At 40.0% G+C, this 144,179-nt stretch overlaps 2 protein-coding genes and 1 long non-coding RNA gene across 9 annotated transcripts in view; 1 reads left to right on the plus strand and 2 right to left on the minus strand.

The window, feature by feature from the left end:
• Window positions 1-7,588: 7,588 nt before the first annotated feature.
• On the minus strand, window positions 7,589-75,586 carry LOC147375754 (guanylate-binding protein 7-like). 6 transcript variants are annotated; one of them, XM_086391013.1, is made up of 12 exons: window positions 75,358-75,586; window positions 45,078-45,273; window positions 32,922-33,049; window positions 22,667-22,776; window positions 22,268-22,464; window positions 20,469-20,714; window positions 19,096-19,376; window positions 16,834-17,046; window positions 15,225-15,327; window positions 14,699-14,892; window positions 11,289-11,358; window positions 7,589-10,170 (listed from the first exon to the last, which is right to left on the minus strand). In XM_086391013.1, the coding sequence occupies exons 2-11, from the start codon at window positions 45,265-45,267 to the stop codon at window positions 11,299-11,301; spliced, it is 1,722 nt and encodes a 573-aa protein (XP_086247139.1). In that variant the 5' UTR covers window positions 45,268-45,273; window positions 75,358-75,586; the 3' UTR covers window positions 7,589-10,170; window positions 11,289-11,298. The 6 variants fall into 6 exon arrangements, with proteins under 6 accessions (XP_086247139.1, XP_086247142.1, XP_086247141.1 ...); XM_086391016.1 differs by having other exon boundaries at window positions 22,667-22,773; window positions 75,358-75,580; XM_086391015.1 differs by lacking the exon at window positions 75,358-75,586 and adding an exon at window positions 61,380-61,535.
• Window positions 75,587-98,117: 22,531 nt separating this feature from the next.
• Window positions 98,118-101,633, plus strand: LOC147375755 (uncharacterized). Its single transcript, XR_015160464.1, has 2 exons — window positions 98,118-98,873; window positions 101,083-101,633. It is a non-coding gene; the product is annotated as an uncharacterized LOC147375755 (long non-coding RNA).
• A 21,771-nt stretch (window positions 101,634-123,404) lies between these two features.
• Window positions 123,405-144,179, minus strand: part of LOC147375756 (guanylate-binding protein 3-like) — a 21,172-nt gene continuing 397 nt past the window's right edge. For both annotated transcript variants that reach the window (XM_086390993.1, XM_086390994.1), the window contains exons 2-11: window positions 140,439-140,634; window positions 136,175-136,302; window positions 133,911-134,020; window positions 133,512-133,708; window positions 131,243-131,488; window positions 130,062-130,342; window positions 128,386-128,598; window positions 127,074-127,176; window positions 126,555-126,748; window positions 123,405-125,698 (exon numbers count right to left, since the gene is read on the minus strand). In XM_086390993.1, coding sequence (XP_086247119.1) covers window positions 125,465-125,698; window positions 126,555-126,748; window positions 127,074-127,176; window positions 128,386-128,598; window positions 130,062-130,342; window positions 131,243-131,488; window positions 133,512-133,708; window positions 133,911-134,020; window positions 136,175-136,302; window positions 140,439-140,628 — 1,896 coding nt within the window. In that variant the 5' untranslated portion in view covers window positions 140,629-140,634 and the 3' untranslated portion in view covers window positions 123,405-125,464. The remainder of the gene's footprint in view (window positions 125,699-126,554; window positions 126,749-127,073; window positions 127,177-128,385; window positions 128,599-130,061; window positions 130,343-131,242; window positions 131,489-133,511; window positions 133,709-133,910; window positions 134,021-136,174; window positions 136,303-140,438; window positions 140,635-144,179) is intronic.

Consider the following 144,179-nt stretch of genomic DNA (forward strand, 5'->3'; position numbering starts at 1 on the left):
TACCTTAGACTGCAAGGAGATCTAACCAGTCCATTCTAAAGGAGATCAGCCCTGGGTGTTCTTTGGAAGGAATGATGCTAAAGCTGAAACTCCAGTACTTTGGCCACCTCATGTGAAAAGTTGACTCATTGGAAAAGACTCTGATGCTGGGAGGGATTTGGGGCAGGAGGAAAAGGGGACGACAGAGGATGAGAAGGCTGGATGGCATCACCGACTCAATGGACGTGAGTTTGAGTGAACTTTGGGAGTTGGTGATGGACAGGGAGGCCTGGCGTGCTGCAATTCATGGGGTCGCAAATAGTCCGACATGACTGAACTGAACTGACTCAATGGAAGTGTGCTCGGAAGGTCAAATTAAGAGCAAACTTACCTGGAGCTGCAGCTAGGGGTCAAGTCAGCTGCCCTGGCTTGACCCTAGGGCTCCTCCTGTGTCTCGCTCCTCTTGAAACCTGACTCTTATATTCAGAAGCTGAAAAGAAAGCAAGTCATTAAAGGCCATTCAGGTATTGATGGGGATTACGAGAAAAGAAATCAAAATTGAAAGAACATGGATTTAAAAAAAAAAAAAAACCAGAGGTAGGAATCTGGATGAATTGTGAGAAAGACAGGGGATGATTGTTCCTCCACGCCTGGCTGGGTAAGCATTTGTCCCTCCTACACAAGTGGCTTGAACGTGGCCCAAGTAATGTGCAGATGAGTGTTCAACAGTCTGTCTCTCAGGGGTGTTTTTGTGAGAGCGGGATTTGTTTATAAATTTTTCTCCACTTGAAAAATGTTTCATTTTTTCCTTTCTAAAGTGTTTCTTCTTTTTAACTCAGTCATTTTTTAATATAAATTTATTTATTTTAATTGGAGGCTAATTACTTTACAATATTGTATTGGTTTTGCCATACATCAACATGAATCTGCCAAGGGTATATACATGTTCCCCATTCTGAACCCTCCTCTCACCTCCCTCCCCATACCATCCCTTTGGGTCACCCCAGTGATTTTTTTTTCCATTAGTAAAAGAAATATGTGTGTGTACAAAATCCTTAATTTTATAGCCCATAGTCACTATTTTTCCTAATTTTTTAATTGGAGAATAATTGCTTCACAATGTTGTCTTGATTTCTGCCGTACACCACCACAAATCAGCCATAATTATGTGTATATCCCCTCCCTCTTGAGCTTCACTATTATTTTGTTAGAGTTTTCCTCTTTTCTTTTACTAGCGTGGATCCAGATTTGGAGGTTAAGGCTTGATTCATCCTTTCCATTCTTTTCTGTATCATTTAAGGCATTGTACTAACCTGCAAGTTAAAAGTTTGACTGCTGCTGTTAGGGAACCAGGTTCTTTTGCCCAAGGAGCTGCAAGCCAAAACATTGAGACCCCAGGTTTGCAGCAGAGAGTTTATTTGTGAGGTATCAACTAAAAAAGATGCACAATTTGAGAGTTGTGAGTTAGGTCTTATTTGGGACAAAATGAGGACTGTAGCCCAGAAGGCAGCACCTCAGGTAGCTCTGAGAGACTGCTCCAAAGAAGTAGTGGGGGATGTTCAATATATAAGGTTTTGGTGAACAGGGAGTTCAGTGCAATCAAGTGTTTACTTTACAAGAGTTTTTCTCCTAGTCACGAGGATATGATGTCACCATGAATGGATTTAGTGCTTTTCTAGATATGAAGGGGCTCTTCCCTGATAGCTCAGTGGGTAAAGAATCCACCTGCAATGCAGGAGACCCTGATTCGATTCCTGGGTCGGGAAGATCTGCTGGTGAAGGGGTAGTCTACCCACTCCAGTATGCTTGGGCTTCCCTGGTGGCTCAACTGGTAAAGAATCCACTTGCAAGGCGTGAGACCTGGGTTCAATCCTTGGGTTGGGAAGATACCCTGGAGAAGAGAAAGGCTACCCACTCCAGTATTGTGGCCTGAAGAATTTCATGGGCTGTATAGTCCATGGGGTCGCAAAGAGTCAGACACGACTGAGCGACTTTCACTTTCACTTTAGATATGAGGAGATGCAGGGATTGGTATCATAAAATCTGTTTCCCCCAAATATCCAACTATATAAAGACCTGTCCCATCAGATTCCCTGGAGCACAGAGTACCTCATTCCACCCTGAACTTCCTCAGGGATTGTTGAAGGTCAACAGCTGCAGCAGCACAGGGTTCAATATCCTCAGAGGCAGATGGCAAATGCCCTTATTATAGTTCATTTGTTGGCAGTGCTCTTGGCAAGTGCGCATTAATAGTTGACAGAGGCAACCCAGTAAGGCTGCAGGGGCTGTGATGACAGTAGGTCATGGGACAAGCAGATCTCTTCTGAGCAGACTCTGATGAGCTATATTGGTTTCCCTGGTTTCAGCCAAGTTTGTTGTGTTACAAGAGGAAGGAGTTTTCAAACAAGCTCTTCCCTTATCTGCTGTTCTGTAAAAGGAACTCAAGAATTTCCCTTAGTTACCAGTTTCTGTTACAGGTTTTTAACCCTGTGAATCAGGGTTTGGCTATCCCATCTGTATTTCAGATGGCAGTGAGGGAAAGGAAGGACATGCAGAGTATAGTCTCAAAATTCTACACCCAAGCCTCCCCAAGAGCAAGGGCAGTTGCACAAATTCCCTATGCAGACTTCTCTAGCTGCAAAGGCAACTAGAAAAGTATAATATCCTTAGATTACCATATGCTTATTTTGTAAAATAGAATGATACAATATTTGGAGCTGCAGAGTGTGTTATAACTGTAAAGGTGTATGTGACGATATCAGGGACAGATTTTTCTTGAATTCTGAGATCACACTTAGTATATTCAAGACTTGAACCCAAGCTGGGAAGATTACTATGGCCCCATAAGCCCAAGTCACTGAGATTGATTCAGAGGGAGATTGGGCATGTGACCTAAAACCAGATAAAGCTAATCTTTTCTCAGTTAACTGTATCCAAGAAAATTTTCTCTTTTTCTCTCTCACTCTTTGTCTTTTTTGGGCTCTCTTGATCTCCTGAGAGATTTCTTCATTAACTTTTTGTTTTCATTAACTTTTTATTGTTGTTAGCAAAGGAATAAAGATGTATGATTCAGAATGAAAATTGTAATGCCATTTAGATATGTTTGGCTCTGCAACATGATGTATGTTATAAACATGATATATATTACTACTCACAAATAAATTTGGAGTCTTTCAGTTTCCATGGTTTGTAATTGCTTCAGGAAAAATACTTTAAAAGTTATGTCCCTTAACTTTAATTCACAAAAGTATAAAGTATTAGGAAAGGAAGAATGAGTAAAATGTGTTCGTAAATGGAAGGCAGTCAATGAGACGATTTAACTGAAGATTTTTATAGTTGCTATTTATTTAACTCCAGAAAAAGTGGTCTTGCATCTTGTTTTAGAAGTTGTGCTTCTTTGTCACCTAGTAAGGAAATCAGTCCTGAATATTCATTGGAAGGACTGATGCTGAAGCTGAAACTCCAGTACTTTGGCCACCTGATGCGAAGAACTGACTCATTTGAAAAGACCCTGATGCTGGAAATGATTGATGGCGGGAGGAGAAGTGGGAAACCAAGGATGAGATGGTTGAATGGCATTGCCAACTCAATGGACATGAATTTGAGTAAGCTCCGGGAGTTGGTGATGGACAGGGAGGCCTGGCATGTTGCAGTCCATGGGGTTGCAAAGAGTCAGACATGACTGAGTGACTGAACTGAACTGAACTGAACATTAAACCTTGTGTCCAGTGAAACATCTGAGAGGAAGAATCTCATTTCCACATCCTCAGAGTTTAGTGCCAGACCACAGGGTGTGGATGGACCAGCATTATAAACAGCTCGAACATGAAGTACTTGCAGTTCAGAAATATGAGTGCAGTTCTTCACATGGAAAATGTGGGCACAAAGAAGTACTAGTTCTTTGGGAGATAAAGTTCCTAGGCTTGGGGAGCTTTAGAATTGGAAAGAGTAACCATTGAGGCAAAATGTTTATAAAAACGAGGCAAAACTAAAAGCACCTTGGATGTTGCTGAGCACAGAAATAAACAAGATAAAAGAATAGGCATTCAGGACTATAAAATTGTAAGGTGATAGAGCTTGATTGCTTATTTGGCTAATAAGTATGTCACTCTGCTTGCAAGCTGGAGTGGAGGTGTATCACCTGAGGAAGTTCAGCCTCAGTGTATCTGCAACACGTGGTAAAGGGATAACTGATAGCGTTCAAGCTAATCTCTCTTTAGATCTCATTTTTAAAGGAAAAAGTTATTTCTGGCTTAAGGTTCTTTTTACCATTTTTGAAGTGTCAGAGAGTTTACATGATCAAAGTCTGCAGACTTTGAAATAGTTGGGTAGGAGTTTCGGGGGAAGGTGTCTATTAGAGCTATACAGAAACAGAAAGCAGGATCTAATACAAACCGAAAGCCCCAAGTGTCTGTGCATTCATCCACAGTTAGTCTCATTCTGTGTTGTCCGTTGTTCTGAATTTTTGGGATCCACATGTAATTCACTGGGAATGGTTACCTTCTCACTCATCTCCACTACCTTTTAAGAATATTGGAGCCAATAGTCATATCGTAATTGTATTATAACCTAATTTTATTTGTATTATACAATGTAATTGTATTACATATTACAGTTGTATTTATATGTAATACATATAATACATATAATTACAGTTGTATTTCTATGTAATACATGTAATACATAATACATATTATGTATTACATAGAAATACAACTGTAATATGTTACATATAATACATATATGTAATACATATATTCAGAAAACTAAGATCATGGCATCCGGTCCCATCACTTCATGGGAAATAGATGGGGAAACAGTGGAAACAATGTCAGACTTTATTTTGGGGGGCTCCAAAATCACTGCAGATGGTGACTGCAGCCATGAAATTAAAAGACGCTTACTCCTTGGAAGAAAATTTATGATCAACCTAGATAGCATATTGAAAAGCAGAGACATTACATTGCCAACAAAAGCAGAGACATTACATTGCCAACAAAGGTCCATCTAGTCAAGGCTATGGTTTTTCCAGTGGTCATGTATGGATGTGAGAGTTGGACTGTGAAGAAGGCTGAGCGCTGAAGAATTGATGCTTTTGAACTGTGGTGTTGGAGAAGACTCTTGAGAGTCCCTTGGACTTCCAAGGAGATACAACCAGTCCATTCTAAAGGAGATCAGCCCTGGGTGTTCTTTGGAAGGAATGATGCTAAAGCTGAAACTCCAGTACTTTGGCCACCTCATGCGAAGAGTTGACTCATTGGAAAAGACTCTGATGCTGGGAGGGATTTGGGGCAGGAGGAAAAGGGAACGACAGAGGATGAGATGGCTGGATGGCATCACCGACTCGAAGGACGTGAGTCTGAGTGAACTCCGGGAGTTGGTGATGGATGGACAGGGAGGCCTGGCGTGCTGCGATTCATGGGGTCGCAAAGAGTGGGACACGACTGAGTGACTGAACTGAACTGAACAAGTTCAGGGCATATATGTGTCTTTGCAGACCTTGTTTTCTTGGAAGCGGAATAAAAGCACTGTTGTTGTTATTCAGTCATAAGTTTTTGTCCAGTACTCTTGCCTGGAGAACTCCATGGACAGAGGAGTGTGGCAGACTACAGTCCATAGGGTCTCAAAAAGTTGGATTTTCTATTTGCATTTCTAATGAGTTCTGACAATTCATCTGTAACACTAAAGAATTTCCTTAATAAATACATTCTGTGAGGCCTGTGTAATACCGTCAACAGGCAAGAGACCCTCGTGAGCACACCATACACAAGTCTAAGGAGAAAGGGAAAGGGATGTAGTAATGTCCAGAGAAGCTCAGTCTTCCTGTACTAAATACTGTGTGAAAAAACGGTTGCCTTGCTGTCTTCCTCCAGAATTGTTCATCAAGTACTTGTGTAGAACTTTGATTCCATCAGTAATTTAACAAATATTTATTAATTATAACGTCTGGAAGAGGCCTGGAGCCTTAAGATGTGTGTAACTTTATTCCAACAGACGACCACTTGGGACTGAACATTAGAGCAGTGCAGGTTCCTTTCTCTCTCCTTTAATAGTCCTTTCCCTCACTCCTGACCCCTTTCTTTCTCTAAGCCACAATCGCTTCATGGCACAAATGCGTGTGCCTCTTTCTTGTTTGCATTACTTGTCACGTGTGTCAGGAAGATTTGATGGGGAAACAGAACTCCTCACTGCCCCCTCACCCCCTTTACCACACCATCCAGACTTCCGGTGTTCAAGATATTCCTCTGATGACACCAGAGGGTCTTTGGGGACTGGACCAGCTGAAGGACTTATTCCAGAGACTTTGGTCAGAGAAGTGGCAATTGAGCATTAACCCTGAACCCTTCAGAAAGCAGTCATCCTATAGACTCTGTAGTTTGTCAGCATGTGGGTGGCATGTTCAGTGAGAAATGGATCCTCCTCACATCAAAAGCACAGTTTTATTTCAATAGACATTCCTTGAACTGGTAACAGTTATGGTGACAATATGAATTTTGCCAATTACTGGCTCTTTTGTTTGCTATTTTAAACAATATCATTGTTCTGTGAGCCAAATGTGGTGGCTTCATTGCTGGGCAAGTCTCCTGGGAGAGAAACTGGAGGAACTCAGAGCACATGTGTTATGCAGTCTGTCCCAGAGAAAAGTGGCAGGTTCAGATGGGTGTGTGTGTACTTTCTGCCTGAATTCTTTCAGTACCATTTCCTAAAATTGTGCCCTTTATTTTGAGAACACTAAGCAGCAATTAATGTAGTAAGGAAGTGACAATTTGGGCCCGTGATGGGTGGAAGCTTATGTATTTATTCATGTTTACTGTTTCAACACCTGAAGCCTCAGTGGTGGTCTTTGTGGTGGGAGCTAAGTATACAATGAAGATTATCTAGTAGACAGGATCATGAGGTGATAGCTGCTAAGTCGCTTCAGTCGTGTCCGACTCTGTGTGACCCCATAGACGGCAGCCCAGGAGGCTCCGCCGTCCCTGGGATTCTCCAGGCAAGAACACTGGAGTGGGTTGTCATTTCCTTCTCCAGTGCATGAAAGTGAAAAGTGAAAGTGAAGTCGCTCAGTTGTGTCCGACTCTTAGCGACCCCATGGACTGTGGCCCACCATGCTCCTCCGTCCATGGGATTTTTCCAGGCAAGAGTGCTGGAATGGGGTGCCATTGCCTTCTCCACATGAGGTGGTAGAGGAGATAAAATGTAAACAGGTCATTTCAATGTCAAAATTATATAAAAATCCTGTGCTACCGGGGTACAGCCCCGGTGGATCCAGGGGTTTCGAAGGGGAGATGGCTTTGGCGATCAGGATACGATAGAATTAAAGATATAAAGAGTGGTTAAATAAGGATAGCTCAGTGAGAAAATTCAGTGGAGAAAAGAAGCTGAATAACTTGGTTTACGTGGAAAGCTAATAAAATTCCAAGATAAGGAATTTGTGTCACCTACATAGGCCGCAGGCATCCTCCCGTTCTCCAGAAGGAGAGGAGACACTAAGGCCTCCCCAGTCAGATCTTAGAAGTCCAGGCAAAATTAGTAGGCTTGATGAGCCTCCATTCTCCAGATGGGAATTCAGCCGGAAGGTGAGAGAAAGAACGACACGGGGAGACCAAGCTTCGGTGAACAAGGCCCGCACTTTATTTTCCAAAGTAGTTTTTATACCTTAAGTTGTGCATAGAAGATAATGGGGGAAGGGGTAGAGTCAGCAGTAAGCCAGGCTTTCTTCCTGCAAACTTATCATATGCAAAAGTTTAGGTGAATTACATCATCTGGCCAAGAGGCCTGTTAACATTTTATAATCCTTTCTTCAGAAAACTTATTTTTCTCTAAAGGTGATTATTCTAAAGTCAGGTGCCACCCTCCGAAAGCATTAGATAAAGTTGCATTCCTATAGGGCAAAGGTGTGGTGGGCTGTAACAAGAAAAGAATTAACTCAAGGGTCCAAGGTTACAAACATTAAAGCTACTACTTACATTCCTATACACCAATTACATTAATCAATACACTGCCAGGGACACAATAGGTAGGGATATGGAAACTTAGCAGCAAACATTGGCCCAACAAGTGAAAAACCCTTCACCAATACAATTTCTAATCAATCTTTTAACTGCTCAAAGAATCTGTATTTAGACAGTTTAGAACATCTCATGTCTCTCATGGTTGGGAGGCTGTGAACAATCACATGTGGCCGGAAGAACCTGTTCAGGCAGGTTAGAGGACTTCCAAAGGAGTTTGTAGGTTGAAACATTCTTGTCATGCCCAGGAGTTTTATTAACTGGAGCTGTAAGTTAACTCTTTTTCAGAGAGAGGTGGTGGGGGACGGGCCCCGTAAAGTCAGAGGTGTAGGTGAGAGCACAAAGCAGTAAAGTAGGCAGACTCTGGTTTTGGGGGTAGATGTTCGAGAATTTCCAGGGGGACTCCTGAGGCTCGATCGCACCTTTGGGTATGCCGAGCCTCCTTCCTCATGACCTTTGCCATGGGCGGAGTTCCTCACGCTGGCTCCCAGCACTGTGCTCTGAGTGAAACATGGTACAATGGGGGCGCAGAGAAGGGACACCATGCCCAGTTCATTTTAAGCACAAGGCCTAGCATTAGACAGCTGAGAAGAATTCTTAAATGTTGTGCTGAAATTGAAGAAAACCTCTTTTTTGAACACACTGTCTTCATAAGGTGTAGCAGGAATTTGGAGGTCATAACATTCCAGCAGACTTTACACCTAAAAATCACTTAGGGACTAGAAGTTCAAAGCCTTAATGACAACAACAGTATGATACGCATCTGGTGCTTTCTGCTTCCTGCTCTAATAAGTAGATTCCTCTTGTGGAGTTGACTTTTGATTTCTCACAGTATTCAACACTTGCCTTTTGTCATAAGAACTATTCCATCCCATGTATTATTATTATTTCTTATTTAATGTTAATAATTCTATTTATGTTTGAATAGGTGATAAATCATACAAAATAAAAAACCCACAGAAGAATATGTCAGGTATTTTTTGTCTCAAATATGCAGGTCCATTCCTATTTTGCTTATGGATACCAGTTTATTTTGTATTTCCAGAGATAGAAGATAATATATTCATATATTGATTATGTTTTAAATCAGTAATGCAACTCACAGACTTTCTGCATCTTAATTTTTTTTTTTTTTTACTTATGATACATCTTAGAGATTTTCTCACATTGCCACAAATAGAGTTTCCTTTTCACTTTAGTGATATAGAGCATTCTTGTGTAATTGTGTCTCAGGATTTACCTCGCTAGCACGTGACAGGGGAACTTTAAAGATGTTTCCAGTCTTTTGGAATTACAACAATCCTTCAATAAATGTACCACCATACATTCCATATTCAGCTTGTGTACATAAATGTTTAACATAAATCCCTAAGTGAGAACTTGCTGGATCAACAGTATTTGCATTTAAATTTTGGTATACATCTGTATCAATCTGCACTCTTCCTAGCAAATATCAGGCTGCCAATTTCCTGTAACCCTTGCCAGGCCAGTGTCCTGTCAAAACTATACTTCTTGGCCCACTGAGAGGTGACACAGTTATCTCCTAATTATACTTTGCATACCTTTTATAATCAGCAAAGTTAAACATTTTAATTCTCTTCTTATATGTTTACCCATTTAAAAAATGTGGTTGTTGTCATTTCCTTGCTGATTTATGAGGGCTTGTTAGATCGAGCCTAAAGAAACTCTCTCTGTGTCTATATCATAGGTGACTGTCCCCTCTCTTTATGCTTTGCTTAAAACTTTGCTATGAATCAATCATTATCTTTTAACTCATTTTGCATTTCTTTAAATTGGCCAAGTCAATCAAAATTATTTATATATTTGGATATCAGGCCCTGATTCTTTGGTAATAACTTCTTATTTTTAAACTTTTCTTGATTGAAACTACTGTGACATATACTTCAAGGTTTAGCCACCCTTACATGAAGTTTTTTTTCATGTACTTAACAGGAATTGTCAGCTCATTTAACAACTCACCTGAGATCCATCATATCTATACACGGTTAAGAAATCTAGATCGTGAGGCCATTAATATAAGGCCAATTTGTGTCAGAAGCCTTACATTTTCTAGGAGCCTATCATCTTTAGTTCTTTCGATTTCCTTTTGTAGTCGAAGTATCTCTTCATGTAATTCACTGGCTTTCCTTTCAAATCCTTCAGCAAGCATTTCTTCTTGTACCTGTAAAAAGAAGACAGTGCCCTGTTGAAAATATCCAACTATCAGAATTTTATATCTAACAACTACAGGAAATCAGCACCAGTGTCTATTTCTATATGGCCTTAGATGCTTTTTGATGCGTTTGTCCAATATTTCTAAATGTTTGGATGTGGGTGGGTAGAAAGAGTATTCAGAGTTTATAGCTTCCCAGGATTGACCTATACCAGTGACCCCAACCTTTTAGGTACCAGGAACCAATTTCATGGAAGACAATTTTTCCACAGACCAGAGGAGGGGAGAACGGTTTCAGGATGATTCAAGCATATCGTATTTATGTGCACACTATTCCTATTATATTATAAAGGAGAATCAGAGGGAGCCCCAAGCTTGTTTTCCTGCAACCAGATGGTTGCTGCTGAGGGGATGGGAGACAGTGATGTCTGAAACGTGTTGCTTATCTTCAGTCTACTAGGTAATCTCATTTCAGTTGCTGTTACTGCAAAAATGCCTGTTTCATGAAGACAGGATGTTGAAATGGAAGTGGGCTTTTCAGTGCTTTTGTGGCAACCTCAGGATATTTCACTTTGACGTTAATCTGGAAAGTATTTGACATTTGAAGCTGTCTCAAACATACTTTTAAGGCCACTGTCATTTGGGATTTCATGCAAATTCATCCTGTTCTAGCATGGATAAAGTTGATTCATTTGGTTTATTCACAAATGGGTCTTGGATCCTTTCCTTTCCAGTTTAGGGGTCTTTGTGTTTGGGAAATGAGGTTCAAACTGTTTTGAAAGCTGAGATAGGTGTTCATACACCGGTTGGGAGAAAGAGGCCCTGGCTCAGTCTTTTTCAAAATCTCTGCTAATGTTTGAAACATGTCAAAAATCCCAGTGTTCACTCATCATCCGCATACTTACAGTTTGCCTTTGAATGCAGCCATTTTATCTGCTGACTTGAACACAGTTGTCATTCTTCCATGAAGTTGACAGATTGAGTTTGTTGAATATGTCACACAAGTAAGCAAGTTTGGGTCACAACCCATTGTGTGTCACTGAAATGTGCCGCCAGTGCTGACTGTTTTTCTAAAAGGAATCTCTGGAGCGGCTCTCTTAACTCAAAAACTCTGGTCAGGGACCTACCTTTAGAAAGCTATCCCACTTTTGTGTATAAGAAGAGATGTGTGCGCTCTGCATCTGTTTCCTCACAGAGCTGGGAAAACAGACATGAGTTAAAGGTAGATACTTTAAATGGTTGACAATTTTAATCACATCGTGCAAAATGTTGTTACATTCAGGTGACATTTTTAATCTAGCCAGCATCTTTCTAAGGACAACACAGTGCGTAGACTCACATTTAGAAGCGAGCTCTTTGACCTGAACAGTGAATCGAGAAAGCCATTCAGTCATGGCAGCCACTCCGTCCATGCACATAGCAACACAAATGCCCGATTCAGGTGTCCTGATATGTAATCATTCAAAGACTTGAATAGTTCTGTGGTTGTGGTGTTGGTTGGCAACAAAACTGCACATAACATATCCGCATGCACATCCTCTCATCCTCTGAAAAATAGGTTCCTCAAAAACAAGACTGTTGCTTTGTTGTCAACATTCATAGACTTGTCAGCCTCGATTGCATACCACCGTGACTCATTAAGCTCTGACAATTGTGCCTCAATGCCCTCTGCTATTTCATCAATTCGTCTAGTTATAGTGCTAGCCGAAAGAGGAACACGTGCCACCTTCTGAACTGCAGCCTCTCCTAAAAGTTCCTGACAAATGTCCTTGGCAGTTGACAGGATCAACTCTTCACCAACTTTTCTTAGCTCTAGCATGTGGTTAGACACTAAGAATGATACTTTCAGTGCAGACACGTTTGATGAAGTGGTGGCCTTCAATAATAGCTTCTGTTCTTCTTGTTCACATTTTTTTCTTTTGAAAAACTGCAAAAGCTTGTCCTTTAATACAGAAGGCTTGGTTTATATGTGGCGAATCAGTTTTGAAGGTTTCATGGCTTCGATGTGTAGCTGGTCACTATATATTATTCACAGGGGGTTGGAGAATGTGAACCACCTATTGCAATGGGCCTGTATTTTAAGTAGGGCTTTTGGTATTTTCTTTTAAATGCAACTTTCATTTTGTTGGCAGTCTTAGAGTCTTCTGTGGTCTCATCATTGGGTCTTTCCCCTTTTCAAAGAAGCTCTCCAGTGACTTTTTTTTTCTTTTAAACTTATTTTGGCTAGGCTTAGCTTGTGAGCTCACCAAAACTGTGATTGAGACAAGTGAGCAGTGTGGAAAAGAAGTGGGGACAGAAGTGGTAAATAAAATAATCAGTGGGCCATGTATGGACTAAAATAAGTGTTGGATCCTTACTTGAAACCTGCCACCAGATGTGCAATTGAAGTACATCAACTCACTTGCCAGTATAGAACCTGCCACTAGATGCAGCTTAATTGTCACTTGCCACTCACTGATAGGGTTTTGATATGAGTCTGCCAGCAATTGATTTATGATGGCCCTGTGCAGTCAAACCTCTCTGCTAATGATAATCTGAATTTGCAGTCACTCCCCAGCATCACTGCCTCAGCTCCAGCTCAGCTCCAGCTCAGATCATCAGGCATTAGATTCTCATAAGGAACACGCAACCTAGACCCCTTGCATGCACGGTTCACGGTAGTGTTCAGGTTCCTCTGAGAATAGGCAGAGTTCAGGCAGTAATGTGAGTGATGGAGAGTGGCTGTAAATACAGATGAGGCTTTGCTCACTTGCTCACCACTCACCTCCTGCTGTGTGGTCCAGTTGCTAATAGGCCACAGACTGCTACAAGTCCGTGCCTGTGGGCTGGGGACCCAAGCTCTACACCATCTCCCTGGGCAGGGAGGATCTATGCCTCAGTCAGGCCTTAAAGCTATACCAGTAATGTGTTCCAGCCCTAAGAATGCACTCTGGGAGGGAATGTAGGTGAATTCTAAATATTTCTCAGTTCCCCTGAGATAAAATGGCCACACTCATGTCACAAATAATGAGATCTGCTGACCCTCTTTAGGACACTGACTATCAAACTCTAGGTTTGAACAAAGAATATATTTACTCTAGGTGTGTAAAATGAATCAGGCAGATCTGGAAACAAATGTAGCAAATTTTAGAGCTTTCAGCATCCCATATATCATACCAGGCACAATCTGATACCTTCAAGAGCAGATGGAACTATTCCCCGTCTCTGATGGTTGTACCAAAAATTCTAACGACTCTAACACTGAAGTCTTATTCATGTTGGGGCAAATATGACACTGTAATCACCACAAACAGCAGTTCAGGAGCCTGGGCCATGTTATTTTCCCTTCCAAACCCTAACACTACACAAGGTCGTGAGTCTTACAGAGGTGAGTCTTCAGCACAATCCATACCTCTTTGATGTTTACATGAAACATATGTCTTTGGAGTTCTCTCTGGGATCTGACTTAAGGTTGAAGTTCTATCCCTTTATTATTGAGAAACTAGCATTTTGTCCATCAGACTCTCAGTTCAGTTCAGTTCAGCTGCTCAATCATGTCCGACTCTTTGCGACCCCATGAACCGTAGTATGCCAGGCCTCCCTGTCCATCACCAACTCCCGGAGTCCACCCAAACCCATGTCTACTGAGTCAGTGATGCCATATGACTATCTCGTCCTCTGTCGTCCCCTTCTTGTCCTGCCTGCAATCTTTCCAGCAACATGGTCTTTTACAATGAGTCAGTTCTTCCCATCAGGTGGCCAAAGTATTGGAGTTTCAGCTTCAACATCAGTCCTTCCAACGAATGCCCAGGACTGGTTTCCTTTAGGATGGACTGGTTGCTTCCCCTTGCAGTCCAAGGGACTCTCAAGAGTCTTCTCCAACACCACAGTTCAAAAGCATCAATTCTTTGGCGCTCAGCTTTCTTTTTAGTCCAACTCTCTCATCCATACATAACCACTGGAAAAAACATAGCCTTGACTAGACGGACCTTTTCTGGCAACGTAATGTCTCTTCTTTTGAATATGCTATCTAGGTTGGTCATAACTTTCCTTCCAAGGAGTAAGCATCTTTTAATTTCATGGCTGCAATCACCATTTGCAGTGATTTTGGAGCCCAGAAAAATAAAGTCATCCACTGTTTCCCCATCTATTTTCCATGATGTGATGGGACTGGATGCCATGATCTTAGTTTTCTGAATGTTGAGCTTTAAGCCAACTTCTTCATTCTCCTCTTTCACTTTCATTAAGAGGCTTTTTAGTTCCTCTTCACTTTCTGCCATAAGGGTGGTGTCAGCTGCATATCTGAGGTTATTGATATTTCTCCCAGCAATCTTGATTCCAGCTTGTGCTTCTTCCAGCCCAGCATTTCTCATGATGTACTCTGCATATAAGTTAAATAAGCAGGGTGACAATATACAGCCTTGACGTACTCCTTTTCCTATTTGGATCCACTCTGTTGTTCCGTGTCCAGTTCTAACTGTTGCTTCCTGACCTGCATACAGGTTTCTCAAGAGGCAGGTTAGGTGGTCAGACTCTGCCCACACCCAATTAGACTTACCTTCAGCTTGTGCGCCAGCACTGCTTCCTGCTCTCTTAGAAGGTTTTCTCTTTCCACCTCGAACTTCTCTTTCAGTTGGGCTATATTTTCCTTGTGGCTTCTCTCTTGGGCCTCCATTTTTTGCTTCTCATCATTCAGTTCCTGTGTTAGCAGATCCTGTTTCATCTCTGCTGCTTGTCTCTTGGTACGTTCCTCTGTTTCACAAAAGTTTTAAAGAAATAACAGTTATGCTGAGCTATACCTTCCTGAGCTCAAAGACTAAAATGACATTAAATTGGTGGGAAGGAGTCTGACTGTTTCTGCTACCACATCCTGCTACCACATCAGACAGCCTGCTTCAGCTTATGAGGTAGAAGCCCTGATTGGATGTACATAAAACCCAAACTCCCCTGGTTATTTCCATGTGTAGCAGAGAGGTCCCACAGAAGAAGAGGAAGCTCTGGTTCCAGGAAGTGTTTGTTCCAACACCTGCCACAGGGCAGCACAGGACCCACCTTCCCCTCTGAGAGCTCAGTCCTCCCTGTACCTGCCATGGCTTTGTCTGCATCCGTGAGGGCCTGGTCTGCCTTCAGGATGGCTGCCTCTACTTCTGCCTGTGACTGCAGGAAGCTCTGCAGGACCTGGTTTGCCTGAGAAAACAACAAGAAGCAAAGACTCATCAGGCAGCAAAGATGTAGTGTCTTGCTATGGAAATTATTGTTCAGTAAAGCTACAGATTGGACCCTATAGGTTCTTCATCCTTCTTGGGGCCCCACAGTGGTTAAAGACCCTGTAATTCTGTGCAGTTGTACAAACACCAGTCCTCTACTGCTTGCAACTGTAGTCTCTGCACCTTGTTTTTCTTCTAATGCTCATCTACTCTTTATTAGGATACCATTTACTGACACTCCAACTTGTGGCCTTTACCTCCTCTTCCAGGAAGCATTCTTAAGTTTTATTCTGAGTTCTGAATGGCTTCCAAGAACAAAACAGCTGCCCTGTAAGCACTACTACTTGACAGTTGTGTGATCTTGGGCAACTTAGTACATTCTCCCCATGTCATATTTCTCAACTTTATAATACAGTGATAATATCTAATTTATATTATTTTGAGGACTAAATTGATAATCCAACCAAATCACCTAAGGTACAGTTGATGTAGTGAGTGCTTAACATACATCAGCCATCGTCATCATCACCACCACCATCACTAACACTCATCCCTATCAATGTATATAATAACCATTGTCCCACCATATCCATTGACTATTTACATGTCCTTCTCAGGTAAGACCATAAACTTCTTGGAAATAGCAGCTTTTCTTTAATTTTCCCTATTCTTTGCAGAAAGCCCATTTGAGGGAAATTTCTTTTTAAAATTTTGTTATTTTATTTTTATACAACTTTTAAAGGTTACACTGCATTTAAAGTTACTACAAAATATTGGCTATATTCCCTATACTTTGCAATACATCTTTGTAGCCTATCTTACACCCAATCATTTGTACCTCACACCCTCCCTCCTATATTGCCCCCACTCCACATTAGTAACAAATAATTTGTCCTCTATGTCTGTGAATCTTCTTCTTTGTTATGTTTACTAGTTTGCTGTAGCTTTGGACGTCAAATATAAGTGATATCATTGGTGTTTGTCTTTCCCTGTTTAAGTTATTTCTCTTAGTATAAGTCAATCCATGTTGCCACACATGGCAAAATTTCGTCCTTTTATTTTTTTAATAACTGAGTATGTAGCATTCATATATATGCACACCCCACATCTTCTTTATCCATTCATCTGTTGATGGATATTTAGGTTGCTTCCATATCTTGGCTATTGTAAATAATGCTGCTATGAACTTTGGGATGAGAGTATCTTTTTGAATTGGTGTTTTGCAAAACCTAGTACATTGTTTGAATAAAAGGAATAGTCTCTTTCATCTAGATCCTTGATAATAAGTCCTGTCTTTGGGTAGAAATATTTCTGGTTTGTTGAAGAGTAGCTAACATGCTGTAGATATAAAAGCTGAAAATGTGAAGATATTGCCATGCTCTCCTTTCTCTACAAAAGTTGTGCTATGGTCTTAGAATTTCAAAAGAACCAACAAAAACCCTTGGTCTCCAATCAGTTGTTCTTTCCCAGTCCCCTTACTCCTCACCTTAACTCCTTTCCTGGGAATGAGTTTATAGTTCTCTTCAAACTTGTTCCTTGCTTCTAAGTAGCAATGGTGTCCTCCAGGGACAAAGAAAGTTCCCTCTGAAATACTCATCATTAAGGGCTCTGAAAGCTTTTTAAGCTCAGCCTGACAATATCTGACAGATGCTTCTTCATTTTGCAACAAGAAATCATCTTTCTTTTTATTGATCATTATCTGTTGAAAAAATAAGGAGAAATGCAATAGAAAGGAGCTGTTAGAATAAAACATCCAACTGTGATCCTCTTGAAGGAAGCAATGGGACAACATCAGCACACATGAGCCACAGAATAATAGATACAGAGTCAGGAGACTAGCTTTAGTCCCAGGTGTGACCAACTCTGTGTGACTTATAGGAAGTCCCTTAACTTTCTTGTCTCCGTGTCAGCATCTGTGAAATGGTGGGTTGGCAGATGTGAATTTCATTGTTCCTTTAACAGTAGTAGGATTAATAGTGATAAATCCATCAACAATGAAAAATAGCAAGTTCAATATGATTTTAAGTAGGCTTTCTTATGCATACTAGGTGCTTTAGATAAAATATATACATAGCAAATCAACTGCCTAACATAATGAGTGAAGTATACACTGAACAAAGTTTTGAACTTTTTCTGAATTCTTGTTTCATTGAGGGTTTGATTGTGTGAAAATATAGGAACAAAAATTTCATACCTGTCCTAATAAATTACAGTTGGGCTGGTTTTACTCTGAGAGATTTTTGTAACTTGTAGGACATACAAAGGTAGACTGAAAGACAAGGTTTCAGTGATGGTGCTAATGGTAAGTAGAATTATGAACTCTAAGAATTCTCTCCTTGGCATTCACACTGCATAGTCCCTGGACCTATGAACATGATGAACGTTGATCCTGTGTTTAGATTATGTCTTATGGCACAGGCTACTTTAAGAAAGTGAGATTACCCAAGTGGGCATTACATAATCACACAAGCCCTTTCCATGCAGTCTTCTCTAGTTGGTGGCAGAAGAGGTAACTGGAGTGATTAGAAACAAAAGCAGAATACAATGCATCATTGCTGGCTTGAAGATGAAGGGGGGTTCCTAAGAGCCCATATGAGTTCTGATGAAAGATATATTCACATATTTACATACGGGGAGGACACTCTGGCTTATACATGATTTAAATTAAACTTTATGCTAAATACAATAATCTGTTTTGTGGCCTATCAAACATGTACATCTGTTCTAACCATTAAAAAAGAATGCATTTAAAAATCACAATGGAGTAACTGTTGGGCAGGAATTAAAAATTGAGCTTGGTGGCCATTGTGGATGTGGTTTCAGACATGTTTCTGCATCCCTGAGAACTTGAATCTTCTGAACTGTATCAAATTCAAGGATGCCACCATCCATTCTCAAAAGAGTGTCTGCTAGAAACTGGGAGCTGCACACTTAGGAACTCAAAGTGTACCATTGTAAAAATGCAATAGTTTCAGACCCCAAACAATCCTTCTTTATCAAGCACTCTTATTTCTTTCCAGCTACAATCTTAATTCTTGACAAATAATACAGGTAATTTTGTGAGTTTTGCCTATAGTAAGGGTTCCCCCCACCCTGCATTTTGTCATGCAACAGAACAGAATTCAAGTTCTTCTTTAATCTGTATCTTCTGGGCTCTAGTCCTCATTTGGCTGAAATAAAACTCTTTTCTTATCCTGACAAAAGTTGTTTACTGATTATTCTTGGTGGTATTGCTAAACCCATTTGAACCTTGATTTGTTTTCAGCTTGCTGTACTCTGAGCACATCACCCATACACACCCTGCACTGGTGTGTGACCTAAAAAAGTGTGAGCTAATAACTGTGTGTTGTTCTAAGCACCAAAGCACAGGGTAAGTTGTTTACAGTAGAAAATAAAGAGGCCAGTTTTTAGGGAAAAAAAAAAGGAAAGTGGCCTGTAGAGTCCTGTCATTCACAAGAATCCAAACTCCTTTTACAATGAGAAGCATGTGAATCATAGGTGAATAGAAGGCGCCTAAGAACATTTCTCATCCTCTGCAGAGGATGAGATGGTTGGATGGCATCCCCCACTCAGTGGACATGAATTTGAGCAAACTCCAGGACATAGTAGAAGACAGAGGAGCCTGATGTGTTGCAGTCCATGGGATCGGAGAGTTGGGCATGACTGACATACTACTGAACAATGGCAACGACAAAGAACATTTCTAGAACCACAGGAATCAGGAAGGATATATTCTAGGCCACATTACCGCAAGCTTCAGCTGGAAATCCTGATTTTCATCCTTGAAAGAGCACTCCATGAAGACTGCAATGGCTTCCTTCTCACAGGCTGCGTGCACCTCCAGCAGCTCCTGGAGCGTGTCTGTGGGGAGGCTCAGTCGCTGGGCCATCTGCTCACTGTAGTGGTCAGCTGCCTTCTGCACAGCTGCTGAGTTCTCCAGCTGGGCCAGAGTTGTTACTGCGTTCTCCAGACAAGGAACTGATCCACTGTTGATGGCATTTACATAGGCCTCCACCAGAGGCCCCAGCCCTGAATAATATATTACATTGTGTTATCCAAAAAGTTCATTTAGATTTTCCCATAAGATGCTACAGAAAAATCCGAACAAACTTTTTGGCCAATTCAATATTTTGAAAATAGAATGTTGTCATTCATTTTATGAACCTTAGATCAGTATCCTAAAAATCACTAAGATTTTATTGAGCTTGAAATTTTCTTTTCTTCTCTTTCTTCTCCTCATCTTCATATCCTTCTCCTTTTTCTTCTATAATTTTCTTATAATAACACCAGTGTCCCCTATTCACTCTCTTTTATGGTTCTCAGTTCATCACAATACAATATTAACTGAATGACCTCAACAATATGTTCAAAGTTCTCCTGGAACACTTTCCCCATTGTAGCAAAATACAGAGAACTTACATATGTAAATAAATTGTGTATTTTGTGGGTACTATTTCCAAATGAAAATGCAGTGCCCCATGTAAAAATGTCATCAAGAATTTCCAGACAGTGACAAAAACATTAAAACAGACAGGGCACATCTCAGCACAGGGCACTGTGAGACTGCTCAGGTAGCCTGTGCATGAAGCCAGCTCTGTTTATAAGACTGTATTTACATTTGTTTCTCAGTCTTTCAATGAGTTTACATGGATTCATGGTGTACTACTTATTTTCTGATTCATGTGAATTCACAAAATAACTTGTATGTCCTCACTAGAAACACTTATCCACCAGATGGCTCATCATAATGAATATTTGTATCCTTAACATACCTTCAATGTAATATTGGGTTGGCCAAAAAGTTCATTTGGGTTTTTCCATAACATCTTACTGAAAACCTGAAAGAACATTTTGGCCAGCCCTACAGTTTCATGAGATATGACAGTCTTCATAAAACCCTCATGTAGGGAAATTTTAACGAAGTAACATGCACTTCTATGTGGGGCATACATATGTTTTTCCAAATTATATAGAGAAGACACAACTGAAAAAAAGAAAACACAATTATTGGCAATCCCAGAGGATATTCACACATTCCTCACTCACACATTCCTCACCCACACATTCCTCACCCACACTGAATCACAGAGAGCCATGCTCTATCTAGCAAAAGAGGCTCACTTTTCCCAGTGACAGTGATTCCTTCTTTTAAGGCCTTGGTCTTTGCATGGGTATAGATATATGAACAAAAATCTTTTGATTGCTTCTGGAAATTCTCATCCAGTTGATTATCTGGCATTTCCTCAAGATGGAGTAATTGTTTTTTGTTGCTTGCAGGACGGTCAAAGACAAAACACTTCCGTTTGGGAAAAAACTTCCTGATACACTCTCTGGGCAAGTTGAAATTTTGAATTTGGGGACCTTCATCTGCAAAAGTGGAAAAAGAGCAATCACAGAAGCGAAATACTTCAGATAAGGGGGCTGAGGACTTTCATTTCCAGGTATTCTTGTATTGCTCTAATTCCTGTGCCTGTAAATCTTTTTCAGTCTTATGGTACTCTACCATGGAAACTCTGTTTTTGTACCGAGCCAAGAGTGAAGAACATACTCCTGAGGAGGAAGAAGAAGCATCCATCCCAGCTGAAGAAACCTGTGATTGTTTTCCTCAGCCATTGTATAGTATGCCATGGATTAATTATTTATTAAGTGAAGACCTCATACAGCTTATGGCAGAAACCCTGTTGGGGATTTATACAGACCTGCCAATGAACTCCCCTTGTGGCTCAGATGGTAAAGCGTCTGCTTACAATGCAGGAGACCAGGGTTCAATCCCTGGGTCAGGAAGATCTCCTGGAGAAGGAAATGGCAACCCACTCCAATATTCTTGCCTGGAAAATCCCATGGGCGGAGAAGCCTTGTAGGCTACAGTCCATCTGAGCGACTTCACTTTCTTGAAAGATAAGCTAATACAAATAATTGTCAGAAATACTTTTCTGATCTTACAGTCTCCATTTCAGATATGAAATATGGGCTCAAAAGCAAAGAAATCATAGAAATAAGGATATTCACAGTATTTCTGGGAAAGAAACCACGCGGGAGACAAATGATACACAAGGCAGTGAAGTTTTACAAAATCAGAGTTAAAAAAAATGCGCATTCTATAAATATGTTTTGTGATTACTTTAGCATACACAATCTCATGGTAAGATTGGCCTAAATGAAACTAGGACACCTCATCAGTCTTTTGCATCATTTTCTGTTGGAAGTGACAGTAGCATCCAGAGAGATTCTGGGCATATACCTGCAGTTCCATAAATATTTATTGAAAGGGCAAATAAATGATTAAACAAACAAAATACATATTTCTTCTAAGTACCACTCATTATTCTATCTGCTACTTATAATCTGTTATAACTAATTTGTTATATAATATGACATACTATGTAAGGCTCTAGAATAGAGTGTGAGATTAGGCGAAAGCATTTGAAGACCTTTCACAGTCTCAGTGAAAGGACATAGCAATGCTTTTCTTTGGAACTAGTTTGAGGTATAAATAATCTGTCTGTGAAGAATGTATCTATATAAGATAGTAAAATACACTGTGTGAAATGTATTTAAAAATTAATTATTTTGCTTACCTTATGATTCTGTATTTACTAATTTCAATTTGATGGGTTATATTTCTCAAATAGAAGAGGAGAAACATTTAATATGAAACACAGTATATGAGCCTTTCTTTTTTGTGGTATTACTTTTTCTAAAGTCATTCGGTAGAATATGGGATTCTAAATTTCCTCTGTGAGCTTAAGTTCTGGTCGCTGGGGTTTTCCCAGTAATAATGACTGAAGCCACCTCCCAGTCATTCACCAAGTACCATTAGCATGGCCTCAAATCCAACTTCAAATCAAGTTCTGACATCAAGGGCTCCGTTGACCCCACCTCCTACTGAGCTTCCTACCACCCTGGCCTTGCTCTGATACCTGGAATCAACTTCAAGGCATTCTCCAGGTACTCATCTTCTGTGATGGAGTTCCCGTCTAACTCCAGCTCCAGCATGAAATCCCGCACAGTCCAAATAAAGTCTGGAAAGAAACTCACAAATCGGGCTGAATCCTCTACTTCATCAGAGCTGGGAGATGATTTGGTTCTGATCAGCTCTGTTAATTCAGTCACATAGCTGGGATCTTAGCTAAGGAAAAAGAAGTACTCTCCAACACAGTTTCCAGATCTCACCTCAAAACAAGTTTTATTATCATTCCCTTTTGCCCCATTTTCCATCTTCATCAACCATAAGAATGAAGTCATGGGCAAGAAAAAAGTGTCAGTTGCTATTCCCATAAACTCAATGAAACATGGTAATTCAATTCCTGAAAGGATACTGCAGCTGCTGCAAGGCCTGATCGTTGATGCTGTTCATGCTGTTGTAGATAAAGGTGCTGCTCAGGAGCACAGCCAGGGCAAAGATCCACAAGTCATTCTTGGAGTCCTCCTAGAAAGTATGTTATGGAGTGAGGACACTACTCCTCATGCTCTCATTCAGATGTTCATTTACTATAACAGCTGTACTGTAACTCAGTTGTAAGGTAAATAAATTTTCAAGACAATGATAAATTCAAACTTTCTGGTATTGACATTTTCCCCTTCAAGTACTTCAGTGTGATTAGCTATTAACAGAAGTGAATGACATCTTATATGTGATTAAAATGTTTAATACAGTGCCTGGAACATAGAAGTTGTACAATAGTAAGTGGGCAGTGGTTGCTTTGTAAGTTTTTCTAGATCACAATGTATATTAGAGACATAAATACTATTTAATCAAATTCATCGAATGCTAACTATGCATCTAGATAACAAAAGATACTTATTTGCTTACTAGGATATAAAGTTCCACATGATAATGCCCACCCTAGAGAGATGGCTTTCTTGAGGGGCAGATATACATGGGAACATACAAATCTATCCACAATGACAAACAGCCTGGCATGGAACCAAATGTTGTACTGTAAAAGACAAAGTGGGAACTCCCAAAAGACAGAAAAAAAATGCTCTATGCATTCAGAGCCAGAATTAATTATGTCTGATAGTGACATGATGGCATCAGGTTGAAAGGAACTGGGCTTTCAAAACTTGCCAGAATGTGGGTTTGTGGAGTTATAGGGACTCTGCAGGTAGAAGGGCTCACAGAAGCTGATCACAATTGCCAGAAAGTGTGGTCATACAGAGAAATTACAAGGTTATTTTATTTGACTGAAGCGGTTTTTAGATGTTGAGGCTAAAAATGAGATTTGGAAGGTCATGAGTGACTTTGGAATCGATTATATATATATACTACAGAAATGGGCTCCCTGCATGCCAATGCAGGGGACATGAGTCAAGAACACCCCCTGGAGAAGAAAATGGCAACCCACTCAAGTATTCTTACCTGGAAAATCCCATGAACAGAGGAGCCTGACAGGCTACAGTCCATGGGGTTGCAAAGAGTTGGACACGACTTAGTGACTGAGTTCACATGCATACTACAGAGATACATGACACACAGTGGGGCAGCAAGGAGTTCTGCTGCACAGACACAATATATTCCAAGTGATGAAAGGTGAGAACCAACAAACAAGAATATGCTACCCAGCAGGACTCTCATTAAGATATGATGGAGAAATCAAATGCTTTCCTGACAAGCCAAAAATTAAGAGAATTCAGCACCACCAATCCAGCTTTGTTTGTTCAGCAACAGCAACAGTTGCTCAGTAGTGTCCAACTCTGCAAATCCCATGGACTGCAGCATGCCAGACTTCCCTATCCTTCACTGTGTCCCAGAGTTTACTCAAATTCGTGTCCACTGAATCAGTGATGCCATCCAACCATCTCATCCTCTGTCACCCCCTTCTCCTCCTTCCTTCAATCCTTCCCCTCATCAGGGTCTTTTCCAATGAGTCAGCTCTTTGCATCAGGTGGCCAAAGGATTCAAGCTTCAGCTTGAGCATTATTCCTTCCAAAGACTATTCAGGGTTGATTTCCTTTAGGATTGACTGGTTGGATCTCCTTGCTATCCAAGGGACTCTCAAGAGTCTTCTCCAGCACCACAGGTCAATAGAATCAGTTTTTCGGTGCTCAGCCTTCTTTATGGTCCAACTCTCACATCCATACATGACTGCTGGAAAAACTATAGCTTTTACTAGATGCACCTTTGTCGGCAGAGTGATGTCTGTGTTCTTTAATACACTGTCTAGGTTTGTCACAGATTTTCTTCCAAGAAACAAACATCTTTTAACTTCGTGGCTGAAGTCACCATCTGCAGTGATTTTGGAGCCCAAGAAAATAAAATATGTCACTGTTTCCATCGGTTTTCCATCTATTTGCCATGAAGTGATGGGTTTGGATGCCATGATCTTCATTTTTTGAATGTTGAGTTTTAAGCCAGCTTTTTCACTCTCCTCTTTCACTTTCATTAAGAGGTTGTTTAGTTCCTCTTTGCTTTCTGCCATGGCATAAGGGTGGCATCGTCAGCATATCTGAGGTTACTGATATTTCTCCCGGCAATCTTGGTTCCAGCTTATGCTTCATCCAGCCTGGCATTTCTCATGAAGTACTCTGCATATAAGTTAAATAAGCAGGGTAACAATATGCAGCCTTGACATACTTCTTCCAAGTTGAACCAGTCTATTATTCCATATCCAGTACTAATTATTGCTTCTTGTCCTGCATACAGGTTTCTCAGGAGGCAAGTAAGGTGATCTGGTATTCCCATTTCTTGAAGATACTTCCACAGTTTGTTGTGATCTACACAGTCAAAGGCTTTAGCATAGCCAATGAAACAAAAGTAGAAGCTTTTCTGGAATTCCCTTGATTTTTCTATGATACAACAGATGTTGACATTTGATCCCTGGTTCCTCTGCTTTTTCTAAATTCAGCTTGAACATCTGGAAATTCATGGTTCATGCACTGTTGAAGCCTATCTTGAAGGATTTTGAGAATTACCTTGCTAGCATGTGAAATGAGTGCAATTGTGTGGTAGTTTGAACATTCTTTGGCATTGCCCTTCTTTGGGACTGGAATGAAAACTGACCTTTTCCAGCCCTGTGGCCACTGCTGAGTCTGCCAAATTTGCTGATATATTGAGTGCAGCACTTTAATAACATCATCTTTTAGGATTTGAAATAGCTCAGCTGGAATTCCATCACCTCCATTAGCTTTGTTTGTAGTAATGCTTCCTAAAATCCACTTGACTTCACACTCCAGGATGTCTGGCTCTAGGTGAGTGACCACACCATCGTGGTTGTCTGGGTCATTAAAACCTTTTTTGTGTATTTCTTCTGTGTATTTTTGCCACCTGTTCTTAATCTCTTCTGCTTCTGTTATGTCCATACTGTTTCTGTCCTTTATTGTGCCGGTCATTCCATGAAAAGTTCCCTGGTATGTCTAATTTTCTAGAAGAGATCTCTAGTCTTTCCCATTCCATTGCTTTCCTTTGTATTGTTTACTTATGTGGAAGGCAAAGGAGAAAAGGAAATATATACTGATCTGAATGCAGAGTTCCAAAGAATAGCAAGGAAGCATAAGAAAGGTTTCTTTTATTTATTTTTTTAATTGAAAGATAATTACTTTACAGAATTTTGTTTTCTGTCAAACCTCAACATGAAGCAAAGGCTTCTTAAGTGAACAATGCAAAGAAATAGAGGAAAACAATAGAATAGGAAAGAGTAGAGATTTCTTCAAGAAAAGTAGAGAAACCAAGGGAAAATTTCATGCAAAGATGGGCACAATCCAGCTTTAAAAATATTAAAGGCACTTCTCTAGGCAGGAAACACAAGAGAAGAAAAGGATCTACAAAAATAAACCCAATACAATTAAGAAAATGGCAACAGAATTATACATATCAATAATTACTTTAAATGTAAATGGATTAAATGCACCAATGAAAAGGCATAAACTGGCTGGGCTGATGAAAACATGTGCATGTACGCACTTCCACTTACCACACCACTCTACTTAACCCCCCAAATTGTATGTAATTATTTTATATTGTTAGGGTAATCATGTTTTATTATGGCTTGCAATTATCTTTTATTTTTTTGTCTGACTATTGATTGTGAAAACTGATACACATCTTTTATTTTTTGTGATTATGTAACTATTATTCCCTTAATACTATTGTATCATGCTGCTGCTGCTAAGTCACTTCAGTTGTGTCCGACTTGTGCAACCCCATAGATGGCAGCCCACCAGGCTCCCCCGTCCCTGGGATTCTCCAGGCAAGAACACTGGAGTGGGTTGTCATTTCCTTCTCCAATGCATGAAAGCAAAAAGTGACAGAGAAGTCACTCAGTCGTGTCCAACTCTTAGTGATCCCATGGACTATAGCCTACCAGGTTCTCCCATCCCTGGGATTTTCCAGGCAAGGGTACTGGAGTGGGGTGCCATTGCCTTCTCCATAGTGTATCATGGTTGGTCAACAAAAAAAATAACAAAATTCTATATCAGTGCAATGACCATTTAATAGAAAACCTGTAATCACTTTTTAAAATCCAGATGCAGATCAGAATTATCTTGGAAGTTTTTGAAAAATACAAATGCCCAGGTATTGCTTTTATTCCCAAAAGCTCTAGATGTGTTTCTAATGAACAGTCATATTTAATAGCAACTGGACAACATGATGATATTTTACTTTTCTCTACTTTGTTTCACCTTTTCTATTTCATATTCAGTGCTCCAATTTAGTTTAGTTTATGCTTTCCAATTTTTTCTGTCTCTTTTTTTTAATGTTCTTTCTAAAGTCCTTATCAAGAGTAGTAGAAAAGCTTTTGTATATATATGCACATATATATTACACATAATGTGTATTATATATATATATACATATATATATTTTAGAAAACATAAATTTTTGCCTGACTAAAAATTATGACATTTTGATTCTATTTGTTTGACTTAGTATGAATAGAGTCCTAGATTTCTAATTTATATTCAATCAAAACTTTGATATAGTTCCATGTATTTTGGCAGAAGCATGCTGGCTGCGATGGCTCGTGCAGAAACGTGGCCGAAAGGAGCTTCCCATGCCCGAGGTCAGGGGCGGTGGCTGAGAGGAGCTACCACATGCCCAAGGCCATGGGAAGCGGCCGACAGGAGCAACTCCATGTCCAAGGAGCAGCGGCTGCACGGGTGCAGGAGGGCTTAGAGGAGCTACTCCACGTTCAAGGCCAGGAGGGGTGGCTGTGAGGAGATACCCCTCATCCAAGGTAAGGAGCAGCGGCTGCCCTTGCTGGAGCAGCCGTAAAGAGATACCCCATATCCAAGATAAGAGAAACCCAAATAAGATGGGGGGTGCTGCGAGAGGTCATCAGAGGACAGACACACTGAAACCATAATCACAGAAAACTAGCCAATCTGATCACATGGGCCACAGCCTGTCTAACTCAGTGAAACTAAACCATGCCGTGGGGGGCCATCCAAGATGGATGGGTCATGGTGGAGACGTCTGACAGAATGCAGTCCACTGGAGAAGGGAATGGCAAACCACTTCAGTATTCTTGCCTTGAGAACCCCATGAACAGTACGAAAAAGCAAAATGATAGGATACTGAAAGAGGAACTCCCCAGGTCGGTAGGTGCCCAATATGCTATTGGAGATGACTGGAGAAATAACTCCAGAAAGAATGAAGGGATGGAGCCAAAGTAAAAACAATACTCAGTTGTGGAGGTAACTGGTGATAGAAGCAAGGTCTGATGCTTTAAAAAGCAATATTGCATAGGAACCTGGAATGTCAGGTCCATGAATCAAGGCAAATTGGAAGTAGTCAAATAGGAGATGGCAAGAGTGAATGCTGACCTTCTAGGAATCAGTGAACTAAAATGGACCGAAATGGGTGAATTTAACTCAGATGACCATTATATCTACTACTGTGGGCAGGAATCCCTTAGAAGAAATGGAGTAGCCATCATGGTCAACAGAAGAGTCCAAAATGCAGTACTTGGATGCAATCTCAAAAATGACAGAATGATCTCTGTTCATTTCCAAGGCAAACCATTCAATATCACAGTAATCCAAGCCTATGCCCCAACCAGTAATGCTGAAGAAGCTGAAGTTGAACAGTTCTATGAAGACCTAAAGACCTTTTAGAACTAACACCCAAAAAAGATGTCCTTTTCATTATAGGAGACTGGAATGCAAAAGTAGGAAGTCAAGAAACACCTGCAGTAACAGGCAAATTTGGCCTTGGAGTACGGAATGAAGTGGGCAAAGGCTAACAGAGTTTTGCCAAGAGAACGCACTAGTCATAGCGAACACCCTCTTCCAACAACACAAGAGAAGACTCTATTCATGGACATCACCAGATGGTCAACACCGAAATCAGATTGATTATATTCTTTGCAGCCAAAGATGGAGAAGCTCTATACAGTCAGTAAAAACAAGACTGGGAACTGACTGTGGCTCAGATCATGAACTCCTTATTGCCAAATTCAGACTTAAATTGAAGAAAGTAGGGAAAATCTAGACCATTCAGGTATGACCTAAATCAAATTCCTTATGATTATACAGTGGAAGTGAGAAAGAGATTTAAGGGACTAGATCTGATAGACAGGGTGCCTGATGAACTATGGACGGAGATTTGTGACAGTGTACAGGAGATAGGGATCAAGGCCATCCCCATGGAAAAGAAATGCAAAAAAGACAAATGGCTGTCTGAGGAGGCCCTACAAATAGCTGTGGAAAGAAGAGAAGCGAAAAGCAAAGGAGAAAAGGAAAGATATAAGCATCTGAATGCAGAGTTCCAAAGAATAGCAAGGAGAGATAAGAAAGCCTTCCTCAGCGATCAATGCAAAGAAATCGAGGAAAACAACAGAATGAGAAAGACTAGAGATCTCTTCAAGAAAATTAGAGATACCAAGGGAACATTTCATGCAAAGATGGGCTCGATAAAGGACAGAAATAGTAGGGACCTAACAGAAGCAGAAGATATTAAGAAGAGGTGGCAAGAATACACAGGAGAACTGTACAAAAAAGAGCTTCATGACCAAGATAATCACGATGGTGTGATCACTCACCTAGAGCCAGACATCCTGGGATGTGAAGTCAAGTGGGCCTTAGAAAGCATCACTATGAACAAAGCTAGTGGAAGTGATAGAATTCCAGCCGAGCTCTTTCAAATCCTGGAAGATGATGCTGTGAAAGTGCTGCACTCAATATGTCAGCAAATTTGGAAGACTCAACAGTGGCCACAGGACTGGAAAAAGTCAGTTTTCATTCCAATCCCAAAGAAAGGCAATGCAAAAGAATGCTCAAACTACCACACAATTGCACTCATCTCACACGCTAGTAAGGTAATGCTCAAAAGTCTCCAAGCCAGGCTTCAGCAATACGTGAACTGTGAAGTTCCAGATGTTCAAGCTGGTTTTAGAAAAGGCAGAGGAACCAGAGATCAAATAGCCAACATCTGCTGGATCATCGAAAAAGCAAGAGAGTTCCAGAAAAACATCTATTTCTGCTTTATTGACTATGCCAAAGCCTTTGACTGTGTGGATCACAATAAACTGTGGAAAATTCTGAAAGTGATGGGAATACCAGACCACTTGACCTGTCTCTTGAGAAACCTATATGCAGGTCAGGGACCAACAGTTAGAACTGAACATCGAACAACAGACTGGTTCCAAATATGAAAAGGAGTACGTCAAGGCTGTATATTGTCACCCTGCTTACTTAACTTATATGCGGAGTACATTATAAGAAACGCTGGGCTGGAAGAAGCACAAGCTGGAATCAAGATTGCTGGGAGAAATATCAATAACCTCAAGTATGCAGATGACACCATCCTTATGGCAGAAAGTGAAGAGGAACTAAAGAGCCTCTTGATGAAACTGAAAGAAGAGAGTGAAAAAGTTGGCTTAAAGCTCAACATTCAGAAAATGAAGATCATGGCATCTGATCCCATCACTTCATGGGAAATAGATGGGGAAACAGTGGAAACAGTGTCATACTTTACGTTTTGGTGTTCCAAAATCACTGCAGATGGTGATTGCAGCCATGAAATTAAAAGATGCTTACTCCTTGGAAGGAAAGATATGACCAACCTAGATAGCATATTGAAAAGCAGAGATATTACTTCGCCAACAGAGGTCTGTCTAGTCAAGGATATGGTTTTTCCAGTAGTCATGTATGGATGTGAGAGTTGAACTGTGAAGAAAGCTGAGCACCAAAGAATTGATGCTTTTGAACTGTGGTGTTGGAAAAGACTCTTGAGAGTCCCTTGGACTGCAAGAAGATCCAATCAGTCCATTCTGAAGGACATCAGTCCTGGGTGTTCATTGGAAGGACTGATGCTAAAGCTGAAACTCCAATATTTTGGCCACTTCATGCAAGGAGTTGACTCATTGGAAAAGACCCTGATGCTGGGAGGGATTGGGGACAGGAGGAGAAGGGGACGACAGAGGATGAGATGGCTGGATGGCATCACCGACTTGATGGACATGAGTTTGGGAGGACTCCGGGAGTTGCTGATGGACAGGGAGGCCTGGCGTGCTGCGATTCATGGGGTCACAAAGAGTCAGACAAGACTGAGTGACTGAACTGAACTGAACTGAACTGATTTTGGCATCTGGTATTACTTCTAGAAGTCTGTGTGTGCTTAGTTGCTCAGTCATTGCCCTACTCTTTGCTACCCCATGCATGCCAGGTTCCTCTGTCCATGGAATTCTCCAGGCCAGAATACTGGGTTTGGTAGCCATTCTCTTCTCCAGGGTATTTTTCGGATCCAGGGATTTAACCCAGGTCTCCTGCATTACAGGCAGATTCTTTACTGTTTGAGTCACCAGAAAAGTTTATTATCTTAGTTGTTTTTTAAAAAGAAGTTTTTTGAATGAGGCTTGAAACTTCTAATACAATTCCAAGATATAAAGAAATACTATGTTATAAAAAATTAGGAATTTAACATGTGATATAGTATCATTAACTAAAGTTAAGATATTGTTCAAATTTCACAAAACTTTATGCTTGTGTCCCTTGTTTTCATACCTTATTCAAGACTCCACATTATATTTAACTGCACTGAGCAGCTTCAGCTGCATGTAACAAATTCTGGTAAATTCTCTTTTCATTTTTATTCTATTACAAATATTTTCTAGTTTTCCTTGTTATGGCCTTTTGGATATATGCTGGAGAGGGTGTGGAGAAAAGGGAACCCTCTTACACTGTTGGTGGGAATGCAAACTAGTGCAGCCACTATGGAGAACAGTGTGGAGAGTCCTTAAAAAACTGGAAATAGAACTGCCTTATGATCCAGCAATCCCACTGCTGGGCATACACACTGAGGAAACCAGAAGGGAAAGAGACACGTGTACCCCAATGTTCATCGCAGCACTGTTTATAATAGCCAGGACATGGAAGCAACTTAGATGCCCATCAGCAGATGAATGGATAAGAAAGCCATGGTACATATACACAATGGAGTATTACTCAGCCATTAAAAAGAATACATTTGAATCAGTTCTAATGAGATGGATGAAACTGGAGCCTATTATACAGAGTGAAGTAAGCCAGAAAGAAAAACACCAATACAGTATACTAATGCATATATATGGAATTTAGAAAGATGATAACAATAACCCTGCGTACGAGACAGCAAAAGAGACACCGATGTATAGATCAGTCTTATGGACTCTGTGGGAGAGGGAGAGGGTGGGGAGATTTGGGAGAATAGCATTGAAACATGTATAATATCATGTATGAAACAAGTCGCCAGTCTAGGTTCGATGCACGGTACTGGATGCTTGGGGCTGGTGCACTGGGAAGACCCAGAGGGAGGGTAGGGGAGGGAGGAGGGAGGAGGGTTCAGGATGGGGAACGCGGGTATACCTGTGGCGGATTCATTTCGATATTTGGCAAAACTAATACAATATTGTAAAGTTTAAAAATAAAATAAAATTAAAAAAAATAAAAGTAGACATTTAATTTCTAAAGCCATGGAATTTTTAAAATATCTTTGATATTAATTTCTCTTTTTGATATCAATTTCTCATTTTGATATCCATTTCTCATTTAAATGTTTTCTGCTCTTCAGTCACCCTCTGTGTTTTTTTCAGTCTCCTAACTTTACTGAGGATTTCAGTGGCCAAGTCAAATATCTCTCTTGGTAAATGTCACAGTGCACTTATAAGTGTGTGGGTTATTTTAACATATCTTTTGATATTGATCTCTAACATAATTCCACAATGATAAGAGAACAGACTCTATGATTTCAATACTTTCATACCATGACTCTTTCGCACCTGATCTTACATCCCTGGATAAGTTCCAGTGTCTCCTAGTTTATAACCAATGGGAACTTGGGTAGAATTTGTATTCTACTGTTTTGTGAAAATTGTATAAATCTTAGTTATGTTGAACTGGTTCATAGTGCCTTTCAGGTCTACTGTATCCTTCTCCTTCTCTGTATATTCATTCCATTAATTTTTGAGAGTTTGATATTGAAACTCCAACTAAAATCTTAACTTATCTACATAAAATTTAATTATAATATATAGTGGTACTATATATAGCTTTCTTCTATATTTTCCAGGTCTCCTGTAAATATGTTATCATATTTTCCAATTTAAAAAATAAGAAAGAAAGAGGAAAAAGAGTAGAGAAGATTCTCTGCCTTACCTTCTCCACATTGCCCAGGCCCTCAGTGTCCAGAAGGACCAAGATGTGGTTCTCCTTGGAGGGGTGGGGCACACACCACATCCAGATGCCTTTGGTTTCAGACCTCACTGTGGAGCCCAGACGGAAACCTGCACAGAAAGAAGAATGCAATGCACAATAAGAGCAGATAGTCCAGGCTGCCCATGGGTTACTTTGGGTAAAATTGTTGAAATGTGAGTGCATGGCTGGGGGAAATGTGTTTTTGTTTCAGCAAGGACTGTCAGCTCCAATGTTTACACATGCTCAGGACCTTCCCAAGAAATATTTCTTGTCCCCTATTCACTTCATAACATTAATGGCTCATACTGTGTCACATTCCAGAATTAATGTGAACTCTATTAACCTTTCTATTTTTACCAGTTCCATATCCTCCACTTTCTGATAGAGTCCCAACAGTGAGAGGTACCAGAAAGAGAGCGGAAGTCAGATGCCTGTTCCCTTGGCTCCCACCCTGGTGAGCCATGGTGTCCTAGTACCTCTGTTTCTCTGCCTTCGTCACATCTCCTTTCATTTAGCTCCATCCAGTTGTTCTGGTCTCTGTCACATTCTGGAATCCGCTAACTGCCTCTTCACCCTAGAGGAATTATAAAGGCTCCCTGGCCATTGTTTCTGCCACCCTCTGAGTGCTTCTGCTTCCTTCAGAAAAATGGAGTGGTTCCTTTTTCTCTGCTTGGGCCCTTGTAATTGTCACTCCATTTACGGTTACCTGTTAAGTGGATCATCTGTGTCCTTCCAGGTTCTGAACTAATACATTAGCTTTTGTTAAATTGTTTTTTCCCTCCTTGTTTCCCCTGTATTTTCCTCATTTTTCTTCTCTTCAAAAAATGATGAAATCTTTGTTCATTGACTTGGGTGGGGATAAAATAGCAGGGGATTAGGAAAGACCTGTGAGAATTGTTTGCCCTTCTTTCTAAGGCTTAAACCAACAGAACGTGATTATGTGAGGTAATGGGCTTCCCTGTTAGCTCAGACAGTAAAGAATCTGCCTGCAATGCAGGAGACCTGGGTTAGATCCCTGGGTTGGGAAGATCCCCTGGAGAAGGGAATGACAACCCACTCCAGTATCCCTGCTTGGAGAATTCCATGGACAGAGGAATCTGATGGGCTATACAGTCCGTGGATCACAAAGTCAGACAGGACTGAGCAACTAACACATATATGTGTAATAAAGCAAAATATGTCTTTTCTATAGTCCAAGATTTTGACTCTCTGCCAGATGCCAATACTCCTGAAAGGTTGTTGTTGAATCACGCGAATACACAGGGATTCTTGGCCCCCGGAGGAGAAGAATTCAATCCGGGGCCAGAGACGAGGCTTGATCGCTCAGAGCTTTTGTGTAGTAAAGTTTTATTAAAGTATAAAGGAGATAGAGAAAGCTTCTGACATAGGCATCAGAAGGGGGCAGAAAGAGTACCCGCTTGCTAGTGTTAATAATGAGGTTATATAATCCAAAGAATGTCTGGAGGTTGTAAAGACCTCCTCTGACCTACTCCCATAATTTGCATTTTAAGATAACACTGTCCTCAGGCAAGATACATCCTTGTAAAGACCAGGTATACTCCCATAATTAACATTTTAAAATAACAGAAGGTTGAATCCAAAGACTGTCCTTAGGCAGGATACATTATTGGTATATAATCCTAAGGAATGTGAAGAAAGAAAAAAAGTTTGTCCTTTTTTCCTCCTTGAGAATTCCAGACCCCTCTCTCTTTGGGGACCCCTAGACTCCCTATCAACCTGCCTAGGAAATGACTCTCTCACTCCCTTCAACTGAGGATAGAAATGCATATGATGAAATGCCTAGGGGAGCATGGCTTAGGCCATTCAATTACCATGTTCTGTGTATTCTGCTCTAGCGCGTATAAGACCTGAGATGATCTGCACTCTTCTACATCGTGATGGCATTTGACTGCTATCTGATTAATACAGACAAGTCTCAGCACCCAGTTCCCCCAGGGAGAAAGGCAGAATATAACAGTAAGTTATGTGAGGTAAAGGAGAGACAACGAATCATAAGAAGGTCAGGGGAGGAGCCAAGATGGCAGAGGAGTAGGACGGGGAGAACACTTTCTCCCCTACAAATTCATCAAAAGAGCATTTAAACGTCGAGTAAATTCCACAAAACAACTTCTGAATGCCGGCAGAGGACATCAGGCACCCAGAAAAGCAACCCAAGTCTTTGAAAGGAGGTAGGAAAAAATATAAAAGACAAAAAAAGAGACAAAAGAGGGAGGGACAGAGTTCCGTCCCGGGAAGGGAGTCTTAAAAAGAGAGAAGTTTCCAAACACCAGGAAACCTTCTCACTGCCGAATCTGTGCCGAGCTTTGGAAGCACAGAGGGCAACATAACAGGGAGAAAAAATAAATAAACAATTAAAACTTGCAGATTGCGAGCCCTACGGTAACTCCCCCAGCGGAGAAGTAGCGCAGACGCCTGCACACGGCATTAGCAAGCAGGGGCTGGGAAGGGAGGCGCGGCGCGGGCTGCATCGCTTAGAGTAAGAACCTGGCCTGAATACCCTGAGCGCTATCTGAGCGAAATAATTTGGGCTAGCAAACCAGACTGTGGGATATCTACCACGCGAAAAGCCAGCCCTAACCTAAGACACCGCCAGGCCCGAGCACGGAACAAAGGACTGAACAGAGAAAGCCGGCTGCAGACCTTCCCCCTCCGGTGACAGGCAGCCAGAGCCAGAAGGGGGCAATTGCAGCCCCAGAGAGACATTATCTATAAAACTGTAAGCAGGCTTCTTTGCTAACTAAAACTTCTTGGGGGTCTGCACGGTCAACATCTGCCTGAGAAGGTGCGCTGGTTGTACACCCAGGTAACCGAGTGGCGGGGAGGTGATAAGTCACAGTAACTGTGCTCGCCAAACACCTCATTACCTGAGCTGCTCGGACCTGGGAAGAGCACAAAACGCAGGCCCAACCGAGTCTGCGCCTCTGAGGACTACCCGAGTGCCTGAACCTGAGCGGCTTGGACCTGGGAGGTACATGCAGCCCAGGGCTGGTCTCGGATTGATCCCGGCAGAATAACCTAGAGCCCGAGCAGTGTGGGCAGGGAGGCTACACGCGCCATGAGCGGGGGCAGACCCAGTGTGGCTGAGGCACTGCGAGCACACGCCAGTGTTATTTGTTTGCAGCATCCCTCCCTCCCTCCCCACAGCGCAACTGAACAAATGAGCCTAAAAAAAAAAAAAGTGTCCTCCACCGTCCCCTTTGTGTCAGGGCAGAAACCAGACACTGAGGAGACCAGCAAACAGAAGAAGCTATAGCAGAGGGAAACGCCTTGGAAGCTACAGGCAATAGATTAAAACCCAGTGGTTACTACGGACTACATAGGAAGGGGCCTATAGATCTTGAGAAATGTAAGTCGGACCAAGGAACTAGCCAAAAATGAACTGAACCCACAATACTCACGACAAAACCAGAGAAAAGTCCTAGATATATTTTTTACTATTTTTATGATCATTCTTTCTTTCTTTTTTTTTTTAATTTTTTAAAAAATTTTAAGTCCTCTATTGTTCCTCAAATTTTCACTTTTATAACCTATTACTTTGCAAAAAAAAAAAAAAAGACCCTATTTTTTTCTTCTTCAGCAAACTTCATATATATATTTTTTATAATTTTTGACCTTGTTTTTATTTTTTTTTTCTTCTTTTCTTTAACACTGTATTTTTGAAATTCCAAACTCTACTCTAGATTTTTAATTTTAGCCTTTTGGTATATGTTATCAATTTTGTACCTATAGTTTTTTTTTTTAATAATTTCTGTGACTTTTTTTTTCCCTCTGTTTCTTTCTCTTTTTCTTTTATATAACATTGTATATCTGAAATTCCAAACTCTACTCTAGATTTTTAATTTATGCTTTTTGGTATTTGATATCAATTTTGTACCTGTATTTTCTTTATAATTTTTGCGACATTGTTTGTTTCTGTTTGTTTGTTTGTCTTCTCTCTCTATTTTTCTTCTTCTTTTTTTTAACATTGTATTATTGAAATTCCAAACTCTATTCTAGATTGTTGATTTTTGCTTTTTGGTATCAGTTATCAATTTTGTACCTATATTTTCTTTATAATTTTCGCAACCTTGTCTGTTTTTGTTTGTTCGTTTTCTCTCTCTTTCTTTTCCTTCTTCTTTTCTTTAACATCGTATTTTTGAAATTCCAAACTCTACTCTAGATTTTTAATTTTTGCTTTTAGGTATTTGTTACCAATTTTGTACCTTTAAGAACCCAATCTTCAGTACCCATTTTTCACTAGGGAGCGAGATTACTGGCTTGACTGCTCTCTCTCCCTTTGGACTCTCCTTTTTCTCCACCAGGTCACCTGTGTCTCCTCCCTAACCTCTCTCTACTCTACCCAACTCTGTGAATTTCTGTGTGTTCCAGACGGTGGAGAACACTTAGGGAACTGATTACTGGCTGGATCTGTCTCCCTCCTTTTCATTCCCCCCTTTTATCCTTCGGGCCACCTCTGTCTCCTTCCTCCTTCTTCTCTTCTCTGTATAACTCCGTGAACATCTATGAGCGGTCCAGTTCTGGAGTGCACATAAGGAAGTGACTACTGGCTAGCCCACTCTCTCCACTATTCATTCCACCTCATCTCATTTGGGTCACCTCTAACTCCCTCCTCCCTCTTCTCTTCTCCATGTAACACTGTGAACCTCTCTGAGTGACCCTCATGGTAGAGAAACTTTTCATCTTTAATGTAGATGTTTTATCAATGGTGCTGTATAGAAGGAGAAGTTTTGAAACTACTGTAAAAAGAAGACCAATAACTGGAAGCAGGAGGCATAAGTCCAAACCCCGACTCCAGGGAACTCCTGACTCCAAGCAACATTAATTGACAGGAGCTCATCAAACGCCTCCATACTGACACTGAAACCAAGCACCACACAAGGGCCAACAAGTTCCAGGGAGAGACATACCAAGCAAATTCTCCAGCAACAAAGGAACACAGCCCTGAGCTTCAAGATACAGGCTGCCCAAAGTCACCCCAAAACCATAGACATCTCATAACTCATTACTGGACACTTCATTGCACTCCAGAGAGAAGAAATACAGCTCCACCCACCAGAACACCGACACAAGCTTCCCTAACCAGGAAACCTTGACAAGCCGCCTGTACAAACCCACACACAGCGAGGAAACGCCACAATAAAGAGAACTCCACAAACTGCCAGAATACAGAAAGGACACCCCAAACTCAGCAATTTAAACAAGATGAAGAGACAGAGGAATACCCAGCAGATAAAGGAACAGGATAAATGCCCACCAAACCAAACAAAAGAGGAAGAGATAGGGAATCTACCTGATAAAGAATTCCGAATAATGATAGTGAAATTGATCCAAAATCTTGAAATTAAAATGGAATCACAGATAAATAGCCTGGAGACAAGGATTGAGAAGATGCAAGAAAGGTTTAACAAGGACCTAGAAGAAATAAAAAAGAGTCAATATATAATGAATAATGCAATAAATGAAATTAAAACCACTCTGGAGGCAACAAATAGTAGAATAACAGAGGCAGAAGATAGGATTAGTGAATTAGAAGATAGAATGGTAGAAATAAATGAATCAGAGAGAATAAAAGAAAAACAAATTAAAAGAAATGAGGACAATCTCAGAGATCTCCAGGACAATATTAAACGCTACAACATTTGAATCATATGGGTTCCAGAAGAAGAAGACAAAAAGAAAGACCATGAGAAAATACTTGAGGAGATAATAGTTGAAAACTTCGCTAAAATGGGGAAGGAAATAATCACCCAAGTCCAAGAAACCCAGAGAGTCCCAAACAGGATAAACCCAAGGCGAAACACCCCAAGACACATATTAATCAAATTAACAAAGATCAAACACAAAGAACAAATATTAAAAGCAGCAAGGGAAAAACAACAAATAACACATAAGGGAATTCCCATAAGGATAACAGCTGATCTTTCAATAGAAACTCTTCAAGCCAGGAGGGAATGGCAAGACATACTTAAAGTGATGAAAGAAAATAACCTACAGCCCAGATTATTGTACCCAGCAAGGATCTCATTCAAATATGAAGGAGAAATCAAAAGCTTTTCAGACAAGCAAAAGCTGAGAGAATTCAGCACCACCAAACCAGCTCTCCAACAAATACTAAAGGATATTCTCTAGACAGGAAACACAAAAACGGTGTATAAATTCGAACCCCAAACAATAAAGTAAATGGCAACAGGATCATACTTATCAGTAATTACATTAAACATAAATGGGTTGAATACCCCAACCAAAAGACAAAGACTGGCTGAATGGATACAAAAACAAGACCCCTACATATGTTGTCTACAAGAGACCCACCTCAAAACAGGGGACACATACAGACTGAAAGTGAAGGGCTGGAAAAAGATTTTCCATGCAAATAGGGACCAAAAGAAAGCAGGAGTAGCAATACTCATATCAGATAAAATAGACTTTAAAACAAACGCTGTGAAAAGAGACAAAGAAGGTCACTACATAATGATCAAAGGATCAATCTAAGAAAAAGATATAACAATTATAAATATATATGCACCCAACATAGGAGCACTGAAATATGTAAGACAAATGCTAACAAGTATGAAAGGAGAAATTAACAATAACACAGTAATAGTGGGAGACTTTAATACCCCACTCACACCTATGGATAGATCAACTAAACAGAAAATTAACAAGGAAACACAAACTTTAAATGATACAATAGACCAGTTAGACCTAATTGATATCTATAGGACATTTCATCCCAAAACAATGAATTTCACCTTTTTCTCAAGCGCGCATGGAACCTTCTCCAGGATAGATCACATCCTGGGCCATAAAGCTAGCCTTGGTAAATTCAAAAAAATAGAAATCATTCCAAGCATCTTTTCTGACCACAATGCAATAAGATTAGATCTCAATTACAGGAGAAAAACTATTAAAAATTCCAACATATGGAGGCTGAACAACACGCTGCTGAATAACCAACAAACCACAGAAGAAATCAAAAAGAAATAAAAATTTGCATAGAAACGAATGAAAATGAAAACACAACGACCCAAAACCTGTGGGACATGGTAAAAGCAGTCCTAAGGGGAAAGTTCATAGCAATACAGGCATACCTCAAGAAACAAGAAAAAAGTCAAATAAATAACCTAACTCTACACCTAAAGCAACTAGAAAAGGAAGAAATGAAGACCCCCAAAGTTAGTAGAAGGAAAGAAATCTTAAAAATTAGAGCAGAAATAAATGCAAAAGAAACAAAAGAGACCATAGCAAAAATCAACAAAACCAAAAGCTGGTTCTTTGAAAGGATAAATAAAATTGAGAAACCATTAGCCAGACTCATCAAGAAACAAAGGGAGAAAAATCAAATCAATAAAATTAGAAATGAAAGTGGAGAGATCACAACAGACAACACAGAAATACAAAGGATCGTAAGAGACTACTATCAGCAATTACATGCCAATAAAATGGACTACGTGGAAGAAATGGACAAATTCTTAGAAAAGTACAACTTTCCAAAACTGGACCAGGAAGAAATAGAAAATCTTAACAGACCCATCACAAGCATGGAAATTGAAACTGTAATCAAAAATCTTTCAGCAAACAAAAGCCCAGGTCCAGATGGCTTCACAGCTGAATTCTACCAAAAATTTAGAGAAGAGCTAACACCTATCCTGCTCAAACTCTTCCAGAAAATTGCAGAGGAAGGTAAACTTCCAAACTCATTCTATGAGGCCACCATCACCCTACTACCAAAACCTGAGAAAAATCCCACAAAAAAAGAAAACTACAGGCCAATATCACTGATGAACATAGATGCAAAAATCCTTAACAAAATTCTAGCAATCAGAATCCAACAACACATTAAAAAGATCATACACCATGACCAAGTGGCTTTATCCCAGGGGTGCAAGGATTCTTCAATATCCGCAAATCAATCAATGTAATACACCACATTAACAAATTGAAAAATAAAAGCCATATGATTATCTCAATAGATGCAGAGAAAGCCTTTGACAAAATTCAACACCCATTTATGGTAAAAACTCTCCGGAAAGCAGGAATAGAAGGAACATACCTCAACATAATAAAAGCTATATATGACAAACCCATGGCAAACATTATCCTCAATGGTGAAAAATTGAAAGCATTTCCTCTAAAGTCAGGAACAAGACAAGGGTGCCCACTTTCACCATTACTATTCAACATAGTTTTGGAAGTTTTAGCCACAGCAATCAGAGCAGAAAAAGGAATAAAAGGAATCCAAATTGGAAAAGAAGAAGTAAAACTCTCACTGGGTGCAGATGACATGATCCTCTACATAGAAAACCCTAAAGACTCCACCAGAAAATTACTAGAACTAATCAATGACTATAGTAAACTTGCAGTATATAAAATCAACACACAGAAATCCCTTGCATTCCTATACACTAATAATGAGAAAACAGAAAGAGAAATTAAGGAAACAATTCCATTCACCAATGCAATGGAAAGAATAAAATACTTAGGAATAAATCTACCTAAAGAAACTAAAGACCTATATATAGAAAACTATAAAACACTGGTGAAAGAAATCAAAGAGGACACTAATAGATGGAGAAATATACCATGTTCATGGATTGGAAGAATCAATATAGTGAAAATGAGTATACTACCCAAAGCAATTTATAGATTCAATGCAATTCCTATCAAGCTACCAACAGTATTCTTCACAGAGCTAGAACAAATAATTTCACAATTTGTATGGAAATACAAAAAACCTCGAATAGCCAAAGCGATCTTGAGAAAAAGAATGGAACTGGAGGAATCAACCTACCTGACTTCATGCTCTACTACAAAGCCACAGTTATCAAGACAGTATGGTACTGGCACAAAGACAGAAATATAGATCAATGGAACAAAATAGAAAGCCCAGAGATAAATCCACACACATATGGACACCTTATCTTTGACAAAGGAGGCAAGAATATACAATGGATTAAAGACAATCTCTTTAACAAGTGGTGCTGGGAAATCTGGTTAACCACTTGTAAAAGACTGAAACTAGAACTCTTTCTAACACCATATACAAAAATAAACTCAAAATGGATTAAAAATCTAAATGTAAGACCAGAAACTATAAAACTCCTAGAGGAGAACATAGGCAAAACACTCTCTGACATACATCTCAGCAGGATCCTCTATGACCCACCTCCCAGAATATTAGAAATAATAACAAAAATAAACAAATGGGAGCTAATTAACCTTAAAAGCTTCTGTATATCAAAGGAAACTATTAGCAAGGTGAAAAGACAGCTTTCAGAATGGGAGAAAATAATAGCAAATGAAGCAACTGACAAACAACTAATCTCAAAAATATATAAGCAACTCCTCCAGCTCAACTCCAGAAAAATAAATGAGCCAATCAAAAAATGGGCAAAAGAACTAAATAGACATTTCTCCAAAGAAGACATACAGATGGCTAACAAACACATGAAAAGATGCTCAACATCACTCATTATCAGAGAAATGCAAATCAAAACCCCTATGAGGTACCATTTCACACCAGTCAGAATGGCTGCGATCCAAAAGTCTACAAGTAATAAATGCTGGAGAGGGTGTGGCGAAAAGGGAACCCTCTTACACTGTTGGTGGGAATGCAAACTAATACAGCCACTATGGAGAACAATGTGGAGATTCCTTAAAAAACTGGAAATAGAATTGCCTTATGATCCAGCAATCCCACTGCTGGGCATACACACTGAAGAAACCAGAAGGGAAAGAGACACGTGTACCCCAATGTTCATCGCAGCACTGTTTATAATAGCCAGGACATGGAAGCAACCTAGATGCCCATCAGCAGATGAATGGATAAGAAAGCTGTGGTACATATATACAATGGAGTATTACTCAGCCATTAAAAAGAATACATTTGAATCAGTTCTAATGAGGTGGATGAAACTGGAGCCTATTATACAGAGTGAAGTAAGCCAGAAAGAAAAACATCAATACAGTATACTAACGCATATATATGGAATATAGAAAGATAGTAACAATAACCTTGTGTATGATACAGCAAAAGAGACACTGATGTATAGAACAGTCTTATGGACTCTGTGGGAGAGGGAGAGGGTGGGAAGATTTGGGAGAATGGCATTGAAACATGTAAAATATCATGTATGAAACGAGTTGCCAGTCCAGGTTCGATGCACGATACTGGATGCTTGGGGCTAGTGCAGTGTGACGACCCTGAGGGATGCTATGGTGAGGGAGGAGGGAGGAGGGTTCAGGATGGGGAACACATGTATACCTGTGGTGGAGTCATTTTGATATTTGGCAAAACTCATACAATTTTGTAAAGTTTAAAAATAAAATAAAATTGTAGTTGAAAAAAAAAAAAGAATCATAAGAAGGTGACAGTATTGAGCTGCTTCTGCTAGTGAACTTTGACTGGGCACCAATTTTGCTTGTTTGTTTTTGTTCTTCCTGTCATTTAATTGGGATAGTAGTGCCATAATTCAAGTTCTTTAAAACATAACCAGGTGAAGGATTTCCTTAGTAATGGAAATCACCTCCTTATTACCTGATGTTATCTTGAATAAAATAAAAAGAAATATTGTTGAAACACCTTGACTGTTGAAACATCTTGACTGATATCATTTCTTAGAGTTCTCAAATTTTAATCACCAAAAAAATGACCTATTAAGTATTTTAGCCTGGCAAAGTAAAAGTGCTCTCCCCTGCCTAGTTGTCAATAATTCCTTAAAAGAAAGACAAATATAAAATGTTTAATTTGAGGCCAATGGGAGACTGTAAGCAAAAAGAAAGAGGAAGGCAGGAAGAAGTCTATCTACTGGTACTACTTACCTGTAGTGAGGCAAATAATGTGCAACTGTACAGACACCAGGTCAGCCAAAGCTAAAAAAAATTCTTACCCAATTTTTATGATGATGTGGAGAATTCCACTTACTGCTAATATGCACATAAATTGCACATAAAACTTGAAACACTGTTTGATATTATCTTGAAAACCTGAAAACATATGGACTCCATGACCCAGCAATGGCACTTCTGAGTATATCAAACAAGGGTAGCTAGTGTACACGTGCACCAGGATATAGATACAAGAATATTCACAACAGTGAACCCATAAAAGTTGGAGCTACAAATAATACCAGTGTTCATCATCAATGAGTGAATAACTAAAAGTTGCTATCCTCCGTCAATAGCATACTCTACAGTGGTGAATATACATGAATTATAGATGTGTATAACAAACTAGATGACCCTCATAAACTTCTTGTTGAGCTAAAGAAGCAAGACCCCCATGATTGTCACAATGTAACTCCCTTTGTATTAAGTTTGAGCAATCCTTAACAAATGCAGAAACATAATTTAAAGCCATTTTTAAAAAGGAAGAATGAAACAATGCACCACAGAAATCAAAACATGGGTGAGACGTTTTGATTTTGTTGTGAAGGTATGAGAAGGCATGATTTGGGCTTTTGGGTGTTGAAGTATTTCTTGATGTGTGTACTGATTACACAGATGATCATTTTAGGTTTATCACCTTTGTTGTGTGTGTATATATATATTTATGCACTGTTCTATATGTATTATAGTTCAGATAATAGAAAAGACTAAGTAGAGAAATGGGTATAATTTACCGAAGCTTGGAAATAAAGAAATTAAATGAAGCAAAAAATGATGGATGGTAGCCTCATTGAGATATGAGAGTTTTAGGAATTCATCTGTGTGTATTTCTTTACATCTCTTCTAAAAAACAGAGCATGTTGAATAACATTTGTGTGCTATTTGAAATAACCCTGTGGTTTAGGGCAAAAGTGATGAAGGAGAAAGGAAGGGAGTCATTTTTGAAGATGAACCCTTGAGAAGATGGCAGTGAATGGGATTGGGACAAATAAGATGGACATTTTGATGGGCCTGTGAACTCTCCATTACTGGATACAAGAGGGAACATTGTGGAGAGACAGGTTTGGAGTTACAAATTCAGTGGTGGGAATTAAGAAGTTGTTTTCAGTGGGGAGGAGTTAGGCTCTTCCTTAACAGGGCACTAGAGGAGGATGATCAGCAGCCTGTGTTATCACTGTTTCCTAGCAAATGGTCCTGAATAATACTCACCGTGGTTCTGTTCTGCCAGGCGGTTCATCAGGTAGGACTTTCCTGTCCGATACAGCCCTACAATGGCCACCACCACCAGAGGCTGAGATATCTCGTCAAGAATCTTCAGTGCTTTAGGGTTTACTGATAGTTGGTTTTTCCGGTTTTCCACCAAACAGATGGGGTCCATTTTGGTAGCTCGAGATGTCATGGGAATCTGTAACCCAAAGGAACAACTCAGTAGACTATAAGATCTGGAAGTCACCTCTCACAGCGAGCATCAGCCTTCTGCTTGTGGAACTTATATATCAATTCTCCACGCTTTGCATGTTTCTCAAAGGTAAGTATTTAGCCAACCTGTGTCAAGGCCTGTACAGGTAAATTATGGAAATTATCTTATTGATCTTTAAATGAACTCTAAAACAACCTTGCCCGCATGAGCCCTACAGTGAACAGAATGAGAAAACAAAGTATCGATGATGGAACCTTGAAAACACTAACATTTTGGGGGTGAGTAGAGGCAGATGGGACATGAACGAGATGAGGAGTGATCAGAGATGATTTTTGGAGTGTCAGAATGATTCGGTCACTCATTAATTGTACAAATATTCACTGAGAACCTAAAATGTGCTGAACACTGCTCTAGGGGCTCAGTATCAAACTGAAGAAAATGGATAGAAATCTCTGCCTCATGGTACTCTATTCTAGTGGAGGAAACAGATAATATAGAAAGTAAAACCAAAATACATATATGTAAGGCTTGTACATGCTCAGCCATATCCAACTCTTTACCATTCCATGGACTGTAGCTTGCTAGGGTTCTCTGTCCTTGGGATTTTCCAGGCAAGAATACTGGAGTGGACTGCCACTTACTACTCCAGGAGAGCTTCCCAACCCAGGGAGCAAACCCATGTCTCCTGCATTGGTAGGCAGATTCTTTAACACTGAGCCACCTGGGAAGCCCTATATGTACATGAGAGGGTAGTAAAGTATCAGAAGGAAATGAGCAAGCAATGGCCTATGGAACACTGAGGGCTGAATTTATGGAGAGGCTATCCAGGGAAGACCTTGACAATTAAGGCAAGATGAAGGTGATCAGTGTCCTCATCCTTTGATGAGAACAGACAGATGCAGGGAAGCAGTGGGAGCAGAAACAGGCTGGAAGAGGAGGGACTGTGAGAGAAAGAAGTTGAGATAATGAATGCAGCTTTCTCTCAAAAAAAAAAAAAAAAAAACGCAACAGAATTTAAGGTACCTATACAATGTTGTGCATGTAAGAATTAATTTATTAACAGAAATTATAGGACATTTCTTAAGCAGATAGAGAAGAAAAGTAAGCAACCAGGGTGTTGTCAGATCTGCCTAGATATATCAGAGTCTCACATCTGGGCTAGCTTCTACTTTAAATAATTTCATTACAATGGTAGGGTGTTTCATGATCTCAAGAGACAGACTGCAGTAGCAGTCAGAGAGCTTGGATTGTCCCTTTATTTTCTCAAAGACTATGCTAAGCAACGTCCACATGTTGCCATACTTTATGAACTGTGTGATGACTGGGAAGATTAATTTCTCTGTGCCTCAAGTTTCTCTTCTGGAAAGTGGTGACATGAAAAGTAAAGATCAATCTGTCATTAAGGTCATTGTTGTTCAGTTGCTAAGTTGTGTCCAATTACAGCATGCTAGGCTTCTTTGTCCTTCACTATCACCCGGAGTTTGGTCAAAATCATGTCCACTGAGTCAGTGGTACTATCTAACCATTTCATCCTCTATCATTCCTTCGCCTCCTGCCCTAAATCTTTCCCAGCATCAGGGTCTTTTCTAGGTGGCATTTTGCATGAGGGGGCCAAAGTATTGGAGCTTCAGCTTCAGCATCAGTCCTTCCAATGAATATTCAGGGTTGATTTCCTTTAGGATTGACTGATTTGATCTCCTTGCAGTACAAGGGACTCTCAAGAGTCTTCTCCAGCACCACAATTTGAAAGCATAAATTTTTTGGCACTCAGTCTTTATGGTCCAACTCTCACATCCATACATGACTACTGGAAAAACCATGGCTTTGACTATACACACCTTTGTTGGCAAAGCGACGTCTCTGCTTTTTAATATGTTGTCTAGGTTGTCATAGCTTTCCTTCCAAGGAGCAAGTGTTTGTTTTTTTTTTAATTTCACTACTGCAGTCACTATCTGCAATCATTTTAGAGCCCATGAAAATAAAATCTGTCACTGCTTCGACTGGATGCCATGGTCTTAGTTTTCTGAATGTTGAGTTTTAAGTCAGCTTTTTCACTCTCCTCTTTCACCCTCATGAAGAGACTCTTTAGTTCCTCTTCAATTTCTGCGATTAGAGTGGTATCATCTGCATATCTGAGGCTGTTGATATTTCTCCTGGAAATCTTGATTCCAGCTGTGATTCATCCAAACCAGCATTTTGCATGATGTACTCTGCATATACATTATTAATAAATAAGCGGGGTGTCAATATAAAGCCTTGTCATCATCCTTTCCCAATTTTGAACCAGTCCATTGTTCCATGTCTGGTTCTAATTGTTGTTTCTTGACTTGCATACAAGTTTCTCAGGAGGCATTTAAGGTGGTCTGATATTCATGTCTCTTGAAGAATTTTCCATGGTTTTTTATGATGCACAGTCAAAGGCTTATCATAGTCAATGAAGCAGAAGTAGATTTTTTGGAATTCCCATGCTTTTTCTATGATCCAACAGATGTTAGCAATTTGATCCCTGGTTCCTCTCCCTTTTCTAAATCCAGTTTGTACATCTGGAAGTTCTCATTTCGTGTATGGCTGAAGCCAAGCTTGAAGGATTTTGAGCATTACCTTGCTAGCATGTGCAATGAGAGTGACTGGACAGTAGTTTGAACATTCTTTGGCATTGCCCTTCTTTTGGGTTGGAATGAAAACTGACCTTTTCCAGTCCGGGGGCCACTGCTGGATTTCCAAATTTGCTGATATATTGAGTGCAGTACTTTAATTGCACCATCCTTTAGGATTTTAAATAGCTCAGCTGGAATTCCATCTCCTCCATTAGCTTTGTTCATAGTAATGAACATAGTAATGTTCATAGTTTCTAAGGCCCACTTGACTTCACACTCCAGGATATCTGACTCTAGGTGAGTGATCACTCCATCGTGGTTATCTAGGACATTACTTTTTTGTGTGTGTAGGTCTTCTGTGTATTCTTTCCACCTCTTCTTAACCTCTTCTGCTTCTGTTATGTTCTTACTGCTTCTGTCCTTAATTGTGCCCATCTTTGCATGAAATGGTTCTCTTGATATCTCCAATTTTCTTGAAGAAGTCTCTAGTCTTTACCATACTATTGTTTTCCTCTATTTCTTTGCATTGTTCACTTAAGAAGACCTTTTTATTTCTCCTTGTTATTCTCTGAAACTCTGCATTCAGTTGGGTTTATCTTTCCCTTTCTCCCTTGCCTTTCACGTCTTTTCTTTTCTCAGCTAATTGTAAGGCCTCCTCAGACAACGACTTTGCTTTCTTGCATTTCTTTTTTTATTTTTTTTGGGAGGGGATTGTTTTCATCATTGCCTCCTGTACAATGTTATGAATCTATGTCCATAGTTCTTCAGGTATTCTATCAGATCTAATCCTTTGAATCTATTTATCACCTCCAGTGTATAATCAAGGGCTTCCCTCATAGCGCAGTCAGTAAAGAATCTGCCTGCAATGCAGGAGATCTGATTCAATTTCTGGGTTGGAAAGATCCCCTGGAGAAGGAATCGGCAACCCACTCTAGTATTCTTGCCTGGAAAATAATCCCATGCACAGAGGAACCTGGCAGGCTACAGTCCATAGGTTCACAAACCAAACCAGTGTATAATCATAAGGGATTTTATCTAGGTCATAGCTAATGGATTAGCAGTTTTTGCTACTTTCTTCAATTTAAGCCTTATTTTTTTCAATAAAGAGCTCATGATCTGAGCCACAGTCAGCTCTAGGTCTTATTTTTGCTGACTGTATAGAGCTCCTCCAATATGGGCTGCAAAGAATATAATCAGTCTGATTTTGGTATTGACTATCTCATTAAAGGACAGAAATGGTATGGAACTAACAGAAGCAGAAGATATTAAGAAGTGGCAAGAATACACAGAAGAACTGTACAAAAAAGATCTTCATGACACAGATAATCACGATGGTCTGATCACTCACCTAGAGCCAGACATCCTGGAATGTGAAGTCAAGTGGGCCTTAGAAAGCATCACTATGAACAAAGCTAGCGGAGGTGATGGAATTCCACTGGAGCTATTTCAAATCCTGAAAGATGATGCTATGTAAGTGTTGCACTCAATATGTCAGCAAATTTGGAAGACTCAACAGTGGTCACAGGACTGGAAAAGGTCAGTTTTCACTCCAATCCCAAAGAAAGGCAATGCCAAAGAATGCTCAAACTACTGCACAACTGCACTCATCTCACATGCTAGTAAAGTAATGCTCAAAATTCTCCAAGCCAGGCTTCAGCAATACGTGAACTGTGAACTTCCAGATGTTCAAGCTGATTTTAGAAAAGGCAGAGGAACCAGAGATAAAATTGCCAACATCTGCTGGATCATCGAAAAAGGAAGAGAATTCCAGAAAAACATCTATTTCTGCTTTATTGACTCTGCCAAAGCCTTTGACTGTGTGGATCACAATAAACTGTGGAAAATTCTGAAAGAGATGGGAATATCAGACCACCTGACATTCCTTTTGAGAAACCTATTTGCAGGTCAGGAAGCAACAGTTAGAATTGGACATGGAACAACAGACTAGTTCCAGATAGGAAAAGGAGTATATCAAGGCTGTATACTGTCACCCTGATTGCTGCTGCTGCTGCTGCTGCTGCTAATTTGCTTCAGTCGTGTCCGACTGTGCGACCCCATCGACGGCAGCCCACCAGGCTCCTCCGTCCCTGGGATTCTCCAGGCAAGAACACTGGAGTAGGTTGCCATTTCCTTCTCAATGCATGAAAGTGAAAAGTGAAAGTGAAGTCACTCAGTCGTGTCTGACTCTTTGTGACCCCATGGATTGCAGCCTACCAGGCTCCTCTGTCCATGGGATTTTCCAGGCAAGAGTACTGGAGTGGGTTGCCGCTGCCTTCTCCCATCACCCTGCTTATTTAACTTATATGCAGAGTTCATCATGAGAAAGGCTGGGCTGGAAGAAGCATAAGCTGGAATCAAGATTTCTGGGAGAAATATCAATAACCTTAGACATGCAGCTGACACCACCCTTATGGCAGAAAGTGAAGAGGAACTAAAAAGCCTCTTGATGAAAGTGAAAGAGGAGAGTGAAAAAGTTGGCTTAAAATTCAACATTCAGAAAACGAAGATCATGGCATCTGGTCCCACCACTTCATGGGAAATAGATGGGGAAACAGTGTCAGATTTTATTTTTTGGGGCTCCAAAATCACTGCAAATGGTGATGGCAGCCATGAAATTAAAAGACGTGGAGAGGAGCTAAGATGGCGGAGGAATAGGATGGGGAGAACACTTTCTCCCCCACAAATTCATCAAAACAACATTTAAATGCCGAGTAAATTCCAGAAAACAACTTCTGAATGCTGGCAGAGGACATCAGGCACCCAGAAAAGCTACCCATTGTCTTCAAAAGGAGGTAGGAAAAAATATAAAAGACAAAAAAAGAGACAAAAGAGGGAGGGACAGAGCTCCGTCCTGAGAAGGGAGTCTTAAATAGAGAGAAGTTTCCAAACACCAGGAAACATTCTCACTGCTGTCTGTGCCGAGTCTTGGAAGCACAGAGGGCAACATAACAGGGAGAAAAAATAAATAAACAATTAAAACCCACAGGTTAAAAAAAAAAAAAAAAAAAAACCACAGGTTACGAGCCCTACGGTAACTCCCACAGCGGAGAAGCAGCGCAGATGCCTGCACCCGCCACTAGCAAGCGGGGACTGGGCAGGGAGGCGCGGTGCGGACTGCATGGCTTAGAGTAAGGATCTGGCCTAAATACCCCGAGCGCTATCTGAGCGAAATAATTTGGGCTAGCAAACCAGACTGTGGGATATCTACCACGTGAAAAGCCAGCCCTAACCTAAGACACCACCAGGCCCGCGCACGGAACAAAGGACTGAACAGAGATAGCCGGCTGTAGATGGTCCCCCTCCGGTGACAGGCAGCCAGAGCCAGAAGGGGGCAATCGCAGCCCCAGAGAGACATTATCTACAAAACTGTAAGCAGGCTTCTTTGCTACCTAAGACCTCTTGGGGTTCTGGACAGTCAACATCCGCCTGAGAAGGTGTGCTGGTTGTACACTCAGAAAACCGAGCAGTGGGGAGGCGATAAGTCGCAGCAACTGTGCTCGTCAAACACCTCATCACCTGAGCTGCTCGGACTTGGGAAGGGCACAAAACACAGGTCCAACCGAGTCTGCGCCTCTGAGGACTACCCAAGTGCCTGAACCTGAGCGGCTTAGACCTGGGAGGTGCAGGCAGCCCAAGGCCGGCCGCGGATGGTTCCCGGTGGAGCAACCTAGAGCCTGAGCAGTGTGGGCAGGGAGGCTACACGCGCCGTGAATGGGGGCAGGCCCAGTGTGGCTGAGGCACTGTGAGCACATGCCAGTGTTATTTGTTTGCAGCATCCCTCCCTCCCCACAGCGCGACTGAACAAGTGAGCCTAAAAAAAGAAAAAAAAGTGTCCACCACCGCCCCCTTTGTATCAGAGTGGAAATTAGACACTGACTGCTACTGCTACTGCTAAGTCACTTCAGTCGTGTCCGAGTCTGTGCGACCCCATAGACGGCAGCTGAAGAGCCCAGCAAACAGAAGAAGCTATAACAGAGGGAACCGCCTTGGAAGCGACAGGCAATAGATTAAAACCCTGTGGTTAGTACCGACTACATAGGAAGGTACCTATAGATCTTCAGAAATATAAGCCGGACCAAGGAACTAGCCAAAAATGAACTGACCCCACAATATCCACAACAACACCAGAGAAAGTCGTAGATATATTTTTACTATTTTTACGATCATTCTTTCTTTCTTTTTTTTTTTTAAATTAAAAAAAAAATTTAAGTCCTTTATTACTCCTTTAATTTTAACTTTTATAACCTACTATTACTTTGCAAAAAAAAAAGACTATTTTTTTTAAAAAAGCAAACTTCATAATATATATTTTTTATAATTTTTGTGACCTTTTTTTTCTTTTCTCTTTCTTTTTTTTTTTCTTCTTCTTTTCTTTAACATTTTATTTTTGAAATTCCAAACTCTACTCTAGATTTTTAATTTTTGCTTTTAGGTATTTGTTACCAATTTTTTACCTTTAAGAACCCAATCTTCAGTACCCATTTTTTTACTAGGGAGTGAGATTACTGGCTTGACTGCTATCTCCCTCTTTGGACTCTCCTTTATCTCCACCAGGTCGCCTGTGTCTCCCCCCTAATCCCTCTCTACTCTACCCAACTCTGTGAATTTCTGTGTGTTCTAGATGGTGGAGAACACTTAGGGAACTGATTACTGGCTGGATCTGTCTCTCTCCTTTTCACTCCCCCCTTTTATCCTCCTGGCCACCTCTGCCTCCTTCCTCCCTCTTCTCTTCTCTGTATAACTCCGTGAACATCTCTGAGCAGTCCAGTTGTGGAGTGCACATAAGGAAGTGATTACTGGCTAGCCCGCTCTCTCCTCTATTGATTCCACCTCATCTCATTCAGGTCACCTCTAACTCCCTCCTACCTCTTCTCTTCTCCATGTAACGCTGTGAACTTCTCTGGATGACACTCATGGTGGAGAAACTTTTCATCTTTAACCTAGATGTTTTATCAATGGTGCTATATAGAAGGAGAAGTATTGAGATTACTGTAAAAATAAGACTGATAACTGGAAGCAGGAGGCTTAAGTCCAAACCCTGACTCCAGGGAACTCCTGACTCCAGGGAATATTAATTGACAGGAGCTCATCAAACACCTCCATACCTACACTGAAACCAAGCACCACACAAGGGCCAACAAGTTCCAGGGAGAGACATACCAAGCAAATTCTCCAGCAACACAGGAACACAGCCCTGAGCTCCAATATACAGGCTGCCCAAAGTCACCCCAAAACCATAGACATCTCATAACTCATTACTGGACACTTCATTGCACTCCAGAGAGAAAAAATCCAGCTCCACCCACCAGAACACCGACACAAGCTTCCCTAACCAAGAAACCTTGACAAGCCACCTGTACAAACCCACACATAGTGAGGAAATGCCACAATAAAGAGAACGCCACAAACTGCCAGAATACAGAAGGGACACCCCAAACTCAGCAATTTAAACAAGATGAAGAGACAGAGGAATACCCAGCAGGTAAAGGAACAGGATAAATGCCCACCAAACCAAAACAAAAGAGGAAGAGATAGGGAATCTACCTGATAAAGAATTCCGAATAATGATAGTGAAATTGAACCAAAATCTTGAAATCAAAATGGAATCACAGAAAAATAGCCTGGAGACAAGGATTGAGAAGATGCAAGAAAGGTTTAACAAGGACCTAGAAGAAATAAAAGAGAGTCAATATATAATGAATAATGAAATAAATGAGATCAAAAACACTCTGGAGGCAACAAATAGTGGAATAAGAGAGGCAGAAGATAGGATTAGTGAATTAGAAGATAGAATGGTAGAAATAAATGAATCAGAGAGGGAAAAAGGAAAATGAATTAAAAGAAATGAGGACAATCTCAGAGATCTCCAGGACAATATTAAACGCTACAACATTTGAATCATAGGGGTCCCAGAAGAAGAAGACAAAAAGAAAGACCATGAGAAAATACTTGAGGAGATAATAGTTGAAAACTTCCCTAAAATGGGGAAGGAAATAATCACTCAAGTCCAAGCAACCCAGAGAGTCCCAAACAGGATAAACCCAAGGCGAAACACCCCAAGACACATATTAATCAAATTAACAAAGATCAAACACAAAGAACAAATATTAAAAGCAGCAAGGGAAAAACAACAAATAACACACAAGGGAATTCCCATAAGGATAACAGCTGATCTTTCAATAGAAACTCTTCAAGCCAGGAGGGAATGGCAAGACATACTTAAAGTGATGAAGGAAAATAACCTACAGCCCAGATTATTGTACCCAGCAAGGATCTCATTCAAATATGAAGGAGAAATCAAAAGCTTCACAGACAAGCAAAAGCTGAGAGAATTCAGCACCACCAAACCAGCTCTCCAACAAATACTAAAGGGTATTCTCTAGACAGGAAACACAAAAACGGTGTATAAATTCGAACCCAAAACAATAAAGTAAATGGCAATGAGATCATACTTATCAATAATTACCTTAAACATAAATGGGTTTAATACCCCAACCAAAAGACAAAGACTGGCTGAATGGATACAAAAACAAGACCCCTACATATGTTGTCTATAGGAGACCCACCTCAAAACAGGGGACACATACAGACTGAAAGTGAAGGGCTGGAAAAAGATTTTCCATGCAAATAGGGACCAAAAGAAAGCAGGAGTAGCAATACTCATATCAGATAAAATAGACTTTAAAACAAACGCTGTGAAAAGAGACAAAGAAGGTCACTACATAATGATGAAAGGATCAATCCAAGAAGAAGATATAACAATTATAAATATATATGCACCCAACATAGGAGCACCGAAATATGTAAGACAAATGCTAACAAGTATGAAAGGAGAAATTAACAATAACACAGTAATAGTGGGAGACTTTAATACCCCACTCACACCTATGGATAGATCAACTAAACAGAAAATTAACAAGGAAACACAAACTTTAAACGATACAATAGACCAGTTAGACCGAATTGATATCTATAGGACATTTCATCCCAAAACAATGAACTTCACCTTTTTCTCAAGTGCACATGGAACAGGAGAAAAACTATTAAAAATTCCAACATATGGAGGCTGAACAACACGCTGCTGAATAACCAACAAACCACAGAAGAAATCAAAAAAGAAATCAAAATTTGCATAGAAATGAATGAAAATGAAAACAAAACAAACGCAAACCTGTGGGACACTGTAAAAGTAGTCCTAAGGGGAAAGTTCATAGCAATACAGGCATACCTCAAGAAACAAGAAAAAAGTCAAATAAATAACCTAACTCTACACCTAAAGCAACTAGAAAAGGAAGAAATGAAGAAACCCAGGGTTAGTAGAAGGAAAGAAGTCTTAAAAATTAAGGCAAAAGTAAATGCAAAACAAACAAAAGAGACCATAGCAAAAATCAACAAAACCAAAAGCTGGTTCTTTGAAAGGATAAATAAAATTGAGAAACCATTAGCCAGACTCATCAAGAAACAAAGGGAGAAAAATCAAATCAATAAAATTAGAAATGAAAATGGAGCGATCACAACAGACAACACAGAAATACAAAGGATCATAAGAGACTACTATCAGCAATTACATGCCAGTAAAATGGACAACGTGGAAGAAATCGACAAATTCTTAGAAAAGTACAACTTTCCAAAACTGGACCAGGAAGAAATAGAAAATCTTAACAGACCCATCACAAGCATGGAAATTGAAACTGTAATTAGAAATCTTCCAGCAAAAAAAAAGCCCAGGTCTGGACGGCTTCACAGCTGAATTCTACCAAAAATTTAGAGAAGAGCTAACACCTATCCTACTCAAACTCTTCCAGAAAATTGCAGAGGAAGGTAAATTTCCAAACTCATTCTATGAGGCCACCATCACCCTACTACCAAAACCTGACAAAGATGCCACAAAAAAAGAAAACTACAGGCCAATATCACTGATGAACATAGATGCAAAAATCCTTAACAAAATTCTAGCAATCAGAATCCAACAACACATTAAAAAGATCATACACCATGACCAAATGGGCTTTATCCCAGGGATGCAAGGATTCTTCAGTATCCACAAATCAATCAATGTAATACACCACATTAACAAATTGAAAAATAAAAACCATATGATTATCTCAATAGATGCAGAGAAAGCCTTTGACAAAATCCAACATCCATTTATGATAAAAACTCTCCAGAAAGCAGGAATAGAAGGAACATAACTCAACATAATAAAAGCTATATATGACAAACCCACGGCAAACATTATCCTCAATGGTGAAAAATTGAAAGCATTTCCTCTAAAGTCAGGAACAAGACAAGGGTGCCCACTTTCACCATTACTATTCAACATAGTTTTGGAAGTTTTAGCCACAGCAATCAGAGCAGAAAAAGAAATAAAAGGAATCCAAATTGGAAAAGAAGAAGTAAAACTCTCACTGGTTGCAGATGACATGATCCTCTACATAGAAAACTCTAGAGACTCCACCAGAAAATTACTAGAACTAATCAATGAATATAGTTAAGTTGCAGGATATAAAATCAACACACAGAAGCCCCTTGTATTCCTATACACTAATAGTGAGAAAATAGAAAGAGAAATTAAGGAAACAATTCCATTCACCATTGCAACGAAAAGAATAAAATACTTAGGAATATATCTACCTAAAGAAACTAAAGACCTATATATAGAAAACTATGAAACACTGGTGAAAGAAATCAAAGAGGACACTAATCGATGGAGAAATATACCATGTTCGTGGATTGGAAGAATTAATATAATGAAAATGAACATACTACCCAAAGCAATTTATAGATTCAATGCAATCCCTATCATGCTACCAACGATATTTTTCACAGAGCTAGAACAAATAATTTCACAATTTGTATGGAAATACAAAAAAACCTCAAATAGCAAAAGCTATCTTGAGAAAGAAGAATGGAACTGGAGGAATCAACCTGTCTGACTTCAGGCTCTACTACAAAGCCACAGTCATCAAGACAGTATGGTATTGGCACAAAGACAGAAATATAGATCAATGAAACAAAATAGAAATCCCAGAGATAAATCCACGCACATATGGACACCTTATCTTTGACAAAGGAGGCAAGGATATACAAAAATATTGATTAAAGACAATCTCTTTAACAAGTGGTGCTGGGAAAACTGGTCAACCACTTGTAAAAGAATGAAACTAGAGCACTTTCTAACACCATGCACAAAAATAAATTCAAAATGGATTAAAGATCTAAACGTAAGACCAGAAACTATAAAACTCCTAGAGGAGAACATAGGCAAAACACTCTCCGACATAAATCACAGCAGAATCCTCTATGAACCACCTCCCAGAATACTGGAAATAAAAGCAAAAATAAACAAATGGGACCTAATTAACCTTAAAAGCTTCTGCACAACAAAGGAAACTATAAACAAGGTGAAAAGACAGCCTTCAGAATGGGAGAAAATAATAGCAAATGAAGCACCTGACAAGCAACTAATCTCAAAAATATTCAAGCAACTCCTGCAGCTCAATTCCAGAAAAATAAATGACACAATAAAAAAAATGGGCTAAAGAACTAAATAGACATTTCTCCAAAGAAGACATACAGATGGCTAACAAACACATGAAAAGAAGCTCAACATCACTCATTATCAGAGAAATGCATATCAAAACCACTATGAGGTACCATTTCACACCAGTCAGAATGGCTGCGATCCAAAAGTCTACAAGCAATAAATGCTGGAGAGGGTGTGGAGAAAAGGGAATCCTCTTATACTGTTGATGGGAATGCAAAGTAGTACAGCCACTATGGAGAACAGTGTGGAGATTCCTTAAAAAACTGGAAATAGAACTACCTTATGATCCAGCAGTCCCACTGCTGGGCATACACACTGAGGAAACCAGAATTGAAAGAGACACGTGTACCCCAGTGTTCATTGCAACACTGTTTATAATAGCCAGGACATGGAAGCAACCTAGATGTCCATCAGCAGATGAATGGATAAGAAAGCTGTGGTACATATACACGATGGAGTATTACTCAGCCATTAAAAAGAACACATTTGAATCAGTTCTAATGAGGTGGGTGAAACTGGAGCCTATTATACAGAGTGAAGTAAGCCAGAAAGTAAAACACCAATTCAGTATACTAACACATATATATGGAATTTAGAAAGATGGTAACAATAACCCTGTATACGAGACAACAAAAGAGACAGTGATGTATAGAATAGTCTTTTGGACTCTGTGAGAGGGGGAGAGGGTGGGATGACTTGGGAGAATGGCATTGAAATATGTATAATATCATATGTGAAACGAGTCGCCAGTCTAGGTTCGATGCACGATACTGGATGCTTGGGGCTGGTGCACTGGGACGCTGTGGGGATCCTGAGGGATGCTATGGGGAGGGAGGAGGGAGGAGGGTTCAGGATGGGGAACACATGTATACCTGTGGTGGGTTCATTTTGATATATGGCAAAACCAATACAATATTGTAAAGTTAAAAAATAAAATAAATAAAAAAATAAAAGATGCTTACTCCTTGGAAGGAAAGTTATGACCAACCTAGATAACATATTGAAAAGCAGAGACATTACTTTACCAACAAAGGTCCATTTAGTCAAGGCTATGGTTTTTCCTGTGGTCATGTATGGATGTGAGAGTTGGACTGTGAAGAAAGCTGAGCGCCAAAGAATTGATGCTTTTGAACTGTGGTGTTGGAGAAGACTCTTGAGAGTTCCTTGGACTGCAAGGAGATCCAACCAGTCCATTCTGAAGATCAGTCCTAGGTGTTCTTTGGAAGGAATGATGCTAAAGCTGAAACTCCAGTACTTTGGCCATGTCATGCGAAGAGTTGACTCATTGGAAAAACTCTGATGCTGGGAGGGATTGGGGGCAGGAGGAAAAGGTGCGACAGAGGATGAAATGGCTGGATGGCATGACTGACTTGATGGACGTGAGTTTGAGTGAACTCCGGGAGTTGGTGATGGACAGAGAAGCCTGGTGTGCTGCAATTTATGAGGTCGCAAAGAGTCGGACACGACTGAGTGACTGAACTAAACTGAACTGAATTTCCCTTCACCATGACAAGGCTGTGATACATGTAGGGTATTGGGGTCATTAGGAGGATTATGTATCTCATAATGTTTACCATACTCTTCAAGTTATACAAGCACATAGTCAATCCTATATAATTTTACAATTGTGTGTCTCTGAAGACTGGGAGGGTAATTTCTGAATGAAAGGGGAAAGTTGGCTTTGGCCTGAGGAAGTGACAATTCCTTCCCTGGTTGCAGCAATGGGAGGGCACAGACCAAGAGGAAGATGAGCAGGCTGGGAGGCCCAAGCAGTAACAACTGAGAGGGAGGACAGCAGCGGGGGAAGAGTCAGGCTGAAGGAGCTGAAAGCTGCCCCAAGATGTCCAAGTACAGGTTCTGGAGTTGGGCTGCCAGGGTTCAAACCTGAGGGTTCAAGTCACTTATTGTCTGTTGAAACCTTGAAAAAGGAACTTACGTACAAAGCCTCCATTTTCTTACCAGTGTTATAGGAAAAACATTAATTCCTGCCTGATTCATTACTGTACAGTTGGTAAGATATAAGTTCTCAGAAAGTTTTTAAAATTTTTCCTGCATTAATGTATGACTTCAACAGTAAATAGGTTGGACAATATGTTATAATGTGTTGGTACATTCTGTAAGTTGCAATTTTCCAAGGAATATATCTTATCTAAAATCTCTCAGTCAGGAAAAAACATGAATTTGCTCAAAAGAATTCCTCTCTAAAATTTCTCCTTCTCTCACACTCTCTTGCTCTTTTTTTTTTTTTTTCTACAGTGGATGGGGAGCAGAGATAGAGCAGTAAAATGACCTTTTACTTCTGTGTTTGGTGAAAATTAATAAAAGGAAACTTCACTCAAATGGAATCAGCAAGCCAGAAAGAAGAGCTCTCACACAGTACCACTGGAGATCAGTTATGAGAATTGACAATCACAAACCCCAAGGAAAAAATCTTCAACAGGAGATTCTCCAGTGAGAGTCCCCAACAGGAAAAAGTATGCCTCACATCTCCTAGAAGAACCCAGGAGTACCCCAGCAACCCAGCCAAGGAAAAAGGGTCATTACCTTGAACTCTCGCTTTCCTCCAATGGACTTTCGTTTAAAACAATCCTTCCCAACTTACTACTCTTCTCTATAAAATAAGACAGAGGAACTTCCTCTTTTTCTTGGTTGAATTTGCCCCATGTCTTTTGCTACAGCTTGCTTGTCCCAAATGACAATTCCCCTGCTATTCCTGAGTAAACCCATTTTTACTTGAAAAATCACTATTTTTAAGGTGAACAGTTTTAAGCAACAGGAATAGTAGCATTCACTTCTGAGTCAGAATATTCATAAAGCTTTGGTAGGACACCATAAGTTTACCATGTATTTTTTTAATTAAAAATATTCTGAGGTTTTCAAATGAAGAAACTTCAAAACTAAATAACTAGAATGAAATAGTGTTACTAGATGGCGGAAGATGATGAACAGTTTCCAATGGTTACTATTCAGTAGAGTTATCTGAAGTGATAGTTAAAAGTACCCCACACTCTGTATTTTCAGCAAGCATCAGAAGTTATAAGAGGCAGTATTTGCATGGGCCAGGTATTAAAAAAAAAAAGCATAGTAAATAAACACGAATTGGCTTACAGTAAGTATTTTTTTATTAAGAATGAGATTAAATTATTTCAAATAATACAGTTTTGTATTATTCCGAATATTGAATGTTAAGAGAAAAAAAAATCCACTGTTAATCTTTAGGATTTAAATTGTCTGTGGACTACCACCAGTGCCCAGCGGGGTGCAGTCATGATGGAGGGGGCTGGAGGAGGAGACTTCACCCAGGGCTTCTGCGAAGGGGCTGAGAGTTTAGGCCCTCAGTCCTAAAAAGGACTTCAGCCCCTTTTTCTCAGAAGATGAAGCATACTCTCCTCCTTGTCCCATGCCGGACTTTTTGCTGCAGCCCTGCTTAGGGGGTTCCCTTGGACAACAAGGAGGTCAAACCAGTCAATCCTAAAGGAATTCAATTCTGAATATTCATGGCTGAAGTTAAAGCTCCAATATTTTGGGTACCTGATGTGAAGAGCCAACATATTGGAAAAGACCCTGATGCTGGGAAAGATTGAGGGCAGAAGCAGAAGGAGTGAAAGAGGATGAAATGGTTGGATGGCATCATGGACTCAATGGACATGAGTTTGAGCAAACCCCAGGAGGTAGTGGAGGCTGGGATGCTGCAGCCCATGGGGTCGCAAAGAGTCGGACACCATCTTAGCAGCTGAACAACAGCAACTCCTACATGCTCCAGGAGGAGCAGAGCATCAGAGTGACATGCCTCAAAGCCAACCAACTCTGAGCTGCTTGAGCTACGCTCTGACCCCACGGGGCCATCCTCGCCTCCCCTCCCCCAGGATAGGGTCTGCACTGGGGGATTTTATTGTCCTTATTTAATAGAAGAGTGCTTGGAAGGTCAAGCTTAGGAACAAACTTACATGGAGCAGACGCTGCAGCTGGGAGTCAAGTCAGCTGCTCTGGATCGCCCCTAGGGCTCCTCTTGCCTCTGGCTCCTCTGGAAACTACTCTTATATTCAGCAGCTGAAAAGCCGGTTGGTTATTAAAAGTCACCCCGTGTGGGTGGGGTTTATGAGAATCGAAATCGAAAGGACAGAAGGACTTGTATTTTTTTTTTTCCTTTCCTGGAGGCAGTAATCTAGATGCCTTCCAGGAAAGCCAGGGAGACAAGGGTTCCTCCCTGCCTCGCTGGGTAAACCCAACTTCGTCCCTCCTCCACAGGTGACTTTGGCATTCCTGACCCCACAGTGAATGGGACCCAAATAATGGTAGGATGAAAGTTCAATAGCCTTTCTCTCAGGGGTGTTTTTGTGAAAGAAGGGGTTTGTTTATTAATTTTTATTCAGTTGAAAAGTCTTTAATTCATTTCTTTTTCCCTTCCTTTTTAAAAAACTATTTTCTTTTTAACTCAGTGGTTTCTTTCTTCATTGGAGAAGTAAATGGCAACCCACTCCAGGGTTTTTGCCTAGAGAATTCCATGGACAGAGGAACCTGTGTATTTAATCCTTGCTTTTATAGCCCAGAAATACTCTCTCTCTCTCTCTCTCTTTTTTTTTTTTTTCTGTTCTTTTACTAAGGTGGATCCACCTTTGGGGTTTGGGCGTTCATTAACATTTCTTCCATTCTTTTCTGTATCCTAAGGTGTTGTACTACCCTACAAGTTAAAAGCTTGACTGCTGTTGTTAGGGAACCAGGTTCTTTTGCCCAAGGAGCTACAAGCCAAAACACTGAGACACCAAGGTTTGTAGCAGAGGCAACCCAGTAAGGAGGCAAGAGAACAAGTCTCAGGTCTGCCTCCCAAGAGGACAGGGGCTTAGAATATTAACAGGAGCAAGAAGCAGAATGGTCTTATGCCTTAGAGAAAAGTGATTGGTGCTAAGGAAAAGTGAGATAATTGGTGTTCTGTGCAAGTTTATCTTGGTTACATGCTTCTTCATGGGACACGTGCAAATACGGAGGATTTGGTGTGAAACAGGTTGGTGAATTTTGGGCTGTGATGACAGTGGGTCGCCTATGGGACAAAAGATCTCTTCTGCACAGATTCTGATGAGCTGTATTGGTTTGACCTGGTATCAGCCAGTTTTGTTGTGTTACAAAAGGAGTTTTCAAACAACCTGTTCCCTTATCTGCTGTTCTGTAAAAGGAGCTCAAGAATTTCACTTAGTCACCAGTTTCTGTTACAGGTTTTTAACCCTGTGAATCAGGGTCTGGCTATCCCATCTGTATTTCAGATGGCAATGAGGAGAAAGGAAGGACAGGCAGAATGTAGCCTCAAAGCTCTATGGCCAAGACTCCCCAGGAGCAAGTGCTTTGGCACATATTCCCTATGCAGACTTCTCTAGTTGAAAAATCAGCTAGAACAGTATAAAAATCCTTAGTCCGATTGCCATATGCTTATTTTGTAAAATAAAATGATATCGTATTTGGAGCTGCAGAGCGTGTTGAAACTGTAAAGGTGTATGTGACAATATCAGGGATAGATTTTTCTAGAATTCTGAGACTACACTGAGTAGATTCAAGACTTGAATCCAAGCAGGGAAAATTACTGTGGCCCTGTAATTCCTGAGCCACGAAGATTGATTTAGGCGGAAATTAGGCATATGACCTAAAACTGATAAAGTTAATCATTTCTCAATTACCTGGATCCAAGAAATTTCTTTCTTTCTTTTTTTTTTCTCTCTCTCGCTCTTGGTCTTGTTCTGTCTCTCTGTGTCTCCTCTCTTGTTTTCATCAACTTTTTGTTGTTGTCAGTTAGGGTATAAAGATTTGTGTAAGGCCACTTAGATATGTTTGGCTCTGGAACATGATATATACTATTACCAAAGTATCTACAAGTGTTATACGAAAACAGATTATTATAGTGTGTGCGAGTAATACATATAGCAGCATATAAAAATAGATATTAAGAGCAAAAATGCCTGTCTATAGTCATGCAGAAAATCGAAGAAAATTTCAGCTTTATAGAAGACATAATATTGTTGTATATGTTTGTACCTTGTGGTACATACAAATGTACTTTACTCAGCTGGTAAAGAATCCACCTGCAATATGGGAGACCTGGGTTCGATCTCTGGGTTGGGAAGATCCCCTGGAGAAGGGAAAGGCTACCCACTCCAGTATTCTGGCCTGGAGAATTCCACGGACTATACAGTCCATGGGGTCATAAAGAGTCGGACACGACTGAATGGCTTTCACTTTATAATATGGCTTCCAGTAAATTGAGAAAATGGCAGAATTGAAAGAATAGGGAAAGTCACAATTTTAAGGACACACTTATCCCACTTCAGAGATTAATAGAACCAACACACAAAATCAGTAATGGTGTTGAAGACATGAGGTGAAGTGGTGTTATTTGCTCAGTCATGTCTGACTCTTTGCAACTCCATGGACTGTAACTCATCAGGCTCCTCTGTCCATGGAATTCTCCAGGCAAGAATACTGGTGTGGGTTGCCATTTTCTTCTCCAGGGGAATCTTCCTGACCCAGAGGTCAAACCCATATCTTCTGCACTGTAGGCAAATTCTTTAACATCTGAGCCACCAGAGAAGCCCAAAGATTTGAAGAGGATAATTAGCAAATTGAACAAATAGATATTTAATATGTTGATAATTGTGATCAAACACTGTAGAAAACATATTTTTTCAGGTTAACAAATTAAAGTCAAGCAGAGTATACCAATTTACCATAATACTATGTTAAAAAAATATTCCCTGGTGGCTCAGATGGTAAAGAATCTGCCTGAAATCCAGGAGACCCAGGTTCAATCCCTGGGCTGGAAAGATCCCCTGGAGAAGGGAATGGCTGCCCATTCCACTATTCTTGCCTGGAGAATCCCATGGACAAAGGAGCCTGGCAGGCTATAGTCCATGAGTTTGCAAAGAGCTGGACACGACTGAGCAACTAACAATTTCACTTTTCAATGCTATAGAACAGTGACAAAAAGATAACTGAAGATTCTTATACTTTTATATTATAATTCTAAATAATATATAGGTCACAAATAATTTTATTTTGAAAAATAGAAAATATTTTTAAATGAGAAATACTGATATTACTATATTTCAGACTTTAAGATGCAGTTAAATCACTAATTTCAGTGAAATTCATATCCTCAAGCCATAAACTAGTAAAGAATTAAAGTAGAAAACAAGCTAAATATCAATCTTTTCAAGTGATCCAAATGAGGAAAAAGTAGAAGAAACAAAAATAAAAGCAAAACAGACTTAGTGAAGTAGAAAACCAGTATATAATCGGAGAGTCAAAGCAACCAAACTGTTTGTAAAATTGGTTGTGTATGAAATTGGTAAAGCTAGAGTGACTAGTCAACAGAAATGAGATCCATGTTTCAAACTACTAAGAATCCAAAATGACTCAAGAGAACATTGCTTCCATCTGAAAAGAAAAAAAGGTCCAAATAATATATAAAATCATGTTTTTAAAAACCCATCCCAAGTGAGGTCACAAAGCAAGAAGATGAAATTTCAAAGAGTTGCAATCCCTTTTGAGAAGATGAGCCACATAAACAAGTTATCTTTTATCTGCTTACAGATATTAGAATAACAAAAATTTTAATAAACTTCCTGCATATTGCACAATGGCCAGAATCCCCAATAAACCTTGACATAAGAGAAATTCACACATACTCATATAAAATCTTCCATTGGCCTCCATCAAGTATCACAAGAAATAGTAGATGCAGGGCAGGAGATATGCAATAAGCTTTGTTGGGCACACTGACTGAGCTTTTCAAGGTTTGAGGTGCAACAGATTTACCTGGAAAACCTGAGTATGCAGGCACTCAACAAAGCCTTGCAATGAGTAAATAAACAAAAACAAAAAACAAAAACAGCAGTCTATCATTGGAATAGGTCAAGAGCACAGAGACTGCCCACAAGACAAGTATGCAGGGTCTGCTAAAGGTTGAGGATGGAACAGGAAAACTAAGAGTCTTCTGGTGCTTCAGGTCTTCCAGTACTAATAGAATTCCACTGGAGGAATGTGAAGCTTGTGGTGGACTTGATGGAGTGTAGCAACAACAAAACTCAGCACAGATGAATTACTACACTGACTAAATGCCCCCCACAATCATCCTAACCAAAATAGAGGTTGTGCTATTTTTCAAATATAAATCTTATTATCTCAATACCCACATTTTTTTACAGTGCTAAGCATACAATAAAAATGGAGTCAAGCAAAAACAAGAAACAAACAAAAACAAACAAAGAAAAAACCCCAAGTTAAAACTATGCATCATAATGAGATAAGACAAAGAACAGAAACAATATCAGAAATAAACCTAATGTGGAACAATCGGGGCCTTTGAAATCACTATTACTATGTTGAAAAATCTCCTGGAAAGGTGAATAACACACATGAACACATTAAAATTTTTTAAAGACTGCATGCTATTAATAGAGTTAAGTGGAAATCCTATAAAAGTAAAGCACAATATCAGTGACTAAGAATTCTTGTAAAGGAATTAACAGAAAATATGTGAACAAATTGGTGGAAAGAACCATACAATCTGAGATAGATCGATAGTCATTAACCACATGGAAATACAGAAATAGAGAGAAAAAAATATTCTGAGCCTTCAATAGTTTAGGATATCCCCCAGTACAATGACAAAAGGTTTCTCATGCACATAACTGGAAAAATAAAAATAGAAGAAGTAAAGAAAGAGGCAGGAAAAATACTTGAAGAGAAAATTTCCCAAAATTAATAAAAGAGACGAATTGCCAATCAAAGTTTCACAGAACCCCAAACAAAACAAATATAAGATAAATACGGCCTTGCGCCCCACAGACTAGTAATAAAAGCCAATTATGAACAGAAAATCTTAGAGACAAGCAGTGAAAAAAGAAACATTACACAGAGAAGAACAAAAACTAGGCTTGGAAAGAAACATTGCTAAGAATTATATAAGTTAAGAAAAAGTGGAATAACATCTCTATTAAAGTGTTGAATGAAAAATGTCAACCAGAATTATCTACAGAGTAACAATGCCTTTAAAGTGAATGCAAAAGATTTAAAAAATGTAGTGTTTGTATGTGCCTTATTGGTGGGAATGTAAACTGATGAAGCCACTATGGAAAACAGTATGAAAGTTCCTCAAAAGACTAAAAATATAACTACCATAGCAAGGGTATGGTATGGGCATGGTACATGTTATGAGTTTATGTAAGTATTACACTCAGTATTCATGATTGTTCTGCACTCATGAACTAATCGCTTCCTAAAGGCCCCACCACCAAAACCAGCACATTGGGCATAAGTTTTTCAACATATGATATTTGGGGAGACATACTGATTTAGATGGTAGTAGAGAAGTTCTCGGAGAGGGCAATGGCGACCCACTCCAGTACTCTTGCTTAGGAAATCCCGTGGACGGAGGAGCTTGGTAGGCTGCAGTCCATGGGGTCGCTAAGAGTTGGACACGACTGAACGACTTCACTTTTCCTTTTCACTTTCATGCATTGGAGAAGGAAATGGCAACCCACTCCAGAATTCTTGCCTGGAGAATCCCAGGGACGGGGGAGCCTGGTGGGCTGCCGTCTATAGGGTTGCACAGAGTCGGCCACGACTGAAGTGACTTAGCAACAGCAGCAGCAGCAGCAGCAGCAGCAGCAGAAAAGTTCTCTAGGGCAGGCAGGGGTCCCCAACATCCCCCACCCCCTGCTGCAGACTGGTACTAGTCCATGGCCTGTTAGGAACTTGGCTGCACAGCAGGAGGTGAGCTGCAGGGCAAGAAAGGGAAGCTTCATGTGCCACTCCCTATCACTAGTATCACCGCTTGAACTATCCTCTACCTTCACTCCCATTGTCTTCCATAAGACCAGTCCCTGGTTCCAAAATGTTTGGGGACCAGTCTTCTAGGGAAACCAAAAGATAGCAGAGAGACAAAAACATTAGCAGTAAGGAAATGTTATTTCCTGACACAGCAGCCAAAACAAGTGGTAAACACAATCTAACCTGTTGACAGTTAACATAAAACCTCACACTATAGACATATTTACATCAGGTCCTTCAAAATATTAAACTATGCCAGCTTTCAACAAAAAATTACTAGACATGCTAAAAGGCATAAAAGCAGTCTGAAGCGTCAAATCAAGTATCAGAACCAGACTCAGACATGACAGAAATATGCAAATTATCAGACAGCTAAATTTAAAATTACTGTGATTAATATGCTAAGAAATCTAATGGAGAAAGAGGAAAACATGAATGAACAAGTGAGTAATGTAGGGAGAGAAATGGAAATTCCCACAATTGTAAGGAGATACAAGAAACTAAAAACAGGCTGACAGAATGAAGAATGTCTTTGGTGGGTTCATCAGTAGACTGAACATGATTGGGATGGACTCAGTGAATTTGGAGGTGTGTCAATAGAAACTTCTCAAATTGAAAAGCACATCATATTCAACTACAAAAATCAAAGAGAAAATCTTGAAATAAGGCAAAGAGATTTTATTTTACTCATAGAGGCACTAGGGTAAGAATTATATCAGACATCTCCTTTGAAAGCATACAAGCAAGAAGAGAATGGAATGAAATAATTAAAACCTTGAAAGAAATAGCAACACCAAATTAGAATTCTGTATCTACTGAAATTATTCTTCTGAGTGAAGGAGAAATAAGTACTTCCTTAACAAGCAAAAATTGAGGAAATCTATCACCAGGAATCCTGATTTGTAAGAAATGTTTAAAGTTCTTCAGAGGAGGAAAATGATATATCAGAAATTTGGATCTACATAAAGACTGGAAGAGCACTGAAGGAGGAATAAATGGCAAGAAAATAAAAATATATTTCTCTTATTCTAAGTTGATCTAACATACAACAATTTATTAAAACAATAATAGCACCAATGTATTTGAAGATTGAAGAGTATGTATGAGTGAAATGAATTATAGCAATGATACAAAAGACCAGAGAGAAGAATTAAGAATATTTTGTTATTTTAAGGTGCTTGTGCTACTGGTGATGTGGTATAGTGTTATTTGACACTGAACATGGATTGGTTAGAAATGTATATTGCCATCTCTAGGGCAAACAGTTTAAAAAAATTTTTAAAGAGGTATAATTGCTATGCTAAGAAAGGATAGAAAATGGAATCATATAAAATGCATAATTAAAACCAAAAGTTAGAAAAGGAGTGAAAGATAAAATAGTGACAAAGATATGGGCAATGAATAGTGAAAAGTATAAAGTCAGGTGGAAATTAATCCTACTATATCAGTAATCAATTATCAGTAATCAATTTCAATATCAATGGTCTAAATACACCAATTAAAAGACAGAGACTGTCAGAGTGGATTAAAAACACAAAACTCAATTATCTGTTGTGTACAAGAAAACCACTTAAAATATAAAGACAAAAGTAGACTAAAGGAATGGAGATTATGGCATATCATATAGGGTATATATAGATTATAGTATATGTCATATACGGTATATATAGATGATGGTAGATAACATCAGTTTAGTTCAGTTCAGTCCCTCAGTCATGTCTGACTCTTTGCAATACCATGGACTGTAGCACACCAGGCTTCCCTGTCCATCACCAACTCCTGGAGCTTGCTCAAACTCATGCACATTGAGAGGGTGATGCCATCCAACCATCTTATCCTTCTCCTCCTTCCCTCAATCTTTTCCAGCATCAGGGTCTTTTCCAATGAGTCAGTTCTTCACATCAGGTGGCCAAAGCATTGGAGTTTCAGCTTCAGCATCAGTCCTTCCAATGAATATTCAGGACTGATTTCCTTTCAGATTGACTGGTTTCATTTCCCTGCACTCCAAGGGATTCTCGAGTCTTTCTAACACCACAGTTCAAAAACATCAATTCTTTGGCACTAAGCTTTCTTTAGAGTCCAGCTCTCACATTCATACATGACTAATGGAAAAGCCATAGCTTTGACTAGATGGAGTTTTACTGGCAAAGTAATATCTCTGCTTTTTAATGTGCTGTCTAGGTTGATCACAGCTTTTCTACCAAAGAGCAAGTGGCTTTTAATTTCATGGCTGGAATCACCATCTGCAGTGATTTGGAGCCCCTCCAAAAATAAAGTCTGCCACCGTTTGCATGTTTCCCTATCTATTTGCCAGAGTGATTGGACATCATGCTATGATCTTAGTTTTCTGAATGTTGAGGTTTAAGCCAACTTTTTCACTCTCCTCTTTCACTTTCATCAAGAGGCTCTTTAATTCCTCTTCACTTTCTGTCATAAGGGTGGTGTCATCTGCATATCTGAGGTTATTGATATGTCTCCCAGCAATCTTCATTCCAGCTTGTGTTTCATCCAGCACAGCATTTTGCACGATGTACTCTGCCTACAAGTTAAAGAAGCAGGGTTACAATATACAGCCTTAATGTACACCTTTCCAGATTTGGAACCAGTCTGTTGTTCCATGTCCAGTTCTACCTGCTGCTTCCTAACCTGGAAACAGATTTCTCAAGAGGCGGGTCAGGTGGCCTGGTATTCCCATCTCTTGAAAAATTTTCCACAGTTTTTGGTGATTCATACAGTCAAAGGCTTTAGCAGAGTCAATAAAGCAGAAATAGATGTTTTTCTGGAACTCTATTGCTTTTTTGATAATCCAGTGGATGTTAGCAATTTGATCTCCAGTTCCTCTGCCTTTTCTAAAACTAGCTTGAATATCTGGAAGTTCATGGCTCACGTACTGTTGAAGCCTGGCTTGGAGAATTTCGAGCATTACTTTGCTAGCATGTGAGATGAGTGCAATTGTGCAGTAGTTTGAGCATTCTTTGGCATTGGCTTTCTTTGGGATTGGAATGAAAATGGACCTGTTCCAGTCCTGTGGCCACTGCTGAGTTTTCCAAATTTGCTGGTATATTGAGTGCAGCACTTTCACACCATCATCTTTTAAGATTTGAAATCGCTCTACTGGAATTCCATCACCTCCACTAGCTTTGTTTGTAGTGATGCTTCCTAAGGCCCACTTGACCTCAAACTTCAGGATGTCTTGCTCTAGGTGAGTGATCACAATATCATGGTTATCTGTGTCATGAAGATCTTTTTCTGCATAGTTCTTCTGTGTATTCTTATCACCTTTTCTTAATATCTTCAGCTTCTGTTAAGTCCTTACAATTTCTGTCCTTTATTCTGCCTATCTTTGCTTGAAATATTCCCTTAGTAGCTCTAATTTTCTTGAAGAGATATCTAGTCTTTCCCATTCTTTTGTTTTCCTCTATTTCTTTGCATTGATCACCAAGGAAGGCTTTCTTATTTCTCCTTGCTATTCTTTGGAATTCTGCATTCAAATGGGTATATCTTTCCTTTTCTCATTTGCCTTTCACTTCTCTTCTTTTCTCAGCTATTTGTAAGACTCGTCTGACAACCATTTTGCCTTTTTGCATGTCTTTGTCTTGGGGATGGTCTTGATCACTGCCTCCTGTACAATGTCATAAACCTCTGTCCATAGTTCTTCAGGCACTTTGTCTATCAGATATAGTCCCTTGAATCTATTTGTCACTTCCACTGTATAATAGTGAGGGATTTGATTTAGTTCATACCTGAATAGTCTATTGGTTTTCCCTTCTCTCTTCAATTTCAGTCTGAATTTGGCAATAAGGAGTTCATGATCGGAGCCACAGTCAGCTCCCGGTCTTGTTTTTGCTGACTGTATAGAGTTTCTCTATCTTTGACTGCAAAGAATATAATCAATCTGATTTTGGTGTTGACCATCTGATGATGTAGAGTCGTCTCTTGTGTTGGAAGAAGGTGTTAGTTATGACCAGTGCCTTCTCTTGGCAAAACTCTGTTAGCCTTTCTCCTACTTCATTTTGTACTCTAAGGCCAAATTTGCCTGTTACTCCAGGTATCTCTTGACTTCTTACTTTTGCATTCTATTCCCCTATGATGAAAAAGACATCTTTGTAGGTGTTAGTTCTAGAAGGCCTTGTAGGTCTTCATAGAACCATTCAACTTCAGCTTTTTTGGCTCTAGTGGTGGGGCATAGACTTGGATTACTGTGATATTGAATGGTTTGCCTTGGAAATGAAGAGAGATCATTCTGTTGTTTTTAGATTGCACTCAAGTACTGCATTTCATACTCTTGTTGACTATGATGGCTACTCCATTTCTTCTAATTGATTCTTGCCCATAGTAGTAGATACAGTGGCCATTTGAATTAAATTCACCATTCCAGTCCATTTTAGTACACTGAATCCTAAAATGTTGATGTTCACTCTTGCCATCTCCTGTTTGATCACTTCCAATTTACCTTCATTCATGGACCTAACATTCCAGGTTCCTATGTTATATTGTTCTTTGCAGCATTGGTCTTTACTTCAATCACCAGTCACATCCACAACTGGGTATTGTTTTCGCTTTGGCTCCATCTCTTCATTCTTTCTGTAGTTATTTCTCCACTCTTCTCCAGTAGCATATTGGGCACCTACTGACCTGGGTAATTCATCCTTCAATGTCATATATTTTTTTCCTTTTCATACTGTTCATGGGGTTCTCAAGGCAAGAATACTGAAGTGGTTTGCCATTCCCTTCTCCAGGGGACTGCATTTTGTCAGAAATCTCCATTATGACCCAATCCATTTTGGGTAGCCCTACATGGCAGCGGCCGAGAGTTCCAGGCTGCAACAGCGCAGGAACGGCCGAGAGGAGCTACCCCATGCCCAAGGCCAGGGCTGGCGGCCAGGAGGAGCATCCCCATGTCCAAGGAGTGGTGGCTGTGTGGGTGCAGGAGGCCTGAGAGGAGCTATTCCACATTCAAGGTCAGGAGGGGCGGCGGAGGAAATACCTCTCATCCAAGGTAAGAGAAATCCAAGTAAGACAGTAGGTGTTGCAAGAGGGCATCAGAGGGCAGACACACTGAAACCATAATTACAGAAAACTAGTCAATCTAATCACACTAGGACCACAGCCTTGTCTAACTCAATGAAACTAAGCCATGCCCGTGGGACCACCCAAGACGGGTGGGTCATGGTGGAGAGGTGTGACAGAATGTGGTCCAAGGAGAAGGGAATTGCAAACCACTTCAGTATTCTTGCCTTGAGAACCCCATGAACAGTATGGAAAGGCAAAATGATAGGATATTGAAAGATGAACTCCCCAGGTCAGGAGGTGCCCAATATGCTACTGGAGATCAGTGGAGAAATAACTCCAGAAAGAATGAAGGGATGGAGCCAAAGCAAAAACAATACCCAGTTGTGGATGTGACTGGTAATAGAAGCAAGGTCTGATGCTATAAAGAGAAATATTTCATAGGAACCTGGAATGTCAGGTCCATGAATCAAGGCAAATTGGAAGTGGTCAAACAAGAGATGGCAAGAGTGAATGTTGACATTCTAGGAATCAGCGAACTAAAATGAACTGAAATGGGTGAATTTAACTCAGATGACCATTATATCTACTACTGCGGACAGGAATCCCTTAGAATAAATGGAGTAGCCATCATGGTCAACAAATAGTCCCAAATGCAGTACCACCCATTCTCTAAGAATAAACCAATCTCATTAATTTCTGGTTGATACTTCCTAGATATCGTTTCCATAAATCATTTATATTTTCTTATTCACATTTTTAATAAGAAAGATCACATTTTACAAATATATGGAAATCACTCTATATCACTTCACAGAAAGCTTGCTCATTCTTTTTGATGGGTGCCTACTCCATTAAATGTATATACCATAGTTTACTTAACCACTCCTTTGTGTGGGCACTTAGATTGCTTCTAGTGTTTTTCAATTACAGTGCTGCAATGAATAACCCTGCTTTCATATTGTTGCAGCTGTTTCTTCAGAATAGATTCCCGGGAATGAAGTGTTGTGCTGTCAAAAGGCAAGAGTATATACTTTTGTTGCTTATTGCCAAATTTTTTGCCAGAAGAAGGGTATACCAGACTGCATTTCCACTGGCTCAGCTTGTATCACATTTCCATAACATGGAGATTTTTTTCCTTGTGTCTCACATATTCTGACTTCATTACAAAATTTCCTTTCAAAGCTTTTCACCTTCAAATTTTGATCTTTGGACAGGACACACTGAGCTGTCTCACCTCAGGCATATATAACAGGCAGCCTACATCTGGGGAATATTACGTCAAACATTTATATAATGTGAAACACATGCCATCCTAATCCAGTCTTGGACCTAGTTTCTCCCAAGTCTGTTCCTGGGCAAACTCTGGATCAGACTGAGACTCGGTCCCCAGTGGCTTCTTCCTCTCAGGGACGGGCACTGCTGAGCTGCCATAGTCCACCTGTCTAGCGACTCACTGGTTCCTAACTGTTGACCTGCATCTGAATTCATGTGTTTTTGCCCAAGACTGATACCTCTAATCTGAATCTCACTCTTCATGACAAATTGAAATTACAATGGAGTAATCATAGTTCAGACATACAAAACTAGAGTTGAGTGCCATTAAGAATTTAGTCTAAGGCATATCCTAGCACCATGAAAAGCTTGGATTTTCTCTGACCTGTATCACACCTAAGGACAGCATCAGCTGTGTTTGGGACAACATCTGCTACCTGCAACTTTATGGTTCAGGATTCCCTTCTCCCCCCACCCTGTGGAAGTTTAAAACCATTTCAGTGATTTAAACCTCAGCAACCAATTCAGGTCCTTACATTTTGCCTTAATTATAATCCTTAACACAGAATTGTAAATAACTGGTCTTAGTTTTGACCTTTATAAACTTTTTCTACTTTGTAGTCAAGAGGAACACAAGTTTTTAAGTGTTTCTTGAACTTGTCTCCCAGGCTGCAGTCCTAATAAACCTTGAGTAAAACACCTCTTCATTTTAGTCAGGTCATAGTTTCTGAAATTTTTGTTAACACTCTATATTTCACTCAATTATGTTACCAAATTTTGACCTCCTTGTGTTTGAAGATTTATTCTTTATTATCTCCGTATATATCAGCTAGCATATTGCTTTTAATTACCTCAGGTAATGAAGCTACTACTCTTATGAAACATGATCTTATAAATGATCATGTTTCCTCTCTGAACTCTGTTCTATATAAACTATTTATTCACATGATTTTAGTCATGACCTCTTTAACCAGGACTTGATAATTTGACAATTTTATAGCATTAAGAGAAGTTGAAGTTTTCTTTTAGTAATGCCCTACTTGCCTTGTTAACGTCAATGTCTCAATCCCTGTAACTGGAAGTGATCATGATAAAACTTTTATTAACTTTTTGAGATATCAACAAAGACAGACTAAGGGATGCTGGTTTTTATTCTTATCCTATAAGAAAGCACGATTGCTTCTGTTATAGTTGATTACTTCTGACTTCTGGCTGAAGACTGGAATCTTATATGATGCTAGTCTTGCCACCTGTCTGGCTTCCCATTTCTCTAGGGGTGGCTAAAAAAATTTTTTTTTTTTCCTATGATAGTACTGTACTCATTTCCTCTTACAACAGTGGCCCACTAGGACTGCTGGCAAGAAGACTGTCTGGTTTTAACATGAGACATAGCACTTTTATAAAATGAGAATCAATCAGTTACTGACCAGAAAAAGTGGCTGCACAAAGATTTTGTAAGCTCCCAAATTACAATAACCTTTTTTTGTTGACCCCAAGTTCTAGCACTTTGAAAGTTTGCAATAAAGACAGAAATGAACTCTGAGCTTTAGTTAGTGGGTTTTATAAAAAATAAAGACACTTTAATAAAGTATCAAGAAAGAATCTTGAAGCATTCCTGGCTCTTAGTTTAGACTCTGCCTCTGCTGGAACCTAATTCAGCACAGAGCTCAGCAGTGGGCACTTAGAGGACACCCTGCTGCCCAACATCAGACTTTCATCTGAATTCATGACAGATCAGGCTCTGCGCAGCCTGTCTTGGTATGATTGCTTTAGAGAAAGTGTGCTGCCTCCCATAAATCTCTTCCCACCCAGCCTCAGTCTTACCCGGTGGAGAGATCCTGTAGAGGTGAGAAGAAAGCTGCCTCAACTGGAAGGTTAGAAGAGCTTGTCCTCTTCGTGTTTCTTCTGAGTTTGCTTTCACTTTTCCCTCTCACTGGCAATTTGGGCTTTATTTTATCTCTCCAATCTCCTGGGGCTTCTCAGATTTTCCTCACCCAATGATAAGAAAGCGAAACTATCAGGCAATGTCTGCAAAGAAACAGCACTGAAACTGAAAGTAGAATCTAAGGCTACAAAGGAAATGCAAGAGCTATGCTAGTGAGAGAGCGTGACATGATTTCTCAACTGGAACCTTTAAATTTTATAATTAGAAAACGTCTTAGAGACTGCTGAAAAGAAAAATGAGAGAAAGATCCATTGGATCAATTAAAATAATGCTGTTTATTTCTTCTTGGAGACAGTTTGAAAAGTATTAGGATGAGAAAACCTACTATAATGATTTTCTAGGTCCAGTTAGATTCAGTCACAATGTAGCTGGTTACTCGTGTTTAGTAAGTGAGAACTGTAAGTTCTCCAGGGGAATGACTGTGTCATATATTTTTTTAATTCTCCATACTTAATCCTAGTACTGGCACTTAGTGCCTAATAAATAATAAAAAATGAGGTTATATTCCATTTTTTGCACACTTGATTCATACCCAGTGACAACTTCTATACATACATTATCCCCTCTTATTCTTATACCTCAATATTTTTACCACAATATTATTTACTTTTACCACAATATTAGAGAGATTTAATAATGTGCTAAAACCACAAGGTAGTAAGTATGATTGAACCCCAAAAGTCTTTCTCCAGAACCCACGCTATCAACCACCTCACTTAATACCTCTGTTGTTGCCAAGTGAACAATAATAATAATAATGTTTCTTATTTATCAATTGCTTCCTAGGCCAAACTCTTTACATATTATTACCTATTGCATATAATAATTAGGCAGCTTGAATTTGTAGTCCTTGGGCTCTTTGGGGCTTCCCTTGTGGCACAGCTGGTAAAGAATCTGCCTGCAGTTTGATCCCTGGGTTGGGAAGATCCCCTAGAGAAGGGGAAAGCTACCCACTCCAATATTCTGGCCTGGAGAATTCCATGGACTGTATAGTCCATAGGGTCCCAAAGAGTCAGACACAACCGAGTGACTTTCACTTTCACTTTCTTTCATTGAGCTCTTTTGATTGAGGACTTCCATGGGATTTTGACTTATTCTTTTCACGGTCTTCTAGCTGTTTAAAAGCCTCTCTGCTCTACATCAGGAGGTCTAAGCCAGGATTCCCCAAAGGTCATTCTACTGAACAGTGAGCCTCTGGAATGTTCCTTGATAAAAATATTTCATGGCCAAACAAGTTTGAGAAATATCTTGTTCCCCTGTTAGAGCTTTACCAGTAATAGAAAAGAGCAGAGTGAGGAAGGGAGGGAGGAAAGAAGGGTTCTATAACTTATTTCTCACGTAATCCTTTTTCTGCTTCAAGTAACTGATGTTTCTTATCCTGCTCTGTGTTGATTCATATAATCTTATCTCAATGTTCAATCCATTTTCTGAGTTTGAGTTAAATTCTTTGAGTGGTTTCATTACTCTTTTCATGCTACCAAGGTCCCGCATATAAATCTGATTGTAGGCACCTGGGAAGAGCAATTTTTCTTCTCTGTCTTTGAAAGTGCCTAGCAAAGTTCTCAGTACATAGATGATGCACAAACATTTTTGATATAACAGCAGATGATTGAAAAACAGTGGCACCTAAATGTAATCAAATCCATACTATGCACCAACATTTGTTCCATGCATTTGGTATTAGTATTAGAAAGAGTAAATGTAGAAATGTAAGCAAAGTACTAGATTTGTCCCCATTTTACAGATGATAAAACCTGAGGCTCTCAGAGACTGTGAATTGTCAGAAGTCCCAGACTAGTAAATGTGAATTTGGACCTGAATTTGAAGCCATCTAGATCTGTCTGACTTTGAAGACAATGCTCTTTCTATTAATGTATAGTTTAAGGCTCATAACAATACTTATATATGGGGTACTTATTATCCCCATACTTAATGAGGAAAAAGAGTCAGAGGGTAAGAAATATGCCAGCCTAAATATTCTTGTGTGCTTTAAAACATAGCCTTCATATGCTGGGTACAGTGTTCTATGGATATTCAATAGATGTTCAAAAGAACTTAACAGAATTCAGTAGAATTCCTTTCTTTGCTCTTCATTCCATTCTATGTCTCCAAATTTCCATCTAGCAATATATACAAATAAATAGTAATATATATAAATATGAATAAAACTAATCTTCACTTGAAAAATTACCTCCTATTTAGCTGAAGAGAGAGTTAAATAATAAACTACTAAATGGCAAAGATGAGAATCAGTGGGAATAAGAAGAGCAAGTGTGGACAGAACAAATTGTAATGCTAATGCTATGGTGGATGCTCATTTAAAATATTATCTGAGACTTATGCCTCAACTGAGAGCTTGAGGACCAGCCAGTAATCATTTAAAACTGGCAGAAATGACGATTTTTAAATGAATGGTCCTAGGCCAGTGAGTATCCACAAGGAAAAATGAGAAAATGACTTCCACGTCATACCATACACAAAAAGTTATTCCAGAAAGATTGTAGAATTCAATATAAAAGGGAAAACAGTAGCCTCTAGAAAATAGTATGAAAGAATAGTTTCAAGTATTTGAGGATAGGAGAGGTATTTTTAGGGCATAAGATGTGTGAAACAGTTGTAAAGATTAACAAATTTGACTATATAAAATTAAGATATATTGTTTATCAAAAGATACCCTTAATAAAAGAAAAAGGTAAACTGCATATGAGAAGACATAAATAAATGATGAATGATCATATATAAACATATAAATAACTTCTAGAAAGATAGATACTCAATAGAAAATTGAAAATGATAATTCAGCTCTTCAAAAAGAAGGTATCCAAATGATCATAACATTTGAAAAAGATCTAATAGCTAAATCATAAGATAAATCGAGTTAACATCACTAAGATATTGTAGCACACACCTATTCAGTTCAGTTCAGTTCAGTCGCTCACTCCTGTTCGACTCTTTGCGACCCCATGAATCGCAGCACGCTAGGCCACCCTGTCCATCACCATCTCCCGGAGTTCACTCGACTCACGTCCATCGAGTCAATGATGCCATCCAGCCATCTCATCTTCTGTCGTTTCCTTCTCCTGCTGCCCCCAATCCCTCCCAGCATCAGAGTCTTTTCCAATGAGTCAACTCTTCACATGAGGTGGCCAAAGTACTGGAGCTTCAGCTTTAGCATCATTCCTTCCAAAGAAATCCCAGGGCTGATCTCCTTCAGAATGGACTGGTTGGATCTCCTTGCAGTCCAAGGGACTCTCAAGAGTCTTCTCCAACACCACTGTTCAAAAGCATCAATTCTTCGGCACTCAGCTTTCTTCACAGTCCAACTCTCACATCCATACATGACCACTGGAAAACCAATAGCTTTGACTAGACGGACATTTGTTGGCAAAGTAATGTCTCTGCTTTTGAATATGCTGTCTAGATTGGTCATAACTTTCCTTCCAAGGAGTAAGTTTAAGTACAGTCTATTTCAATGCTAGGAGTTTTATACTTTATATTGAAAACTTTAAATATCGAGAGTTTGAATACTTTAAAACTTTTTAAATTAAAGATAATTTTAATTCAGAACTTTTAAATTATTTCTTTTTTTTTTTTCCCACAAAGGAAGCCTATTGTCATGGTGCTACATCAGTGTAGACTCAGACTCAGTCTAACATAAAAATGACAGATTCCACCTACTATATAAATCAGTGTAACAAAAGTTATCACATTTACTATGTTTTTCATTGCTCAAACTTGTCCTTTTGAGGAGTAAAGAATCAGTCTGCAAAGCCCAATATTTGAACCACAATCTTTATGAATGTTTCTGGAGCAGCTAAAGCCTTTCTAGATACAGTTTAAATATATTCCTTTATAGTTTACATATATTGAAAGCCTGTTTTCAAGGCTTCTGTATCCAACTTCATAACTCCACACATTCTAACTGGTGGCTCCTACTGGCCTCACATGTTACAGTTTAGAGGTTGTTTCACAGTGAAAATTTCTCTGTGTGTGCAGCAGGGCTGCATCCATGGCATCCTACACTGATTACGCTCTGTACTGTCATCTCCCAAACTAGCCTCTGGTCCTTTCTTCACTGCGGTGTCTGTAAGACTTAATACAGAGCCCTGCATTCCACAATTCGGTAAAGCATTTATTAAATTGTGTTATTCTTCCCAGTGTTAAAAATCAGATGAAAATCTTGCCTTAAAATACAGATGTTTCTACTGATCAAGAAAACTTTATTACTCAACATTAACATTGGGTGTAAAATGTTGGCTTCCCAGTTCGTGCTAGTGGTAAAGCATCCTCACCACCAATGCAGAAGATGCTAGGGATGAGGGTTCAACCCCTGCATCAGGAAGTTCCCCTGGAGAAGAGAGTTGCAGCCCACTCCAGTATTCTTGCCTGGGAAATCCCATGGACAGAGAGGAACCTGGTGGGCTACTGCCCATGGAGTCGCAAAGAGTTGGACACAACTGAGTGACTGAGCACATGCACATCCACCATTTGGGTTTACAATTTGCAGGAATATGTCACAAAAGTTGAATTAGGAGGGCAAATTAAAAGTCCTGGGCAAATACGATTCTTTCCCATGATCCTCATTGTCCAAATCCTCTGTGTCCATAAGAAACACTATTTGTAGGAATGGAGTACACAATATTTAGATGACCTTGGATTCAGATCACACTGTGGATCCCAGATGGAAACCTGTGAGGGAACAGAAGTACACAACTTAAGTCACAGCTGGTAATCCTGGCGGCCCCAGGGCTAAAGGAGTTAAAATTAGTAAGAAATTAAGGGCCCCAAAGGGAAAGAAGTTGTTTCCATTTCAGCAAAGACAGGCAATCAAAACTTTACATATTAAATACTTTCTCAGGAAACATGCTCTATTCCCTATTCACCACACACCTTTATAAGCTAAACTCCATGACATTACAGAATGAATGTAACCTCTATTAATCTATATATTTTTATCTCTCCACAAGGAAGGGAAAGACCTGCATCATGTTTAGAGAAAGATATGTATCAAGGTTTAATTTATTTAACTGGAAGAAGACATTTCTTGTTTAGAGTTTGACAGGAATAGAGAAAAAAATAGTGCAGGTGTCTGAGGATTTCCCAGGTCTGACAAGAGTCCCAGGTCTGACAAGAGTCCCACGTCTGAGAGAGGCTCTCCTTTGTATTTTTTCATCTCAATGAGTGGGACATTTCATGACCTCAAGATACAGAGAGCAAAGATCGTGCTTACCCGTTTATTCTAAGACTGTGCTATGCAGCATTCACATGTTCTCGCACTGCTTCCAGTCCTCTGCCTAAGGTGGGGTAACTTTAGACAGTCATTCAGGCCCTCCTAGAGCCCATGTCAGAGGAGCTCTCTTGTCCAAAGTTGCCCCACTAAAAGGTCTGAATGTGTATGTTTATAAAACATATGATTTTATAGTTCAAAATAATCACTATCATTTGGAGGCTCATTTTTTTCACTGGAATGAATGCAGATTTGGGGGAGCCAGAGTTTACATACTTGGGGAATTCATTTTCAATGATGCATAAATACAAATTCAAACTCAATCAGTTGCTGTACAGCATAAATTAACACATTTAACTCAACTAAACTATAATTTTTTATTTTTAAAAATAATAAAAAAATTCAAAGTGAATATTTATTTAAGTGTGCAAAGCAACCATGACCAATAAAATTTTCAAATCTGTCAAATCATCTAGCATTTTCCCTCAGCTTTCAGTTTTTCTTCTATTAGGGTACTTCTAATAATCATTGAATGTTAGTGTAATAATTCTGGAGAAGCTAAAAATATAAGAATGTAAGGCACTCCTCTGTATTGAATTAGTAAACTAAAATTGCATGATCCATTACCCGACATCAGTTGGCCTCTGGATGGATACAGATAGGAACTGTGTCATGGGGACTTTGTGCACTTTGGTTCATCAGCCACTTTGCTCAGAATATTCTGAGTGGATGACAAGACATTTAAAATGTTAATTTCATTTTCAGCAGTATCTTTGTGTGAAGTTGGCTCTGACAATACTGTAAAAAAAAAACCCAACTATTAAGATGTTAGAGATTCACTTTTTGTAATACTGTCAGAAAAAGATTCTTAAAATGACAGATGAATCAAGAAAGATTTTACATGGAAAAAATCAGGAAACAAATTTCTAACTTAAGAAATTAAATATACCTGTTTCTTTTGACATGTGATGAGATGCAACCAATTACATTTTTCATGAAAAATCTGCCTCTTAATTTGAGTTTATATCCTGTCCTTCCCAATTTGAAGTGTTAAAATATACTCTTTTTTTTTTTGGTTAGTGTTAAAGTGGAAAGGGTGTCCCTAGTAGTTCAGCTGGTAAAGAATCAAAATGCTATGGTTTTTCTGCAGTACACAGGGGTACATTTTACTGGGACCTTTAATTCAAGGGAGTAAGAGGGAAATAAGCAAACATACAGAAGTGGGAGGGCACTTTGCAGGTGGTTCAGTGGTAAAGAATCCATTTGCCAAAGTTGGCGCTGCAGGAAACAAAGGTTCAATTGATCCTTGGGTGAGTAAAATCCCCTGGAGGAGAAAAATGGTAATCCACCCTAGTATTCTTGCAGGGACAATTCCATGGACAGAGAAGCCTGATGGCTACAGTCCATGGGGTCACAGAGTCAGACACGAGTAAGCAAGTGACACTTTCACCTTACATCATAATCTGAGGGAGAAGGGGAATAAGCAAATATACAGAGGTGGGGGAGTGACTTCTAGGGGTCAGCCAGAATCCGCTGAAGTCAGGGTAGAGGTTCATGGAGAGTTTGAATGATCGGTTGGGACCTGGGCTTTATTTCAGGGCTTTAGAGTCAGGGGCTTTATTTCACAGATAGGGAGAGTCTAGGCTTGCCCAGAACTGTGCTTGACAAACATCTCTCTGATGGGAGGAGGAGAGAATAAAGTGAACACTGGAGATAGAGGTCAGCTAGGAGGCTGTTGCTATGGGCTGCAAGGCATGACTGATACAGTTCTAACAGTCAAGGCTTATGTGAAAGGATTTCCCACAAGGTCATTCAGGGATTGTTTCCTTCCTGTTTGATATTCTGTACTCACTAAAACATTTTGCTTACCTGAAAGGTCATAACTTGACTACTGCCAAGTCTGTGATACAGACAATAAGAAGGGAAACACAGACTGGTAGAGTATAGGCTGAGCATTCTATGGCTCCTTTCCACATGTGCTTCTGCCCATATTCTATGTTCAAACTTAATCATGTGTCTAGACTTAGCTGTAAAGCAGCCAGAAGACTATAACCCTTGGCTGTTTTTCCATGACCTGACTTGTATAATAGAATCATACAATATTAAGAGCTGAAAGGTATGCAACAATAGCAAAAAATAATTTTTACATCCCAAAACTAAACTCACAGCTTCAAGTATTGAACTCAAGAGAGCTAAGTATAGTGATTTAAAAATGAGTAGTGGGGGGAGGAGCCAAGATGGCGGAGGAGTAGGACGGGGAGAACACATTCTTCCCCACAAATTCATCAAAAGAGCATTTAAACGTCAAGTAAATTCCACAAAACAACTTCTGAATGCCGGCAGAGGACATCAGGCACCCAGAAAAGCAACCCAACTCTTCGAAAGGAGGTAGGAAAAAATATTAAAAACAAACAAAAAAAAGAGACAAAAGAGGGAGGGACGGAGGTCCGTCCCGGGAAGGGAATCTTAAAAAGAGAGAAGTTTCCAAACATCAGGAAACCTTCTCACTGCCGAATCTGTGCCGAGCTTTGGAAGCACAGAGGGCAACATAACAGGGAGAAAAAATAAATAAACAATTTAAAACTCGCAGATTGCGAGCCCTACGGTAACTCCCCCAGCAGAGAAGCAGCGCAGACGCCTGCATCCGCCATTAGCAAATCGGGGCTGGGCAGGGAGGCGCGGCGTGGGCTACATCGCTGAGAGTAAGAATCTGGCCTGAATACCCTGAGCGCTATCTGAGCGAAATAATTTGGGCTAGCAAACCAGACTGTGGGATACCTACCACGCGAAAAGCCAGCCCTAACCTAAGACCGCCAGGCCCGAGCACGGAACAAAGGACTGAACAGAGAAAGCCGGCTGCAGACCTTCCCCCTCCGGTGACAGGCAGCCAGAGCCGGAAGGGGGCAATCGCAGCCCCAGAGAGACATTATCTATAAAATTGGAAGCAGGCTTCTTTGCTAACTAAAACTTCTTGGGGGTCTGGACGGTCAACATCTGCCTGAGAAGGTGCGCCGGTTTTACATCCAGATAACCGAGTGGCGGGGAGGCGATAAGTCGCAGCATTGGCGCTCGCCTGGGAAGAGCAAATTGGCGCTCGGACCTGGGAAGAGCACAAAACGCAGGCCCAACTGAGTCTGCGCCTCTGAGGACTACCCGAGTGCCTGAACCTGAGCGGCTTGGACCTGGGAGGTGCATGCAGCCCAGGGCCAGCCTCGGATTGTTCCCGGCGGAACAACCTAGAGTCCGAGCAGTGTGGACAGGGAGGCTACACGCGCCGTGAGCGGGGGCAGACCCAGGGTGGCTGAGGCACTGCGAGCCCACGCCAGTGTTATTTGTTTGCAGCATCCCTCCCTCCATCCCCACAGCGCGACTGAACAAGTAAGCCTAAAAAAAAAAAAAAAAAAAAAGTGTCCTCCACCGTGCCCTTTGAGTCAGGGCAGAAACCAGATACTGAAGAGACTAGCAAACAGAAGAAGATATAACAGAGGGAAACGCCTTGGAAGCTACAGGCAATAGATCAAAACCCTGTGGTTACTACGGACTACATAGGAAGGGGCCTATAGATCTTGAGAAATATAAATCTGACCAAGGAACTAGCCAAAAATGAACTGAACCCACAACACCCACAAAAAAAAACCAGAAAAGTCCTAGATATATTTTTATTATTTTTACGATCATTCTTTTTTTTTTTTAAGTCCTCTATTGTTCCTTTAATTTTCACTTTTATAACCTATTACTTTGCAAAAAAAAAAAAAAAGACCCTATTTTTTTCTTCTTCAGCAAACTTCATATATATATATTTTATAATTTTTTGACCTTGTTTTTTTTTTTTTTGTTTGTTTTGTTTTGTTTTTGTTTTTTTCTTCTTTTCTTTAACATTGTATTTTTGAAATTCCAAACTCTACTCTAGATTTTTAATTTTCGCTTTTTGGTATATGTTATCAATTTTGTACCTATAGTTTTTTTTTATATAATTTCTGTGACTTTTTTTTTTTTTTCTTTTCTTCTTCTCTGTTTCTTTCTCTTCTTCTTTTATATAACATTGTATATCTGAAATTCCAAACTTTACTCTAGATTTTTAATTTATGCTTTTTGGTATTTGATATCAATTTTGTACCTGTATTTTCTTTATAATTTTTGTGACATTGTTCGTATTTGTTTGTTTGTTTTCTCTCTTTATTTTTCTTCTTCTTCTTCTTTTTTTTTTTTTTTAACATTGTATTTTTGAAATTCCAAACTCTACTCTAGATTTTTAATTTTTGCTTTCTGGTATTAGTTATCAATTTTGTACCTGTACTTTCTTTATAATTTTCCCGACCTTGTTTGTTTTTGTTTGTTCGTTTTTTCTCTCTTTCTTTTCCTTCTTCTTTTCTTTAACATCGTATTTTTGAAATTCCAAACTATACTCTAGATTTTTAATTTTCGCTTTCTGGTATTAGTTATCAATTTTGCACCTGTACTTTCTTTATAATTTTCGCGACCTTGTTTGTTTTTGTTTGTTCGTTCTTTCTCTCTTTCTTTTCCTTCTTCTTTTCTTTAACATCGTATTTTTGAAATTCCAAACTCTACTCTAGATTTTTAATTTTTGCTTTTATGTGTTTGTTACCAATTTTGTACCTTTAAGGACCCAATCTTCAGGACCCATTTTTCACTAGGGAGTGAGATTACTGGCTTGACTGCTCTCTCTCCCTTTGGACCCTCCTTTTTCTCCACCAGGTCGCCTGTGTCTCCTCCCTAACCCTTCTCTACTCTACCCAACTCTGTGAATTTCTGTGTGTTCCAGACGGTGGAGAACACTTAGGGAACTGATTACTGGCTGGATCTGTCTCCCTCCTTTTCATTCCCCCCTTTTATCCTTCTGGCCACCTCTGTTACCTTCCTCCTTCTTCTCTTCTCTGTATAACCCCGTGAACATCTCTGAGTGGTCCAGTTGTGGAGTGCACATAAGGAAGTGACTACTGGCTAGCCCACTCTCTCCACTATTCATTCCACCTCATCTCATTTGGGTCACCTCTAACTCCCTCCTCCCTCTTCTCTTCTCCATGTAACCCTGTGAACCTCTCTGAGTGACCCTCACTGTAGAGAAACTTATCATCTTTAATGTAGATGTTTTATCAATGGTGCTGTATAGAAGGAGAAGTTTTGAAACTACTGTAAAAATAAGACCGATAATCGGAAGCAGGAGACTTAAGTCCAAACCCTGACTCCAGGGAACTCCTGACTCCAAGGAACATTCACTGACAGGAGCTCATCAAATGCCTCCATACTGACACTGAAACCAAGCACCACACAAGGGCCAATAAGTTCCAGGGCAAGACATACCAAGCAAATTCTCCAGCAACAAAGGAACACAGCCCTGAGCTTCAAGATACAGGCTGTCCAAAGTCACCCCCAAACTATAGACATCTCATAACTCATTACTGGACATTTCATTGCACTCCAGAGAGAAGAAATACAGCTCCACCCACCAGAACACCGACACAAGCTTCCCTAACCAGGAAACCTTGACAAGCCACTTGTACAAACCCACACACAGTGAGGAAACGCCATAATAAAGAGAACCCCACAAACTGCCAGAATACAGAAAGGACACCCCAAACTCAGCAATTTAAACAAGATGAAGAGACAGAGGAATACCCAGCAGATAAAGGAACAGGATAAATGCCCACCAAACCAAACAAAAGAGGAAGAGATAGGGAATCTACCTGATAAAGAATTCCGAATATTGATAGTGAAATTGATCCAAAATCTTGAAATCAAAATGGAATCACAGATAAATAGCCTGGAGACAAGGATTGAGAAGATGCAAGAAAGGTTTAACAAGGACCTAGAAGAAATAAAAGAGAGTCAATATATAATGAATAATGCAATAAGTGAAATTAAAAACACTCTGGAGGCAACAAATAGTAGAATAACAGAGGCAGAAGACAGGATTAGTGAATTAGAAGATAGAATGGTAGAAATAAATGAATCAGAGAGGATAAAAGAAAAACGAATTAAAAGAAATGAGGACAATCTCAGAGACCTCCAGGACAATATTAAACGCTACAACATTCGAATCATAGGGGTTCCAGAAGAAGAAGACAAAAAGAAAGACCATGAGAAAATACTTGAGGAGATAATAGTGGAAAACTTCCCTAAAATGGGGAAGGAAATAATCACCCAAGTCCAAGAAACCCAGAGAGTACCAAACAGGATAAACCCAAGGAGAAACACCCCAAGACACATATTAATCAAATTAACAAAGATCAAACACAAAGAACAAATATTAAAAGCAGCAAGGGAAAAACAACAAATAACACACAAGGGAATTCCCATAAGGATAACAGCTGATCTTTCAATAGAAACTCTTCAAGCCAGGAGGGAATGGCAAGACATACTTAAAATGATGAAAGAAAATAACCTACAGCCCAGATTATTGTACCCAGCAAGGATCTCATTCAAGTATGAAGGAGAAATCAAAAGCTTTTCAGACAAGCAAAAGCTGAGAGAATTCTGCACCACCAAACCAGCTCTCCAACAAATACTAAAGGATATTCTCTAGACAGGAAACACAAAAACGGTGTATAAACTCGAACCCAAAACAATAAAGTAAATGGCAACAGGAACTTACTTATCAGTAATTACCTTAAATGTAAATGGGTTGAATGCCCCAACCAAAAGACAAAGTCTGGCTGAATGGATACAAAAACAAGACCCCTACATATGTTGTCTACAAGAGACCCACCTCAAAACAGGGGACACATACAGACTGAAAGTGAAGGGCTGGAAAAAGATTTTCCATGCAAGTAGGGACCAAAAGAAAGCAGGAGTAGCAATACTCATATCAGATAAAATAGACTTTAAAACAAAGGCTGTGAAAAGAGACAAAGAAGGTCACTACATAATGATCAAAGGATCAATCCAAGAAGAAGATATAACAATTATAAATATATATGCACCCAACACGGGAGCACCACAGTACGTAAGACAAATGCTAACAAGTATGAAAGGAGAAATTAACAATAACACAATAATAGTGGGAGACTAATACCCCACTTACACCTATGGATAGATCAACTAAACAGAAAATTAACAAGGAAACACAAACTTTAAACGATACAATAGACCAGTTAGACCTAATTGATATCTATAGGTCATTTCATCCCAAAACAATGAATTTCACCTTTTTCTCAAGCGCACATGGAACTTTCTCCAGGATAGATCACATCCTGGGCCATAAAGCTAGCCTTGGTAAATTCAAAAAAATAGAAATCATTCCAAGCATTTTTTCTGACCACAATGCAGTAAGATTAGATCTCAATTACAAGAGAAAAACTATTAAAAATTCCAACATATGGAGGCTGAACAACACGCTGCTGAATAACCAACAAATCACAGAAGAAATCAAAAAAGAAATCAAAATTTGCATAGAAACGAATGAAAATGAAAACACAACAACCCAAAACCTGTGGGACACAGTAAAAGCAGTCCTAAGGGGAAAGTTCATAGCAATACAGGCACACCTCAAGAAACAAGAAAAAAGTCAAATAAATAACCTAACTCTACACCTAAAGCAACTAGAAAAGGAAGAAATGAAGAACCCCAGGGTTAGTAGAAGGAAAGAAATCTTAAAAATTAGAGCAGAAATAAATGCAAAAGAAACAAAAGAGACCATAGCAAAAATCAACAAAACCAAAAGCTGGTTCTTTGAAAGGATAAATAAAATTGACAAACCATTAGCCAGACTCATCAAGAAACAAAGGGAGAAAAATCAAATCAACAAAATTAGAAACGAAAATGGAGAGATCACAACAGACAACACAGAAATACAAAGGATCATAAGAGACTACTATCAACAATTATATGCCAATAAAATGGACAACGTGGAAGAAATGGACAACGTGGAAGAAATGGACAAATTCTTAGAAAAGTACAACTTTCCAAAACTGGACCAGGAAGAAATAGAAAATCTTAACAGACCCATCACAAGCATGGAAATTGAAACTGTAATCAAAAATCTTCCAGCAAACAAAAGCCCCGGTCCAGACAGCTTCACAGCTGAATTCTACCAAAAATTTAGAGAAGAGCTAACACCTATCCTGCTCAAACTCTTCCAGAAAATTGCAGAGGAAGGTAAACTTCCAAACTCATTCTATGAGGCCACCATCACCCTAATACCAAAACCTGAGAAAGATCCCACAAAAAAAGAAAACTACAGGCCAATATCACTGATGAACATAGATGCAAAAATCCTTAACAAAATTCTAGCAATCAGAATCCAACAACACATTAAAAAGATCATACACCATGATCAAGTGGGCTTTATCCCAGGGATGCAAGGATTCTTCAATATCCGCAAATCAATCAATGTAATACACCACATTAACAAATTGAAAAATAAAAACCATATGATTATCTCAATAGATGCAGAGAAAGCCTTTGACAAAATTCAACATCCATTGATGATAAAAACTCTCCAGAAAGCAGGAATAGAAGGAACATACCTCAACATAATAAAAGCTATATATGACAAACCCACTGCAAACATTATCCTCAATGGTGAAAAATTGAAAGCATTTCCTCTAAAGTCAGGAACAAGACAAGGGTGCCCACTTTCACCATTACTATTCAACATAGTTTTGGAAGTTTTGGCCACAGCAATCAGAGCAGAAAAAGAAATAAAAGGAATCCAAATTGGAAAAGAAGAAGTAAAACTCTCACTATTTGCAGATGACATGATCCTCTACATAGAAAACCCTAAAGAGTCCACCAGAAAATTACTAGAAATAATCAATGACTACAGTAAAGTTGCAGGATATAAAATCAACACACAGAAATCCCTTGCATTCCTATACACTAATAATGAGAAAACAGAAAGAGAAATTAAGGAAACAATTCCATTCACCATTGCAACGAAGAGAATAAAATACTTAGGAATATATCTACCTAAAGAAACTAAAGACCTATATATAGAAAACTATAAAACACTGGTGAAAGAAATCAAAGAGGACACTAATAGATGGAGAAATATACCATGTTCATGGATTGGAAGAATCAATATAGTGAAAATGAGTATACTACCCAAAGCAATTTATAGATTCAATGCAATCCCTATCAAGCTACCAACAGTATTCTTCACAGAGCTAGAACAAATAATTTCACAATTTGTATGGAAATACAAAAAACCTCGAATAGCCAAAGCGATCTTGAGAAAGAAGAATGGAACTGGAGGAATCAACCTACCTGACTTCAGGCTCTACTACAAAGCCACAGTTATCAAGACAGTATGGTACTGGCACAAAGACAGAAATATTGATCAATGGAATAAAATAGAAAGCCCAGAGATAAATCCACGCACATATAGACACCTTATCTTCGACAAAGGAGGCAAGAATATACAATGGATTAAAGACAATCTCTTTAACAAGTGGTGCTGGGAAGTCTGGTCAACCACTTGTAAAAGAATGAAACTGGACCACTTTCTAACACCATACACAAAAATAAACTCAAAATGGATTAAAGATCTAAACGTAAGACCAGAAACTATAAAACTCCTAGAGGAGAACATAGGCAAAACACTCTCCGACATACATCACAGCAGGATCCTCTATGACCCACCTCCCAGAATATTGGAAATAAAAGCAAAAATAAACAAATGGGACCTAATTAACCTTAAAAGCTTCTGCACATCAAAGGAAACTATTAGCAAGGTGAAAAGACAGCCTTCAGAATGGGAGAAAATAATAGCAAATGAAGCAACTGACAAACAACTAATCTCAAAAATATACAAGCAACTCCTACAGCTCAACTCCAGAAATATAAACGACCCAATCAAAAAATGGGCCAAAGAACTAAATAGACATTTCTCCAAAAAAGACATACAGATGGCTAACAAACACATGAAAAGATGCTCAACATCACTCATTATCAGAGAAATGCAAATCAAAACCACTATGAGGTACCATTTCACACCAGTCAGAATGGCTGCGATCCAAAAGTCTACAAATAATAAATGCTGGAGAGGGTGTGGAGAAAAGGGAACCCTCCTACACTGTTGGTGGGAATGCAAACTAGTACAGCCACTATGGAGAACAGTGTGGAGATTCCTTAAAAAACTGGAAATAGAACTGCCTTATGATCCAGCAACCCCACTGCTAGGCATACACACTGAGGAAACCAGAAGGGAAAGAGACACGTGTACCCCAATGTTCATCGCAGCACTGTTTATAATAGCCAAGACATGGAAGCAACCTAGATGTCCATCAGCAGATGAATGGATAAGAAAGCTGTGGTACATATACACAATGGAGTATTACTCAGCCATTAAAAAGAATACATTTGAATCAGTTCTAATGAGGTGGATGAAACTGGAGCCTATTATACAGAGTGAAGTAAGCCAGAAGGAAAAACATAAATACAGTATACTAACGCATATATATGGAATTTAGAAAGATGGTAACAATAACCCGGTGTACGAGACAGCAAAAGAGACACTGATGTATAGAACAGTCTTATGGACTCTGTGGGAGAGGGAGAGGGTGGGAAGATTTGGGAGAATGGCATTGAAACATGTAAAATATCATGTAGGAAACGAGTTGCCAGTCCAGGTTCGATGCATGATGCTGGATGCTTGGGGCTGGTGCACTGGGACGGCCCAGAGGGATGGTATGGGGAGGGAGGAGGGAGGAGGGTTCGGGATGGGGAACACATGTATACCTGTGGCGGATTCATTTTGATATTTGGCAAAACTAATACAATCATGTAAAGTTTAAAAATAAAATAAAATTGGAAGAATAAAAAAAAAATAAAATAAAATAAAAATGAGTAGTGGATCTGAGTAGATATTTTCCCATAAAAGACATACAGATGCCCAACAGACAGATGAAAAGGTGTTCAATATCACCAGTCGTGAGGGAAATGGCATCAAAATGAGAATGAGATATTTTATACCTGTCAGAATGGCTGTTATTAAAAAGACAACAAATAGCAAATATTGACAATGATATGAAGAAAAGGCAACCCTTGTGCACTATTGGTGGGAAAATAAAGACATAAAGAACTATTAACAGCAACTTCCTTCACCAAAGTCTCTCAAAAACTGAAAAGGAGGGATCACTTCCAAATTCATTCTAGGAGGACAGCATTTGTTGTTGTTCAGTCACTAAGTCGTGTCCAGCTCTTTGTGAACCCATGGACTGCAGCACACCAGGCACCTCTGTCCTTCACTATCTCCTGGAGCTTGCTCAAGTTCATGTCCATTGATTCTGTGGTGCTATCTAAGCATCTCATCCTCTGCTGCTCTCTTCTCCCTTCACTCTTTCCCAGCAGCATCAGGCTCTTTTCCAGTGAGTCAGCTCTTCTCATCAGGTGGTCGAAATATTCATGCTTCAGCTTCAGCATCAATCTTTCCAATGAATATTCAGGATTGATTTCCTTTAGGATTGACTGGTTTGATCTCTTTGCTGTCCAAGGGACCCTCAAGAGTCTTCTCCAGAACCACAATTGAAAAGCATCAATTCTTCAGTGCTCAGCCTTCTTTATGGTTCAACTGTCACATCCGTACATGACTACTGGAAAAACCATAGCTTTGACTATACTGACCTTTGTTGGCAAAGTGATGTCTCCGCTTTTTAATACACTAAGTTTGTCATAGCTTTTTTTCTAAGGAGCAAGCATCTCTTAATTTGTACACTTAGAATAGTGTAAAATTTATATTACTTGTTTTAAATTACAAACAAAAAGGAAAAATACTAAGGCATCAATATTCATAATAATTTGAATTTGAAAAGAAATATAGAAAAGTACACAATAATACTGAAAGACTTTAAAAAGGCTTTAAAGAAAGCAGCAATCCATCTTGAATATGAACGCAATTAACTAAAAATAGTGCCTATAAATCCGTATTTTCCTGTTATATCCAATGCAATCCCAATTATGGAGGAATTTCACAAAGTGGTCCTAATTGTCACTAAGAATTTGTTGATAAGAGGAGCCCAAACATGGATCTGAAAAGACTTCACTACATTTTTAAAGGAAAATATAAATGATAGCCATTTAAAGTGTGATACTGAGTTTACTAGGATGGACAGAAAGGACAGAATAGATTACCTGAAAAATAATATGAACTGTCAGGCTATTTTTTAAAAATGCTAGAACTCAATCCATTTCCTATCAGATCAGATCAGATCAGTCCTTCAGTCGTGTCCGACTCTTTGCGACCCCAGGAATCGCAGCACGCCAGGCCACCCTGTCCATCACCAACTCCCGGAGTTCACTGAGACTCATGTCCATCAAGTCAGTGATGCCGTCCAGCCATCTCATCCTCTGTCGTCCCCTTCTCCTCTTGCCCCCAATCCCTCCCAGCATCAGAGTCTTTTCCAATGAGTCAACTCTTGGCATGAGGTGGCCAAAGTACTTGAGTTTCAGCTTTAGCATCATTCCTTCCAAAGAAATCCCAGGGCTGATCTCCTTCAGAATGGACTGGTTGGATCTCCTTGCAGTCCAAGGGACTCTCAAGAGTCTTCTCCATCACCACAGTTCAAAAGCATCAATTCTTCCGCACTTAGCCTTCTTCACAGTCCAACTCTCACATCCATAGCTGACATCAAAATAAATTGTCTCTGTGTGTTATTTGTCGTGTCTGACTCTTTTCAACTGCTTGGACTGTAGCCCACCAGGCTCCTCTGTCTATGGGGGTTCTCCAAGCAAGAAAACTGGAGTGTGTTTCCATGCCCCCTTCAGGGGATCTTCCCAACCCAGGAATCCCACCCAAGTACATACGCTTCCTATCAGTTCAGTCAGTTCAGTTGCTCAGTCATATCCAACTCTTTGCAACCACAAAGACTGCAGCACGCCAGGCTTCTCTGTCCATCAGCAACTCCCAGAGCCTACTTCCTATACATACACATGTATTGCAGATTCTCTTTCTCACATGCTGACCTTGACTCCTTTGTATATGACACTTAGCGACTCTAGCTGAATGACTGTGTCTCTGGTGCTGGGTACCCTAGAACAGGCTGCATGGAGTTTTTCACATGAAAAGCAGCCTAATATAAAAACATTCCATGCCTGAAATTCAGAGGCTGTTTTATGGGAACTAAAGTCCTGGAAAACATATGAAACCACTAAGCACTTATACATATACAAAGTTTTTCATGAAAAGTTTTAATGTAATAATAGTAACATGCAAATTAACTTGATCTGTGACTATCTTTTAGAATATAAGTATTCTAGTAACTGCAACTCCAAGTACATGGGAAAGTGAGGATTTAAAGCTTCCTCACAGCTAGCATTTAGAAAAAAGATGTCCCTAGAAAATATTTCAAGCAGCCTGACATAAAAAATGAACAAAACTGCATACAACCCACTATGCTAATCAGGAAGGAGCTGGTTTCCTAATAACCAGTGGATTTCTGAGAAACTAAGTCTATTCTTGTTTTCACTTTTGACTGACATATGTTCAATAAAATAGTTTCAAGCTGTCCTTAATTGACATAAGAAAACTCTTACTCATAAGAAAGAGTAGAGGAGAGTCAGAGACTTTTAAATCTATAACATGACTACTCGGAATGTCACAGTTAGTATAGTGAGTAAGGCCACAGCACCACAGTGTTTCAGTGCACTTTTGCAAATACAGAGCCATGGCAGGCAAAGGGGTGAAGGGGCTTGAGTTACAAACCTCCAGTTATATAAGGCATAAACCACAGGAATTCAATGTACAGCATAAACTATATGGTCCTGATATTTTAACAACATTACATGGGGACAGATGGTTACAGATTTATTGTGGTGCTCATCTCATAATGTATGCACATGTCAAACTATGTCATCACATAGTATACCTGACACTAATGTAATATTGTATGTCAACTATATTTCAATTAAAAATTATTTTATTATAAAAATTCAGTAAGAGAAAAAACTATATCAGTATTATATGTACACAAAACATATCATTTTTAAAATGTAACAAAAGTAGCAAACAAACTAAACACTTTACATAGGCATTTTACTATTTCTTATATACTTCAAATTGGCAAACTGTAGGTTTATTCTCATATTTGGAGTCATTTTATATTGAGTCACACATAATATCCATTGAGTTTATACTCTCTGCCAAACACTGATCTACTTGCTGGAGATACATCTGTGAACACAAGAGGTCCCTGTTTTTATGAACTTGAATTTCAGGTAGTCACAGGCAAAAGTTAGAATTAAAAAAAAAAAAAAAAAAGTAAGTGATTGGACGGAGATTACTGTTCAGGGAAGGCCTCAGGGAGAAGATGCTATTACGAACAAGAAGGAACCAACTTTTCCAAGATCTGGGGTAAGAAAGGTTCAGATACAGAAAACTGTTAGACTGCTAAGGCAGGAAGAACCCGGGTGTGTTCCAGCAGCTCAAAGACCCAGAGAAGTCATATTTTTCAAAGCAAGTTGCAGTGCTACTTATGCAGAGACACTTTAAAAGATAATAGCAAAGAAGAAAAGAAAAGAGAGTACTTAATTCTATTTGTTGACTTTCAGACACTGGCTTCTAGGTGTAGAGAAATACTGATGTTCCATGAGATCAGGAGAAGAACGTAGAAATATCTCCCTTCGTCCTCACTTCCCTTTTCCTCCCTTAAGAAGCAATGCTGAGGGGGGCAGAAAAAAGCATAATTCAAGGGTAAACAGAGTTTCAGATTCACAACCCACCTCTATGACATGCTTAGTGAACTTGACCAGGGATATTATTTAATCTTCCTGAAGCCTCCTTGTTTTCACAAGATGGAGACAAATCACTCATTTTGCATGGTTGTACTCAAAAATGAATCAGACAATTGTAACATATGTGCTGTGGTTCATGAGGTCGCAAAGAGTCAGACATGACTGAGCGACTGAACTGAACTGAACATATGTGCTTCTTAGAAAGAAAGTAAGCAACAAAGCTGTTACTTCTACTGCTGTTCACTGAGCAAGCATGGAAAGACAGTACAGCGAAGCGGCTTAGCAAGAGGGTTTGGGATGAAAAGTGATTCGGTTCAGGTTATTTATAGTGTTGTGATTTGGGATAAGAAATTTAATCTTTCTGTGCCTCAGTTCCTATAAAATGGTAGAGAAATGTCTATTACAAAATGCAGTTATTTATCCTATGTAGAGTGATCAACACTGAGCATGGAACACATGCTGTGTGTTCACTGGGTAATAAGTTCCAGGGCATTCGTGTTCATGAATCTGTAAGATGTGTCATTTTCCTCACTTACAGCATGCATAAAAGAGGAGCCACATCCACTATGTGTCCATCATTTAAGGAAATTCAATTTTCTGACCACAATACAGTAAGATTAGATCTCAGTTACAGGAGAAAAACTATTAAAAATTCCAACATATGGAGGCTGAACAACATGCTGCCGAATAACCAACAAATCACAGAAGAAATCAAAAAGAAATAAAAATATGCATGGAAATGAATGAAAATGAAAACACAACAATGCAAAACCTGTGGGATACTGTAAAAGCAATGCTAAGGGGAAAGTTCATAGCAATATAGGCATACTCAAGAAACAAGAAAAAAGTCAAATAAATAACCTAACTCTATACCTAAAACAACTAGAAAAAGAAGAAATGAAGACCCCCAAAGTTAGTAGAAGGAAAGAAATCTTAAAAATTAGGGCAGATATAAATGCAAAAGAAACAAAAGAGACCATAGCAAAAATCAACAAAGCCAAAAGCTGGTTCTTTGAAAGGATAAATAAAACTGACCACTAGCCAGACTCATCAAGAAACAAAGGGAGAAAAATCAAGTCAATAAAATTAGAAATGAAAATGGAGAGATCACAACAGACAACACAGAAATACAAAGGATCATAAGAGACTACTATCAGCAATTATATGCCAGTAAAATGGACAGCTTGGAAGCAATGGACAAATTCTTAGAAAAGTACAACTTTCAAAACTGAACCAGAAAGAAATAGAAAATCTTAACAAACCCATCACACGCACAGAAATTGAAAACTGTAATCAGAAATCTTCCAGCAAACAAAAGCCCAGGTCTGGACGGCTTCACAGCTGAATTCTACCAAAAATTTAGAGAAGAGCTAACACCTATCCTACTCAAACTCTTCCAGAAAATTGCAGAGGAAGGTAAACTTCCAAACTCATTCTATGAGGCCACCATCACCCTACTACCAAAACCTGACAAAGATGCCACAAAAAAAGAAAACTATGGGCCAATATCACTGATGAACATAGATGCAAAAATCCTTAACAAAATTCTAGCAATCAGAATCCAACAACACATTAAAAAGATCATACACCAGGACCAAGTGGGCTTTATCCCAGGGATGCAAGGATTCTTCAATATCTGCAAATCAATCAATGTAATACACCACGTTAACAAATTGAAAAATAAAAACCATATGATTATCTCAATAGATGCAGAGAAAGGCTTTGACAAAAGCCAACATCCATTTATGATAAAAACTCTCCAGAAAGCAGAAATAGAAGGAACATACCTCAACATAATAAAAGCTATATATGACAAACCCACAGCAAACATTATCCTTAATGGTGAAAACTTGAAAGCATTTCCCCTAAAGTCAGGAACAAGACAAGGGTGCCCACTCTCACCACTATTATTCTACATAGTTTTGGAAGTTTTGGCCACAGCAATCAGAGCAGAAAAAGAAATAAAAGGAATCCAAATTGGAAAAGGAGAAGTAAAACTCTCAGTTTTCAGATGACATGATCCTCTACATAGAAAACCCTAAACACTCCACCAGAAAATTACTAGAGCGAATCAATGACTATAGTAACGTTTCAGGATTTAAATCAATACACAGAAATCCCTTGCATTCCTGTAGAGTAATAATGAGAAAATAGAGAAATTAAGGAAACAATTCCATTCACCATTGCAACAAAAAGAATAAAACACTTAGGAATCAATCTACCTAAAGAAACTAAAGACCTATATATAGAAAACTATAAAACACTGGTGAAAGAAATCAAAGAGGACACTGATAGAGGGAGACATATACCATGTTCACGGATCAGAAGAATCAATATAGTGAAAATGAGTATACTACCCAAAGCAATCTATAGATTCAATGCAATCCCTATCAAGCTACCAGTGGTATTTTTCAGAGAACTAGAACAAATAATTTCACAATTTGTATGGGAGTACAAAAAACCTCGAATAGCCAAAGCAAACTTGAGAAAGAAGAATGGAACTGGAGGAATCAACCTGTCTGACTTCAGGCTCTACTACAAAGCCACAGTCATCAAAACAGTATGGTATTGGCACAAAGACAGAAATATTGATCAATGGAACAAAATAGAAAGCCCAGAGATAAATGCACACACATATGGACACCTTATCTTTGACAAAGGAGGCAAGAATATACAATGGATTAAAGACAATCTCTTTAACAAGTGGTGCTGGGAAGTCTGGTCAACCACTTGTAAAAGAATGAAACTAGAACACTTTCTAACACCATACATAAAAATAAACTCAAAATGGATTAAAGATCTAAACGTAAGACCAGAAACTATAAAACTCTTAGAGGAGAACATAGGCAAAACACTCTCCAACATATATCTCAGCAGGATCCTCTATGACCCACCTCCCAGAATATTGGAAATAAAAGCAAAAATAAACAAATGGGACCTAATTAAAATTAAGAGCTTCTGCACAACAAAGGAAACTATAAGCAAGGTGAAAAGACAGCCTTCAGAATGAGAGAAAATAATAGCAAATAAAGCAACTGACAAAGAACTAATCTCAAAAATATATAAACCTAAAAATTAATATGCTTCCTATTCAACTGACACCCAATCCTGAGATACATTCCATTATATTTAAGGATCTAACAGATACCTTTTTCAGCACTAAATGGTCTCTAAGACATCTTTCAAAACAATTAATGTGAAGGTTCTAGAGAAATTGTATCAAACCCATCTTCCCTCCTACTAGGATAGCTTCCAGAAATTCCTTTTATGGTTGTTGAGTCATTGCTTTGTTCTCAGTGCTTTCAGTTTCATATAACTCTAAATCTGTTAGAGAGGTTGCTTTACTTCTAACTGTCTATTTACTAAAGGAAAGCAGGCAAGACCTGGGAAATTGAGCTGGTGAAATAAAAGCCTAACCATCTAGTGAGAGACGGAGAACTTTGTTACAGAACCACTCTACCTGAGCTGAGCAGAAAACAGGTAGGAAGTTTACTTTTTCCTTAAAGCAGATTCTTCTTCAGTGCTAAAGGAGCCCTCCTGTGGGAAGAGGAGCCCATGGCAAGATTAGTGCAGGGGTAGGAAGGAATCTGTAAGGGTTAGTTAGTTTTCTAAAAAATGATCAGCATCAAGATAGACTGTAGTTCATCCTGATTTGGGACATTTGTCAGATGAGATCTAGTTGTGAGCAAGGGGCAGCCCATCCCAGGGTCATGACTGCGCTTGTGTGGAATTAATCATCAAGGACATGGAGCTAAACTAAGAGTTTGAAATGAATTAGGATTATCTTTCTCTTTGATGATGTTGTCTATGTTGACTGGGGACACAATTGTATTACCATTGTCTTTGATACAACTTGCTCAATACTGATTTGTCTGCAGCTAAGAAACTGAAAAGGTAACAGATTTTTTTTTTTTTTTTTCATGAGGAGAGAACAGTAAGTGAGCTACAGTGGAAACAGCCACCTGATACTGTTAAAGACAAGGAAAAAAACTGAAACCCAGAGTGAAAGATATAGATTTATAAGGACATCATACTCTTCGGTCCTACACTTAAATTCTGCTTCAAAATGGATGTCTTCCTTTAGAAACAGCACAGGTTCACTAAGTTCAATTTCTTGGTGCCACCTCAAGGATGGCTTAAGCCTTAGGACAGAATTCGACCCCACCACTTTACTAAAAAGCTTTGTTTTTAAAGAATCTACTCTGGAGCAGTGCTAAAGTCACCACTGTTGTTTACTTTGCCCTCTGGTCTCTCAAGGAGTTCTGATCTTGCCTTCTGGAGACTCTTCCCCTGACTTTCTTGGCTTGACACTAGCTCCATTCATCACCTACTGTCTGACACCTCTCTCTCTTCTTTTCAGTTTCCTCTCCTTGGTTCCCTTCCCACTCCTCTCTCTTTATCCCTACCTCTCTTCATCCTCTTCTTGTTTCTACTTCTCCTCTACAAGACAGGAGAAAAGAACAAAACAGAAAACTTAGAATGGTTTGGCTGGAAATATAGCTATTTCTCTCAATAATTTTCTTCTCTAGCTCTCTTGATCTCTTCCTGATATTTTAATCTTTAATCTTTTAATTCATTGTCTTTTTCTTCCCTTACATACACACAACTCTTAGCACCATACAGTATTTGCAATTGTATAGTTTATCCCCACTTATTTGGAGGCTAGTTTATTTTGAAGCTAATGAATTTTAAGTTTCAGAGCCCCTTGCTTATACAAGTCCATAGCAAGGTTTCGGAAGAGTCTTAAATCATGTGTTTCTCAAGGTTACATATTTTTATAAAATTTGCTACAGTAAGTTCCACTTTTAGAAAAGAAATGTGAGAAATTCTGTGGACCATTATTCCAGTAGAAATAAGGATAACTAGTGAGAAAAAAGATGCATTTCAAATCATTAAAAATAGTTTTGAGACATATCAAGTGATGAACATTTGCTCATGAAATTCTTTATTCATAGTAAGAATTAATGAATAAAAAAATAAATATGGATTCTCACAGTTAGGAAGTGCAACAAATCCCTCTGAACCCTGTTTTGTTTTACATTTAACATCTAGTATAAATTCCACCTGCAATGCCGGTTGGATTCCTGGGCTAGAAAGATCTGCTGTTGAAGGGATAGACTACCCATTCCCATAATCTTGGGCTTCCCTGGTGGCTCAGCTGGTAAAGAATCTGCCTGCAATGCGGGAGACCTGGGTTTGATCCCTGGGTTGGGAAGATCTTCTGGAAAAGGGAAAGGCTAACCACTCCAGTATTTTGGTCTGGAGAATTCCATGGACTATAAATGGGGTCCCAAAGAGTTGGACACAACTGAGCAATTTTCACTTTCATAAATTTTTTTAATGTGGATCCTAACAGAAGATTTCCATGGTAAATTAAATGGAAGACTTTGCTTATGAGGGTGATTGAATATTGGTAAGTCACTGTCATATCAGTATTTTAAATGGGCTACTTTGCTAATACTCTGCTGACATAAATGGCCAAGGTTTTTTTGTGATTGGCCAAAAAAAAAAAAATCACAAAATGCATTAGGATCATCTTTCTCTTTGTTGATATTGTCTCTGTTAACCGGGGACACAATTATATCATGGAGATTTTTACATTGCTCCTTCTGAATGCAAAATAACCTGATGAAAGCTCTTGATCTGTTTAGCCTGGAAATTCTAATTCATCCCATCTCTTCCCCTGCAGACAAGGCAACATGGCCTCAGAGGCCCACATGCCAGGCCCAGAGTGCCTCAGTGAGAACACTAATGGGCAACTGCTGGTTAATCTGAAAGCCCTGAAGATCCTATCTGCCATCAGGCAGCCTGTTGTGGTGGTGGCTATCGTGGGCCTCTATTGCACGGGCAAATCCTACCTGATGAACAATCTGGCTGGGGAGAAAAAGGATGAGTAAGACCAGCAGAACCCAGCCAAGTCCCTTCTGTCCACCCATACTCCAAGCATGTAGCACAGTGATGTGAGGAGAGGAAGTGAGAGACCCGGAAGGAATATCGAAAGCTAACTTTCAGTCCACAGTCATGTTGTCATTGTCACTATGACCTGTATCAGATCACAGCTCTTTGCACGTTGTCTTAGTTTCTTTTTTAAAAGCATAAATTGTTCCTTTTCTAGAAAGACTAATGTGGTAATAAAAAATAAGTAATGTACGTAAAAATAAACTATAAGACATTTACAAAAACATTCATGTAGTGAAAGCATTTCCATTGATCTTTAAATTAAAAAAATGTTTAAATCTGTATTGGTTATTCTTATTTCTTTTCTTATTTTTAACTGTTGTGAAGTTACACATGGGCTTCCCCAATGGCTCAGTAGGTAAAGAATCCATCTGCAATGCAGAGATCAGGAGACTCGGATTCGATCCTGGGTAGGGAAGATGCCCTGGAGGAGGGCATGGCAACCCACTCCAGTATTCCTGCCTGGAGAATCTCCATGGAGAGAGGAGCCTGGTGGGCTAAATCCATGGGTTTGTGGAGTCAGACATGACGGAAGCAACTTAGCATGCAGATGAACACAAACTTAGAGATATCTCTCTGAAATGGGTATGAGAAGCAGTTTTCCTTTAATAACATCGGCCTTTCCCCTAAGCCAGAACAACTCAGCACCTAGAAAAATCCACTCAGCCCACACTTTTTCCCTTGAGGGCAAAGAACGAGTGAAGCATGCAGCCAACTTCCCTAGACTTTCCAAATGCTGCTCAAGAAACCTATTCCCGTGTCACCTCCCGCAGAGCTCTGAGATAAACCAAGTTGGTTAGACTCCTGGGAGAAGCTAAGAACAAAAAACAGGGGCAGAAGCTCTTAGCAGCCTGCATGGCTCTGCAGGACTGAGACAAAGCACACAATTCTGAGCCTTATCTTTCAAGACAAAGGAAAAGAAGTAGAACTTGACCCAACCTCCTGCCATTCCCATAAACTTTGTCATTTTACTATGCTGCCATAGAGAAAAAGGAATCAGTGACTCTTAATAGTTGCAATGGCTCTGTAGGTAAGGAAAAGACACGTGATTTAGAATCTTCTTCATCAGGTGGAAGGGAAAGAAGTGAAACTTGCACCCAAAGATTCAGCATTTCAGTACAATAACCTAGGGAAAAGAATCAGGAGGTTATGGTGGGCTGCAGAGCTCTGTAGAATTGAGAGAAGGTGTAAAACCCTGCAGTTTCACCCCAGGAAACAGGGAGAGGACAGAAGTGGGTGGTATCCAACACAACAATCTATCAGAGCTCTTTTGCAGGAAAAAGGGAAGCCAGCTTACAGGAGTTGGCTGGAAAACAAGGCTCTGTGAAATTGGAGTGTATATAAACTTGAAATTGATAGCTTATGGTGAACTGTGCTGGATTCATGACCTCTGAAGAAGAGGTAGGGAGGAGTTTAGGAGAGGTGTCGTCCCTTATGAACAGTGAATTTAATCAAGAATTTAAAGGAAAAATTAACACCAATTTAAAATGGAAGAGGAAAGATTTCCCAATTCATTTACAAAGCAGCATTATTCTGATGCCATGATCAGACAAAAACAGTTCAAGAAAGAAAACTACTGACCATTAACCTCATGAAAAGTCAAATCCAGCAATACATAAACATAAGGAGCCTCAGTCAAGTGGGGTTTATAATATGAATGCAAGAGTGATTCAAAAATCAATTAATGTAATTTGCCATATAACAGTATGAAGAAAGAAAATCACTTGATTATAGAAATAGATGCAGAAAAACCTTGACAAAACATCTATCATGATAAAACTCCCAGCAACCTAGAAGTAAAAATCAACTTCTTCAAACTGATCAAAGCCATCTACAAAAAACCTATTGCTAACATCAGGTTTAATGATGAAAAAATTGAGTGCCTGGCCCCTACTAAAGGATAAGGCAAAGATGTCTGTTCTCACCACTCCAGTTCAATGTTACACTGAAAATTTTAGCATAATATGGCAAGAGAAAGAAATAAAAGGCGTATAGATCAGAAAGAATAAAATAAAATGTCCTTATTTTCAAACAAGATTGTCCACATAGAGAGTCCCAGGAAATCAACATCTTAGAACTAATGAGTGAGTTTATTAACAAGCTTGTAGTATACAAGATCAACACCCAAAAATTTATCTTCACCTGTACTTCTACATGCAAGCAATGAACACAGAGACCAAAACTGAAAAATTAATGCCATTTACAATAGCTACCAAAAAATGAGACACTTCAGGTATAAATCTAACAAAACCTGTACATGTTCTCTGCATTGAAAATAAATCTAATATCAAGAGATTACAGCATAGATTCCATCTACCTAGGAGTTGGCAATGGCGGCCCACTCCTGTACTCTTGCCTGGAAAATCCCATGGATGGAGAAGCCTGGTAGGCTGCAGTCCATGGGGTCGCTAAGAGTCAGACACGACTGAGCGACTTCACTTTTACTTTTCACTTTCATGCATTGGAGAAGGAAATGGCAACCCACTCCAGTGTTCTTGCCTGGAGAGTCCCAGGGACGGGAGAGCCTGGTGGGCTGCCGTCTATGGGGTTGCACAGAGTTGGACACGACTGATGCGACTTAGCAGCAGCAGCAGCAGCAGCAGGAGTTTTTACAATGATCCTGCCACTCACTGCAGAGCAGAAGGTTTAAGACGCTTTTCTAGAGTCAGCCCTGACAAAAGCAAGTGCCTAACACTGGTGGCTAAGTTCCAATGGGCACTAAAAATTCGTCCATTGTTGTGTTGGGCTTTTATCCAAATAAAAAGGGGGAAATATGGGTTAGAACTCAAAATGCCAAATTATTTGCCTGTCATATGCAAACATACATACCTTACTCATCTCATCCCCTGGGGAGGTCTTTGACAGAGAACCATTCATAGAACACAAGACAGGCAAACTCACCCAGTTTTTATCATGGAGATTTTTTCCAACCTAACTCCAAAACAATCTCTCTAGACAGATTTTTTTGACTAACTTTATTTTCTTGGGCTCCAAAATCACTGCAGATGGTGACTTCAGCCATGAAACTAAAAGACACTTGCTCCTTGAAAGAAAAGCTATGACAAACCTAGACAGCATATTAAAAAGCAGAGACATCACTTTGCCAACAAAGGTCCTAACAGTCAAAGCTATGGTTTTTCTAGTACTCATGTATGGATGTGAGAGCTGGACCATAAAGAAGGCTGAGCACTGAAGAATTGATGCTTTTGACCGCAGTGTTAGAGAAGACTTATGAGAGTCCCTTGGACTGAAAGGACATCAAACCAGTCAATTCCAAAGGAAATCAATCCTGAAAATTCATTGGAGGGACTGATGCTAAGGCTAAAGCTCCAATACTTTGGCCACCTGATGTGAAGAGCTGACTCACTGGGAAAGACCCTGATGCTGGAAAAGAATGAAGGCAGGAGGAGAAGGGGATGACAGAGTATGAGATGATTGCATGGCATCACCAACTCAATGGACATAGGTTTGAGCAAGTTTGGGGAGATGGGGAAAGACAGGAAAGCCTGGGGTGCTGCAGTCCATGGGGTCACAAAGAGTCAGACATGACTGAGCAGTTGAACAACAACAAGAAAGTTAGATGACACCATGTGGAAAACAGGAGTTGCTCAGACTATAGGGATTCATCCATTCAAAATATTTGTTGAAGACCTAGCAGGTATGCTGCCAAGGACTGCAAAACACAGTTGAAATTTCTCTCCTAAGGAGAAAACAGTCTAATGGTGAATACAGATATTAAACAAATAAATACAGAAAATTAAATACCCAGGAACTTGAGGGGAGAGGATTTCTATGATTTGGAAGGAGTTGATCTAAACACCTATACCAACATATCTCAGATTATGCCTTCATATGTCTAGTTGATAAGGTTTTCCCTTATCAACTAGAAGGAAAAAAATCCAAATTGGGAAGGAGAAATAGGAAGAGAAACAAACTTAGGAAAGAAAGAGTCTATGGATCTGTTCAGTTACTCAGTCTTGTCTGACTCTTTGCGACTCCATGGAGCGTGCATGCCAGGCTTCCCTGTACATCACCCACACCCAGAGTTTACTCAAAGTCGTGTCTATCGAGACAGTGATGCCATGCAACCATCTCATCCTCTGTCATCCCCTTCTCCTTCTGCCTTCAATCTTTCCCAGTATCAGGGTCTTTTCCAATGAGTCAGTTCTTTGCATCAGGTGGCCAAAGTATTGGAGTTTCAGCTTCAGCATCGGTCCTTCCAATGAATATTCATGACTCATTTCCTTTAGGATTGACTGGTTTGATCTCCTTGCTGTCCAAGGGACTCTCAAGAGTCTTCTCCAACACCACAGTTCAAAAGCATCGATTCTTCAGCTCAGCTCTCAGCTTTCTTTATAGTCCAAATCTCACATCCATACATGATTACTGGAAAAACCATAGCTTTGACTACACGGATCTTCATTGGCAAGGTAAGGTCTCTCCTTTTGAATATGCTGTCTAGGTAAGTTATAGCTTTTCTTCCAAGGAGCAAGTGTCTTTTAATATCATGGCTGCAGTCACCATCTGCAGTGATTCTGGAGCCCCAAAAGGTAAAGTCTCTTATTGTTTCCATTGTTTCCTCATCTATTTGCCAAGTAGTGATGGGACTGGATGCCATGATCTTAGTTTTCTGAATATTGAGCTTTAAGCCAACTTTTTCACTCTCCTCTTTCACTTTCATCAAGAGGTCCTTTAGTTCTTCTTCGCTTTCTTCCATAAGGGTGGTGTCATCTGCATATCTGAGATTATTGATATTTGTCCCGGCAATCTTGATTCTAGTTTGTGCTTCATCTAGGCTTGCATTTCACATGATGTACTCTGCATATAAGTTAATTAAGCAGGGTGACAATATACAGTCTTGATGTACTCCTTTCCCAATTTGGAACCAGTCTGTTGCTTCATGTCTGGTTCTAACTGTTGCTTCTTGACCTGCATACAGATTTCTTAGCAGGCAGGTCAGGTGGTCTGGTATTACCATCTCTTGAATAATTTCCAGTTTGTTGTGATCCACACAGTCAAAGAAATACCAATCCCAAATTCTAATCCCAAAGAACAATGTTTCTACCAGCACAATTTTTATTGCTACACCTTACACATGGTCCCTATGTTTTGAATGAATGAAAAAACTATTTATTTCTGGCTGTGCTGGGTCTTCCTTACTGTGCATGGGCTTTCTCTAGGTGTGAGTGGGGACTACTCTCTAGTTGTGGTGTGCAGGCTTCTCCTTGCAGTGGCTTCCGTTGTTGCAGAGCACAGGCTCTAGGTGCATGGGCTTCAGTAGTCGCAGCATTTAAGCTCAGCAGTTGTGGCACACAGGCTTAGATGCCCCGTGGCATGTGCAATCTTCCCCAAACAGGGATCAAACCTGTGTCCTCTGCATTGGCAGGTGGATTCTTAACCACTGGCCCACCAGGGAAGCCCTAATGAATTTTTATTACCCAACTGATTTGTAAAGTCACAATTCATTTTTGCTTTTTAAAAATTGTTTACAGCTGTGAAGACTTTCTCATCTTCAGTAACCAATGCTAATAGTTGAATTGCTATAAATCCAGTCAAATGTGTATTTGAAAAGGTTCACAGGTAGACAAACAAATACAAAAAACAGATACATAGTTATGTTGGCCAATCTTTCTACTACAATTTTTGAAATGCTTAAGCTAATGTTTGTACAACTATCATAATCTGGCTGAAGAACACTAATTTACTGTAATAATATATATGCACACTCAAAGTATTCCATTTAAAATAGCTGCATGAGACTGAAAACTAAATGTAACTCCTTTTTTTTTTTTTTGATGGATATACTTATACATAGAAGCAGACAAGATGGTGATTCCATATACATATACATTGTAGAATGATTAAGGAGATCAAGATAATTAACACATATATCCCCCTCACATAGTTAATTCCTGTGTGTGTGTGTGTGTGTGCTGAAAATGCTTAAGATTTACTCTCAGCAACTTCCAAGAACATAACTCTTTATAGCAGGAATGTAAGATGGAAAAGGCTCTAGAAACTTGTAAACTTAGACTGAATCGTCATTTTCTCCTGGATCAGGTCCTTCCTAGTACTGCTCTAGGATTATGAGTAAAAGAAGAATATAGTTCTGCCTGCCTGACCCTTAGTACCTACAAGGAACAAATGCCACTTGAGAAGCATTTCCAGATAATAAGGCATTGCTAATATCTTCCACTTTGTTCTCCCCTCTCTGTCTACTCTGTTCTCACTTTGTTCTCACTCTACTGTCAGGTCTGGAAGGTCCATGTAAAGTAAAGTGGAGTGCCTTTGGTCAGCAAGCAAAAGGGGTCAACAAAAGGGGTCAAGAGTTAAACAAAATTGAGGTTGATTTCTCTCCTATGTAAGTATATGTGGTCTGGAGCTAGAGTGGTGGCTTCATGATATTACAGCTCAGGTTCCGTCTCTCCCACCCATTGTCCTACCATCTTCAAGTTGAAGATTCCACCCGGTGGTCCAAATAGCCAACATGCCTGACTCAAACTGTCAGAGAAACCACTAACCTAGGGAGTAATAGGAGCGTAAGATCACTTAAGACATTTCCTAGAAACAGCACAGACAGCTTCCACTTATATCCTATGGCCTACCAGCTACAACAGACTGGGATTACAGTCTTTAAGTAAGTATCCTATCCTAAAGATTCCCTTTCCCTTTTTCTTAAGGAACAATTGTACAGTACTTAGGAAAAACAGTTCTAAGTTTTTTTTTTTTTCTTTAGGTCTATTAAGTCATTTAATCTTCAAAATAGCACTATAGGTAAGGATGTATAATCCATATCTTACAAATAAGAAAACTGAAGCAGAGATATGAAGTAACTCGTCCAAGGTTACACAGCTAGAAAACTGCACAGCTGAGATCTGAACCACACAATTTGGCTCACCAGCTAAGCTATATTGCCATCTCTGCTGTATTTCCGAATACTTTTAGTCTTCTCTATGAGGCAATGGAAAAGGCTTTATCTCCATAAGGGAGATACTGCCTTTTACACAGAAAACAAATGAGCATAACGTATAAGAAAAGTACACTCATTAGCTATTAATCCCAAGGATTGACTTACATTTCTCTTTTAAAAGCCAACACAAGTATAAAGAATAGCACATAGCTTGACATATCACAAAATATTCAAATGCCCAGCATTTGGTCTTTCAATCACTTAATGAACCTGCAATTAAACCAATAACAACAAATCATACTTATGCTCTCTCTCTTTACTTAAACCCCACTGAAATAACGAGGCAGTTCTTTTAAGCCATAGCCCCATGATAGCCAAAAAGAGGGAAAGACAGTGACAACAAGACTAGACATGTTAGAAAGCAAACTGACAGGTAGGAATTGACAGCAGATTCAAAACGCTGAATCCCAGACAACTAACAAAGAAAGGCAAGAAGCAACCACATCTACCCACGCAGAACTCTCCAAAGGTTCAGGACTAAACACAAGTAGGTCATTTAAAGGCTTCTCTAGGAAACAACTAGATCCCCAGATCCCCACAGCAAGTTCACTGCCCATCCCTACCCCCCACCCCCAATAATTGGTGTTACTTCACCTCAGCAAGAGATTGGCAGTTTATACTCTGAAGAGTGTAAACACAGAGGGTCTGAATCAGGAGAAACTAGGCAGAGGTGACTGTGGAGGGGTAGAGCTGAAATAGAGGAATAAGTGGATGTCAGCAGAATGAACGTTGTAACCCTCAGCCCTCTTTCCCTCCTCTGCTACCATCCGAGCCCAGAAAACATCATCTCTTCCTCTAATCTCAGACTTTTCTGCTTCTACTCTAGGCCCAGGGACAAATCTCTTCTCCAAAGGAACTGGAGTTTCTACCTTAAATGTGACTTGAAAGTGCAAGAGGAGAGTGAAAAAGTTGGCTTAAAACTCAACATTCAGAAAACTAAGATCATGGCATCTGGTCCCATCACTTCATGGCAAATAGATGGGGAAACAGTGGAAACAATGGCTGACTTTATTTTTCTGGGCTCCAAAATCACCGCAGGTGGTGACTGCAGCCATGAAATTAAAAGATGCTTACTCCTTGGAAGGAAAGTTATGATCAACCTAGACAGCACATAAAAAAGCAGAGACATTGCTTTGACAACAAAGGTCCATCTAGTCAAGGCTATATGGTTTTTCCAGTGGTCATTAATGGATGTGAGAGTTGGACTTTAAAGAAAGCTGAGCGGCTAAGAATTGATGCTGGGAAAGATTGAGGGAAGGAGAAGAGGACGGCAGAGGATGAGATGGTTGGATGGCATCACTGACTCGATGGACATGGGTTTGGGTAGACTCCGGGAGTTGGTGATGGACAGGGAGGCCTGGCGTGCTGCGGTTCATGGGGTCACAAAGAATCAGACACGACTGAGCGACTGAACTGAACTGAACTGAAGATTACATTATCCCTCTGCTTAAGGTTTTCAAACAGTTACTTCAATATAAAATAGAAACTTTCTGTGGTCTTCATCTGTGTGATCTGGTCCCTGTCTTCCTCTCCATCCTCATCTGGAAGCACGTTCCCCTGGATTGCTGTGTTTTAGACACACTGGCCTCTCTCCTGTTCCTCACTTGCTAAGTTTACTAACATATCAGAGCCTTTTCAACTGCTATTTTCCTTTCCAGAATCACTTTTGGCAGGGCTGCTTCTTTATCATTCAGTTCTGGTTCAAATGTTACCTTCTCAAAAAAGAAGACATCCTGACTATCATATTTAAACTATCTGCAGTCTCCAACCCTCATTGTTTCTTTCAGAGCACTTATCACCATCTGAAGTCACTGTATGTATTTATTTGATTATTGTCTGTTTCTTCCTCTTTAAGGTCTGAGACACTTTCTGCGACCCATTACTTCCATAAGCCTTGCTACTACATTGTCATTTCGTGCATTTGTTAAATATGAGAAAAAGAAAACCAGGACAGTGTCAGACTTTATTTTTCTGGGCTCCAAAATCACTGCAGATGGCGACTGCAGCCATGAAATTAAAAGACGCTTACTCCTTGGAAGGAAAGTTATGACCAACCTAGACAGCATATTCAAAAGCAGAGACATTACTTTGCCAACAAAGGTTCGTCTAGTCAAGGCTATGGTTTTTCCTGTGATCATGTATGGATGTGAGAGTTGGAATGTGAAGAAGGCTGAGCGCCGAAGAATTGATGCTTTTGAACTGTGGTGTTGGAGAAGACTCTTGAGAGTCCCTTGGACTGCAAGGAGATCCAACCAGTCCATTCTGAAGGAGATCAGCCCTGGGATTTCTTTGGAAGGAATGATGCTAAAGCTGAAACTCAAGTACTTTGGCCACCTCATGCAAAGAGCTGACTCATTGGAAAAGACTCTGATGCTGGGAAGGATTGGGGGCAGGAGGAGAAGGGGACGACAGAGGATGAGATGGCTGGATGGCATCACTGACTCAATGGACATAAGTCTCAGTGAACTCCGGGAGTTGGTGATGGACAGGGAGGCCTGGCCTGCTGCGATTCATGGGGTCGCAAAGAGTCAGACACGACTGAGCGACTGATCTGATCTGATTTGATCTGACCCAGTATGAACGACTGAACTGAAACTTACTCTTAGGGTTTCAGTGTTAGGAACTAGCCTGGGGGTTCCTGGTACAATATAGCAATCTGACAGAACACTAACATCAGACAGTAACTCTCTGATATGATGAAGTGACACAACAGACAAGCTCATTCAATAATTGAGCCTAAACCCAGATAAAACAAGGTCACCTCCAACTACACTCAGAGACATTCACAGAGTTCCATAGAGAAGAGAAGAGGGAGGAATGAGATAGTGGTGACCAGGAGGAGAGGCGGGGGAGTCAAGAGAGAGACCAATCTAGCCTGTGATCAGTTCCCTAAGTGTTCTCCACAGCCTGAAACACCAAAAGAGATTCACAGAGTTAAGTAGAGAAGAGAAGGGGGAGGGAGGAAATAGAGGTGACCTGGGCGAGAAAAAAGAGCGTCAAAAGGGGAAAAAGCAATGAAGCCAGTAATCACACTCCTGAGTAAAAATGGATACTGAAGATTGGATTCTTAAAGGTACAGAATTGATAACAAATACCAAAAAGAAAAGATTAAAAATCTAGAGGAGAGGTTAGACTCTCAAAAATACTATATTAAAAAAACAAAATTGCAAAAGTTATATACATACAAAAATGAAATTTGCTTTAAAAATAGGGTCTTTTTTTCCAAGGTAATAGTAGGCTTTAAAATGAAAATTAAAGGAGTAATAACTTAAAATTTTTAAAATCTTTAAAAATTTTTTAATGATAATAGTAAAAATATATCTAGGAATTTCTCTGGAGGGTTGAGGGCATTGTGTCGTCAGTTCAGTTTCAGATAGTTCCTTGTTCCACCTTACACTTCTTCTCAAGGTCTATAGGTCCCTTCCAATGTAGCCAGTGCTAACTACAGGGTTTTAATCTGTTGCACCTGTCACTTCCAAAGCCATTCCCTCTTCTTTGTTTATTTTGGCTTCCTCTGTTTGCAAGTCTCTTCAGTATCTAACTTCTGCCCTGACACAAGGGGGTGAAGGTGATCATTTACTTAGGCTTATTTTTTCAATTGCACTGCAGGGAGGGAGGAACACTACAAACAAATATCACTTGCAGTGTCTGGGCCACACTGGGTTTGCCCCCACTCACGGCATGTGTGCCTTCTCGGTCTACACTGTTCAGGCTCCAGGTTGCTCTGCCAGGGAACTGTCTAAGATGGGCCCTGGGTTGCCCACACTTCCCAGATCTATGCCGCTCAGGTTTAGGTTCTTGGGTACTCCCACAAAGGCACAGACTCAGTTGGGCCTGAGTTTTGTGCCCTTCCCAGGTCCCAGGAGCTCAGCCGACCAGGTGCCTGGCGAGCACACTCTTCCCAGCTGGGCTGTGCATCTTTTTTTTTTTTCCAACTACAATTTTATTTTATTTTTAAACTTTACAAAATTGTATTAGTTTTGCCAAATATCAAAATGAATCCGCCACAGGTATACATGTGTTCCCTATCCTGAACCCTCCTCCCTCCTCCCTCCCCATACCATCCCTCTGGGTCGTCCCAGTGCACTAGCCCCAAGCATCCAGTATCGTGCATTGAACCTGGACTGGCAACTCGTTTCATACATGATATTTTACATGTTTCAATGCCATTCTCCCAAATCTTCCCACCCTCTCCCTCTCCCACAGAGTCCATAAGACTGTTCTATACATCAGTGTCTCTTTTGCTGTATCATACACAGGGTTATTGTTACCATCTTTCTAAATTTCATATATATGCGTTAGTATACTGTATTGGTGTTTTTCTTTCTGGCTTACTTCACTCTGTATAATAGGCTCCAGTTTCATCCACCTCATTAGAACTGATTCAAATGTATTCTTTTTAATGGCTGAGTAATACTCCATTGTGTATATGTACCACAGCTTTCTTATCCATTCATCTGCTGATGGACATCTAGGTTGCTTCCATGTCCTGGCTATTGTAAACAGTGCTGCGAAGAACATTGGGGTACACGTGTCTCTTTCCCTTCTGGTTTCTTCAGTGTGTATGCCCAGCAGTGGGATTGCTGGATCATAAGGCAGTTCTATTTCCAGTTTTTTAAGGACTCTCCACACTGTTCTCCATAGTGGCTGTACTAGTTTGCATTCCCACCAACAGTGTAAGAGGGTTCCCTTTTCTCCACACCCTCTCCAGCATTTATTATTTGTAGACTTTTGGATCGCAGCCATTCTGACTGGTGTGAAATGGTACCTCATAGTGGTTTTGATATGCATTTCTCTGATAATGAGTGATGTTGAGCATCTTTTCATGTGTTTGTTAGCCATCTGTATGTCTTCTTTGGAGAAATGTCTATTTAGTTCTTTGGCCCATTTTTTGATTGGGTCATTTATTTTTCTGGAGTTGAGCTGGAGGAGTTGCTTGTATATTTTTGAGATTAGTTGTTTGTCAGTTGCTTCATTTGCTATTATTTTCTCCCATTCTGAAGGCTGTCTTTTCACCTTGCTAATAGTTTCCTTTGATGTGCAGAAGCCTTTAAGGTTAATTAGGTCCCATTTGTTTATTTTTGTTTTTATTTCCAGTATTCTGGGAGGTGGGTCATAGAGGATCCTGCTGTGATGTATGTCAGAGAGTGTTTTGCCTATGTTCTCCTCTAGGAGTTTTATAGTTTCTGGTCTTACGTTTAGATTTTTAATCCATTTTGAGTTTATTTTTGTGTATGGTGTTAGAAAGTGTTCTGGTTTCATTCTTTTACAAGTGGTTGACCAGATTTCCCAGCACCACTTGTTAAAGAGATTGTCTTTAATCCATTGTATATTCTTGCCTCCTTTGTCAAAGATAAGGTGTCCATATGTGTGTGGATTTATCTCTGGGCTTTCTATTTTGTTCCATTGATCAATATTTCTGTCTTGTGCCAGTACCATACTGTCTTGATGACTGTGGCTTTGTAGTAGAGCCTGAAGTCAGGTAGGTTGATTCCTCCAGTTCCATTCTTCTTTCTCAAGATTGCTTTGGCTATTTGAGGTTTTTTGTATTTCCATACAAATTGTGAAATTATTTGTTCTAGCTCTGTGACGAATACTGTTGGTAGCTTGATAGGGATTGCATTGAATCTATAAATTGCTTTGGGTAGTATACTCATTTTCACTATATTAATTGGGCTGTGCCTCTTATCACCTCCCCGGTCCCAGCCACTGGGTTTCCTGGGTGCGCATTGGGAGCGCCATCTCAGTGTGCCGTGTATCTCTTCTGGGGTGCTGATCTCTGGCTGTGACCCTCCTGATGGATGTCAACCATCCAGGATCCCAGGAAGACTTGGTTAGCAACTGGGAGCCTGCTCACAGTTTGGTAGGGGATGCCATCTCTGGGGCCAAGTTTGCCCCCTTCCTTCTGGCTCTGCCTGGCACCCGCCTGCCTCTCTGCCTCCGGCAGAGGATGGGTCAGTCTGCAGCAGTCTGACTCTCCTCTGCTATTCGCTCAGTCCTTTGTTCTGTAAGCAGGCCTGTCAGTGCCTTAGGTTAGAACTTTTCACTGGAAAGTTCTCTCTCTCTCTTTCCTTTTTTTTTTTTTTTTTTGTTCCTCTCTGGCTATCCCACGGTTTGGGTTTCTCTCTCACATTAGCTCCCTCAGATTACCCTCAGGGCATTCAGGCCTGGTCCTTACCCTAAGCAATGCAGCCCGCACCTCCCTGTTCAGCCCCTGCTTGCTGGTGGCAGACGCAAGCGTCTGGGCTACTTCTCCCCTGGGAGTTGCAGTTAGGTGCATAATATGTGGGTTTTATTTATTTAATTTTTCCTCCTCGTTATGTTGCCCTCTGAGATTCCAAAACTCCCCACAGACCTGCCAGTGAGAGGCTTTCCTGGTGTTTGGAAACTTCTCCTCTTTTAAGACTCCCTCCCCGGGATGGGTCTCCATCCCTGACTCTTTGTCTCTCTTTTTATCTTTCATATTTTGTCCTACCTCCTTTCAAAGACAATGGGCTGCCTTTCTGGGTGCCTGGTGTCCTTCACCAGTGTTCAGAAGTTGTTTTGTGGTATTTGCTCAGCGTTCAAGTGCTCTTTTGATGAATTTGTGGGGGAGAAATTGGTCTCCCTGTCCTATTCCTCTGCCATCTTAGGACCGTCCCTCATCTCTTGACTTCACCACAAAATTTGCTTTGGAAGCTCCACTTCTTCATATTTAGGTCACTGCGTTGAACAAAGCTGAGCTTTCTCAGGTCAGGTGTATAGTATCAATAGTAGGTAGCCTGCATGTAGAGAACTGTGTCATATATACCTCTGTACTTTGAAACACAGACACTGTCCTCATCTAGCCTTGGTCCTGATTTCTCTTAAGTCTGTCTCTGAACACAGTTTGGGTCAGATGCAGTGATTCAGACTCCCCAGTGGCTTTCTCCTCTTACTGTTCAGCATGGCCCCTGGAGCTACAGGGCCCATCTTGTCTTCCATTCACTGGTTCTCAATCTTTGCATCTGCATTCACATGTTTCTCACCAGGCCTGAAACCTCAATGTGACTCTTACTCCGTTGGCTTTTTACTCAATTGTGTTTTCAGATTTTGACCTCTCTTTTTTTTTTTTTTTTTAATTTATTCTTTATCACTTCCATATGTATTAGCTTGCATATTGCTTTAAATTCATTCATGCAATGAAGCTACCATTATGAAGCAGTCTTTGATGAATCATGGCTTGTTTTTTCCTCTGAATTCTACTCTACATAGTGTATTTATTTACACACTTGTAGGCATGGCCTCTTTAACGAGGCCTGGATGATTTGATAATTTTGTTGAGTTAAAAGCAGCAAAAACCTTCTGTTAGTAGGCTTTTCCGTGTCTTTTTAATTTCAATGTCTCAATCTTGACAACTTGAGGTCATCATGACCTAACATTTGTTAGCTCTTTGAGATACAAATAAACATAGAGTATAACCCCCTAGTTTTCAGTCTTATCCTATAATGAAGAATGATTTGCTTCCACTATAGAGTTGATTGTTTCTGACCTGCTCACACTGAAGGCTTATTTCTAATAGGAAGTGAGTCCTGTCCCCTATTTAGTTTACCAAGTCTGCAGAGGAAAATAGTTAAAAAAAAAAAAAAAAAAAAAAAACACCTTTTTTTTTCTCTCTATGATCAGGACCCATTTTCTCTTATAACAGGCCTACAAGATTTGTTGGATAGGGTGACAGTCTGTTCAACTTTATAGCATAAGCATAACATGATAAAATGGAAATCAATCGATGGCTGACTCAGTGAAGGCTAGACAACTTGATGATGAAAGTCCATGTGAAGAGAGAGGTTCCAGTCTTCTGGCCATCCCACTCAGGCCACAGACTTGTGGGCGAGGCAGTGCAAGGTCCTCCACCTCCTACAGATTCACACATAGAATACAGCCATGTGACTGAGACCAGGTGAGTCCAGGAAAAGAACTACCCACTCAGCTAATTGATGAGATACACTGAAAATTGCAGTGCCTGCATCTGGCATTGGTCAAAAGAAAAGATCCAGCTCTTCTCCATGACAGTGCCTGACCTGTCTGACCACACAAGGTCACATAACCAATGCTTTGAAAGTTGAGCAAATTGGGCTACAAACTTTTGCCTCATCTGCCATATTGCTAACTTACTACCACTTCTTCAATCATCTCGACAACTTTTTGCAGTGAAAATGCTTCCACAACCAGCAGGAGGCAGAAAATGCTTTCCAACAGTTCATTGAATCCTGAAGCACAGATTTTTATGCTACAGGAATAAGCAAACATTTCTTCTTGGCAAAAATGTGTTGATTTTTATGGTTCCTATTTGATGAATAAAGATGTATTTGAGCCTAGTTATAATGATTTGAAATTCACAGTCCAAAACCGAATTACATTTGCACCAATCTTGCACGAGAGTTCCAGAAAAACATCTATTTCTGCTTTATTGACTATGCCAAAGCCTTTGACTGTGTGGATCACAACAAACTGTGGAAAATTCTGAAAGAGATGGGAATACCAGACCACCTGACCTGCCTCTTGAGAAACCTATATGCAGGTCAGGAAGCAACAGTTAGAACTGGACATGGAACAACAGGCTGGTTCCAAATAGGAAAAGAAGAAGGTCAAGGCTGTATATTGTCACCCTGCTTATTTAACTTCTATGCAGAGTGCATCATGAGAAACGCTGGGCTGGAAGAAGCACAAGCTGGAATCAAGATTGCTGGGAGAAATATCAGTAACCTCAGATATGCAGATGACACCACCCTTATGGCACAAAGTGAAGAGGAACTGAAAAGCCTCTTGATGAAAGTGAAAGAGGAGAGTGAAAAAGTTGGCTTAAAGCTCAATATTCAGATGCTTCAAAGGCTGAACAACCATAGAATGGTCAACATTGAGTTCAATAACTTCTCATGTAGTTGTAAGAGGATCGACTTCAATGATTGCTCTCAATTGGTCACTGTCAACTTCCAATGGCCAGCTGATACACTCCTCATCTTCAGGCTCTAGTCTCCTTTACAAAACTTCTTGAACAACTACTGTACTGTTCTTTCATTAGCAGTTCCTCAGCCAAATGCATTGTTGATATTGCAAGTTATCTCTGCTGATTTACAACCCATTTTGAACTCAAATAAGAAAGTTGCTCAAATTTGCTTTTTGTCTAACATGTCACAGTCTAAAATAAATATAAAATAAGCAGCAAGTAATAAGTCATTAACAAAAACATATAAAGCAAGAAATGCACATTAAAATGATATATGACATAACTACATTTATTTGAGGATATATTCCAATATTAAATGGCAAATTTCTACAATGCAAAACCGCCATTACGTTTGAACCAACCTAATAGCTATGCGTTGGAGTGGCAGGGCTTGGGTTAAAGTTTAAAAGGGGTACAAGAAAACATCTGGACTTGGGAGTGTTCTTATTTTTGACCTCAGAAATAATTACTGGCGTGTGTTCATTTTGTAATATTTCACCTATTATGTACTTTTGAACTGAGCATTTTTGTGTTCTTTTGTCCTGCTTTAATTTAAAATGTTTAAAGATCTTTTGGGAGAAGTTTTTAACACTAAGAAAAAGGTCAGTTGAGGCCTCCAATTATCAGTGTTTTTTATCAAAAACAAAGGAAAATTAAACATCCCTCAACTGCTTGTTTTTCTATGTCACAGTCAGGTCAAGAACTTAGACTCTTTTGCAGAATCACTGGACAATATCAACTTGATCTAGAGTTAATTTCTTACCAAAGGTTTCAAGAAGATAGTGTCAGATTCTCAAATGACAACTGTTTGCAGTATCTATGAGTGTGCTTTGTTCTATTTGTTTGTTCATTTGCTTTTTTTTACAATTCCACATACGAGTGAAATAATATGGCATTTGCTTTTCCCTGCTTGAGTTATCTCACTTTGGATAACACCTCCAAGGTCCATCTATGTTGTTGGAAATGGCAGAATTTCATTCTGTTTAATGGCCAAGTAGTATTTATTTTATGCGTAAACCATTCATCTATTGACAGGCACTTAGGTTGTTTCCATTTCTTAGCTATCACACATAATGCTATAAACATAGGTGTCATGTGTGTGTATAAGCTTAGTTGCTTAGTCGTGCCGGACTCTTCTCTACCTCATGGACTCTAGCCCACCAGGCTTCTCTATCCATGGATTTCCCAGGCAAGAATACTGGAGTAGGTTGCCATTTCCTCCTCCAGGGAATCTTCCTGACCCAGGGATCAAACCCTGGTCTCCTGTATTGCAGGCAGATTCTTTGCCTCAGCTACTAGGGAAGCCCATGGCTATGCATATATCCTTTCAAATTAGTTTTTGTGTTCTTTGGGTAAATATTCAGAATTGGAACAGCTGGGTCATATTGTAGTTCCAGGTTTTTTTGGAGGAAACGTCATATTGTTTTCCATAGTTGCTGGACCAATCTCTATATTTTCTCTAAAATTTTGAATGCCAATAAAACTTCCCAGGGACTGGCAGCTGTATAACCTTGAGAGGTCTCCAAGTGTTTCAGCTCCATTCCTTTTGAAATGTGAATAGCCAGAAAGTTAGAGCCCCAGGCTCCCTGACACCTTGAGAGTTTAAACTAGGCTCAATCCTGGCTGTAAACATTTCTCTTCAGGGAGATGAGAGAAGTTAGAATATTCTTTTAGATGAGGGCAATTAACCAAACAATGAATACCTTAGTTCCCATGTTAGCATAGGTTGAACTCTACGAAGGAAGGTACAGAAAGTTCAGCATATGACAGCAAAATGTGCTGTTCAGTCTACTAATGGGAAAATGGGATACAATTGATTCTAAGAAAATATGTTATATATTAAAAATTGTGCAATGCAAAAAGATTCAGCTGCTTGCATACGTAAGTAACATGATTTTATTCTTTCTAGTCATTTCAGTCTATCTATATGCATGTACTATGTGCGTGCATGAGTGCTAAGTTGCTTCAGTCATGTACGACTCTTTGTGACCCTATGGACTGTAGCCTGCTAGGCTCCTCTGTCCACGGGATTCTCCAGGTAAGAATCCTGGAGTGGGTTGCCATGCCCTTCTCCAGGGGATCTTCCCCACCCAGGGATCAAACCTGAGTCTTCTATATCTCTTGCATTGGCAGGCAGGTTCTTTACCACTAGTGTGGCCTGGGAAGCCTATGCATGTACTACGTACTGCTTATTCAGTAAAATAACAAATTTCCTTCTGTTGTATTGGTTATGGGGAGAATTTTCATTGTTAAGACTTTTAATTCACCAATAATATGAAACAATGAATTTCCTGCCTACACTACATATCCCTTTCCAGATGACCAAAGTTATTGTCCATAGATAAATTTGGGCATGTTGCTTGTGGATATTCAATTCATAATAGGTACAAAATTATTCTACTTATGGAAACATTTATAAACTAATAATAAAAACCTTAATTACTATATGTGTCATTCTTAGAATTTCTAGTTCATGGTTGGGATTTTAGTTTATCATTTTTATTCTTTCTGTGACTAATGAATTTTTTAAATGACTTTGAATTATTTTACAGTCATGGCGGAAGAACATATACATAATAGTAAAATAATTATCTTTTGAAAAAATCTTTTAAGAAAAAAATTTCTGCTAGGTGCTTGGTATTGAAATTCATCTGCCATTTTTTATATACAAGTACTTAATAATCAGTGACATTGTGCCAAGTCAGTCTTATATAGTGTTCAATGTACACAGATGAGTTATCTTAGGTAGGTTAGGTTACATAGGAAATGTGGTCACCATGAGGGATTTTACTCCTCTAGGTTTGGCTTGAAAGCAGGAGCAACTGATGAAGTTGCAGGGTACAGTGAAGGTGTTTTATCCTAGTAAGTTCACATGTGCATGCTTAGTCACTAAGTTGTGTCTGACTCTCTGCGTCCCCACCATGGACTGTATCCCACCAGGCTCCTCTGTCCATGTGTAAGTAGGAGACAAAGATTCAGAACAATAGTAGGTTGGGCTGGAAAAAAATTATTTTCCATGTAATTAACATCAAAATATTTCCGAATAATAGTGCATTGTGTATGTTTAAATGTAGACTCCAATTTATTCTCATAGGGTGGTTAACAGAATGTGACTTGACAAATCTAGAGTAAAACATTTTAAGATAAGTTGGTTTTGTACAGGAAGTCCTCTGAATTAACAACATGGAGTTTGCTAAGTGGCATCAGTTCAGTTCAATTCCGTGGTCAGTCGTATCTGACTCTTTGTGACCCCATGGACTGCAGCAGGCCAGACTTCCTTGTTCATCACTAACTCCTGGAGCTTGCTCAAACTCATGTCCATCAAGTTGGTGATGCCATCAAACTGATGTCCATCGAGTTGGTGATGGGCTTTCCTTATAGCTCAGTTGGTAAAGAATAGGCCTGTATTGCAGGAGACCCTGGTTCGGTTCCTGGATGGGGAAGATCCCCTGGAGATGGGATAGGCTACCCAATGTTCTTGGGCTTCCCTTGTGGTTCAGCTGGTAAAAAATCCACCTGCAATGCAGGAGACCTGGGTTCAATTCCTGGGTGTGGAAGATCCCCTGGAGATGTGAAATGGCATAAGAGTCAACAATAGTAATGGCAATGACATCTGTGTGGCTTAAAACATGTGATAGGTTAGGAGAACTGAGCAAGTCCCAGCCCCTTTTCTGAACAGGAAGTAAAGTAGGAAGCCGAGGCTCCTGCCAGCTTTGCATGTTCTAAGTTTCACTCCTGTTGCCCTGCCTCTCCCCACCCCAGGGAGGACCAGGCCCTGAGAGAACTTCAAGTCCAGAGGACCTGCCACATTTGTTCACAGCTGCTCACCATGGACCAGACCTTTGCTTCACAGAGCAGGACTTTCCCAGGCTGCAGACTAATTGCTTAAATGTTCTTGCCTGTGTTATACTCAATGTTCACACAACTAGCAGAATTGAACATGAGCCTGAGGAGACCAAAGGAAACCCCTTGACACTGTCTTTTCAGTCCTGCTTCTTTAAAAAGTCATATCTTGTATTCTTGAAGAGAAGTCTCTTGTTTGCAATTCTAATGAGTTCCTGCAACCCATCTGTAGCACTGAAGAATTGCCTTAATAAATACATCCTGTGAGGACTATGTAATACCCAGTCAACAGATGAGAGACCTTTGTGAGGCAGGCCATACACAAGTCTGAGGAGAAGGGGTAAGGAATGTAGAAATGTCCAGAGTAGCTCACTTCTTCCCAATGTTGGTAGAACATTGGGAAGCTCACTTCTACCAAATGTTGTGTTGAAAGAATGATTATGATGTTGCCTTCCTACAGAATTGCTCAACAAGTGCTTGTATAGATTTTTGATTCCATCAGTAATTTAACATATGTTTATTATTATGAAGTATGGAAAAGGCCTTTCAACTGGAGCTTTGTCTTGAGATATGTATAACTTTATTCCATCAGAAAACCACTTAGGACTGAACATCAGAGTCAGGCAGATTGCTTTCACTCTGCTGTAATTGTCCAGTCCCTCACTCTTAACCGCTTTGTTTCTCTAAACCATGATCACTTCCGGGCGCAAATGGGCACACTTGTTATGTGTGTCAGAGAGACTTGATGGGGAAGCAGAACTCCCCACTGCCCCCTCTCCCCCCTTACCAGACCATCCAGACTTCCGGTAATCAGGGCGTTCCTCTGGTGACACCAGAGGGTCTTTGGGGACTGGACCAGCTGTGGAACTTATTCCAGAGACTTTGGTCAGAGAAGTGGCAACTGAACCTTAACTCACAATCCGTAAGAAAGCAGAGTCATGCTGTAGATGCCACAGTCTGTCAGCCTGTAACTGTCATGTTCAGTGAGAAATGGATCCTCGTATCAAAAGCACAGTTTTATTTCAACAGAAGCTCCTTAGGCAACTGACAATTATGGTGACAACCGAAGTATTGCCAATTACAGGCTCTTTCTTCACTATTTTAAACAGTATCATTGTTCTGTTGGCCAAAGGTGGTTACTTCATTGCTGTATAGCTTTCTGACATAGAAACTCAAGGAACCCAGAGCATGTGGGGTATCCAGTCCCTTCCAGAGAAAAACAGCAGATTCAGATGGGCGTGCACATGCTTTCCACCCAAGTCCTCCTCTATATTGGCTAAAAACTGCCATAGAAAGGGCTCATTTGCTTAGATTTATAAATGACATGATTTTATCCTTTCTAGTCATTATACTCTACCTATACGCATGTACTGTCATGCATGTGTGCTCAGCTGTGTCTGCCTCTGCGACCCCATGGACCATAACCTGCCAGGCTCCTCTGTTCATGGGATTGTGCAGGCAAGAATACTGGAGTGGCTTGCCATCTCCTCCTCCAGGGTATCTTCCTGACCCAGGGATCAAATCCATGGCGCCTGCATTACAGGCGGTTTCTTTACCTCTGAGCCACCAGGTAAGCCCCATAGGCATGTGCTGCTGCTGCTGCTGCTGCTAAGTCACTTGTCGTGTCCAACTCTGTGCAACCCCTTAGACGGCAGCCCACCAGGCTCCACCGTCCCTGGGATTCTCCAGGAAAGACACTGGAATGGATTGCGATTTCCTTCTCCAGTGCATGAAAGTGAAAAGTGAAAGTGAAGTTGCTCAGTCATGTCCAACTCTTTGCCTACCAGACTCCTCCGTCCATGGGATTTTCCAGGCAAGAGTACTGGAGTGGGGTGCCATCGCCTTCTCCAATAGGCATGGGCTAGGTATAGTTTATTGAATAATATAAAAAATATCCTCTTTATACATCATTAAGAAGAGGAATTTCTTTAAGACTTTTAATTTACCAATAATATGAAGGATTGAATTTTTTGCCTACAATTCACACCCTTTTCCAGATGACCAAAGTTACTGTCTGTAGATAAATTTAGGCATGTTCATTGTGAATAAATCAATTCATAATAGGTACATAACTGATCTCTTTATAAAAACATTTGTACAGCAATAATAAATACATCAGAGCCTTGAACATTATGTATTCCATTATAAACAGCATTTCTATCTCATTGTTTGGATTGTAGCTTATTACTTTTATACTTTTCTGTGAATAGTGAATTTTTTTAAATGATTTTGAATTCTTTTATAATCATAGAATAACACATGTACAACAGGAAAATACTTTTCCTTTGAAAAAGAGAAATATTTATTTTCAAGAGAAAATTTCCTGCTAGGTGATAGGTATTGAAATCCATTGTCATACATTTGTTAGGTGAGTATTAAGCAATGAATGACATTACATAATATCTGTCATACAGAGTGTTTGATGTACACAGATGAATTATCTTAATAGAGATGCTTACATAGAAACGAGACTGCAATAAGAGATTTTACTAGTCCTCTTGGTTTAGACAGAAACCAGGGGTAAATGATATAGTTTTGGGGTGCAATAAAGGTGTTTTATTCTAGTGAGCAAGTAGGAAACCAAGATTCAGAACACAAGGAGGTTGGAACTGGAAAAAGTTATTTTTTCCGAGTGGTAATTAACACTAAAATATTTCCGAATAATAAGTGTGCTCTTTATGTTTAGATGCTGACTCCAATTAATGCCCACAGGGTGATTAATAGAACGTGAACTGACCAAATCTAGAATGAAACATGTTAAGGTGATTTTGTACAGGAGGTCTTCTTATCTGAATTAACAGCAAGGAGTTTGTTAAGTGGCATAAGAATTAACAATGAAGTCAGTGTGGCGTAAAACATGTGATATGTCCAGAGAACTGAACAGATCCCAACCTCCTTGTATGAACAGGACATAATGTAGGGAGGGGTCATGGCTCTGCTTGCTGTGCATGTTCCAAGGTTCACTCCTGTTGCCCCACTTCTCCCCACTCCAGAGGGAACCCAGGCCCTGAGAGAACCTCAAGCCCAGAGGACTCGCCACAGCTGCTCACCATGGACCAGGCCTTTGCTTCAGAGCAGGACTTCCCCAGACTGCAGATTGATTGTTTAAATGTTCTTGCCTGTGTTACACTCAATGTTCACACAAATGTTCAAGAGATCAAAGGAGCTCAAGACACTTTACTAGTCCTGCTTCCTTAAGAAGTTATTTCGCATATTCTTAAAGAGAAGTCTCTTTTCCAATCTGTGCATTACTGCTTCTGTTTTTAATTTTAATAACTTAGTTTATGTTTCAAGAAGTAAGAATTCTTACAAAGTATAAAAGTCACCTAGGAATGTGCCAGGCAAAGCTAGTTATCTTCTCATGTTATCACATTTATCTCATTGTGTTCACGGATACCAATTTCTTTTTTAATTTCCAAGATAGATGATAATATGTGCACATATTCATTATTTTTTTCAATCAGTAGTACAACTATACACACTTTCTGCATCTTGAGATTTTTTCACCTTAGCACAAATAGCATTTCCCTTTTCATTTCAGTGACTGTAGAGTTTTCCTGTGTAAGTGTGTCTCAGGATTTATCTCACTAGTATGTGACAGAGGGACTTTGAAGTTTCCAGTCTTCTGGAATTACAACAATTTTGTGACAAATAAACTGCTACATATGTCATTTGCAACTTGGGTAAAAAATCTGTAAGATAAATGGCTAAACATGGACTTCTGTATCAGCAGTACTTGCATTTAAATCTTTGACACATATTTGCACCAATTTGTACTCTCTCTAGCGTTTATCAGAGACCCCCAATTTCCTGGTACCATTGCCAGCCAGTGCCTCTTCCAAACTCTTCTTTCTGGCCCATCTGGGATGTGACACATGTCCCTCCTAATTTCACCTTGTACATCATTTATAATCAATAAAGTTAAACATATTTATTCTGTTGGTACATTTTTGCCCATTTAAAAATCTGTTGGTTGTTCTTTCCTCATTGATTTATAAGGGCTCATTATAACTTAAAGAGTTGATCTCCAAGACTTTATTAGAGACTGCGACTGTTCTTCCTCTTCTCATTTGTTTCTTGCTTTTCTTAACACTTATCTATAATTAGTCATTATCTTCCAACTTGTTTCCATTTTTTAAAAATTAACTAATTCATTCAAAATTGTGTGGGATTTTTTGCATATCAAGCACTGGTAATCACTTTTGTAATAACATTAGCAGTTCTTTGGTAATCAGTTTTTAAGCTCCTCTTGAACAAAACTATCATGACATACATATTTTAAAAATGAACTGTAGTGTTACACTACTAAAACATAAGAAGCCTTTCAAAATATACTTAGTAGGGTTTCTCAGCCCCTTTCATACGATCATTGAGAAGTTTCAGTCCCATACCAAGTACTTTATAAGCCCCAGGGAGTACTGCAATCAATGCCATGCTCATCATATCAAGGACATCTGAAATATTGAAGGACTTTTCAGTTGTTTGAATACCTTCTTTTAGTTGATTTATCTCTTTACTTAATGCCTCAGCTTCCTTTTTGAATCCTTCTGTGAGTAACTCTTTTTGCATCTGTAAAAAGAAGAGTCCCTTTTTGAAAATACCCCAAATCAGCATTTTGTGTCGAACTACTACAGTTGATATGCATGTGTGTCTACTTCTCTAACACTTTAGATTTTTTTTTTTAATATTATTCTAATATTTGCAAACATTTGCAACACAGAAGGGAGAGTATCCAGGGTTTAGAGTTTCCCATGTTCCTTCAACACCATCTTCTTGGGTACAGAGAAGTTGGGTATAGGTCAGGTCTGAAAACTACCCCAGGGAGAGGTTCCAGCCTCATAAATACACTTCAGGAGAACATGTAGGTGAGTTCTAAATATTTGTCAGTTTCACTGAGGTAGAATGACCACACACATGTCACCAAGATGGCACTGCTGACTCACTTAGAACTCTAGCTATCAAACTCCAGGCTGGGACAAAGAATGCATTTAAGTTTAGGTGTATAAAATGGATCAGGAGACATGGAAACAAATGTAGCAAATTTTACAGCTTTCAGCATCCAGTATTTCATACCAGCACAATCTGATGTTTTCAGGAGCAGATGGAACTATTCCAGGTCTCTGACGGTTGTATCCCAAATTCTAAGGACTCTAAGACTGAGGTCCTATTCACTTGGGAACAAATTTGATGCTATAATCACTGTGAACAGCAGTCCAGGAGCCTGGTTGGTCCCATTCAAACCCTAACACTTCAGAAGGTGCCGAGTCTTACAGACATAAACCGATTCACATTTCTTTGATGTTACAGTGACTCCTGTGTTTTTGTATTCCCTCCGGGAGCTGACTTAAGGTCAAATTCCTGTCCCTCTACTCCTGAGGAGTTAGGGTTTCCCCATCAGGTGCCACCCAGGCCCATCTAGACTTACCTTCAGCTTGTGCTCCAGCATCATTTCCTGCTCTCTCCGAAGGTTTTCTCTTTCCCTATCCATCTTCTCTTGCAGTTGGGCCAGGTTTTCTTTGAAGCTTCTCTCTTGTGCCTCCATTTTTTGTTTCTCTTCATTCTGTTTCTCTCTTAGCAGCTCCTGTTCCCTCTTAGCTGCATCCTTCTTGGCACACTCAGCTGTTTCACAAGAATTTTAAAGAGGGGAGAACATGACTTATGTTGAGCTGTCACCTCCTTTGCTCAGAGATAAGGTGCCTTTAATATTGTGGGAGGGAGTCTGACTGTTCCTGCTACCACATCAGACAACATGCTTCAGCATATGATGTAGAAGCACTGATTGGATGGACATATAACCCAAACTCCCCCGTTTACTTCCACATGTAGCAGAGAGGTTCCATGGAAAAAGAGGAAGCTCTGGTGTCAGGAAGTGTTTGTTCCCACACCTGCCAAACAGCAGCACAAGAGCCACCTTCTCCTCTGAGAGCTCAGTCCACCCCTGTACCTGCCATGGCTTTGTCCGCATCCGTGAGGGCCTGGTCTGCCTGCAGGATGGCTTCCTCTACTTCTGCCTGTGACTGCAGGAAGCTCTGGAGGACCTGGTTTGCCTGAGGAAACAACAAGGAGCGAAGACTTGTCAGGTAGAAGAGACGTAGTGTTCTGCTGTGGAAATTATTGTTCAGTAAACTACAGACTGTATCCTATAAATTCTCCATCCTTTGTAGGCTCCCCAAATGGTTACAGACCTGAGAATTATGTGCATGTCTACAAACACCCATGAGCATTTGCTTGGAAGGCCAGTGGAGCTGATTTTCAGGAGTCCCAGAGGGCCTGGGTAAATAAGAGTCTAGCCCTTACACAGTGCACACTAAATCTCACGTGTCCCAGGACCCAGAGAATAAACACTAACTTGATAGGAGCCTGGGTCAGACCTACCTGCTGACCCTGGAGAGTCTCCCAGATTGGCTGGAGGCAACTGGAGCTTCTCTTGGGGACGTAGACACTGGCAGAAGACATTCTGGGAAGCTCCTTCCACCACTTGGACAGTGGTTTTGGCGAGCACCATTTTGGAATCTTCCCCCAATCTTATTAGCCCCAAGACCCAGCCCTGCCCTAATGCAATGGTCTGCAGATGCCAGTACTGGGAGGCCTCAGGCCAAGCAACGGACTAGACATGCATGCAGCTCCATCCACCAGCAGATCTCCTGAGCCCACAGCTGCCTCTGGACATGGCTATGTCTACCAGAGGGCCAGGGATCCAGTCCCATTCACTAGGACATAAGCACGAGACCTGAAACCCCAGCACCCTCCAGCCAGAGACCCTGGGACACATCAGGGAAAGATACCAGGTGCAAAAGACCTCAGTTTCTCAGTCTGCAGGGCCAGTCCACTCACTAGCAGGCCATGTCATTCCTGGGATCAGCTGGGTTCAAGACCACCTGGACCAATATCAGGCCAACAGAATCTTCAAAATCCCCCAGATCCAGGAGCCTAACAGCTCTACCATTGTCAACACATGCTCTGGAACTCCTGGACCCTGCACCCATCCCCGGGACGTGGCTCTCTCCTCTAGTAGGGTGTTACTAGGCCTAGGACCTGGCTCACCCACCAGTGGGCAGCCAACAGACCTGGGATCTCCTGGACTCTTACTCAACTCATCAGAAAAACAGCACTAGACTCAGAACCCTCCTGGGGTTCCAAGTCAGCCTCCTCATGACCAGCTGCCTCTGTGCAAATCAGGATCTGGCAACCAAATGAACCAACAAAGACCCTCTGACTCTAATCTGCTGCTCTTTCCCAACCCCATTACTCCTCACCTTAGCTCCTTTCCTGGGAACCAGTTTATAGTCTTGTTCAAACTTGTTCCTTGCTTCTAAATAGAGACTGTGTCCTCCAGGGACAAAGAATGTGCCTCCTGAAATACTTTTCATCAAGGATTCTGAAAGCTGCTTAAGCTCAGCCTCATAATATTTGACAGAAGCCTCTTCATTCTGGATCATGAAACTGTCCTTCGTTTTCTCCATGATGTCCTGCCAAGGAAATAAGGGAAAATTCAATAGAAAGAAGTTGTTAGACAGGATGGTGTGCTCCCAGCTGTGCTCCCTTGGAAGAAGCAGTCTGACAGCATCAGGGCACATGAGACTCAGAATAATAGACATGGAGTCAGGCCTCAGTTGTAGTCCCAGTTCTGACCAACTCTTTGTGTGACTTGTATGAAGTCCCCTAAATTCCCTGGGCTCAGTGTCAATATCTGTGCAATGAACAGGTTGGCAGAAGCAAAGTACTACTTTAACAGCATTAGCATTAATAGTGATCTATCCATCACCAATGAACAACGAAAAGACAATCATGACTGAAAGTAGGGCTTCTTCTGCCAACTTGCGTAAGGATAAAACATACATACATAGGAAATCAAGTTCCTACTAATGAATTAACTATACACTGAGCAGGGCTTCCCAGGTGACACAGTGGTAAAGAATCCGCATGCCAGTGCAGGACACGCAACAGATGCTGGTTCAGTCCTCGGGTTGGGAAGAACCCCTGAAGTAGGAAATGGCAGCTCACTCCAGTATTCTTGCCTGGAAAATTCTGTGGACAAAGGTGCCTGGGGGGCTATAATCCATGGGATCTCAGAGTGAGACGTGACTTAGTGAAACAACACCACACCAATTAGAGTTTTCAACTTTTCTTATACTCTCGTTTCATTGAGAATTTGAGTGTGTGAAAATATAGGAAAAGAAATTTTTGCTTGTACTTATAAATTCCAATCAGGCTTGTTTTCTCAATACGAAGTAAGAGATTTTTGTAACATGATGGTAAAGCAAGACTGAAAGTCAGACTTTCAGTGAAGGTGCTAATGGTAAGCAGAATTGTGATCTCTAAGAATTCTCTTTCCCAGGGTCCACACTCTACTAGTCCCTGGACTTGTGAATATGATGAACAATTATTCTGTGTACAGACTATATTGCATGGAACATGTTGACTTTACAAAATGGAGATTACTCAGGTGGATATTTCCTGGTCACACTTGCACTTTACATGTTATTCTTCTCTAGTTGGTAGCAGAAGTGGTAGTCTGAGAGATTAGAAATAGAAGAGGAAAACAGTGCACCATTGCTGCGTTGAAGACGGAGGGGAGTTCTCCAGAACGTCCATGTGGATACCAAGTCAATGTGAACCTTATTTTTAGCTATGGTATACCAAGCAGAATACCCACAGACCCTGGGTGGGATCTGACCTGAGGAATGATAAGCTAATCGATGTGTGTTGTTTCAAGCTGCTAAGAGCAGAGTAATTTGTTTTGCCACAACAGAAAATAAGAAGCCCAATTTTTAGAAAAGTGATGACCTGTAGCCTGTAGAGCCCTATCACTCATTAGAATCTAAACTCCTTTTATGATAAGAAGCACAGGGACCACTTTGTCAAAAAGGGGGAGTCTCAATATTATTCCAGAAGAAAGGAATAAGGAAGCATATATTCTAGGACATATTACCACGAGCTTCTTCTGGAACATCCGCTTGTCATCCTTGAAGGAGCGCTCCATGAAGATGGCAATGGCTTCCTTCTCACAGGCTGCATGCACCTCCAGCAGCTCCTGGAGCGTGTCTGTGGGAAGGTTCAGTCGCTGAGTCATCTGCTCGCTGTAGTGATCAGCTGCCTTCTGCACGGCTGCTGAGTTCTCACGCTCAGCCAGAGTTATTACTGCATTCTCCAAACAGGGAACTCCTCCACTGTTGATGGCATCTACGTAGGCCTCCACCAGAGTCCCCAACCCTGAAAGATACATAATATTTATTAAATTGAGAGAGAATTCTTACCTGTTTTATAGGTTTAGAGATTAGCACCTTAAAAAAATCAATAAAATTTTATGGAAGTGGAAGTTTCCTTTTCCTCTATTCTTCTCCTCATTCTATTTACTCATTCTTGTATCCCTCTCCTTTTGACCTATGAATCTACTTGTTTATAATAACATCACTATGTCTACTATTCACTCTATCTTTTATGGTTCTCAAATTCATCATATTACAATATCGAACAAATGATCTCAAACAATATGCCCAAGATTCTCCTAGATCACTTTCCCCATTGTAATAAAATAAAAAGAACTTATTATAGATATAAGTACATTACATAGCTTGTGGGCATTATTTGTAAATGAAAATGTCTTGTTGAAATGTCATCAAGAATTTCAGGACAGTTAAAACAAACATGAAACCAAGCAGGGCTCATCGCAGCATGACTGCGCAGGTGGCATGTCTGTGAAGCCAGCCCTGTACATAAGATTGTATTTACATTTGTTTCTCAGACTCTCAATGAACTTACACAGATTCATAACTACTATTTATTTCCTGATTCATGTAAATTCACAAAATATCTTGCCCATTCTCACTCGAAACACTTATCCCTTCAGACATCTCATCACCATGAAGATTTCTATCTTTAATTTATATCATTAATGTAATAGTTTCATGAGATTTGGTAGACTGCAAAGCACTTATATATGCTTCTTTAAATGAATAAACATGCATTTTCATGAGTGGTGTGAACATCCATTTTCCAAGTCACATGGAGAAGAAAACGCAACTACAGAGAAACCAAGAGAATCCAGAGTGTAATCACAAGTTTACCACACCCTGAAGCACAGAGAGACATGAGGTAGCGAAGGAGACTCACCTCCCCCAGTGACAGTGATTCCTCCTCTTAGGGTCTTGGGCTTTGCACGGGTAAAGATATATGAGCAAAAATCTTTTGACTGCTTCTGGAAATTCACATCCAATTGGTTATCTGATAGTTCTGTAACACGGAGTAATAGCTTTCTGTCATTTGTAGGCCGGTCAAAGACAAAGCACTTTCTTTTTGGAAAAAATTTCCTGATACACTCTCTGGTCATGTTGGAATTTTGGACTTTGGGATCCTTGCCTGCAGAATTGGAAAAAGAGCAATCATGAAAGGAATAGAGGCCTGAAGACTTTCAGTTCCAAGGACCTTTGCATCACTATAACTCTTGTTATTCTCAAGAATAACAGCAGACTGGTTCCAAATTGGGAAAGGAGTACGTCAAGGCTGTATATTGTCACCCTGCTTATTTAACTTATATGCAGAGTACATCATGTGAAATGCTGGGCTGGATGAAGCACAAGCTGGAATCAAGATTGCCGGGAGAAATATCAATAACCTCAGATATGCAGATGACACCATCCTTATAGCAGAAAGTGAAGAAGAACTAAAGAGCCTCTTGATGAAAGTGAAAGAAGAGAGTGGAAAAAGTTGGCTTAAAACTCAACATTTAAAAAACCAAGATCATGGCATCTGGTCCCATTACTTCATGCAAATAGATGGGAAAACAATGGAAACAGTGACAGACTTTATTTTGGGGGGCTCTGAAGTCACTGCAGATGGTGACTGAAGCCATGAAATTTTAAGACGCTTGCCAACTGGAAGAAAAGTTATGACAACCTAGACAGCATATTGAAAAGCAGAGACATTACTTTGCCAACAAAGGTCCATCTAGTCTAAGCTATGGTTTTTCCAGTAGTCACGTATGAATGTGAGAGTTGGACTATAAAAAAAGCTGAGCACCAAAGAATTGATACTTTTGAACTGTGGTTTTGGAGAAGACTCTTGAGAATTCTTTGGACTCCAAGGAGATCCAACCTGTCCATCCTAAAGGAAATCAATCCTGAATATTCATTGGAAAGACTGATGCTGAAACTGAAACTCCAATACTCTGGCCACTTGATGCAAAGAACGGACTCATCTGAAAAGTCCCTGATGTTGGGAAAGATCAAAGGCAGGAGGAGAAGGGGACAACAGAGGATGACATGGTTGGATGGCATCACCGACTTGATGGACATTAGTTTGAGCAAGCTCAGAGAGTTGGTAATGGACAGGGAAGCCTGACGTGCTGCCGTCCATGGGGTCAAAAAGAATTGGACATGACTGAGCGACTGAAATGAACTGAACTGAACTGAACTGAAACCAGGAGACCTCATCTCTTCTTTGCATAATTTTACACTGGATGTGGTTATTATATAGAAGGATTCTGGGCATCTACCAGTAGTTCAACAATACTTATTTATTGAAAGAATGAACAAGTTATTGAAAGTGAACAACTCTTTGCAACCTCATGGACTGTAGCTTGCCAGGCTCCTCTGTCCATGGAATTCTCCAGGCAAGAATACTGGAGTGGGTAGCCATTTTCTTCTCTGGGAGATCTTTCCAACCCAGGGATTGAACACAGGTCTCCTGCATTGCAGGCAGATTCTTTACCAGTTGAGCCACCAGGGAAGTAAATGATTAAGTGAACAAAAATGAATATTGCTTCCAGGTACCACTCTGCTAAAATAATTTGAATGACTAACTTATTATATTAGCTGACATATACTATGTCAGGTTCTAGGATGAAGAGTGTGATATTATGAGGAAGAGCATATAAAGGATCTGACAGTCTTACTGGAAGGACATGGAAGTGCTTTTTTCCTGAACTCTGCAGTGTATAAATAGCCTATCTATCAATATGAAGAATGCAGCTACCTATGCTGGTAAGATGCACTGTGTTAAAGGTACTTTGAAAATTTGTTCTTTTGTTTACCTTTTGATTCTGGTTCGATGGATTATCTTTCTCAAATAGAAAAGGAGAAGCACTTAGATTTACTATGTAATATAAGTTTATGTGAGCCTTTTTTTTCATGGTATTTATTTCTCTAAAATCATTTGGTCTAATATAGGATTCCACATTTCCTCTGTGAGCTTAAGCTCTGGTCACTAGAGTTTTCCCAGTAACAATAATGACTGAAGCCACCATCTGTCATTTACCAGGCACCATTAGCATGGCCTCAACTCAACCTCAAATCAAGACTGACATCAAGTGCTGAATGTCAGAGCTCTGTTGACCCTACTACCTCCTACCGAACCATCCAACACTCTGGCCCTGCTCTGATACCTGGAATCAATGTCAAGGCATTCTCCAGGTACTCATCTTCAGTGATGGGGTATCCATCTAACTCCAGTTCCAATGTGAAATCCCGCACAGTCCAGATGAAGTCTGGAAAGAAACTCAGAAACTCGGCTGAGCCTTCTTCCTCATTGGAGCTGGGAGATGATTTGGTTCTGATTAACTCTGTTAGTTCAGTCACATAGCTGTGATTAGCTAAGGAATAAGAAGCACCCTCCAACACGATTTCCAGATTTGGCCCCAAAACACATTATATCAACCTTCTCTTTTGCCCCATTTTCCCTCTATGTCAGCCATGAGAATGGAATCATGGGGAAGAAGAAACAGTATCAGTCGCTAGTCCCATAAACTCAATGAAATGTGCTGGTTCAGTTCCTGGAAGGATACTGCAGCTGCTCCAGGGCCTGGTGGTTGATGGTGCTCATGCTGTTGTAGACAAAGGTGCTGCTCAGGAGCACAGCCAGGGCAAAGATCCACGAGTCATTCTTGGAATCCCCCTAAAAAGTACATTACAGTGTGAAGATGCTACTCCTCCTTCTCCCATATGGTTGTTCATTTACTATAACAGTTGTATTGTAATTAAATAGTAAGACAAGTAATATAAATTTTCAAGACAATGCTAAACGCAAACCTTTTTGGTGTTGACACTGATCCCTCTAAGCACTTTGGTGTGGTTAGCTATTAACAGAAGTGAATGACATCATAAATGTGCATCAGGCTTGTCTCATGGCTCAGTGGTAAAGAACCCACCTGCCAATGCAGGAGACATGGGTTAGATCCCTAAACTGGGAAGATCACACATGCTGTGGAGGAATAGCCCGAGCACCAAACTATTCAGCCTGTGCTCTAGTGCCTGAGAGCTGCAACTACTGAGCCCATGCACTGGAACTACTGAAGCCCACGCACCCTAGAGCCTGTGCTCTGCAACAAGAGAAGACCCAGGAGTGAGAAGCCTAAGCACTGCAGCTAGAGAGTGGCTCCCACTGTCTGCAACTAGAGAAAAGCCCGCACAACAACAAAGACCTAGTGAAGTCAAAAATAAATAAATAAACAGAATTATTTTTTTTAATGTCAAATGTTTAGTACAGTGCCTGGAACACGTAAGTTATGCAATAATAAATGGGCCATGATTCCTTTGCACTTCTTTTCTTGATCATAGGCTATGTTAGGAACTAGTGTTATTCAATTAAATTCATCAACTATTCATTGTGCATTTAGAAAACAGTGGATACAACATCTGCTTATATGGATATAAAGTTTCCTATGACAGTCCCTCCTTAGAGAGATGGAGGGGCAGATTATCTGGCAACATGTAAATACACCCAAGATGCCAGGCATGAAACCTAATACTATACTGTAAAAGACAAAGGGGATGATTTCAAATGAACCAGAAAATGTACTCTGTGCTTTCAGAGCCAGATGTGATTGTGTCTGACAGCAATATGGCATTAGGTTAAAAAGAGCTGGGCTTTAAAGAAATGACCGAACATGGACTTGTGCAGTTACAGGGACCATGCACATGGAGGGCCCACAGAAACCCTAATCTCAGTTGTCAGAGAGCATGATCAGAAAGCGTATTACATGCTCATTTTATTTGACTGAAGTAGTGGTTACCTATGTGGTCATAGATGATGAGGCTGAAAATGAGATTCAGAAGTCGAGTGACTTTGGAACAGAGTATATATTGCTGAGACACACTACAGGTAGGGAGGGCAGCAAGTTCTGCTGCTATCAGTGTGCAGTCTGGTGTGCTTTGGTTTCTTAACAAATACAATTGGACAAAAAGAAGAAGGTCATGCAAGGTAGAATCTAGCAGGAGTTAGTAGACCATCTTGGGTTGACACTGAGATGATTATTGAATACTTTAAATCTGGATTTTTAAACTCAGAATTTCTGAATTCATGCCCTAAATCCTTTTCTGCAGTGATGAAAGTCAAAGATTCAATGCTACTACTTTTAATTTAGAAGCAGATTAATATAAATAAGGAGAAAATTTGATTGCAAGTAACACTGTGAAGACAAAATATGTAATATTATCCCATTTACATTCTCTAGTTCATGAGTCTAGCTCAAGTTTTTATAGAATTTACTGAAGAATTCCTCTTCAGAGATCCAAAACATGGAATAAAATGCTCCTGGTATGTTGGAAGCTTTTCTGCAGATTTAAAAAATAGTTTATTTGCTGAATCTACTTTCATGATTCCTACTTCCAGCTTGATTAACTCTACACATCTGAACCTGTAGATCCAATTGACTGCATGAATTACAGCTTTCACTAAGATTTCTTCCCAAACCTAAAACCTGGGGTAAGGCCTCACTCTTTTTATCATGGGTCTGCTTATTTTTTATCTCCCCAACTCAGCTCTGGGTTATACTTCACTCACAGTTGCACTTAACACAGAGCCTTAGATTTGAACCCAATACATATTTGTTAACTTCCATCTTTCACCCCAGTGTTAAAAATAAGGAGATGTGTCCCCAGTAACCAAAGTATTGATCTTATTAAAGAGAAAATTCAAGGAAAGAGAATTTAACCTCATTATTTATAACTGGATTTGCAGTTTACAGGAATATGCTGTAAAAGTTGAATTGAGGTGAGAAATTGAATTTGTAAGTGGAGTGTCAGGAGTAAAGAAGATTCCCTGCCTTACCTTCTCCACATCACCCAGACCCTCAGTGTCCAGAAGGACCAGAGTGTGGTTCTCCTTGGAGGGGTGGGGCACACACCACATCCAGATGCCCTTGGTTTCAGACCTCACTGTGGAGCCCAGACGGAAACCTGCACAGAAAGAGGAGGAAGCAGTGCAAAGTAAGAGCAGATAGTCCAGGCCGCCCACAGGTTACTTTGGGTGAACTTGTGTGCATGTGAGTGCCTGCCTGTGGGGAGGATGCTTTCACTTCAACAAGTACAGAAGATCCAACCTCTACACATATTCAGAACCTTCTCAAGAAACACTTTGTGTCCCCTATTCATCTCTTAGCATTAATAACTCAAACTGTGTCACATTCTTAAATAATGTTAGCTCTATTAACCTCTCTACATTTGTCTGACACTGAAGAGCTCCCTTATCCTCCACTTTCTGATGGACTTTTACCAGTGAGAGGTAACAGTAGGAGATTAGAAGGCAGGCACTTGTTGCCCTGGCTTCCACCCTGATGAACCATGGTGTCCCGGTGCCTCTGTTCCCATATTTAGTCACATCTCCTTTTTGGTAAAGAATTGGCCTGCAATGCAGGAGACCCTGTTTGATTCCTGGGTCAGGAAGATCCCCTGGCGAAGGAATAGGCTACCTACTCCAGAATGCTTGGGCTTCCCTGGTGGCTCAGATGGTAAAGAATCCACCCACAATGGGGGAGATCTGGGTTCAGTCCCTGAGTTGGGAAGATCCCCTGGAGAAGGACATGGCAACCCACTCCAGTATTCTTGCCTGGAGAATCCCCATGGACAGAGTAGCCTGGTGGGTCACAGTCCCTGGGATCGCAAAGAGTTGGACACGACTGAGCAACTAAGCACAAGACCTTGATCTTTACCACATCTGGAATCCACTCACTGCTTGTCTCTTCATGCTGTAGGAGATATCAAAGCTACTTGACATTGTTCCTGCCACCCTCTGAGTGTTTCTGCATTACTTCATTGGTTCCCTTTGCTCAGCTCATGCCCTTGTAATCGTCCCTCCAATAAACATCTTCAGTTCCCCTCTAAGTGGATTCTCTGTGTCCTTTCACAACCTGCATTGATACATCAACTTTTGTTAGTTTTATTCCTCTTCTTCCTCCTCGTATTTTCCTCATTTCTCTTCTCCTCTTCAAAAATGATGAATTCTTTGTTTACTGACTCACACGGAGATATAACAGAAGGGAAAGCAAGACAGACCTGTAAGACTTGCTTGCCCTTCTTTCTCAAGGCTTAAGCCCTGAGATGGGAGAGGATGTGAGGTACACGCCTAAGAAGCTGCAGGTAAGATATCTCACCCAACAGTCCAAGATTTTGACCTTGGTCAGATGCCAATGCTCCCTTCAACTGAGAATAGAAATGGATATGACGCAATACCTAAAGGAGCATGGTTCAACATGGCTCAGACCATTCAGTGCCGTTTCTTGTGTCTTCTGCTCCATGTGGGTATAGGACCTGAGACGATCTTCACTCTTCTACATCATGATGGCATTTGACTGTGTGCTGATTAATACAGAGAAATGTGAACTCTCAGATCCTCCAGGGAGAAAAGACAAGCTATAAGTGGAGGTCATCACAGTCAGTTATGAGATGTAAAGAACAGACAACGGTATTACCACAGGAGAGAAAATACTGACTTGCTTCTTCTAGTCAACCCTGACTGGGTGCTAATTTCTGCTTTCTTCTTCCTGTGATATGACTCATGTGCTAAGTCACAATTCAGATGTTTTAAAACATGACTGCCTAGTCGCTCAGTTGTGTCCGACTCTGTGGTCCCACAGGCAGTAGCCCTCCAGGCTTCTCTGTTCATGGGGATTGTCCAGGTAAGAATATTAGAGTGGGTTGCCATGCCCTTCTCCAAGGGATCATCCCAAACAATATCAAACCCAGGCTTCTCGCATTGCAGGTGGATTCTTTACCAACTGAGACACCAGGGAAGCCCTAAAATATGACTAGGTTAAAGGTTTCCTCAGTAGGAAAATCACCTCTTTATTACCAGATGTTATCTCAAGTAGGAAAAGAAAGAATGCTCCTCAAACTCCTTGCATGTATCTCTTTCTTAGAGTTCTGAAATCTTAAATCTCTCCAAAAATGACCTATTTATTAATTTACACTGGCAAGCAAAAGCATCCTCCCCTGATTGGTGATCAATTTCCTTTCAAAGAAAGACAAAATGTCTTGTTTTAAGTCAGTAAGAGATTGCAAAGGAAAAATGAGAGTGGGAGAAAGGAAGAACAAAGAGAGATGGGGGAAGAGAGAGAGAGACAGACGCGAAAACAGAGAATTTGAGTGAGACACTGAGATATTCCTAGGGACCCTTAGAGTTTAGTGAACTGAGGTTCTATTCCCTAATTGCACTAAGCTGCTGGGCCACAGAGGAAGGCATTAGAAAGAAATGGTGTGTCTTCTTAGAAATGTCCAACAGGACATGAGTGTATTATCCTAAAAATCAGAAACAAGTCAGGCAACTTGGTAGAAAAAAACCCTCTTGAAATAGGAAAGGCAAAAGGCAAATATATGAAAAAGTGCTCAAACCTATTAGTAGTGAGGTATATAACAAGCAACCATACAGACACCAGATCGACAAAAGTTCAAAAATGTTTTTACTGAAATTTTGTGAAAATGTGGAAAATCTAAATTGCTGCTAATAAGCACATAAACTGAACATAAAGCTAAAAAGGCTGTTTGATGTTATCCAGAAAGGCTGAAGACAAACACTTCTTGCTGCAGCAATTCCACTTCTAGGTAAAACATAAGTTAGTATATACACACACCAGGATATAGATGAAGAATAATCATGAGAGCACCATTCATCAAAGATAAAAGTTGCAAATAATGCCAGTGTTCATCAACAACAAATGGATCAGTAAATTGTGGTATCCTCTGTCAGTTTAAAAGTACAAAATAGCGAAAGTACTTACAGACACACCCATGACAAACTAGATGAACCTCATAAACTTCTTATTGAGAATATGAATCAAGATCCCAATGAATACCAGAATGTACTTTCCTCTATAAAGTTTAAGCTATTTTTAAGATATAGTTGCATAGATTGTAAAACAATATTTAAAGAATGAAAGAAGGCACCATGAAAATCAAAACATCGGTGAGCTCCAGTGAGGGTGTAAGAGGGTGTGATTTGGGCTTTTGGGTGTTGGTGATGTTTTATTTCTTACTCTGGGCAGCAACTGAACAGTTGATCACTTCATACTTACCAGCTTTTTAATATGTATATATATATTTTTATGTATTCTTCAATAAGTGTTATTACATGTGTGTGCTCAGTCTTGACTGACTCTTTGTGACTCCATGGACTATAGTCCACCATGCTCCTCTGTCCATGGCATTTTCCAGGCAAGAATACTGGAGTGGCTTGCCATTTCCTTCTCTGCGGAATCTTCCTGACCCAGAGATTAAACCTGAGTCTCCTGCATCTCCTGCGCTGGGAGGCAGATTCTTTACCACGGCACCACCTGGGAAACCTGGAAGTGTTGGTCGCTCAGTCGTGTCTGACTCTTTCAACCCCAATGACTGTAGCCCATAGCTGCCAGGCTCCTCTCTCCATGGAATTCTCCAGGCAAGAATACTGGAGTGGGCTGCCATTCCCTTCTCCAGGGAATCTTCCTGATCCAGGGATTGAAACCAGGTCTCCTGCTTTGCAGGCAGAGTCTTTACCATATGAGCCCCTAGGGAAGCCCCATCTATGTGCCTTAGAGTTCACATATTAGAAAAGACTAGTTAGAGAAAGAGAATATGTATAGTTATTAAAGTTTTACTGTGAAATTAAACCAAAAGGAATGCATGGTAGTCTCGTTGAGGTATAGGATATGGGGATTTTGCTGTCGGTGCTCCCTTCTATTGTTTTCTAAAAATAAGACATATTAAAAAATATTTCTGTGCTGCTTGGAATGACTCTGTGGTTTAGGGCAAATGTGGTGAAGGAGAAAGGAAGGCAGTAATTGTTGAAGATGAGCCCGAGAAGACGGCAGTGGATGGAATCAGAATGAAAGAGGTAGATGTTCTGATGGGATTGGGAACTCTCGATTACTGGACAGAAGAGTGAACATTGTGGAGGGATGGGTTTGAAGTTATAAACTCGGTGGTGAGAATTAGAAGTTTTTCCAACGACGCGGGTGGGGGAGTTAGGCTCTTCCTTAACATGACCCTAGAGGAGGAGGATCAGCAGCCTGCATTACCATGCTTTCAAGCAAATGTCCTGAACGACACTTAACAAAACTCACCGTGGTTTTGTCCTGCCAGGCGGTTCATCAGGTAGGATTTTCCGGTCCTATACAGCCCTGCGATGGCCACCACCACCACAGGCTGAGATATCTGCTCGAGAATCTTTAGTGCTCTAGGGTTGACTGTCAGCTGATTGTTCTGGTTTCTTACCAGACAGATGGGGTCCATTATGGTGGATCCAGATGCCATGGGAAGCTGTAACCCAGAGAAACAACTCAGTAGAACACAAGGTCCCCAGAGGGGTGGGATGGGGGGCAGGAGGGAGGCTCAAGAGGGAGAGGATATATGTATACATATAGCTGATTCATATTGTTGTACAGCAGAAACTAACACAACATTGTAAAGAAATTATATTTCAATTAAAAAATAATAAAATATGAAAAAAAAAACAAAAACCCCTACAGGGTCCTGAGGTCATCCCTCATGGTTACCAAAGTCATATGCACATTAGTCTTCTGCTTGTGGAACTTAGATATCAATTCTCTTTGCTTTGTATATTTCAAAAAGTTAAGTATTTAGCTTAGTGTGCCAAGGTCTATACAGGTACAGTATGTATATTATCTTATTGATCCTTAAATGAACCCTAACGCAACCTTGCCCACATGAGGCATACAGTGAACAGACTGAGAACACAAAGCACTGATGATAGAGCTTTGAGAACACTAACATTTTGGGGGTAAGTAGAGACAGATGGGACATGAACGGGATGAGGAGGGACCAGAGATGATTTCTTGAGTTCCAGAATGATTTGATCACTCATTAATTGCACAAATATTTATTGAGAACCTTCCATGTGCTGGACAGTGTTCTAGGAGCTTAGGATCAAATGGTGAACAAGACAGATACAAATTCTTGCTTCATGGATCTCTATTCTAGTAAAGGAGACAAATAATATAGAAAGTGAAGAAATAAAATATCCACATATATGGATATTAGAGGGTGGTAAATGCTCAGAAGGAAATGAGCAGGGAATGGGACTTGAATTTACATGGAGATTAATCAGGGAAAACCTTGCCAACAAAGGAAAAATGAATGTGACTGGTGACCAGATGAAGGAATCACTGGAGTAGGACAGGCTGGAGGAAGAGTGATTGTGAGAGAGAGAAGTTGAGATAAAGATGCTGCTCTCTCTTAAAACAGCACAGATCTTTAAGGTACCTAACAAAGTTGCACATGTAACAATTAATTTGCTAACTGAAATTAAAGGGTATTTCTTATTATTTAAGCAGATAGGGAAGAGATGCAAGCAACTTGGGTGTTATCAAGTCTGGCTAGATATGCCAGGATTTCACATCTGGGCCAGGCTCTACTCTAAATGATTTCATCACCATGACTAGATGTTTCATGATCTTAGGAGACAGACAGAAGTCAGAAGGCTTTGACTGTTCCTTTATTTTCTCAAAAACAATACTAAGCAGCATCCACATGTTTCCATATGTTACTGGCTGTGTGACGACGGAGAAGATTAATTTCTTTGTGCCTCAGTTTTTTCTTCTATACAATGGCAGCATTAGACATAAAATCAATCTGTCATTAGGGTTATTTGGAGGATTAAATATCTCATGATGCTTACAATAGTCTTAAAATTATGCTGGTACATAGTAAATTCTATATAAGTATTGCTTTACAACTGAATGTCTGAATACAGGGACAGGAATTACTGAATGAAAGTGGAGGATTGGCTCTGACACTTCCCTCCCTGTTGCAAGAAAGTAGGAGGACACAGCCCAAGAGGAAGATGAGCAGGCTGGGGAGATCCAGTGGAAATAGCTGAGACGGAATAGCAGTGATGTAGGAAGAGTCAGGCTGGAGGAGTTCAGAGCTGCCCTGGGATGTCCAAGTACAGGTTCTGGAGTCGGGCTGCCAGGGTTCAAACCTGAAGGTTCATAGCACTTATTTTCTGTTGATGCCTTGAAAAAGGAACTTAACTCCAACACCTTCTGTTTCTTAGAGGTTTATATGTAAAGCAACAATTCTTGATTCATTACAGTACAGCTGATAACAGGCTCTAAATCATGAAAAAAAATTTTTCTTGATTCATGTACTATTTTAATTACATAGCGTGTTATAATGTGTCAGTGAGCTCTGTAAGCTGCAAATTGCCAAGAATTATAAGGTATCTAAAATCTTTTTTATCAGAAAAAACATTTATTTATTTAACAGATTTCTTCAGAACGATTTCTTTTCTTTTTCTATAGTGGATTTGGAGCAGAAATGGGAGAATAAAACATGACCTTTTACTGCTGCGTTATGTCAAAATTAATAAAGGAAAACCTGGAGAATTCCCTGACAGTAGTTGGGACTCTGTGCTTTCACTGACAAGGGTGCCGGTTCCGTCCCTGGTCTGGGAAGTAAGATCTCACTTGAAGGCCTGTGTCCCCTCCCCCATCATGTATGTGCTGTGTGCTCCAGGCAAGAATAGTGGAGCCTGTTGCCATTTTCTCTTCCAAGGTATCCTGATCCAGGGATCAAACCCATGTTTCTGGTGTCTCCTGCATATCCTGCACTGGCAGGCGGATTCTGAGCCAACTGGGTTTCATGTGTCCCCAACCCCATCCCCCCACACCCAAAATGAACTTCACTCAAATGGAGTCAGCAAGCCAGAAGGGGGCTTGTTGCAGAACTACAGACTGGAGGTCAGTTACGGAAGAATTGTCAATTATGGACCCCAAGGGAAAAATCTTCAACAAGGAAAGAGTTTCCAATGACAACGCTCAAGAGGAAAAGGTGTACACTGCATCTGCTACAAGAATTGACTACCCCAGCAACTCAGTCAATGAGAATTGGTCATCACTCTTGAACTCTGACTTTTCTTTCCAAACCAAACTTCCCAGCCCCTTACTTTTCTCTATAATGTTCTTTTTCTTTGTTGGACTTCCTTATGGCTTTTTTTTTTTTTTTAATAGCTCGCTTGTCCCAAATTGCAAAAACTCGACTATTTCTGAATAAATTCACTTTGGCTTGTAAAATAACTTTTATTTTTAAGGTGAATAGTTATAAGCAAGAGAAATTGTGGAGTTTATTTCTTAGACCAAATATTGATAAAGCTTTGTGTAAGTCAATGAGTCTACAAAGATTTTGTATTTTAACTCAAAGTGTACTGAGGGACCAAAACCAAGAAGCTTTTAACTTCAAAACTAAGCACTTGGAGGGACTTTCCCAGCAGTCCAGTGGTTAAGACTCCCTGTTCCCAATGCAAGAGACAGGGGTTCCCTGGTCCAGGAACTAAGATCTCCACGTGCTGCATGGCATGGCCTCATAAATAAATAAATAAATATAACAACAAAAAGTCATAAAAAGAAACTAAACAAATAGAAAAGAACAGTGCTAATAGAAGGCAGAAGATGACCAACAAGTTTCCAAAGGTGACTGTTCAGAATTATCTGATAGTCAAGAATACCCCACACTGGAGATTTTCAGCAAGTACCAGAAGTTATTCTGAGGCTGTATGTGCCACTCATTAAAAAACAATACATGATCAACAAACATGATTAGATCTTACAGTTATTATTAATAGCTTTTTTTAGTGAGATTGAATTATTCCAAAGAAAACAGTTCTGTATGTATTCAGAGTATCAAATGTTAAGACAAAAATAATCCTGAGTCCATCATTTAGGATTTAAATTGGCTCTGTGTGTAGGACCATCTTTTTTGTTTGACCACTGCCCAGCGGGGTGCAGTCAGGATGTGCCTGAGGAGGGCAAGAGGGGGCTAGGAGAAGAGACCGCACCCATCGCCTC

Source organism: Bos grunniens, chromosome 3 (genome assembly GCF_055505025.1).
Source record: "Bos grunniens cultivar Pamir isolate PY7600 chromosome 3, Bosgru_T2T1.0, whole genome shotgun sequence".
Classification (NCBI taxonomy): domain Eukaryota; kingdom Metazoa; phylum Chordata; class Mammalia; order Artiodactyla; family Bovidae; genus Bos; species Bos grunniens.

Coding starts and splice junctions, on each gene's coding strand:
- LOC147375754 (XM_086391010.1), bottom strand. CDS start 45,267: ATGACATCTCGAGCTACCAAAATGGACCCCATCTGTTTGGTGGAAAAC. Junction 22,465..22,666: donor CAGGCCTTGCAGCAGCTGCA/GTATCCTTTCAG, acceptor CTAAGATCCCAG/CTATGTGACTGAATTAACAG. Junction 17,047..19,095: donor ATTTCCAGCTGAAGCTTGCG/GTAATGTGGCCT, acceptor TTTTTTCAACAG/ATAATGATCAATAAAAAGAA.